Raw genomic sequence first — 144,179 nt, forward strand, 5'->3', positions numbered from 1 at the left:
GTAGTACGTGTTGTACCTATGGTTATTAGAGTACGTTGATTGAATGTGTTGTGCGCGTGCTTTGCGCCTTTCTTTGTTGTACTCGGGATGCATATTCTTCGGAAATGGGGCTACTGTAATTTTGGATCTCACCGAAGGATGGAGAGGTACGCCTGTTCGGTGAGATACATGGGGTATGCTGGGATATTGAGTCTAGCCAATATTGCTCTACCAGTTTTTGTGAAGCTGAGGCGTTCCCTCTGTCGCATCAGAGTGGCCTGCCTCAGTTCGTCGAAAGTATTGTGCACTCCCAAAGCTAACATGCGCTCCGTGGAACTACATTTAGGCAGGCCCAGAGCAGCTTTGAAAGCGGTTCGGATTATTGTGTTGGCCTGCCTTTCCTCCTCCCTGTTCAGGATTTGGTACGGTAAGCCATGCGTGATTCGACTAACCACTAAGGCCTGTACGAGCCTTAGGGTATCGTCTTCTCGCATTCCCACTTTTCGATACGTCATGCGACGTATCATTTGAGCTATGTTGTGGGTTGTGGATTTTAGGGTTTTGAGCGTCTGTACTGCTCTCCCGTCGCTCTGCAGCCACAAACCCAGGACTCGCATCGTGGGTACCTCTCGGACTGATTGGCCCTCAACTACGATGTTAACGGATCCTCTGGATTTGTAGCCTTTCGCGTGTATCCGGATGAGCTCAGATTTTTCGGGCGCGCACTTCAGGCCGCTCCATCTGGAAAATTTCTCTACCGCTAATACTGCGCTTTGGAGCGTATATTCCTTATCCCCTAGTGAACCTCTGCTCGTCCACAGCGTGATGTCGTCCGCGTAGAGCGTGTAACCTAGGTCGGGTATCCGATCCAGATCGCGCGCGAGACGACACATCGCCATGTTGAAGAGCAGAGGAGATATTATTGCTCCTTGAGGTGTTCCTTTGTTAGGCATTTTAAATAAATCCGATGTGATTTGGCCAATACTGATGCTCGCCTCGCGGTTGGAAAGAAACGCTCTTAAGTAATTATATGTGCGCTCACCACAACCCGCGAGTTCGAGTTCCTCCAATATTGCGGCGTGAGAGACGTTGTCGAAGGCTCCTTTGAGGTCTAGTGCTAGGACTAATCTCTCGTCGCCGTATGGTATATTAGTTAGAATTTCGTCTCTAAGTAGGAGGAACGCGTCCTGCCAAGATAAACCCGTGTGAAATCCTCTAATGGAGTCCGGGAACCAGCTCCGCTCTTCCAGGTATCACTGCAATCTGCTATGGATCACCCTTTCATAGAGCTTACCCAGGCAGGTCGTGAGCGATACCGGCCGGAGCGTATCGATCGAGGGATTCTTTTTTGGTTTGGGGATCATGATTATTTTAGCCAATTTCCACTCTTGGGGCAAGTCTCCCTTGGCCTAGCACTCGCTATTAAAAACCTTTGTTATTTTCGCTAGGGCTACCGAATCCATGTTTCGAATCATTGAATTTGTGATCGAGTCGGGGCCTGGTGCCGAGTTTTTAACTGCGGATTGTGCCGCCTCATACACTTCCGCGTACGTTATTTCTTCGTCTAATTTAGGGTTGGCCTCCCCCGCGTATTGTCTCGTTGCGTAGGACGATCCTATCGCGGATGAGGGTCCTATGTACTTGTTCTGAAGAGCATCGACTAGATCTTGGTCTGTACCCTCGAAGTTGTCTGCTATAATTTGGAGCTTCTTGTTATTCTCAGTACGTGTGCTCATCGGGTCCAGCATGATCCGTAATATTCGCCACGTACTGGTCGTTCCCAGAGTTCCTGATAGGGTTCCACAGAAGGTCGCCCACTCGTTTTTAGCTAGCTCGTTGGCGTGGCCTTGGGCTTGCTCTGCCAAGAGAGCGATGCGTTGTCTCTGGTGTTTGTTGAGATGTTGTCTTTTGCACCTCTTGGCCAATTTGCGCCTCTCTTCCCATAGGCTGACCAGGTGAGAGTCTATCACCGGCAACTCTGCTGTGCGCTCAATGGCTTTGGTGGTGTCCCCGTGTGCTCGTTGAAGGAATTGAGTCCATTCCCGGATGTTGGTCGGGGCGGTATCCGACTCCTCCAGCGCCCTCTGGAGTGCTCTATAACGAGGCCAGTCGGTTAACCTAGTGATTCCTATTGTTCTCCGTATGTTGGGCGTCGAGAGCGCTATTCGGATTATATCGTGATCGCTTCCCAGATTTTCGTCGAAGGAAACCCATTGAGCCTCTCTGACGTTAATTGTAAAGGCACGGTCGGGCGCCGTGTCTCTGCTGACGCTGTTACCCGTGCGCGTCGGCTTGCCGATTTGATTGATGGCCCGCAAGCCCAAGGCCGTTACGGTGCGCTCGAGTAGGAACCCTTTGGGCGACGTTTTCGCGTAACCCCATAGTATGTGGGGCGCATTAAAGTCACCCACTATCACAGCCTTATCCCTGGTGCCCGCTAAATCTTTCGTTGCTGAGAGAATGTGGGGTAGGTCGTTCCCTTTGCTTTTGGGAGGACTGTACAGATTTGTGATTATTGTGTGTGCCTTACTTCGTTCCTTTGGCATCACACTGATAACTATGGAATTAGTATCTCCCTCAATTTTCGGAAGTGTTAATAATTGAGCGTTTATCGACCTGCTCACCGGCGTGGCGACCTTCGAATTTTGAGGATCGCTCAGAGTGTAGTATCCCGGCAGTTTGGCCGGCTTGGCACCGACCTCCTGCAGACATATCACGTCCGGAGCGATTTCGGAGTTTTTGATAAACCGGTGGAGCACTGCCGCTTTCCTGGAGAAGGAGCGGCAGTTCCACTGCCATATCTCTAATTGTTATTAATTTTGTATTCGTTGGGATTTCTTAGCGTGATTAGCCACGTTGCCCACTCTTATTTTAAGCCCGTGACGTTTCTGTGTCCGAGCCGTCGGATTCTGTTACGCAGTGGCTTATTTTAGTTTTTGCCGAACCCGCTCCTATCGCAATTGCGCGTTTTTTGGTGGGAACAGCCTTCGAGACTGCCTTAAGCTGTTCCGCCACGAATACCTTGTGTTTCTCGAAGTCACTTGTGCATAGTTGCTGAAATTCCGTTAGCTTTTGGTTAACTAACGTCATCATTTCATGCATGAATATTTTCAGGTTTTCCGCGATCATTGTTTGGATCTGCGTTGCCGTTATCTGTGTGCTATTTGAGATTTGGGTTGTCGGAGACTGCGCGGAGACCGAGGTTATATCTGCCGCCGCCTTTGTTTTGGCTATTTCTTTAGACTGACGCGGCGTATCCAGCTGTTGTATTGTGCTTTTGAGGCGTGCCTCTAACTCTGGCATTTGTTTCTCAAGTGATTTTCGTTTTCGTTCTTCTCCTGAGAGCTGTTCTCTTAGTCGCGGGTTTTCCTTTTCCAATTTCAGAATACGTTTATCATTTTCACCAGCATTCTGTTTTGGAGCAGTGGGAGAAACAACCCTCGCCCAGCTCACCTGCTGTTTTTTAGGCAGTGGCGAATTCGACCGCTGCGAAGCCCTGGAGCTGGAGGGGGTATTGCTCATCGCTCCGCTCCCGTGGGGCGATCTGGATCTCGATCGGCGTCGGTAGAGGTCCTCCTCCTCCGTCGACTCGAACCAGCGCCCCGGTGCCTTTTTGGTGTTCTGTCCCGACCGCTCCCGCGATCGAGACTGGCGAGTCGTCTTCCCGCGCTGGGCGGCAATCAGTTTGTTCGGGCACCGACGTGTCTAGTGCCCCAGCGCCCTGCACACTGCGCACTTCACATTCGTGTCCTTGTGGGGGTGGATTTTCGAGTCCGCAGCCACGGCATATGTTCTTGGGGTTGGGACACACGTCCGAGCGGTGTCCCTCTTGCATGCACTCCAGGCACATTTGGACTGTAGGCCTGTACTCCGTACACCGCATCTCTACTCCCATGTAGTACACGAATTTGGGGCGCGCGCCTCCCGAGAAGGTGTGGACAGCGGTGTTTGAGCTTCCTAGCATTCGGGCCCTTTCGATGCTGACTCCTTGGGTCCTGACTCGCAGGTTCGAGATCAGCTGATTCGGTGTGTGCAGGGAATCCGTGCACTACCGCTTTGTAGCTTAATCGAGAAAGTGTTAGAATTGGGTTGAAAATAAATGTGCAGAAGACAAAGATAATATTCAATAGCCTGGCTAGGGAACAAGAATTCAGGATCGCCAGTCAGCTTCTAGAGTATGTAAAGGAGTACGTTTATGTAGGTAAATTACTCACAGGGGATCCTGATCACGAGAAAGAAATCTACAGAAGAATAAAATTGGGTTGGAGTGCATACGGCAGGCATTGCCAAATCCTGACTGGGAGCTTACGACTGTCGTTGAAAAGAAAAGTGTACAATCATTGCATTCTACCGGTGCTAACATATGGGGCAGAAACTTGAAGGTTAACAAAGAAGCTTGAGAACAAGTTAAGGACCGCACAAAGAGCGATGGAACGAAAATATTAGGAGTAACGTTAAGAGACAGGAAGAGAGCGGTGTGGATCAGAGAACAAACGGGGATAGCCGATATTCTAGTTGACATTAAGCGGAAGAAATGGAGCTGGGCAGGCCATGTAATGCGTAGGATGGATAACCGATGGAGCATTAGGGTTACAGAATGGATACCAAGAGAAGGGAAGCGCAGTCGAGGTCGGCAGAAAACCAGATGGGATGATGAAGTTAGGAAATTTGCAGGCGCAATTTGGAATACGCTAGCGCTAGACAGGGGTAAATGGAGATCGCAGGGAGAGGTCTTCGTCCTGCAGTGGACATAAATATAGGCTGATAATGATGATGATGAAGAGTACCATGAACCTCTTTATACGGCTTTCTCAGATTATAAAACAGCTTTTCAATCAGTAGAGATACCGGTCGTGAGAGAGGCATTGCGTAATCAACGAGTACAGGAGGCATACGTGAATATCTTGGCAAATACCTACAAGGATGGCAACGCAACTTTGGATCTTCACAAGACAAGTAGACAGATGCCTATCAAGAACGGAGTCAGGCAAGGGGACACAATCTCTCCAATGCTATTCACTGCTTGCTTAGAAGAAGTATTCAAGCTCTGAGACAGGGAAGGCTTAGGAGTGAGGTGAATACCTCAGCAACCTTCGGTTTGCAGATGACATTGTCCTATTCAGCAATACGGGGACGAATTGCAGCAAATGATTGAGAACGTTAACCGAGATGTTGTAAGAGTGGGGGTTGAAGATTATTATGCAGAAAAGAAAGATAATGTTCGATAGCCTGGCAAGAGGACAAGAATTCAGGATCGCCAGTCAGCCTCTACAGTCTATAAAGGAGTACGTTTATCAAGATCAATTACTCCCAGTGGACGCTGATCATGAGAAAGAAATTTTCAGAAGAATAAAATTGGGCTGCAGTGCATACGGCAGGCATTGCCAAATCTTGACTGTGAGCTTACCACTGTCGTTGAAACGAAAAGTGTACAATCATTGCATTCTGCCAGTGCTAACATACGGGGCAGAAACTTCGAGGTTAATAAAGAAGCTCGAGAACAAGTTAAGAACCGCACAAAGAGCCATGGAACGGAAAATATTAGGCCTAATGTTAAGAGACAGGAAAAGAGCGCTGGGAATCAGAGAACAAACAGGGTTAGCCGATATTCTAGCTGAGATTATGCGGAAGAAATGGAGCTGGGCAGGCTATGTAATGTGTAGGATGGGTAACCATTGGACCATTTGAGTTACAGAATGAATACCAAGAGAAGGGAAGCGCAGTCGATGACGGCAGAAAACTAGGTGAGGTGATGAAGTTAGGGATTTTTCAGGTGCAAGTTGGAATCATCTAGCGCAAGACAGCGGCAAGTGGAGATCACAGGGAGAGGCCTTCGTCCTGCAGTGGACATAAATATAGACTGATGATGATGATGATATGTGACATGGATGGTTGGAACGGATCGATCAGTAACAAAGGCCGGACATATCAAACATGGTCAAGCTGGATTTGATACGTGGCCACATCTGACTGCGGACTTACCTGCGCGCAGATTCCCCCATTCGTAGGGCCACTTTAAGTAACCTCCATATCCGAATATGCCTCACATTTCGGTCATCTTACTGATGTTAGGTGCTGGCACTCCCAGAGGTAAATTAGCATATGAAAGGCTTGTTCTGGTGGTATGACCCTGAAATATACATAATGATGCCGCAGATGTACAAAGGAATAATATAGGGCTGGCGGAGACATGTTCTTACGCAATATTTTGCAATAGCATTTATGAAGCTTTCTGCACCAAACAGTTTTCTGGAGTTACGCTACCTTTTTTTTTTGCAGCGGTGGCAAGTAAGCGACGCAGTGCTTGACAAACACGTCGGAAAGCAAGTCCAGACCCCAGCATCAGTAGAGCTAAGGCGAAACACAGCCACACACGTAGGTTGAAACAGAGGATATGAAAGCGAGAACGTTTTTACAGAGTCAAGCATTTGAAAATTATCGGTTATTGGGAAGGAATTGCACCAGATTTACTGAACTATTTGACAGATGTTGTATATTTATGGTCAATGTGCAAAGCACGCATCTAGGCCTTACGAAGCATGCGAAAAGCGCTTCGCAGTATTACGTATGTGTTGCTCGGATTGTCACTTATTGGCAAAATCCATCGTGCTGCGTGGATTTCCTCACGTTGAAGAATAATGAATAACTGTATTTTGCCGATTGTGAAGTTACCGATGCTTCGACCTAATAGCAATGTACACTCTTAGTAATTATCGCCCAATGCAATGAATATAATTCGAGCATTAGGTCAATGTGTTTACGCCTATAAATGGCTCACTCCAAGAGGCCTACAGTTTAGGCGGCGTATGTTATGCCGCCCATATTAGCACAGCCCTATTCGTTGGAGAGTAGGGCCGCTTAGAACACTACTAGCATAACGCCATTTTTATGCGGTATTTCTGCCTACTCAGGGGCCCAAATAATATGCGTCTCAAGATTACGTCGCCCAAAATACATTTTTATTAAAAAATATTTCCTTATCTAACACATGCACACCCGTTGTTATATTGCACACAGTTTGATACATATAACGTAGAACAATTGACGAAATTGATAACACGCATCACACGAACATGTAAATATTGGGAATCGAACCCGGGTGTCTCTCATGGCAACCAAACACTCTAACCAGTACAATATATCATCACGCTTGCACACAGGTCACGCACCCTATTTAACGATAGATTTGCGCTTCCGAGGTTGTCGTTTTATGTCAATTGTTCATTGTCGGCGATCGTGTATGGTGTATCTAGTTCGTGTTACTGTTTCCTGTTTATGTTGTTGGTAATAATAAATAAGTATTTATATGAGTGCCAGTACACGACTTCAATCTCAACAGCTGCCTGAGGTGTGGAAAGGGTAAAAAGATTAATATTACTGAGAATGGCAGCCGCGCGAAGATAACGAATTATTCACCAGGCGAATGTTATTGTTCAGTGTTTTGGTCTTTATTCGCTACCCTGTTGATTGTACGCTGCCGTCAGTGATTAACCGCGAACTTGCTTTGTCTAAGAACTATTCAACCACGTTCATAAGGTTTAGTTAAAAATGATTCGCCGCCAACGTGCACACTTACATGTACAACTATCGGTAACTTTACATGCTACAAACTTGAGCTCTCTAGACGTTAATGGCTCAGCTATCCTGAAATCATAATCATCATCATCAGCCTATGTTTAAGTACACTGCAGGACGAAGGCCTCTCCCTGAGATCTCCAATTACCCCTGTCTTGCGCTAGCGTATTCCAACTTGCGCCTGCAAATTTCCTAACTTCATCATCCCACCTGGTTTTCTGTCGTCCTCGACTGCGCTTCCCTTCTCTTGGTATCCATTCTGTAACCCTAATGGTCCACCGGTTATCCATCCTACGCACTACATGGCCTGCCCAGCTCCATTTCTTCCGCTTAATATCAACTAGAATATCGGCTATCCCCGTTTGTTCTCTGATCCACACGGCTCTCTTCCTGTCTCTTAACGTTAGTCCTAAGATATTTCGTTCCATCGCTCTTTGTTCGGTCCTGAACTTGTTCTTGAGCTTCTTTGTTAACCTCCAAGTTTCTGCCCCATATGTTAGCACCGGTAGAGTGCAATGATTGTACACTTTTCTTTTCAACGACATTGGTAAGCTCCCAGTCATGATTTGGCAATGCCTGCCGCATGCACTCCAACCCAATTATATTCTTCTGCAAATTTCTTTCTCATGATCAGCGTCCCCTGTGAGTAATTGACCTAGATAAACGTACTCCTTTACAGACTCTTGAGGCTGACTTGCGATTCTGAATAATTGTTCCCTTGCCAGGCTATTGAACATTATCTTTGTCTTCTGCATATTCATCTTCAACCCAATTCTTACACTTTCTCGATTAAGGTCCTCAATCATTTGTTGTAATTCGTCTCCATTGTTGCTGAATAGGACAATGTCATCTGCAAACCGAAGGTTGCTTAGATCCTGAAATACGGCTCAGCTATCCTGAAAGGTCAAATAAGCGGGCGGGATTTTGCCCGCACGTCTAACTTTGTTAAATCGACAAATATTTCTCGTAACTTCCCCTGGCTGCATCAGGGATGCCCTCACCGTAAGACTGACATATGGATCTTCTGCGAGTACGAGTACTTTATTTGAAAAATGCTCTCGAAACGCATGTTTTATGCCACTCCCTTGTAGTTAGTTGTTGAGTGTTTATATTGAAGCACCATGGCGCGTGGGTATCGCCTTCCCTGAGCCTACCGTAGCTGTATTGCAAATATCGGAAGCTTCACTGCTGTGCCCACGCTATCTCACTTTCACCTCTCCACCTGCCACGCGCATCTGACTTGGCCACTTGCAAGCGTGGCGATACTTGGAGTGATGATCTTATAGGAACGAAGGGAGGAAAGGAATCAAGGCGTGGTTAAAAAAATAATATTGAAGTACTTAGCGTCTCGAAAGGGCAGGGGATTTTGAGCGACGCTGTGATGGAAATATCCTGATTTTTTGACCATCTGGACTTCTTTACCGGGCATCCAAGAATGACACAAGCGGTTGTGCATAGTATTTACGTCGGAATGCGACATGCGCGGTCGAAGCGTCAAAGCTGCTGCGTCAGAAGCGTCAACCAATTGACCAAGTACTCGTATTCGGCGGCATCCGAAATGGCATTTTGCAGAATTGAGTTGTAGGCCGGCACGTCGAAAAACATCAAGGATAGCTGAGAGTCGGTGGAGGTGGCTCTCAAACGTCGGTGAAAAAACAATGACGTCATCAAGGTAGCAGAGGCTTGTGGTCCATTTGAACCCGCTCAGAAGAGAGTCCATCATGCGATCATGATGATGATGCGTTGTGTTTTATGGCGCAAGGGCGAGGTATGGCCAAAGAGCGCCACCACAAGTGTTAACGTTATCGATAAGCTGTTGGTGATGTGGGCAATGAGTTTCTGATGGCAGATGTGATATGGCTGTAAAGGGGCCTAAAAACAATCGTTGTAAATGGCGCAAAACATATACGTACTAAAATGATGATATTGACTAGTTAGTGATGTGGGCTATGGCAATTGAGCTTCCTTAAAAAAGCATGATGTAGCAGATATAAGACTACAACAAATGTGACACTAGCACTTGAAGAGAGCCCTTGAATACAAGGGCTATTAATCACATGCTAAAAGTTACCTGGCCAAATAATTTTCAGGGAGTCTGTTTCACATAACAATTCTAAGACTGTTTTCAGATTGAAAAGCGGTTCATTGTTAAGTAAATATGCCGGGTGACGAGATATGTTTTCGCGATATGCAGAGGGGAAGTACCTTTTCCCCTCCGCTTCTATTGCAGGGCATTAAATAAGAGCATGGACAACTGTCAGAATATTGCCGCACTTACTACAAGTCCGAGGATCATTCCCAGTCAAGAGGTAAGAGTGGGTACTGTAAGTGCGTCCTATTCTTAATCGACCGACAAGTACTTCCTTATATCGTGCCGTTTTCTCAGTTATCCAGTTCCCTAGTTTTGGTTTTATCACGCGTGGCTTATTTAATACTTGGGTATCCCACTCTCCTTGCCAATGCTTCCTCAGCTTATGGCGTAGAAAAGACTTTATGTCTGTGGCAGGGACGCGGATATTTGCGTCCGTGTCGCTAGAGATTACAGACGTAGCCTTTTCATTTGCAACTTCATTGCCTTTTATACCTTTGTGGCCAGGTACGCAGCATAAAACAATCACTTGGTTGCACTTATATGCAGAGTGCAACAAGCTGTACAGTTCATTAAAAACAGAGTTCTTATGTTTCCGAAGACTAATTAGGGCTCTGACTACACTTAATCAATACGTGAACACAATGGCCCTAGAGAGATTTGTGAGCCTTATGTGTTTAACAGCCGATAGTATAGCCTACGCTTCTGCTGTAAAAATAGATGTGTGTATATTTAGTGCCCCAGATATAGAAAATGTGTCTCCGAGAGCTGCGTAAGAAACACTATCAGAGGACTTCGAAGCATCTGTATAGTATTCTGCGCAGGAGTACTTCTCCTGCAGCTAAAGAAAATAGGAATGTATATGTACATCCGGTGCTTGTTTGGATATTTCTATATAAGATGTCACACTGAATAGTCTGCCATTCCCAAGGTCGGGGCAGGCGAGTAGGAGGCATGATAACATTTTAGAGTAGTGGGATGCCTGTGTCCTCTGCCAGTGCCTTTAAACGAAGGTTCAATGGAGCCCTAATAGCGGGGTGGTTATGGAACAGCCTGGCAGTGGAGATGTCGCGAATGGTAAAATGACATGGATGCTGAATATCCGATATAACCTTCAGGGCGTAGGAAAAACCTAAATCTGTGTTTTGTAGATGTAGAGACCATTCGTTAGGGTCCACATACAGGCTTTCTACAGGACTAGTCCTGAAAGCACCTGTAGAGCGCCCGCCTCGGCTGCGGGAGGTTGTGGGTTCGATTCCCACTGCCGCCGGGCACCCACTGGATCAAATGGGTACAAGCGTACCTTGGCCTGGCGTTCGGCTTCCTTCAGGGGTGATACGCTTGGGAAAGGAGCCTGCGCCCTGAATTCCCGTCGAAACCCTCGTGAGCACGCAAAACAAGTGATGTCTGGGCCGCTTCCTGGAGGATGCTGCACCCCGTTCACCACCTAAGTGGTGAACGGGGTCTAGCATCCTCAAAGCGCTAGGTGCAGCAGAGTTAAATACTATAGTTACGTAATCGAGGCGTGACCGTATAAGACTTGTAGAGGCTCAAAAGGCATCTCCTGTCACTTTTCCAAGATGTCCGAGACATGAGCTTCAGTAAATTCACTGTCTTCAGACAACTCATTCTCAGATACCTGAGGTGAGGAACAAAAGTAAATTTGGAGTCTAAGATAATTCCTAAAAAATTATGTTCGTGGCTGACAGATAGCCGTTGTCCATTAAGATCAATAGTGCCGTCAGGAAGTATACCTCTCTTGTTCGAGAAAAGAACGCATATGCTTTTTTGAGGGTTGAGTTTAAATCCATTCTCGTCCGCCCACTAAGACAATTTATTTAAGCCAAGCTGTACTTTTCGCTCGCAGATACTAAGATTACATGATTTGAAACCCATTTGGATGTCATCCACATATACAGAATAAAACATTGTACATTTCTATGACAGTTTGCAGCGAGTACATCTTGACAATAAATAATGTACAGCTCAGCACACCACCTTGTGGTACCCCAGCCTCCTACGTGAATTTTCGAGACAGGACGTTACCAACTTTAACACGGAACGTGCGATCAGAGATGTAGCTCTATCACATTTAATAAGTTGCCTCGGACTCCCATTCCAGCCAGGTCACGGAGAATTCCAAAACGACAAGTTGTGTCGCATGCCTTCTCCATATCTAAAAATACTGACAAGAAAAACTGTTTATGAAGAAAGGCGTCACGATATTTGTATCGACGCGGACAAGGGGATGTGTTGTGGATCTACCTTCTCTAAAGCGGCACTATAAGGGATCGAGTATTTTCTTCTTTTCAAGATAATAGATGAGGCGTCGGTTAACCATTCTCTCAAACAGTTTTCATATACAACTTGTCAGAGCTATAGGCCTATAACTACTGGGAGAGGAAGGGTCCTTGCCCTCTTTGAGAATAGGAAGTACGATGGCTTCTTTCCAGGCGACGGAATATAGCCAGCAGAGAAAACATGGAGTTAAATAGTGAGAGTAGTGTTCTGTGGGTTTCAGGATGAATATGTTTGGGCATTTATTATATTATTCTGTCACTTCCTGGAGCGGCTTTCTTACAACAATTCAGTGAAGCCTGGAGCTCCGCCATGCTAAATGGACGATTGTATGCATCATTTGTTGTGACTTTTTGACCCAGAGGCTCATGCTCTGCTTGTCGCTGGTATCTTAGGAATGTATCTGTATAATGTGATGTACTGGAAATGTGCTCGAATTGGACTCCTAGACAATCAGCCTGGTGGTCAAGAGTGTCTCCTTGTGTGTTTACTAAAGGTAGAGGATGAGTTTCGCCGCCTTTTATTTAAAGCTAATCAGGTTTTCTGTAGTCGGAGAGTTACGGAGTTGATACAAAGCCTTATTTTGTTTCTTTCGCGCTTCCCTACATTCATCGTTCCACCAGGGAACACGTCGTTTAGAAGATGATCCATTTGTTTGCGAGATACATATTCACGCTGCATCGAAAATAAGTGCTGGTAAATGTGCAACTGCATCGTCAATCCTAAGCATACGAATGTCATTCCAGGTCAAATATGTCAACACTCTGTATCGCTGCCAGTCCGCTGAGTCGACTTTCCACTGTGGCAGATGGGGTGCGAATTCGTCTTGTTTTGTTATTTTAAAATATTCGGAAAATGGTCGCTGCCGTATAGATCATTAACCACCTTTCATTCCAAGTATGGCACGACTGTACTCGATGCAATGCTTAAGTCTATGAAAATGTTTTGTTTGCGACGCTGTAGAAGGTCGGTTCTTTCTTATTTAACAAACATGCACCGGTAGATAACAGGAAGTTTCCTATCAGGCGCCCTTTGGCATCACATCGAGAGTCACCCCACAAGGTATTATGTGCATTTAGGTCTCCAACGAAAATATAGGTCTTCGGAAGTTGAGCAATAAAGCTTTCAAATTCTGTTCTGGAGAGTTGATAGCTGGGGGGGATGTATACGGAAGTAATTGTTAACAGCTTATCAAAAAGTACTGCTCTGACGGCAACTGCCTCAAGGGGCGTTTGCAGCTGCAAATGTTGGCAGGCGACACCCTTGTCAACTATTATGGCGACACCTCCCGATGATACCAAAGCGTCGTTGCGGTCTTTACAGTAAATGGCATATTGCCGCAGAAAGTTTGTGTGTGTAGGATTGAGGTGTGTCTCTTGCACACAGAGCAGCAGTGGATTAAACTTGTGTAGGATTTCTTTATGTCGTCCATATTGTGGAGTAGACCTCTCACATTCCAATGCATGATCTGTGTAGCCATATTGGAAGTGTTTTGGGATGTGTGTCAAGAGAAATAAGGTAGCTCACGAGACCTTTCCAGGCCCCGTGATACGGGATTTTTCTTTTCTCCCGGCACGCTCCACGGAGCTACGCCTTTCCTTCGGCGCCTGGGACGCCGGAGTAGTGATGCTTGCATCCATCGCCTCGTCAGAGGCGCTGGATGCTGCCCGCTCCACGGGCACACTCAGGGGTTTTGGGGGTCTGTCTGCACGAGCAGTGACCCCCGTGCCGGCAGGTACGGCTGACTGCTGGCCCTGCGTTGTAGGGGGCGGAACAGCACTGGCTGCTCCTGCCGGGGGGGTTGAAGGCGTAACCGCCGTCACACTATGTGTGACTCGGACGGCCGCCGCAGGATGTGACGCTGCCCCCCCCCCCCTCCTCCCCGCGCGCCACATCGGTGTAGGAAGGACTGGACTGATTATGGGCAGCAAAACGCTTGCGCGCCTCTGGAAATCAAATGTTTAGTTTGACTTTGAGTTGTATTATTTCTTTTTCATTCTGCCATGACGGGCACGAGAGCGAATAGGCGGGGTGGTCTCCGTCACAGTTGCCACAATGGGTTGTGTAAGTGCAGATGTCTGAGGCATGTTCTTTAGAAGCACATTTCGCACAGGTAGTGCGCCCTCAGCAGCTCTGAGACCCATGCCTAAAACGCTGACACTTGAAGCATCGGCGCGGATTGGGAATGTACAGTCGTACACAGAGCTTACAATATCCGGTCTCGATTGAATCAGGTAGGTTGCTTGTTCCGAAAGTGATAATTACATGTTTTGTGGGAATGTCCTTGTCGTCACGCCTTAACAACCTTTACTACATTTTGGTCTTGCCATCCATCCAACAGCTCCCTTTCACTGAGTTATAGGAGGTCGTCAACAGAGATGACAGCGCGTACAGTGTTCATTGACCTGTGAGGGCTCACGGAGACGGGAATGTCACCAAATTCAACAAGTTTCGACAATTTGTTGTACTGGGGCTTATCACGCACTTCCAAAAGAAGGTCTCCGCTTCCCATCTAAGTGACTTTGTAACCTGCGTCGATTGCTTCTGTCAGACATTTTGCTACAACAAATGGGGATATTGTACGGACAGCCTTGGTTTCGTGTTGGCTATGTAACACGTGGTACTTGGGAAAATTTCTTTATGTTTTATAAAAAAGTTGAATGTTTCATTGGTGCGTCCCCTTTTCAGCGAGCGATCAGGAAGTAGGGGAAAAGCATTTGCCATATAAGTTTGCAAAATTCGGTGACGATGGTAGCCACCCACAACGGAGCCCAACAAGGTTGGAATACCTGCAGACGCCAGCCCTACATCACCGCTATAACCTAAACAGAAAACCCAAGTTTGGATAACTACACCAGGTTAACCCTTGCCGCCCAGAAATTCGGAAGTGAGAAGAAGTGACTAGAAGACAGGAAAGATGGAAAAGTGAGAGAGAAAGACAAAAGACTGAAGAGGGGGCAGGAAAAGGCGACTGCCAATTTCCTCCAGGTGGGTCAGTCTGGAGGTGCTGTCTATGTGAAGCAGAGGCCGAACGTGGTGTGTTGCCTCCGCCGTGGGGCCTTTAAGGTCCAAACACCCAGCATCGGCTCAACGCTCAGGATCCCCCTTTCCCCACACACGGCTAAGTTAAGACACGGCTAATCCTTCACAGCATTTTCGTGAGACCTCCTAGCAGCTTCATCAGCCTGTTCGTTGCCCATGATACCGCAGTAGCCTGCGAGCCACTGAAAAGTTATGTCATGTATTTTTTCTTGTAGTTGGTGATAATGCTTTAGATTCATCCGCACTTTAGATCCAACATCCGCACTTTAGATTGTGCGGATCTTGCTTCTGCAGGTATTTCTCAATACAGGTAAGCTGTACCACAGTTATCCGAGAAACAGTGCCCTGCAGAGTTGTAACATCGCGTGTACTGACGTTCCCCATCTTTTTCCTCCAAGAAGCGTTTTTCCTCCAAGAAGCGTTTGCATAAACTTTGTGGCGTTCCATGTACCACTCCAATCTGGCAAAGATCATGCGTTCCATCACCTTCCCTACGCAACTTGCCAGTGCGATTGGGTGGTATGATGTGAGCTCTAGTGGTGACTTTCCAGGTTTGAGGAGTGGCACCAGACGGCTTCGCTTCTGCTCGGCGACTATGGCCCTGGCAGGCTTTGCGTCGCGTGCAGCTCAAACGCGCGGTCTTCACCGCCCCGGTTGACGTGGTAAGGGACTTCGTCGCGCGCTTGTCTTCCATTCCTGATGGATGTTTCCATCCCGCCAGGATTCATTGAATATATCCAGCAACGCATTTTGTGCTCTCTCACCCAGGTGGCACAAGATGCGGTACGCTATTTCCATCTGGTCCAGCAGACGACGAGCGACTACACAAAGCAAGAGCCGCATCAAGCTCCTCAGTGGTGAAAGGCAGGTCCATGCGGGAATCCCGTGGATGGGGCTTGATGCTATTAGTACCAAGGGCGCCTGTGTACGTTAATTGGCCTGCAATCTTCCTGCAAAAATATTCCGCAACCTCAATGTTCTCTCGACGTTAAAAAAGCGCCAGGGCTTTGAATGGCACGCGTTGTTCGGGAAATGTACGTAGGCCTCGCACGGTTCTCCATATATGAGAAAGAGATTCTCGGGGGTCTAGGGATTCACAAAATTTTGCCCATGTTGACACTCCAATTTGTCCATTCGGCGCTGGATCTTCTTTTGCGTACGTCTGGCTACTCATAGATCATGGATGGACTTTGTGCGTCGGTATCTTCGTTCGGCACGCCGACGAATCGCACGGAGTCGCTCCAATTCCACGTCGGATTTTGAGAACATGTTGTGCATGTCAGTGTGCACATCGCATTCTGCGTTGCTTTTTGATCGCTCGCTGAAGGCCAAAAGGGAGACCTTTGCGACAAGCTTTTTCCATTCTGGTTTCGAAATTAGACCAGTCAATACGGCGGATTGTGTTTGGCGAATGACAGCTGGCCAAAGCTTTGATCTTAAGGTAACTGGGGATATGATCACTCCCATGCGTCTCAATGTCTAAAAACCACTTCACACGAGTAGCAAAGCGACGTGACACGAATGCCAAAGTCTAAACAGCTGCTGTATGATGGGCCTCGGAGAAAGGTAGGGCTCCCATCATTAAGCAAGGACAGTTCAAGGTCAGATGCAAATGAAGCCAGTCTTCGGCCAGTTGCATTAATTTTGGAGTTACCCAAAAGAGGATGGTGAGCGTTAAAATCCCCTGTGATGATCCATGGACCAGGGGTGGCTGTCAATATGCCTTCCAGTCTCTTGCTGTCAAAACGGGTTGATGGGGATAAGTAGGTACCCACCAGTGTGAAGGCTACCGTTTTCTTCTTAACAGTCAGGCAAACATACTGATTCTCATCATGAGGCGGCACATGTTGAACGATGTAGGTAAGCTCCCGACGAAAAAATACAACGACCTTGCTGCTTTCGTTGTAGGCTTAGGACATGATGGATTCGCAGCCGGATAGCTGGATTGGGTTTGTTAATTTCGATTCGCAGATTACGATGATTGGGAAGCGGTTAGAGTATAGAAACTGACGAAAGTCAGGCATCCGACATCTAAGTCCTCTGGCGTTCCACTGGATTATCGATGCTTCTCTGAACTCTTTGCGGAACGATTGGTGATTGTCAGCCATGGTTCTACTCGAGGGCTGCTAAGACAGGGCTCAGCGCGTCCAGCACTTGCAGGCCGCTTCGAGCGGCTGGAGTTGCGATACTTGTCAGTAGCTCTTTAATGACATTCATTAGCGACCGCAGCATCGGTATGATCTGTCGGTCAACCCTTGGTACTTCATGAACCGAAGTATGCGTGGAAGTAGACATCAGGCGGGGAGGCTCCTTGTTGACAAGAGTTACAATTGAGCTTGGTAGTGCAATTTGACGTGCCAGAAGAACGTCGCAAAGTGGGGACACCCCGTAAGGACCATCTCGAAGTGGAGAAGGTGACATGAGGACGTAGGTCGCAGCATCATGTTACAGTCGAACAAATTCAGCAGAACAAAGTCGGGACTTGCGGTCGTTGGTCAGGTCGGCAAAGTAATGGGGCAGTTCGAGGCGAAGGGTACCGGTTGCACAGTCAATAAGTGCTGAATGAGCAGTCAGGAAGTCGAGTCCAAGAATCACTCCGTGAGGACACTCGGCTATTACAGTGAACAGGACTAACACTGGACGGCCAGCAATGGTAACACTGCCGGCAATAGTAACATGGGCGGCGCACATTCCCATCACGGCTGTTGTACTGCCATTAGCGACTCGACAGGTGTCCGGACTTTACGGATACGGCTACGAAGGTCTGATCGCATAACCGACACCTTAGCGCCAGTATCAATGACACTTGAACAAGTACATCAACAACAAAAATGTCAACAAGGTTCGGTCGAGCAGCAGGGGTCACCAGAGGTTTTTCAGTCAGATTCGCCAACGCAGCCTCACCTCCGGGGGCTGCATTGCTCAGTTTCCCGAGAAGCGGCCCGCGTAGGACAGTGTCACGGTTTGGTTATTTAGAGCGACTTAAAGTAATATCGCTATCCACGTTTTCTATTCAGACGAAGGATGAGAGCATTCGATCTCAGAAGGGAACGAAGAATGTACATTTACATAAAGAAAGCGGAAACATAACACACATAAACAAAGGGGAAAAAATGAAGAGCACTCTACACTGCTTCTGTCAAGCACGGTTCTCAATAACTAAAGTCACTGCAATTCTAATATTACAGTTGTTGTGCGTGTCCGACTACACAAGCCCAGTAGAATGGGAGCGGGGTGCGGCTCACCAACAGTTTGGGCACATGGTCGCGTAGATGACGAACGCAGAGCCGTCGTTGAAGGAAGGCACTGGTCGCTCCTTGAGCGAACTCCAGTTGTCACTAGAGGGGACCTTCTGCTGGTTCAAGAGGTTCGGCAGTCCAGGTTCTGCCTGTAGGAAGCTGTAAGCTCGAGCCCGTGGCCCGACAGCTCACTCCAGTCACGCGGTGGGACCGTGTCCTAGCTCCGGACGCTAGACAGACAAGGTTCTGCCGTTAGGAGTCTGGAATCTCGGGCCCTCGGCCCGACGGCTTACTCCCACTCCCGGCGGACGCTAACTTCTTCGGCGCTCGCTTGCCTCCGAACGCCACCACGCCGTTCTCGGGTCCCGTTCACATCTCTTCTTCGTCCTCCCTTTTTCCTAGGTCACCCATCGTGTACGGCCCTTAATGGTCGCTTTCTTTTTAGTATTTTGTTTTGACGGCGCGTCAAATTTCCCGCGCGTCGCTTCTTCGTCGTCGGCTTCTTGCTCTCGATGTTGTCGTCGCCGCACCCATTCGCTGTCAATGTTGTCCTCACCACACCGCTCTCTTTATCTACTACACTGGCTTCGCGCACTGTCACAACAGACAGGGACGAGGGACGTCGAGGTGTGGGCGAACGGGACTGATGGCGTTGCGGCCAGGGCAAGCGGCTAGTTGTGTTTCCCTGAGAGAGAAGGCTGGCATGGTATGGTTCAGAAAGGGTCGAAGCGGCGATCAGCGTATGGTCGAGGCGAGGAGTACCAGCGGCTACTACGGCCGTGGCGGGAGATGTGACCGACCCTGGAGCAAGCAAAGCAAATTGACCTGTCATCCGGTGTTCGCCAGTCAGAGGGGTTTCGATATCGGTTCGGGAACGACTGGCGAGGTGCAGCAGAGGCAATGACAGGAGTGGTAGGGGCGGGACGTGGGCGGACGGCAGACTGGATGTTCATGCTTGCAATTTCTTGGCGGACAACAGCTTGAATGAGCGAGATGGTCATGTTGTCGTGCGTTTGGGGATAGTGAGAACTTGGAACCATAACTTCAAGTTCCCGACGGATGATCTGTGTCAAGCTTGGCGTGGCAGGCGGATGTGATGCCGGAGCGTCATTGCAGGAGGAAGTGGCAGCCGCATTCGGAAGTCGGTCGAAGCGTTGTACGATGCGGTTGCTCTTCACTTGCTCAAATTTCCGGCATTCCTTTATGATGGATTCAACAGTTGAGCAGTTCCTGCAAAGCAGGAGGTTGAACGCATGGTCCGCGATGCCCTTCAAGATGTCTCCAACCCTATCGGCCTCTAGAATGTCCGCGTCCGCTTTAAGGCAGAGAGCCAGAACGTCTTGAATGTACGTGACGTACGATTCGGTTGGTGTCTGGACACGAGACGCTAGCTCTTGCTTGGCCTCCATTTGACGTCCCACAGGTCTTTCGAAAAGATCGCGTAGCTTTTCCTTGCAGGAGTCCCAGCTTGTAATTTCGGTTTCATGCGTCTCGAACCATACCTTTGCAGTTCCTCCCAAGTAAAAGATCACGTTGGCCAGCAAGAGTGTGACATTCCACTTGTTGTGCTTACCGACACGCTCATACAACGTCAGCCAGTCTTCGACGTCGACCTTTCCAGTGCCAGCTAAGATTCCCGGGTGACGTAGCTGGGTTAGTACCACTTCCGCTGGTGCCTAAGCGGCGGAGGCATCGTCAGCGTCGGAGGCAGCGTCAGTAGCCATAACAGCGGAACCGATGTGACGCCCGCTGCGAAGATCCAAGGCCGGCTTGTGGCGTGATTACCGAGCACCTCCACCAAAATGTTACGGGGAGAAGTATATGTATTTACAATATATACAGTAAGAAGGTTGTAGCTCTATGGCCAGAGCAACACCATCAACCGAGCTCCCAGACACTTCAGCCTCTTCTTCACCATTCAACGTCATTTGGTCCACAGCAGTACAAACGCGTACGCGACAATATCCAGTTTTTGTTTGCATGTAGCGTAACTTGACACGAGCTACACTCAACTTTTATCACGGGACGTTAGCTTGCTCGCAAGACTCATAAAATAATATTTTACAGTCCGTGAAATCCACTGCTTGCGTGGCATAAGGACAACTCCTGAAGAGCACAACTCGAAGCCGAGATTTCGATCAGCCTTTGCCCAAAAGCGAACGCAGTACGAAAACAAAGCAAAAAAATGTCGCAGTTTCGCCCTAGGGGCGAAGCAATGAATGCGATAGCAACACAGCAATGTCATACGAAGTAAGGTGAGCGGCTTTGGTAGCAATATGAATTGTAGTAAAAATGAGCTTAGTAAGTAAGCAGGTGTGGTGCGGCGTAAGTAGACCGACATGAAGAGACTCGATGACCACCACAAGGCGCGTGTGAAACGGTGGTGTTGATGAGAAGCGTATCCCGTGGGCAGCGCGTGCGGGTGCGAAGGGATATATACACACCTGTAGCGCTGCACTGCCGATCCGGGCTGCATTGCATGTTTAGCGCGCGTTGGAAAATGAGCAATTGAAGTAGGCTCGACTATTACTAACTGAATTAAAAAGCGTGGTGTCAGCGCGCAAAAGCAGACATGAATAGATCACACTGAATGACCGCAGACAACGGCTGTCAAAACGCTGGCAGCAAGCGCAGGTTCGCGCGGCCTATCGCTGCAACGGAAACTGAGCGGCGAATGCACAGCGCGTACAAAGGTCAGAGCCGTGTGGAGATAAGAGACGATGCGGGCGACCGGCACAGCTAACGTACGAGCACGGTTGTTGGCAGAGTAGAAGCTGCGCCCCCGCCCCCCGCTTCCTCCCGCGCTGCCTTGGTTGCACGATACGCCTGTGGTGCCGGAGCACAGTGTCGCCGCGCCTACCTCCACGGCCTTTCGTGCGACAGTCGCGTTTCCTCCGTGCGCTCTCCGTGATAGCGCACGGGGGAATTCGCCCTCCGTGATAGCGCGGGTCCCCCGCGCGCTTTCGCTTGCGCATACGGCGCGCGGCGACGCCTTTATCGCCATTGGAATCGATACGGAACCTCACGGCGACGGCGACGGCAACGCCGACGGCAGAATTCCGGTTGAAGTGTCCATATAATTGCTATCGCAATAAAAGAAACAAATCGTCGTCCAAAAGTGAGAAGGGAAAACAATGAGCAACAGGGCTAATGCCTAGGGAGAAAGGCATCCGAGTTACAAATTAAAGTTACAAGCTAAAGAGCGAGGGTGGGCGAGGAGGAACCCCAGCGCGCGCCATCGTGGGAGGAGGGGGGGTCGTTGCCCCTTAGTGAGCGGCAGACGAAGCGCACCTTACAAACACTCTCCGCTGCTGACGTCAGAGCATGTAACGAGCGCACACGCGCACAACTGTTGCGAGCAAGTCAGCGACCGGACAGGAGAAGCAAGAGAGGAGGCAGTGACGTCACATACGCTCTGCTCGGTAGATGTTCAGTCTATTCCAGGCAACTGTTTTCCAATAATTAGCTGGTTAAAATAATTCCACATTCCTATGTGTGACGTCATTGGTGATGTCATTACTTCCGCTTTCTACTTCCGGGTTTCCAGGCATTACGCCAAAGTCGCGCTCACGTGGCGAGTCTCGAAGTCTGCGGTTCTGTGCTTTGGTGTGCGGTAATCAGTGATTATAATTAATTCTAATTATACCAGACAATTCAGTAACTCAACTTGTAACTATCTTATGCTGTGATATATCTACAATGATACCCATGAATTTTGTGCTGTATTATTTATTCTGTTTTTTTCTGGTTTATTGTGAACTTCGTCCCCGGTGGCCTCAGGAGGTGAACCGGAAGTGCTGCGTAAGAAACAAGAGCGTCACTCGATGTTCGTGCTGAAGAGGAGGAGCATTATTCACGCAGAAACTATTTTTATCGCAACATTACAACACCGTAATGACAGTATTAATAGCCCGCGCTAAGTGGGCACGGTGCTATGGTTCTAAGCGTCAGACAATGTAAGATGCGCAATGAAGTGGTTGCAAGGAGGTCAAATGGCAGGCACGCTAGCATAGATAGTTATCTCAAAGAAGAGATAGAACGCGGATTTAGGTATCGTTTACAGTAGTTGATTGCCCGCGCCTTCATTAAATCAACTGCGGCCACTCTACGCAGATAAGAACGTACGTTTTTCTTTTATCACCTGAAGAAGACTTTAGGGGAATGTCCACTTCCTCTGCGCACCTGACCTGAAAGCCTGTTATACATTTATGCAGACATGTTAGTGTAGACATAGACCGAGAAAATATTTTGCAAATGATGATGACAGATTTATTTACAATACAAATACAATACAAAGTGCCTTGCATAGATGCACTGTAAGTTTATCACGTCAAGAAGACTTATACACAAAGTAAACAGACACACCGCAACAGGAAATACAAAATCACATAGGCAACATTTGTGCTTACAGCTTTGGAAATTTAAACCAGCATAACGCATAAAATTGCATGAATTTCATGGTGTTGTGACCAAAAATTTGGTCCTCCCCGTTCGCCTTTTTCTCGTTGATTTAAATAATTCTTTATAAACAATATTATCTAAAAAGCAGACAACTACAATATCACGAACACAAAACACATACGTCCTAACACACACGTCATATATTTCCAAGTGTTTCGTTAAAGTACACTATAAAGAAGTTATCTAAGAAGGAATTTAGACAGCTAAGTGCTCGTAGCTTTAATAACAAGACAGCTATCTATGCTTAGTGCTAAAAAAATGCGAATGCTGCAGGAAGCTGTATGTATTTGAACAATAAATGTCTCCTGGGAGCCAAGCAATAAAAGATGTTGCAGTTTCGCCTGCAAGATGAAGCATCGATTGCGATAGCGAATTCGCAGTCAACTATATGAAATAAGGTAGTAGATTTATTGCCCGTATAATCTTGTAAGCATTCGCTTACTAACTTAATTAACAAGCACGCGCGCGTTCACAGGTAACCATGAACACATCTCCCTCGATTACCGCGGAAACTCGCTGTCAAAACGCTGGAGTGAGAAGGCGCGGCGGCAGCAACGAGCGAATTGACCTTCGTGCCGTCCTCGCTTCAAGGGTAAAAACGAATGCCTTCCACAAACAAGAAGGAACAAGGCATTCCAGCCATTATGCGGGTCCTCTTTCCTATCTTAGGAATGGTACCGCTAAATACGGTTTCCGTGTATGAGCCCAAATAAGAAGCTTATTTCTAACTAGCCGTTTAGGATCAACTGATGTATCATAAATACCGTATTTTCTGATCTCAAGATGGCAATGTAAGCGCACATTTTATGATTATTAGCAAGCTAGATATTTCAAGCAAGTAGGCTACAGTGCACCACAACGACTCACCTCTGTACTCGCCACCCTAGGACCGCTTCACTGTAAAAAAAAAGTGTTCTGGTTTTGCGGCAAAATCTGCTAATTATGGCAAAATCTGCGTAAATAAAGACTGGTAATTTCCATAGAACGGCGAGCCGTAAAATAGAGACCGTAATACAATATACCAGTGGTTTCATATTTATAAAGCGGAAGAATCTCTATGCTGAATCTGTACTATACGGTGCAACCGTTAAAATACAGGTGCTTCCTGTATACGGAAAACGGAAGACGCCGTATGCTGAATCTGCACTGCCTGTTCACTTTGAAAAATTCCACGCTTAATCTCACGCTAAACTGCAAGTGTAATCGTGTAATGAGGCTTGTATGACATTTCAAGCACCACGCCACCACAATTAAGCGCGACATTCCTTCATGTAAGCGTGAGGACATGACTGCGTACCATGGCTCGGTCTAGTGCGAGCGTGAGCGAGTCGCGTACGCGTGAAAAACGCAAATCACACGCTTAAACATCCCACTAAGCGTTAGTGCGGAAACTTCCCATCACGCATATAAAGATCGAGGAGCCGCGATTTATAATGTGATCTGCACGGAGCGTGTGCGATTGAGAAAAACTCTCTGCGCATTCTCACAGTCCTGCCGGGAATATGGAACATTACTTGGGGAGGCTGCCGAAGAGCTTGATATCGTCGTTTTTTTTTTGGCATGGATTCACCGGCGGCGTGTCACAAGGTTCGTTCATTGCAGCTCATAGCTTTTGTCAGAGTTGGCGTGTATGGCCATGTTCACTTCAACGGACATTCTTGGCGTGCAACGCGTGCAATGCAAGCAATCAGAGTGCGACTGCCCTGAGTTCATGCGAGAAATTCCATCACCGCCTAACGGTTCCGCTGCAGCAGTTCCACATTCTTGGTGCATGTATTGCGGCCACTCACCTGCCATTCATGGACGATTGCAACATAGGTAAGTCATGATTCGCTGTTATGAAATGTGGCTAATTGTTTATTTGCCAGGCTTTACGGTGTCTGCTTGTATCATGTTTGGGGCGAAATTTGCGTTAATGGTACATCTTAGTTGAAAGCGAGAACATTCTACGCTAGAACTAGCCTTTATCGAAATAAAGAGTAGTCAGCTTCGTGATTTTAAAGAAGACCCGCCGTGGTTGCTCAGTGGCTATGGTGTTGGGCTGCTGAGCACGAGGTCGCGGGATCGAATCCCGGCCACGGCGGCCGCTGTTCGATGGGGGCGAATTGCGAAAACACCCGTGTACTTAGATTTAGGTGCACGTTAAAGAACCCCAGGTAGTTCAAATTTACAGCGTGCCTCGTAATTAGATCCTGGTTTTGGCACCTAAAACCCCATAATTTTTTTTTATTTTTAAGAAGTTTGGAAGCCGCACTAATGAATCCCTCTGAATTGTGTTTATTGTGGTTAAGTACTGTTGAATGCCTATGAATTGTTCTGTTTATTGTGGTCAAGTACCGAATTCCCACGATTATAACGTGAGGATAATTTAGAAATTTTTGAAGTCGGAACGTGCCTCGCACGTTATATTCTGGCGCATTATGTGAATATAGTGTGTTCTTTTTTATTTATATTTCCGCCAGCTCACCATTCCCTCCGTGCGCGCGCTCCCACTTCGTTACAGGCAAGGGTGGCGGGCTGGGAGTTGCCACTGTGCATTTTGCACCGTGTTTCTTCTCATGATTTAGAACGCTGTTAGTGGCGCATGAATGTCATTACTAGAGGCCGGATCTTTAGGCATTAAAAAAGCGCGTTTTAGGCGCCAAAAATAGGCAGGCACAACAACGTTTTAGGTCTCCAACGTCGTAAATATAGGCACAATAAATTTTTACATAAATGCAAATAATTTCAAACGAAGACGTCCGCCGCCTATATCTACGATAAGAAAACAAGAAATGTTATTGTCTATGATGGCACAAAGGCACCAACAGTTGGACTAATGACGATCAATTAGCTTAATTAAGTAAGCACACTGCTCATATTCATGTTCAATGGCCACTGCACTCGAGCGTCGCATATATTGAAACAGGCATGAAAAAGAATACTTGAAAGCTGGGAATACTGATTAAAAAAGCGATACTTTATGTCTGCCTGATACAATTAAATGAAGACACAACAAAAACAGACAAATACCAATGCAAGAGAAACTACTATTTATTAAGAAATTAGCGTGTTCTTACATGAGGACTGTTAGGTACAACTCTTCGCAATTTTCTCATATACGATGACATTATCCAAATTGTACAGGCCAGACGTCCCAACACTGCTAAATACACTTCCACCCATTTGAAGTGCACGTGTTTGAAGAAGTATGTTTGGAGAGCACGCGGAACGTAGTTGAAGAATCACTGTGAAGATTGTGGAAACAATAGCAAGCTACCACCATCTCCAGATTTTCGTATTCAAAATTGTGCCTCTTGTCACTGAGAATGATCTCGTACGCTGAGAAGGAACGCCCGACGGCGGTGAACACCTTAAAAAGTAAATTACAAACAAAAGCCACGTGCACATCATTTTTCTTTCTTCTTTTGCTCTTCACTCTCCTTTCCCCTGATGGCACTCCGCGGTTTCGCATTCGCAAACCGGTCGCGCAATGTCAGCGCGGCGACGTATGTTGGCCGGCGCGTCCCATTTCAATGCTGTTAGCAGTTGTTTTCCGGGAGTTGGTTGAACTAAAGGACTAGGTTGAACCCCCATAGAGTTCCGAACAGTCAATGTTGCCCGGTAACATGAATAACGGTCTCTAACTGCACTCGAAAGCGAAACTTGAGGCTAAATAGTGTTCAAATGGGCGCCGATATTGAAAATAGGCATTTATAGGCATTTAGGCACAAACGCCAAAATAGGCATTTATAGGCACTATAAGAACACTATAAAAGCCCTTCTTAACCTCTAATTTGTGCTCATTTATCAAAATGGGGCGATACGAGCGCAAGAAAAAAAAAGGCATTTGCCTAAAATCCGGTCTCTAGTTATTACGGCGTATTGATCGCAACATTGAGCAAGATGATCGGCGCTGTTGTGCAGGTGCGTCAAGCGAGTGGTGCACCATCGCGCAATCCGCAGAAGGCTTTGCCGTGTTCGATTGTCTCGCGGGCACTTCTGCATGATGCTGGTATTTATTATTTATACGTAAAAGGCATTTGAACAGACATTCTAACTTTCATGTACGTATTATTTGCAAGGTGGTGCTTGTTGGAAGGCCATGAATCCAAGCCAGTTTGAGCTCTGGATGCTTTGCTTATAATTTATTGTTTAGAATAGTAGCTCTTCATATGTAACAACAAAATGGGAGTATACGTTTTCTTTTTTTCCTAAAACGCAGCTTTCACGCTATATTTAGCGCTGACTCGACATTTAATTATCTTACCACTGGTGGTACAAGTAATTACAAGATCAAACACCTAAAGTGTATTCGACAAACAACACTGATTTACAGCAACGCAGGGAAAAATCTTTGATTTTAATGGATTTTGGACCAGCTTGCTAGAGTTTTCTTTTGAATGCACAGTAAAAAGGAGAGGTTACTTTGTTTTGTTCATTGGTAAAAAAATATTTACTCTTTTACTTGTGGATAACCTGAACGTAAGAGGGCTCCTCCACTTACACCGTCACTGCGTAACTTTATTGGAGAGGGTCGTTTTGTGCTTCCACCCACTTAAGTCTTTCTTTTTGTTCTTTTTTTTAACAGACCATAGAAGGAGAAGCTGTTTCGGGAGCGGAGATATCTGCACACCACATTAAAAGGCTGATGAATGCATCTTTTTCACTCCGATGTCAAGACGCACTGACAGCAACGCCCACATATTTGCTCAATGAAGAACTGGTAAGGAAAGCATTTATATTGCTTTGAGCACCCGATGAAGCGGTTGTTTGATAGTGTTCATAGCTGGTGGTAGCAAAGCAATGATCCGGGCGTTTTTGACAATGCCCACTTGGTAGCGAAAAATGATTGCAAAGAACTCATTTTTGGAAATGATATACGTATCTTTGTGCTTCAACAACGCGCAGATGTTTTTCAGGCGTATAGTTCATTTCCTAAGAATGTGCATTACTTGAAGTGAAAGCAATCGTTTTTTTAGCGTTGGAGGCCGCAGTGATACGTTCACGTGGAATATCTCGTCAAAATTTTCATTGACATTGGGTTGTAAATTTAGCATAACAATGCATTTTGAGCTCATTTCCACTACGACAATAAAAGGTTGCATCGAATACGTTGCCACTTGAGTTTGAATTTTTTAACGTTATGTTTATGGAAATCATGGTCGACTAAGACCAGTTTAACATATGCGTCTCCCCGAAATGTGCTTTGCACACTGTTCATTTCATTTTTCAGCTCACCTTTAAAAGCGAACTAAGATTTTAAAGTAGAATTGAACAAAATGAACAAAAACGGAAAACGTTCCTTCAGATCGCATCACAAATCCTGAAATTGCCTGAGCCATCACAAATCGCTTTAGAAGTATACCTGCGACCCAGGCCGGCAAAGCATGAGCTCATTACTGCGGTGAGTTTATGCTCTTTCTCCTATCGCCAACTTCTAAAAAGTTCTAAACTGCGAACATTTTAACAGCGGCCGATATCAGTCATTTCAAAAGAAGTGCAACAAATGTTAGAGCAGTGAAAGAGCAAGCGGTCATTCGTTACCGGTTTTACTCTAAAACCATGTTTTCACCTATTATGCTCTAATTAGCCAAACACGCTTCTTTTTTAGACACCGCCAAGTGATCACATAGGACCTTGCATTGTCTGGGGGGAAAGGAGGCACCTCACTTGCGGCTATGGGCATGAAATCATAGACATCCCTAGAAAAGGCACTAGTGATGGGCCTCTATTACATCAAAGGTATATCATATCCGGCTGCATATGACCAACTGCTTGGCTTCGTACAGTTAATTATAAAGCCCGGAAGTAGCACCGAAATTTCATTGGCGCAACAAGATTGATGAGCTTGTTCATCGCGTTGCGCATTTACGGCAAGCTAATAGAAATACATAAGGTTTTTCAACTATCTGAAGATCTTCTAATTCTGGAAGTTTTATTTTTAAATATCAATGTTTCAGCGTATCCGATTTTCTGTGAATGAATACTATAAATAAAATATTTACCTAGGAAGAAATACGTTTGTCACATTCGTTTCACTGCTTAGACCACTCGCATTTATTACTAAAATAGGCCACTGATAAATGATTCGATAAGGCATTTTCGGCCAACAATCAAAAGGGAGAGCACAACACAAGGGTTTTAAAGGGAGAAATGCTCTCCAGACGTCCCTATCTTGCATGTACAGCTCGATATATTCGAACGTGCGGCGCAGCAGAGCACGGTTGAGAGGGCATTCGCACTTTTGTGCAAAAAAATATATGGAGAGGGACTTCTTTACGTTCCACATTTCTTGATGTCGTTGAAATGTGCAAAGCCCCTTCTTAGTCGATTAGTTTCAGTGTCACCGGCGGGAGAGTCTTGCGCAATCGCTCTGCAGCTGCTTCGCCGACCTGCTACCAGTCGCATATCTTCGCGGTCCGTCACAGTCTCGCCGTGGAAGCACATGTTGAAGAGCGTGTTGAGCAAAACTCGCTTCAGAGAAGTCACCTAAGCCGACAAGGTACGCAAGGAGCCAGGGAGGCGGGGGATGGGGCATGCTCCTCACGCCGTCCCCCTTCCCCCCTCGGCGCCGTTGTCTGAGCGCGGAGAATAGTAACGCCATACTATCCCGGGGTCCTTATCCCGCCTACTAAGCGTAAAGAGGGGTTGCTGATCACTCCTAGTAGGCGTGATTGGTAAGCGTGTAGAAATATCACGGTTAGAACTAAGCGTGTAAAAATAACCGAAACGCACGCTTAGATAAGCGTGGATTTTTTTTAGAGTGTTCCCAACGTTAAAATACACGTGTTACTAATTGGCCGTTTATGATCAACTAATTTATCAGAAATACCGTATTTGTTGAGCTGATTTTTTATTTTATAAGATACAGAGCATATTCATAGTTTAGAGAATGTACTATTTGTGACAGAAGTGTCCACGGCGCGCCAGCGTCAACAGAATTTTAAGGCTACGTTACCTGCGTTGCAGAATAGGCAATTAGTATGTTGCGTGTGTTATTGTGGGGAGACCGCGTGTAATGTGTACTGCAGAAGAACAGATCCGCTGGTAGCCCACATTCAGAGTGGAATAGCGGCGATTTTTTTATCAATGAAAGCTCCAATTTCAACTTTTGAAACTCTTCATAGAAGAGTTACAATAGCTTAGTAACCCAGTCAATATTTATTATATCCGGCTCTATAAAAATATACTTTGGAAACTCAAACGATCACCTTATATCAGATTGTATCTATCCTTTTATTTTACTTCTTTCAAAGATCCGCAGATGTCTCGAGGAGTAAATAAAAATGAACTTTCCGTAATAATGTTTTTTTTTTCGTTACCGCAGTACATATAAATTTTTCTCCCCTGTTTAGTTGCCTGCGAATGCAGGGCCAATGCAATTGGCCTGGATGTGAAGCCCACACAGAAACAGCCTTGAGCATGGGCAGTCCTGATGCAGCAGTGGCGCATGCATTTCACGCAGTGACGTGTCCCACTGCCTTATGTCTCCATCGCAGTTCTTGTGTCGGACCAGAGTACGAGGTCTTGCTCTGAATCTTCATGTTGTGAAGAATAATGTTGCACGTCGCCCGACAGCACACAGCGTTCCTCAAACGGCGCTTGTCAGACGCCGCTTTCGCAATAGACCACTGGTAATTTCGCTGGCGCGTCCACGGCAATGGATATTCCAAGCGCGCAGCACGCCGGTGACGCAACCCAATTTCAGTTGCTCAAACCAGCTGCAAAAAAAAAATGGAGGACGCTTAAGGTTCGCCTTTAAGAGTAGAACGCGATAGCGTTATCGGGACCCGTTCGCATCGCATCGTTCGCGTACGGCAGTTAGGCTTAAGAGTAGAACGCGATAACGTTATCGGGACCCGTTCACATCGCATCGTTCGCGTACGGCAAGTAGGCTTCATTCACTGCAACAGAAAACGTGGGAACTTCAGCTTACAAAGACCAAGCTTACACCGATCCCCTTAAAGTCGGCTTCGCTTTTAAACTGAAATACATTGCTGGAAAGACGTTTTGCCAGGGGCAATATAAGTGGTCTTATATTAAACTGTCAAGGCCCTAGCACCTTTTTTTATTTTATTAATTGTTTGTTATTACCCCGACGCGCGCCGGTCTGGTAGAAATGCTGGAAAAGGAGTTTGTGTTTGACTTTCCCCGTAGAAGAATTAGGCTTTCTCGTAGATTCAAATTACAATCTGATGCCGATTAGTAAACATTCCGACGGCGAATCCGACGCGGAATGGTAAAGTCATACTTTACCACTTTTCTGACGGATTTCACTCTGAGAAATTCAATTTTCGTTCACAAAAACCCTTGCACCACGTGGAGGGCCTGCGCGGTCCATGTGGTTCGATGATTTTTCTCCGCGACCCGTGATCATACGACCGTTGCCGACGATGGATTTTCTGCGACACGGGGCTCTAAATACTCTCGCGTTAAAAGCGCTTATAACCACTTCAAGACCCACCGTTATATGGTGAGGCAGATATGTTATTTCATGACAGTTTTGATCTTTAATAGAAACGAATGCATCGTGGACCCTTTTTCACTAACGCTCGCACCCGGCCACACCCACTGGTAATGTCGGTGACCTTGTCGAAAGCCGCCAATGTAGTTAGAACATACTCATCAACCATGCCACGCAATATCTAGCGTAGCGTAAGCCTGTTCTGATGCTTTTGGGGGTTAATGATCAGCGACTGCTTCATTTTCACATGTAGATGTTCTTTGGCAACAATTTGCATCGTTTCGTGCGCCCTGTTCAAAGTCACGGCCCTCACAAGGTTTATCGTTTAAGCGCCGAAAGCCACCACCTTAAATAGCATGTCGACTTGACCGAGGGAGAGGGAGTCCAGCGAATATTGGATCCCTTAGAACCACACGTGTACGTCCCCGTTCAAGAACACACTCTTGCTACGAGCACGTACTTTGTGTAGCTGTGGCAGAATAGCCTCGTAGTTGCACTCCTCACTTGCATTCATCCTGTTTGCGTCGTGAGCAAAGTCCGCTAACGCCGCTCCATGGGAGCTCGTGATTCCAGCGTTCGACGCGCGTAGTAGCTGAGGCAGAATTTATTAGGCCATAATCGCACGTATAATTTTGTCGTGCCAACACCGACAAGCTAGTTCAGGTGCTTGTTTGAATAATGCCCTGCGATCAGTCACGCAAACTTCTCCAGCACATCATTAACTCTTGTATCTTACTATCTCTGATCGGTGGCACGTGTTGAATTTAATGATGAAATCCATACTTTGTTACATACCCACCATGGGACATTGGCCGAGATGCAGAAGGCACATATCATGCCAACGTGAACTACCACTTAAGAGAATTCCCACGTGTCGGTTTAGATTTCCATACTGAGCACAATTACCACAGCGAGGGCTAAACACAACTGCCACTCCCAGAAAGAGTGTCACCGTCATATCTTACATGCACACATTGTCCCATGATCTCAAGAAAGTTGTTCGGCGTGCTGGCATCGATGCTGTGTTATCGACACCAGATACACTGTAACGCTTATGCAGGCAAGTTAACTAATTTCAAAAGAAAAAATGTCACAGTTTCGCCCTAAGGGCGAAGCAATGAATGCGATAGCAACACAGCAATGTCATACGAAGTAAGGTGAGCGGCTTTGGTAGCAACAACACGCAGAACTGTTGTCGACGCCATCGGCGTTTTGCCCGCGTTAGCTCAAAATGCGTGCGGCGTTGGTGACTGTTGCTGGAGCCTCTGATATAAATAGGCACTTGGTGCCGCAGCTAAACGTCGCCTCCCTTCCCTCCCCCTCCCCCACGGCCTCTCGCGCGTCTGAAGAAGGCGCGTTTGCTCTACATATATGGTGATTGTAAAGGAGAAAAGAGACGCCTACTTCTGCAGCCCTTAAGCGAGCACGGCGCAGAACGCGCGTTTGTTCTCCGCCGCGCGTTCACTCCCCGTGAAAGACGCGCCCCTCGGGCCCTTTCACTCGCACATACAGCGTTCGGCGCGCGGCGACGATTTCATCTCCAAATGACGTCATACGGAACCTCACGGCGACGGCGACGGCGACGGCGACGGCGACGCCGACGGCAGAAATCTGCTTTTGAGTGTCCATATAATTGCTATCGCAATAAAGGAATTGCGGCTGAACCAACCATAATACCCGCTCTGTTGCGTGCGCAGTAAGCGTTGTTTACAACATCCCTCTTTCCTACGGCCGCGAATACATTGGTCAAACGGGACGTTGTCCCAATGAACGAATAAAGGAGCACAATTATGATGTTTTTACCTGCGTTTCTGGTCATCTCGGCATCCATTGCCGAGACCATCGTTAAAAACCCTTATTCGATAGCACGCAAGTTATCAGTCGCCACAAAAGTAAACAAACTAGAGAACTTAATGAAGCACTTGAAATTCACAAGTCTGGAGAGCACTATGAGCACAGTGCAATAAAGAAGTGCAATATTTAGTAACATGATTTGCATATCGTACGTTGGAAGCTGAGTCCCGAACTCGCGCTACCCATCTGCACTTTCTGTTGTGCCTTAGCTTGGTATTTAAGCCTTGGTTATGTGCGCAATTAAAATTGAAATTGTTGTAAGTCCGCGCTCTTTCCAGTCACTTCTCTCTCTTCCATTTAGATCGTCGCACTGCTAACTAAAGATTCGTGTTCAGTGGATTTCGGCTGATCTGGCACATCAGGAAAATATCTGCACTTGCTCTCCCCGGCTGTCAGTCTCGCGGCATTGGCTTTCTCCAGTGCTTCGACATTTTGCCTAAGTTGCTTCATTTCGTTGAGGACTGCAGTATGTTCTGTTAATGAACAGCGTACCCAACTTTGAGTTTATGTATTGATTCAAGAGCTTGGGCAAATGCGTCAGCTTCAAGCTTTCACATTACCCCAAGGTTTGACTCAACGTCACCAGCGAGCAATAAATAAAACGTCAAATAGAGTACAACATAAACGAGACAAGCAAAATGATAATCGCCTCAGTACAACGTTGAGTTATGGAGGACACGACACCGCAAGAAGGCAATAATTGTTACTTTTTATACAAGCTGCATGACTGAGGTAACTGACCGGCAAAACTTGGCCGTACGCATGGCATTCTAGATGCGGTGTCGAGTCCGAAGTGGAAGGCACCAGGCTGGCGTTTATATGCCGCGCTGAGTGCTCCCACCGTCGCTGTAGCAGACCTTGGTTCTCAGACGAAGTAGTCTGTGGCGTCCAAATCTTGTGTCGGTGGCATCGAAGCTGGCTCGCTGAAGGGCAGTGGCTCGACTGCGAGCCGACAAGAGCGGAGCAGGCCTGAACCCAAAACCGAGGTGACTGCAACCGTCTCTGTGGTTGACATTGGTTTCCAGTTGAAATGGTCGGCTGAGTTCGGAGTTTCCAGGGATCACATCGACAATGGCTCGTTGGAAGGCTAAGTACACTGCAAAGAATGCAGTAGTTTAACACGTCAGGGTCCTTTCCAAAAAACGTGACTTTGCGTCGCTTTGGCCTTGCAGCTTAAGTACGGATTTTTCATGAGATCTTCCTGGAAAGCTTTAAAACAGTCCTCATGACTGACCTAAGGGCCAGGGCGGCATGCGTTATGATCGCACATCTACGCAACAATCCGACACATTAATTTATCTTAGGCCGTAACCACCTCTGCGGTGCAAAACTTGTCAATGTGAGCAGTATAATTTGCTAGTGTGAAAATCAGATAGTAAAAGTTTATGACATGTATACAAACTGCTCATAAGTACACATTAACATTACCGTCAGCTAGAGAGGAAATGTGCAGCAGTGGCTCGCTCTTATACTGAATACTCGACAGAAGCCACTCAAGTCTGCAGAAATTTAGCTGAAAACAACAGGCACCGCAAGACAAGACTCTCCGGCTAATGCCATGTCGTCCAGCCGTTCTGCGGTGCACCACTGCAATATTGGTCAGTTTTGGCTTCATATTTTTAACACGGACACTTTAAGGCCCTCTCAAATATGTACAAAAATTTCAGTTCTGTTAAGCGAAGTTACATTTTGCATCTTTGTATTGCTTAAACACGAAACCATTCTTTGGACAACCCCAGCGGAATCCTGCTCGGCGGGTGTGCGTGACTTCTCAACAGTTGTTGCTGTCACGCGGCGCTTGTGCAACTCACAGAAGAATAGTACAGCGATATAACCTAAGAATCATGAACACAATGACTAAAATGTCGGGCGAGAAAAAATGAAACCATACAACCTGCACTGCAACAGCTCTTCTTAATTTCTTATGGCCATCCGAACGTGCACAGGAAAGCTCGCAAGTACAATGACCAAACGAAAAGAAAAGCAGGATGCCCCGGTTTTCGCACCGATTCGTCCTTGTAAGAGACCACGACTGCTTATGGGCAGCTTACCAGACTTCGACGTAAATTTGTTTTATAGCAACAAAGTATCGCTGCACTTTGTGGCGATTTTCGTTGTAATTATTTCGCCCCCTTTATGACCACTGACTCAGGAAACGTCCACAGGTTATGTGCGTAATTTCATTGCGATGCTGCATAGTGCTTTGAATGAGATTGTCTGTGCTGGCCTTTTCAAACATGCGTAATATACACTTCTACGGGGAGCAGGACAGCTCATACTGCGAATAGGTATTTTTCTGCTCAGAAATATAATGCTGCACAGGAGAAATAATATATATAAAGCACGATGATTTTTTTCCCTCCGCACCTGCATGAAACAATGAGCTTTGTTCCCATGGGCGACCGCCGCCGATGGCAGCGTGTGCCGGTGATGTGGAAGTCAAGCGCATCTGTTCTCAATTTATTCGCGGACTGCAAGTGAAAATTGGCTTTTTCTGCATTTACTATTCGTAAAACTGGAGTATTAAAGTAGCCAGATGTATATGGCAGGGAGGCAAATAATATGCTCGTTCTCAAGGTGGCCTAAAATTATGCGAAATTGAGGTTTTGTTGCTTGTTTTCGCTTTTTTTATTGCGATAGCAATTATATGGACACTCAAAAGCAGATTTCTGCCGTCGGCGTCACCGTCGCCGTCGCCGTGAGGTTCCGTATGACGTCATTTGGAGAAGAAATCGTCGCCGCGCGCCGAACGCTGTATGTGCGAGTGAAAGGGCGCGAGGGACGCGCGCTTTCACGGGGAGTGAACGCACGGCGGAGAACAAACGCGCGTTCTGCGCCGTGCTCGCTTAAGGGCTGCAGAAGTAGGCGTCTCTGTTCTCCTTCACAATCACCATGTATGTAGAGCAAACGCGCCTTCTTCCGACGAGCGAGAGGCCGTGGGGGAGGGGGAGGGAAGGGAGGCAACGTTTAGCTGCGGCACCAAGTGCCTATTTATATCAGAGGCTCCGGCAACAGTCACCAACGCCGCACGCATTTTGAGCGAACGCGGGCAAAACGCCGATGGCGTCGACAACAGTTCTGCGTGTTGCCGATGCTGCTGCATGTCCAAGTTTATACAGCTGATAAAGCTAATATCATTACTCCGTATAGCTCTCTACAAGTTTGCTATCGCAATTGATGCTGCGCCTTTCAGGTGAAACTGCAACAACTTTTTTTTTTTTTTTTGCTTGAACAATGGTCTGTGTGCGAACACAACGGACCGGCAGACAACGCAATGCACGTAGGTGCCTAGCATATTATCTGACTGCTCGCTTTCAGTTATGCCCATGGAGTTAAGAATATGAAGTGCTAAAAAAGCTTTGTTCTTCAAGAGGAGGCTTCTTCGCGTAGGAGGCTTCTTCGTACTCTCACTGTGTCCGTGACTGAGTTTTGATATTAACGATGTTCCATATAATGCTTGTGCATTACCTTACTTTCACAAGCATGATTTTACTCGCTCCATGCGCACATGGCAACAGTGGGCTGAGAAAGCTTCTTCAAGTAAGTAACTCTAGTTTGGGGGTATGTGTTGCCAAAATCATTAATTTAAACAGAGACCAAGACCTAAACGTGAACATAGTTGCGACTATAAAAAATTACACTTTTCTACAAGAATACTTATTCCAGCTGAAATCATCATAGCATATTCAGGTACTTGCTCAACAAGGGCGCTTAAGTCACACCTATCTGGCAGTCGAGGGCTGGAAATAATCCTTAAAGTATAAATAAAGAATGCAGGCAGTGTTGCGCGATAGCGTTAACATAATCACTGTGACAACTGTTTCCGAGCGATTATTGAAGAATGTAAAATAACACGGGTTGGCATTGCCCTCCTTTCAAGAAGTCGATTCTTGGTACGATTAACAGGAGAGGAATGCAGGAACAGCCAGCCTCAAATGTACGAATTAAGCAAAGTGGAAAGAAACGTAATACAGCATAAACAATATAGTTTGTGTGTATGACCTGGCTTATGGAGGCACAAGATGAATTGTGCGAGCTTGGTCATAGCAGGCATTTATTTGCCGGTGAAGAACCCTAAAAGTGCAACATTTCGCAGTAGCACACTCAACGCCATGGGTTAGATTGCATTCCGGCTGTGGATTCGTTATACTAAAGTGGGTAATTTACTTGGTTGTCACAAGGATATGCTTAATTTGAAGCACTGACAAAAAAATTCATGAGTCATTCCACTCCGTGAAGGTGGACGACCAATGAAGCTGTTTAGCGTACGACACAGAGGTGACAGAATTTTGAACGAAGGTACGAGCACATTTATTGCACTGATCAGTGGTCATCGTGACGACAGGTACGGCAATGACTGACAATGAATGGCCCTTAAGCAATGGCTCACACCCGCGTAAACGCGGCCTCCCCATTACGACGATAAAAGAGAACTGAAATTCTACGCCGGAATGGTGATCGGCAATTGAGCCAGCCGTGGAAGACGATGACGAACGCGTGAGCAGTGGAACGAGCGCGTTCGCGCGGTTGCGCCGAGGGGCTCCAACGAGCTAGCTGTGGAATAAGACGACGACGCTCGAGCCACTGCTGATGATGAGCAGCATTCGCGTATCGCCTCTGTTATTGAATCTGTCCGTCACGTAAGACAATAAACAGCTCATACCCCCGTAAACGCCGCCTCCGGATTGCGACAACAGGAAATTCAAAATTCTACCCTGGAATTTTGAGCGCCAACGAAGCCAGCTGTGGAAGAAGACGGCGACACTCGAGCCATTGCTGAGTTGATAGTATTCCCGCGCGGATGCCATAAGCTAGCCATAGACGCTGTAACAACGAAAAAAATACGCCAGTTGATCTAAGCGGATATTATATAGCGTTTGTGAAGCAGATATTATAAGCTATAGGGATCATTCGGGTCATGTTCGCGAGGTCTTTTGCATTTGACTTCCTCCGCAATATTTTGGCATAATGGGCTACTGCAACGGTCGGGAGGGGCCCATATTATTTCTTCTCTATATTTGCTAGTGCAAACACGGTGGTAGTTGGCTTTACCGCTGATAACTTGTGCATAAAGACCACTGCTGTGCAAAAATTTAAAAAAATACTGCTCTTGAACGCCCTGGAAATTAAACTAGTCTTGCCCAAAAGCACTTAATGAAACGTCTTAGTTCCATACAAGTTTGCTGTTCCTCGCCAAAGTCATTTGTTCCTATTGCTCCACGAAAATGTTCATGTGCTTCTAGCAACAGTGGATCAAATGGGTGTGGAACAGGCAATCGTCTACTGTACGTGTCTGTTATTATTTGTGTAAAGCTTTGGTTTCCAATCCCTGCTGAGAAGGCTTCAGCATGCGATGCGGCTTGAAGAATATTTTATGGCAGGCAACACAAAGTATGACGGTCGCTGGCGCATTTAAAAAGCACACTGTATATTTTAAGACAAACCTTTTCCCGTAGCCGAAACCAAATATTGGGAATTGTAAATTTTTTGCTGTTTCGAGCAGCACTGATCTTTTTGCTGACAGGGGCGACCAGCTGGCACAGGTAACGAACTCTTCGACACTGCCTTTCCTCTAGACTACCTCAGAGCCAAGGCCAAGCCTATCGCCTTCGACATCTACTTTAGTTGAAGCGTTTGCATCAAAGCAAGCGAGTAGTGGTGGGGACAGCAGAGGTCTTTTAAGCAGGTGGAATGCTTCTACGGCGTTATGGCGCACTTGACCTCGACATTTGATTTTCTAAAGTAAACAGAAAGTTTCTTATCACGCGAAATGGTCTTCACAAAAGCTCCAATTTGCAGTAGGAGCGCAGACCACGTATTGCGTCAACTGCATTTTTGTCTAAATGCTGTAGGGCAGGACTTCCTCCTGACTTGCTGATGATGTGAATAGCGAAAATAAGGGCTTGTGAAAAAACGCGGCACTTTGATGGCTTGAACCTGAATACATGTGCGTGATTTGGAACATCTAATGTTGCAAGAGCATGTCACAGGGCGAAGAATACGACGTCGTCACCCTGTGGCATGATGAGAGTGTGGAGCAGACTCCAAATTTCATTTTCTTGGATATAAAAAGTCTACATGGTCTGATGGTGGCGGTGTTCTCTCGATTACTCTCGAAGTAGGTCATGCCCGAAGCACGTCTTGAGATTCATCAGCAAAAAAGATACGCAGCATTGGACAACAGGCCAATGCGTTGTCTATCTGTGCAAGAAGGCTAAAATCTTTCATTGTGTCTTTACTGTGGCGACGTTAGCAATGCAGACCGCAGTTGAGTGCTTCTTCATCGCCACGACGCTTGGTGATTCCAGTGGCCTCTTACTTGGCTGGAATAATTCAAATTCCAGCATTTTGTCTAAGCATTGCCTTATACTAGTGGTTACGTTAAATGTTTTCGTGCGATGCTATTGAATGGCCAACCGCGTACAGTCGTTAATAAGCGGTACTTAAGTTCGCGTTTATCAGATATTTCACGACAACAAAAACAAGTCTTTGTACCCCATGATTTTGCACACTGATCGTGCCTGGAATACCTGGCCTAACCTCCACATTAGCTCCTGGCCCGTGGGTCAGTGACGTATATGACAAGGAAGATTCATTGCGTACGAATTCCTACCAGACATTCACACCTTTTATGAATGCCTTGTTCACATGCTTGTGTTCCTGACTGAAGTATGTTACCATCGTCATTGCTTCTCTTCGATCCATATAATTTAGACTGGCAAGTAGGTCATGTTTCAATGTACCGTTTCTCATTGCTGCGCGATTGTAGTATCGAATAGACAACAGCCAAGCCGTCGAGAAACTATTCTTAGATAACTTTACAGGACCATCAGTGCGGGAAGGCTAACAAATGTCTCAACATTTGCAGCTTCAATATTTATCATTATTTCGCTCTTTTTCACTGCATCTGGCGAAAATTGATTTGCTTGTCATAATTGCGTAATCTCTTCGCTGCAAAGGTTAAAGCAACATTTTTCATTATAGAAATTATAAGTAAGTACGCTCTCTTTCAGATGTTGAGTACTCCTCAACGAATTTGGATATACGCTCAAAGTTATACACAATACTACCGAGGCAGACCTGCGGGCTGTTTTGCTTACACAAAGGAGGCCCTAGGGTCAACACGTTACAATTTTACATTTGATATCGTAACTGATGTGAGAACGTGAGTAGCGTTAATTATTAAAAGAGCGCTGGTCCAAGAGGCCATGACAGCGTTCGTCAGTGTCTACAGCGATACCCTCTCCAGGATTTGTATGCAACACGAAGATGCGAAAATTTGAAAAAAAACATATCGAACTTTTTTCCGAACCCGATATTAACCCATGTGTACATGTTTGGAAGCCAGTGCCTTACAAATTGGTTTGACAGGGTTCAGTTGGGCGTATTTCGCCCTAAATATGTGTTAGACCCCTGCAAAAAACGGCAGAACTCACGATCGCTCTTGACTGTAATGCGAATAATATTCGAGCAATGTAGCTACAGATCGCATTGCTTAAGTAACGTTTATTTATTACGGGTAGTGGCAATTCTGATATTTTTGTTGCTTCGGCTATATCTTTGGATAGTAGAGCGACAACTGACAAAGAAAGGAAGAGAAGGGACAGAAAAGAGCGCAATTTCTCTCTTTCTTGTCACTTCTCTCTCCTCCTAAGTCGTTGGTCGCTCAGCTACCTAAAGATGCAACTTTAACAACATGTCCATTCTTCCACTTTTGCGAATTAGATTTCGCCCATGGGCCGCACGCTCCGATATCGTCCCCACTTTGATTTGACAGTTGCTTGGTAAGGTCGACCTTAAGCGTGGTGGCATGATGACGACTGTGTGACGCTGGCGCAGTGATGACGGAACAACACCGAAGGAATGATAATGGTGGAACGACAAAGCGGTTTAAACGACGAGGGTATGACGACAATGAGATCTGGATTTTTAAATTATGACGATGGTATAGCGATGACACCGTAACGACGACGACGACATGAATACAATCAGATGACGGCGACTATTTGACTACGATGGCGTGACGACGATGACCTGACAACAGATGCACGATAGCCGCTGTCTGACGATCACAAGGGCCTCTTATTCACGATTTAATGACGATAGTATGATTTCAATACATTGGCGAAGAAAGATTGTCGCCAATGGAACGATGAAGGAAGGGGTATGACGATGGTGGCATAACTATAATGGTACGACGTTACTTAAGTGAAGACGACAGCAAGACGACGACTGTGTTACAACGGCATTAAGAATATGATGGACCACGACGCCATCACGACCCCGAATATATGACTAGTGTCCCAGTCTACTAAACATCTTGAACGACGGCGTCAAAGTAGAAGACGCGACGTCGACTGGATGATGAGAGTCAAATCACGAAACTGGAAGGACGACGATAGTGGTGCCGTCGTGGGTCGTCGTAATGAATGTGTGACGATTGTATAACGACGACGGCATCACGACGAATACATGACGATAGTCGGATGAAGAAGCTTGAATAACGACGATGCAACGACCACGACGGCATCATGACCACGAGCCCATGTCTAGTGACCCTAGCTATTACAGAACTTGGGCCACTGTGTCAGGGTAGAAGACGTGGCGACAACGGCATGACGAGAGCAAAGATCCCAAAGCTGGACTGACGGCGATAGAACCACCACGAAGAATTCGCGACCAAGAGCACATACCTATATCGTCTCAAGGAGATAAACTTGGCCGCTGGGTTGGCGTAATAGGCTGGATTGATAGATAGATAGATAGATAGATAGATAGATAGATAGATAGATAGATAGATAGATGGATATATAGATAGATAGACAGACATATAGATAGATAGATAGATAGATAGATAGATAGATAGATAGATAGATAGATAGATAGGCTCAAAACGCCTGAAGTCGGCGAAAAATGCTAATCACATTAAAATCAAGCATGCAATTGTCTTTAGATATTATTCAGTGAGCATTTTGAAGAAAGATTATTAGTTAAATGTACGCCGAAGTATTTAATGGCTGGTACAGAATTTAGTGAAATACCAGTAAAGGTGCACTGACGTGATAGTTTCGGCTGTTCAGTTATCGCGCGTCCCAGACCTCTAAATCCTAAAAAAATAGGAGAAGTCCAAAGGCACCGTAAAATATTTCATATAATATATTTTGGATAGATAGATTCAGCTTCGTTTCCCAGAAAGAAGCTGTGTTGTAATATCATACGTATTCATGACACAGTACGTGACCACTTGGAAGCGCGACAATGCGACGTTCTAGAATGGTTCTGGCTCGCGCTGTCTCTTCGTATGCTGCTACTATATTTTTGAGTGCCGATGTGGCAGCATGGCGGGCTATCGAGTGTGCGGCTTCGTTTCGGGTCTGGATTTGCCGCGGCATGCTATCCTTCAAAGAAAGACCATTAGTAATATAATGTGTATTTGTAGGCTGGTGAAGAACTTAGTGACGGGTCGTTGGCGTCTGACGCGCAGCGGGACGTGCTCTGTCTCGGTATTGCCTCAATTGCGCATTGGAATTTGATGAGAACCTCGGATTAGTTGGGATTTTAAGTTTTCTTGCGATAGCAATTGTATGGACACTTCAACCGGATTTCTTCCGTCACCGTAGTCGTCGCTGTGAGGTTCCGTATAAAGTCCAAGGGCGATAAAATCGTAGCCGCGCGCCGTATGCGCGAGCGAAAGCGTGCGGGGGACGCGCGCTATCACGGTGAGCGAACGCACGGCGGAAAGCAAACGAGACCGTCGGGCGAAAGGCCATGCGTGGGGGTGTGGGAGAGAGGGAGGCAGGGCGACGCTGTGCTCCGGCAGCAAAGGCGTATCTTGCAACTGGGCGCAAGGATAACTTGCCACTCAATCTCCCACGCGAAAGCAAGAAAGCGGGAAGGCAGCGCGGGAGGTAGCGGGGGATGGGAGGGGGGGGGGGCGCAGCTTCTACTCTACCAACAACCGTGCTCGTACGTTACCCAGCTGTGGCGGTCGCCCGCACCGTCTCTTATCTCCACACGGCTCTGACCTTTGTATGCGCTGTGCATTCGCCGCTCAGTTTCCGTTGAAGCGGTAGACACGAACCTTCGCCCGCTGCGGTGGCTGCGCTTGCTGCCAGCGCTTTGACAGTCGTTGTCTGCGGTCATTCAGTGTGCTCTATTCATGTTTGCTTGTGCGCGCTGACACCACGCTTGTTAATTCAGTTAGTAATAGTCGAGCCTATCTCATATGCTCATTTTCCAACGTGCGCTACACATGCAATGCTGCCCGGATCGGCAGTGCAGCGCTACAGGTGTGTATATATCCCTTCGCACCCACACGCGCTGCCCACGGGAAGCGCTTCTCATCAACACCACCGTTTCAGACGCGCCTTGTCGTGGTCATCGAGTCTCTCTTCATGTCGGTCTACTTACGCCGCAGCACACCTGCTTGCTCATGTGTACTACAATTCGAATTGCTACCAAAGCCGGTGACCTTACTTCGTATGACATTGCTGTGTTGCTATCGCATTCATTGCTTCGCGCTTAGGGCGAAACTGTGCCATTTGATAAGGAGATTTACTGACGGCAAGCGGCAGGCAAAAAACCAGTACAGTCGCAAGAGAGCAACGGTCTCGACGCCAAGAGCTCGTGATCTGCACTCACGCCCTACATCTATGAGAGCGCCCCACTACTGCTTGCTCCCTGTTCTTCTTCTTCACTACATACACATTTAAAAGAGAGGTATGCAGAAGTGTGATGGTCTTCCGTTTAGACACTGCCCCCAAAGCACTTCAAAGATGATTTTGTCGGGAGATCGGCTGCTGATAGACCGCGCTAACGAGCCGAGTGTGCACGTACGGCCGGCACATCGAAAGGAATGTCCCTGATTTTCTGGAGGGCTTGGCTGTCGGACGTGAACGAGCGGGCCTGCTGACGACACTCCTCTGCATGCTGGGCGAGGCCAGAAATTGCACTGAATTCGGAGGCGTCAGGGTGGTACGGTAAAATTGTGTCAAGCGTGGAGGATGGTTCGCGGCCATATAAAAGAAAGAATGGTGAAAAGCCCGTCGTAGACTGTGTCGCGGTGTTATACGCATAAGTCACGAAGGGGAGAACGACGTCCCAATTGGAATGATCAGAATCGATGTACATCGACAGCATGTCACCGAGCGTGCGGTTGAAACGTTCCGTGAGCCCATTTGTTTGAGGGTGGTAGGCAGTTGATGTGCGATGAACAATACGACACGAGCGGAGCAGCTCTTGTATGACGTTGGACAAAAACACACGGCCTCTGTTGCTCAGCAGTTCCCGTGCGGCACCATGACGGAGTATGAAATGGTGCAATATGAAGGAAGCGACGTCACAAGCACCAGCCGCAGGGAGTGGAGCTGTTTCTGCGTATCGCGTGAGATGGTCCACCGCGACAATTATCCAGCCCTTGCCAGCAACAGAGCAGGAAGCGGTCTATAAAGGTCGATTCCAATGCGCTCAAAAGGGCGGGCAGGACATGGTAAAGGCTGCAGCTGACCGGGAGTGTGGTTTAAACGTCTTCCGTTGTTGACCGTATATATTTACGGACAAATGTGTATATCCCACGCCAGTAGTAGCATTGGCGGAGCCATTGATACGTTTTCAGCCCGCCAGCATGGGCATGTTGCGGATCAGCATGGAAGTATGCACACACATCGGCTCGCAAGTGCTTGGGTATGACCAGCAGCCATTTACGTCCGTCCTCCAGGTAGTTGCGGCGGTATAAAAGCGCATCGCGTATTGCGAAATGCTTGGCTTGTCGACGAAGGGCACGGGGTTGGCTAGCGGGTGAAGAGGCGCAGAGAACTTTCAAGAGGGACGCAATCCATGGGTCATTGCGCTGTTCCGAAGGCATGTCGGTGATGGTCAGAGCATCCAAGGAAAAGTCGACCGTTGAAGGGGGCCCTGCTTCGGATTTGACGGGTGAACGAGAGAGCGCATCCGCGTCAGAATGCTTGCGCCCGGATCGGTAAACGACGCGAATGTCGAATTCTTGAATACGAAGAGCCCATCGACCGAGATGACCAGAGAGATCTTTGAGGGAAGCTAGCCAGCAGAGTGCATGATGGTCGGTTACAACGTCGAAAGGCCTGCCGTACAAATAGGGGCGAATTTTCCTAACGCCCATACAATCGCGAGGCACTCTTTTTCGGTGACCCAATAATTCGCTTCCGCCTTGGTGAGGGCGCGGCTTGCATAGGCCACAACATACTCAGGGAATCCGGGCTTGCGTTGCGCGAGAATTGCACCAAGACTGATACCACTGGCGTCAGTATGTGTTTCGGTTGGTGCAGCAGGGTCATAACGGCGTAGCACGGGGGCGAAGTAAGTAGGCGGCGCAGTGTCGCAAATGCGTCGTCGCAGGCCAGTGTCCAGTGGGAAAGGTCGCTGGGGCCGGCGAGGAGCTTCGTAAGCGGTGCGATGATGGAGGCGAAATTTAGGACGAAGCGATGAAAATAGGAGGCCAAGCCGACAAAGCTTCGAAGTTCTTTGAGGGTAGAAGGCTTCGGAAACTCGGCAACAGCGCGTATTTTGTCCGGGTCAGGGAGAATGCCATCTTTGGAGACGACGTGGCCGAGGATTGTGAGCCGGCGAGCCCCAAAGTGACATTTCTTCAGGTTGAGTTGAAGGCGTGCGTTTGTAAGGCAGCGTAGAATTGTGCGTAAACGAGAGAGATGTGTAGTGAAATCGGGAGAGAACAGGACGACGTCATCCAGATAGCACAGACATATCTTCCATTTCAGACCGCGCAAAATGCCGTCCATCATCCGTTCAAATGTTGCGGGCGCATTACAATGTCCGAAAGGCATCACAGTAAATTCATACAGGCCATCCGGCGTGACGAACGCCATCTTGGGACGATCAAACTCCGCCATAGTGACCTGGTAATATCCCGATCGCAAGTTGAGGGAAGAAAAAAATTCGGCACCTTGAAGGCAATCGAGGGCGTCGTCTATTCGAGGAAGAGGACAGACGTCTTTGCGAGTAATCTTGTTGAGGCGTCGGTAGTCCACACAGAATCTAATAGAGCCATCTTTCTTTTTGATCAGTACAACAGGAGAGGACCAGGGGCTGCAAGAGGGCATAATGACTCCGCGCTGAAGCATGTCGTGAACCTGCTCCGTAGTGAGACGACGTTCCGCAGGTGACACACGGTAGGGGCGCTGTCACAAAGGAGCGTGAGACCCAGTGTCAATCGTGTGAACAACCGCATTAGTTCGGCCTAGTGACGCTTGCGGTAAGTCAAACGAAGTGCGGAACTCATGTAGAAGGGCACGAAGCTGCGTCCATGCAGCCGGATCGAGGTCGCTGTCGATGGAACGGTGAAAAGAATCCGATAGCACGGTGTCGGACGCAACGTGAGGGGTCAGGGAGTTCAGCGGACGCTGAGTCTCGGGCTCAGAGGGGTCAAGGGGTACGATAACAGCAGCATCTACAGGCTGAACGTGGCCAAGCGTTTCATTTCGGTTCAAAGTTTTGGCGTCAGAAAGGGTGGTACAGGAAACGGGAACAATGACGGCACTTTGAGAGCGCAGGTCAATATTGGCGGCGACGACAAGCTTTCTATTCCCAGGACCGGCCACATTGGTGGAAGGCGTCTCAGGAAACACAGCGAGCTCTACCTGAGCACGAGCGCAGTCGATAACAGCGTGGTTACGGGACAAAAAGGGGTGCTCGAGGATCAGGTCATGGGAACACGAGGCCAGCACAAGGAACTCAACACTGTAGATCACGTCTTGTATGAGCACCCTGGCCGTACATGCTGCAACGGGTTGAATATATTGTGCGCTCGCAGTACGGAGAGAAAATCCTGAAGGTGGCGTCGTCATTTTACGGATAGAACGGCACAACGTATGGCTCATTACAGAAATAGCGGTGCCAGTGTCCACAAGTGCAAGAGTTCGTACACCGTCAACAAACACTTCAATAGCATTGGCGGGGGACAAGCGAGGACTTAGACAGGTTGACGACGGCGCAGCTCGTGCCTCAGAAGCTGCGGTAGTCAGTTTTCCGTCTCACCAGTATTGGACCGGCGACGCATAGGCGAAAGAGAACGGCGGCGCGGTGTGCGAGACCGACGAGAAGCAAAAGGTTAGGCATCGGAAGTGGGCTGGTGATCACGGGCGTATGTTTCAGGCTCTCGTTCAGGCTGCATGCGATAGGAAGGTCGGAAGGAGTAGTCTGGATATCTCGGCGTACTCGTGGTTGCCGCGAAGCGTCGGCGACAGAAACGCGCAACATGACCCGGAATTCCGCAAGCGTAGCAGATCGGGCGGTTGTCTGCAGTGCGCTAAGGATTTTCGTACTGTGGCTGCGACCCGAAAAGCGCCGTCGCTGGTGGTCGAATTGGTGGTTGAGGGGTCAGTACTGGTTGAGGACGTGGCTTCATGACGGCATCCGCATACGTCAGAGGCGCGGCAATAGGAGTCGGAGGAGCAGCAGACGGCACCACACGTGATAGCGGCGCGGTGACACCAGTCGGCCGAAAGGCAGACGGCAAAGCCTCCGTGACCTGCTCCTGTATCACCTGTCCGATGGTTGGAGTCAGCCTAGGCGTAGGCACTTGCGCGGTCGGAAAAAATGAAAGCTGTCGAGCAACTTCCTCCCGCACAAGCTCCTTAATCTGTGACAGGAGCGCCGTGTGCTCGCCGCCGATGGTCAACGCAGCGAGGGAATCGTCTGTTGACGTTTGCCGCCGAGCTAGGACGCGCTGCTTACGTAGTTCGTCGAGGCTCTGGCACAAGGTCACGAGTTCAGACACGGTGCGTGGGTGCTTGGCCAGCAACACCTGAAAGGCGTCGTCGTCTATGCCTTTCATGATGTGCTTTATCCTGTCTTGCTCAATCATAGAAGGATTCGCGCGCTTGCACAAGTCAATGACGTCCTCAATATAGCTTGTGAAGTTCTCGCCCTGCTGCTGTTCACGTACGCGTAGACGCTGTTCAGCGCGAAGCTTGCGCACTGCGGGGCGACCGAACACTTCCGCGAAGCTCGTCGTGAAAGTCGTCCAAGTGGCGAAGTCCGACTCATGGTTACGAAGCCAGAGGTTTGCGACGTCTGTTAAGTAGAACAGGACGTTGCGCAGTCTCGTAGTATCGTCCCACTTGTTGTGCGCGCTCACCCTTTCAAATGACAATAGCCAATCTTCTACGTCATGGTCATCGGTGCCGCTAAAGAAAGCGGGATCGCGCTGGCGCAGCACGCTTGACACGATGACCGACGGAGCTTGGGCCGCGTCTTGCTGGGTGGCGTCATCAGGCATTGTCGGAGCAGTGGTGGGCAACGTCCGGCTTCGGAGTTCCAGGTTTGAAGAGGGTACCCAGCACCTCCACCACTTTGATAAGGAGATTTACTGACGGCAAGCGGCAGGCAAAAAACCAGTACAGTCGCAAGAGAGCAACGGTCTCGACGCCAAGAGCTCGTGATCTGCACTCACGCCCTACATCTATGAGAGCGCCCCACTACTGCTTGCTCCCTGTTCTTCTTCTTCACTACACAATTTTAAAAGATAGGTATGCATGAAAGTGTGACTGACTCCAAATCTGCCGTTTAGACAACTGCCCCCAAAGCACTAATCAAAAGTTAATTAATGATTTTGTAGCGGCAGGAGCATCGGCGTCGCATGAGAATTACGTAGACGATCGCGTCTACACGAGGCCCGAGTGGCTGGCACGCACCGGCACGGGCTATCGTTCCGAAAGAAATAAAAGATGCTACGCTAAGTAGCATTGTCGCGCTTCCAAGTGGTCACGTACTGTGTCATGAATACGTATGATATTACAACACAGCTTCTTTCTGGGAAATGAAGCTGAATCTATCTATCCAAAATATATTATATGAAATATTTTACGGTGCCTTTGGACTTCTCCTATTTTGGGTGTCGGTTTTTCCTCTCCCGCGAGAGCCCTGAGACTTTACCGGTCTAAGTGGTCGCTCGTCGCCACAGTTCGGTGACCTCGGACGTGATACTGCCATACGCTCCTGTGGTAGAGACGACCATAGACCAGACCAACGCTACGAGAGCTCAAGGCCACAACCCTTCCGAGGAACGCGGTGAGGCCGCCTGTTTGGCCATCGCCGTCCGCCTCCCACAGTACTGAGACCAGCATCCTTCGGCGTGGTTTCTTCAGGCCGAGTCGCAATTTCAAGTCGCTGGTATCCGGTCTCAAGCTTGAAAGTTTCATTAAGCCGTTGCAGCGCTCTCGCCCGCCGCCATTGAGGAAGTAGCAGATTTGTTGAACGCCCCATTGTCTACCGTCGCCTATAACGATCTCAAGGCAGCCCTGCTACAGCGAACAGCAGCTTCACAGTGTTCTCGCATCCAGCAGCTTCTGTCCGCTGAAAAACTAGGGTGACCGACGCCCTAGTCAACTTCTTCGCCGAATGAGGCAGCTGCTTGCAAACAACGCGAGATCCATCGACGACGCGCTGTTGCGTGAATTCTTCTTGCAAGGACTCCCGGCTAAAGTGCAGATGGTCCTGGCGACAGCCTCTACCTAGGATCTTACCGGACTTGCCGCTTTGGCCGACAAAGTCATGGAAGTAGCCACCCCAACCATCGCAGCCACCACATCGTCTCCGGGTGACAATACAACCGCCCTGCAAACCCTTCCCTGCTCTTCAACCGCGCAATCTACGCTCTAGTCCTTGTGCGAGCGCCTGGAACGCATCATCTGTGGAGCGGAACATCGCCGGGCGTCATCTCGTCACCCACGCAGCCCTAGTTCCAGCAAATCAAGACGCACGGGCACCCGCGATGAAACATCAACTACAACGTCCGGCGTTTGCTACTACCACCGCCGTTTTCGAAACAACGCTCGTCGCTGTCGGCGTTCCCTGCGCTTGGCAGGGAAACAGGCTGGCCGTCCTCTAACGACGACGAGTGGCCCGGCCCAACGCACAAGTGGCACGGACAGAGTTACGGGACAACGGTTCTTAGTCGACACAGGAGCCGACGTCAGCATTCTCCTCGCCCACCACTCCGACCGAAAAGCGACACCTCTGTCGTTTTTGCAAGCCGTCAAAGGGACCAGGATTCCAGTTTTCTCATCACGCTCCGTGATGCTAAACCTCGGCCTTCGACGAGCGTTCCGCTGGACTTTCCTGGTTGCAGACGTCCGTCGTGCGGTCATCGGAGCCGACTTGTTGCATAACTACGGACTCCTTCCCGACGTTCAACGAGGCCGTCTCATCGACTCCGTGACCCAGCTATCCGTTCCCGGCGTCCCATCATCAGGCACATCGTCGATCGCGCCTATTTCTGCTATGTTGGACGAACCTTGCGGCGTGCTCCTACGCGAGTTTCCCACCTTGACGCGCCTGCCGGACTGGACGCAACCGGTGCAACATGACGTGTGCCATCACATCGTCACCTCCGGCCCACCAGTCTATTTCCGACCCCGGGGTTTATCCCCGGAGCCACTGCACGAAGCCACTGCAAGAATTCTCTCTAGCCTCCAAAACATTGACTGCTATGCATGGAATGGAGTACCTATCATCATCATCATCATCATCATCATCAGCCTATATTTTATGTGCACTGCAGGACGAAGGCCTCTCCCTGCGATCTCCAATTGGGTACCCCTCTCTTGCACTAGCGTATTCCAACTTGCGCCTGCAAGTTGGAATACCTATAGGTATGCACACGTTGAACAAACAAAGAACGAGACGCATTGGAACCAACGAGCATATCCTCCTAGATTGGAATGCGAAGACCTGCACTGCGGTAGCGGCGCCACGATTTTGTTCTGCGGGAGAGGCGACGCACATAGAGCAGACGACGACCGCCGAATACCGCAAGAACAAGCGGAATCTGTATGTTGACACTTGGCACGCAGTGGTAATTGGTAATTGGCGATTTTATTGCGATAGCAATTATATGGACACTCCAAGCAAATTTCAGCAGTCGTCATCGGCGTCAAGCTTTATCACGCGCGTCAGGTTGCGAATGAATGTGTTCCTACGATCACGCATTAACGCGTGCGCTATTAAGGATGTTAAAAAAAACTATACTTATGTTTTTGCTGACTTCCTCCTGAGAAAATTCGGGATATATACACAAGGCACCAACGCGTTTCGATGCTGTAAAAAAAGTGCGCAGGAGATATAATTCAAATGCAAATATTTCGTATGAATTACATAATTTACGTGATTATGTAATTTCGTATGAAGTACGTAAGAACGTATCCCGTGAAACAATTAGCTATTTTCGGCCATGAATTGCATGTGAACCTCCATCCTAACCTTCAAACTAACGCAAACTTTCTGGATTTCATGAAAGCCTTCGACAGAGCTCCTCACAAACGCTTACGTATTTAATTATTTATTTATTTAAAAATACCTTATTTAAAAATACGCGAAGGACATCGAGTGAGGAGGCTTCAGTTATTACAATGAAAACACAAGCACACTAGCAAGGAACAGGGTTACAAACCAAGTCAAAATCAAAACAACGCCACAGAGCAACTTTCAATATGCAAAACAAGGTTCCAACGCAAGTGAACAAGAACCCCAGGTGGTCGGAATTTCCGGAGTCCCCCACTACGGCGTGCCTCATAATGAGATTGTTGTTTTGGCACGTAAAACCCCATAAGCAAGAACTAAACGGCGAGACCGTGGGCGCTATAACGTAAAATGATTTCAAACTGTTTTCATTCCAAACTCCTTAGGTCAAATTTACGTAGCCACCGACGCAAGCATCGGGTGGTGACCCGCAACGTTGTCTGAACCACGACCTACTGAACTCCAAGCCTGCACAGATGTCCCTGCTCCAGCACGCCTGGTCTAGTTCACCCCTTTTGCCGCTAGGGATAGAACGTACGAGCAGAGTGGCACTAGCTATAACCTGTTCGGTGTCGTCTGCTTCTGCGATGTGTTCCAGCACTCGTGCCGCTATTTCGGCAGTCACAAAGCGTTTAGATTGTTTGTAAATGCATAAATTCACGGAAATATAAAAAGAAAAAAAATTTGCGAATGATTGTTCTTATTTCAATCACAAAATAGAGTAGGAAGAGCGGTACAAGAGAGGAAAACAACGAGTACAGCCGGCAGACGATAACTTTCCCTCCCGTTGCCTTCGCAGGAGGGAAAAAAGTCTGAGTTGCAAGACTCATAGGATAAAATATAGTGCAATGGAGTAATAATGAAATACAATAATAAAGAACTTGATATATTGATATGAACGAGAGAATTTGAAAGAATCACGCAGACTGACGCAGACTGAATCACGCAGATTGAATCCTGCGACTGTATACGCAGACCACACACACACTGCGAGAATCTGCAGACGCTGCAGAAGGCATGTAACTTCAGCCTTGGCTACATGCAGCTTTTTTGAGTTAAATACAGAGGGGTAACCTAAACGATCATATTATTGTGTACTGCTGTGTGCCATCATGTAAGTCAAAACAAAGCAAGCGATCTAGCATCAGTTTACACAGTTTTATAAAAGCTTTGCGATGCATATATGGCGGACCAAACAAACACGTAAACAACCACTCGATCAATTAATTTTTTTTCTTATGTGGATCGAGCGGCGCGACATTTCCGCATAATGGCAAACCAAGACTACCATTTTACACGTTATTACCTAGCACTACAATGAGTACACCTAAACAATTTTGACATACTAGCTGTGTTTTCGCAAGAAATTATATATGCAAGCAGTCCATATGCAAGCAGTCCGCCACAGTAGAAGAGCTGGCGCACACATTCGAACGCCGCCGAGCCGCCCGCCGAGTAGCAGACGAACAGGTTATAAAAGCGCCACCTAAGGCCACCGGTTGAACGAGAGTGGGCACAAGCGGCTCCCATAGAAGTCGGATATCTGCGCAAGTCGGGAGTTCCCGTAGGTCATGGTCTGAACAACCCAACGAAACACTCTCCTCGTTTATAGGAGGTCACCTTTGTTCGCTTTCAAAACCAATAACATTCTCTACACTCACCAGTTTTCCTTATCTAATTGACTGACAAGAGGCGAGGAGCACGCTCTGGTGGAGAGGGTTTCAATGGGGCCGAGCCAGCACAGTGGAAATAGATAACCGTATGAAGAGGGTGGTGCCGGCTTCTCCGATTGGTCCGGTTTGCCTTACTTAGCTTGCGGTGGCTGGTCGAAAATCACGGCGGCGTGCAACGGAAGGATAATAGTGCCGCTAAAAGGGATCCTCAGCAAGGAAGAGTTGGCAGAGCGATGTCGTATGCATGCCGAAAGGGCTCGATAACGTTTTACTGCCACGCAAAAAGGTTTATCATGCGCAAATAAATAAACACTCACCGGCAGGTCCAAGTAGCGAGGGCCTAAGCGATCGGCGGGCAGCCATCTTCTATTCCTTTCAGATCGGGGCAGTCTGTGGCTACTCAGAACATTTTTCGGTTGTGTTCATGCATTTTTTTCGTGTACACGTCAATTTGACTTGCTGAGTTTCCGCGGTTTTGTGAGGTCGCGTGACGGACAGGCGAAGTGGGCGCAGCCAGAAAACATTTGACCAATAACAGAGGGCTGATGGTGAAAAGGCGTTGAATCAGGACTGATTATTTTTCTTTTGTGCGGTTTAATCATGCATATTAATTGTGTACTCGTTATATAAGATGGGGAGCTATCGCGGTTTTCGTGACGTCGCGTGACAGACAGGCGAAGTTGGTAGTGGCCCGAAAATGTTTTGACCAATCGTGGAGGCTGATTGCAGAAATTGGAATCAAAACCGTTTGGAATCATTTTACTTTATAGCGCCCCATGTTACAGCGCTATTTTAAAATGGTGACAGGCCTGCGTGACACCAGTCGATCCGTGAAGCTACCAGGACTCTGTGGACACCTCATTTTCAGGTGGGACATTCCATTTTCCTGTGCTACAAACATTTTTGTGGATCGACCACGTGGCCGCCGCGCGTGCACCGGGCTCCCAGGTGCACCGGCTGCGTGCCAGCTACGTGGCACGCACTCGCGCGAGCCCCGTATCGCCGATCGAGTTCTCTGCCCCATCAACCAGCATGGATGATCTCGAAGTGACCGCCGAGATGGGTGGCCGAACAAATCGCCTTCGCCAACCGGCGAAGCTGAGTGTCGACTCTTCACCCCAAAGTGACTCCACCCAAACCTCAAGCACTCGCTCAAAGACCAGGCCACCAGTCAAAGCGCAAGTTCTCAAGGCTGGACGAATGCCTCCGCTACCTTCCAACGAAATCAAGATTATCATTCGCCCCAAGGGAGCCCTCAACATCGCCAAAATTGGTAGTCCTACCGTGACTACAGCCGTATTCCAAGCCGCACAGCTCAGCCCAGCAGATATTCAACAAGATAGCGTGCCCCAAAACCCAATAAAACATTGTCGTTGTCAGTACGCCAAGCCCGAAGAATGCCTACCGGTACGTCTGCATAAAATCCATTCAAGTCAATGGGGTCACGCACGATGTTAACGCGTATGAGACGGCCGCAGAAGACACCACGAAGACACCACTAGCCGCAAAACGCATTGGAACGACAACCACCGTTGTCATCGCCTTCAGCGGCCCCGACGTGCCATATCTGGTTCGTTACGGAGGCACCTTAATCCCATGCTCATTACACTGCAAGCAAATAGAAATTTGCTACCAACGCGGCCGCCTCGAACACCGCATGGATGTCTGCCGTTTTCCAAATAACAAGATATGGCGAGGTTGCGGAGTGCGCAACCCACCTACCGACCAAACGTGTAACCCCAAATGCTCGCTGTGCGGCGGCCCTCATCTCACGGCAGACAAATCGTGCACGGCTCGCTACAAGACACCGTACGTTATTCGCAAGCGCATCGGGGAACGCCGAGCAGCAATGCAAGTAACCCTTCAAGACAGTGACTTCCCACCCATGAACTACAAGCACCGCTGGAAATTCCGGTCCCCATCACGCTCGAGGCAACATTGTACCCGGACCCCTTCACGTTCGAGCCAGCGCCGTTCCCGATCGAGATCTACTTCTACGCCACCCTCCAAGCCTCTTAATAACAAGGTGAGCTTCGCAGAAGCCCTTATGGGGCCTCGCGAGAGGGTCGCAACACACCTTCCTCACCGCCCACTAACACTAATGATAATGCAGAAATAGCTCACCTCAAAAAAGAAAACGCCATTATGCGGTACACATTCACAAGTTCTCGCAAGAGGTTCGCGACCTCAAACAATCCAAAACACCCGCTCCTACACCACCCGCCGAAGCGTCCCCCTCCTCTAGCCATGACGCCCCACTGACACCGGCCCCCAATAAGCGGGCCCTTCAAGAGGGAGCCGCGGGCCAAGTGCGCTCAGATGTTAAAGACATTCTAGCCTCACTAGGAAGCACGATGGAAACACTCCAGAACGCAGTCGAATCCGTACAACACGCCCTTCTCGTCCTGGCACAGCGCGTCACAAACGTTGAAAACCGCCTACAAACTCTCCCCATGCCCGCTCCTCCTGCCCACGAAACCCCAGCACTGCCCATGATGGCATCCCCCAATCCCTATCACGGCCCACCCTAACAACGATACACTTATCTGGCAGTGCAACTGCCGAGGCTATCTCCGCAAACAACCAGTCATCCGTCAACACCTACGTACCCTCACCCGGCAACCGGACGTCATCATGATTCAAGAAACCCATATCGATTCGGTCACCCTCCCAGGTTACCAACCTTTCATCCCGTCAGACGCTTCTCGCTGTCTCTGCACCTTCGTCCGCAAGAGAATAACTGCCATTGAACAGAATCTGTACGTCCGAAACACCGAACACCTTCTCGTTGAACTTATACCCACTAGCAAACGCAAGGAATGTATTTTTTTGTACGTGTACAGCCATCCCTCTGCCAAAGTTCGAAGAGGCTTTCTCAACCTCTTCAAGAAGGTCCTTAACGTATCTGGCACCAGCCCGCTCGTTATCGGTGGAGGCTTCAACCTCCCCCACACGGTATGCGGATATGGCTACTCTACGACGGTGGCTCAAAACCTCTGGCAAGACTCCCAGGACCTCGGCCTCACTTTCATTACAGACGCCACCTTGCCTACACGCCTCGGTAACTCCACTTCCCGCGACACTACCTCCGGCCTCACATTTACCAAGAATGTCACCAACGCCCAATGGAGCAACACAAAACATGATCTCGGTAGCGACCACTTCATCATTGCCACATTTATCCCTCGGATAGCTGCAGTCACCGCCAAACCCCGAGAGTTCACCTGGGTGTACTGGGATGCATTTCGCAAGCATCGATCCGCTGACCCGCACGCGGAACGCATAGCGGACATTGATGCATGGACCCGAAATCTCCAATCTGATACCAAGGCAGCCACGCACACCGTTACCATCGATGCCCGCGTCGTGCGCATGGACAGCAGACTAGCTCATCTCCTCGCGGCTAAAACATCCATACTATCCCGTTGGAAAGGGCAACGTCTCAACAGGCGCCTCCGCGCTAAAATAGCCCTCCTCAACAAAAAAATCGAAGCCCATTGCCTCACCCTCAGCCGTCAACAGTGGACTGAACTGTGCAATACTACTGACGGAAAGATCCACTGTGCCTCTTCTTGGAAGCTTCTCAAACACCTCCTGGATAGTCAAGCCACCCGCTCTTCCCAACAAGATTGCCTCACTAAACTTCTCTATACAGAAACGAACAGGGCCGCGCCCAAGTCTTAGACCACCTTACTAACAAGTAAGGTGGTCCCAGTGCAGTCTCACGGCTCCTACACCGGAGCCCCGTGGGCCCGGTGCAGTTTCACGGCTCCTACACCGGAGCCCCCAACCCCCCACTGGACGAAGACTTTAGTGTCGCTGAGATCCAAGCCGCCCTACACAAATTAAACAGCCGCACTGCCCTTGGCCCCAACGGGGTCACTAACAAAGCCCTCCGTATCCTGGATGACGCCTCCGTCACCCAGCTTACAGATTATATCAATGACTGCTGGTGTAAGGGTGCAATTCCCCCAGCCTGGAAAGCAGCAAAGGTCATCGTTATTCCCAAACCTGGCAAACCCTCTGGCCTCGATCACCTTCGCCCCATCTCCCTAACATCATGTGTGGGAAAGATTATGGAGCATGCCTTCCTCACCCGAATTAACACCCATCTGGAAGACACTGCAGCGTATCCTCACTCACTCATTGGCTTCCGGGCTCACCTGTCGACTCAAGACGCCATGCTACAACGTAAGCACCATATACTTGAAGGTAGAACCCGCACTACTAAAGCAATACTCCGCCTCGACCTCGAAAAGGCCTTTGACAGCATAGCCTATTCCACAATTCTCGACCGCATCTCAGGCCTTAACCTCGGTGCGCGAACTTATAATTACGTTAGAGACTTTCTCCCTAATCGCATGGCCTTCCTCTCGGTGGGGGATCTCCGCTCCGACGGCCGGACTCTGGGCAGCGCGGGAACCCCCCAGGGCTCCGTTATCTCCTCAATGCTCCTTAATCTCGTCATGATCGATCTTGCCAAAGAGTTGCGGCAAGTAGACGGTGTCAACCACACCATCTACGCTGACAATATCACCATATGGGCCCATCAAGGCAGTGACGGCCAAATAGAAACGGCACTACAACCGCCATTGAAACAGTCGAGACCTATCTCCAAGGCACAGGGCTTCGCTGCTCTCCTGCGAAGTCCGAACTCCTTCTCTACAGGCCTACTCTCTGTGGCCGCCGTCCGAAACATTCCACCGCTAAACGCCAATACGAAGACATCGCGCTTCACCTCACGAATGGCAGCCCCATCCCCCTCGTCACCAATATCCGTGTGCTCGACATGCTTATAGAGGCGAACGGAACGAAGGGCATGGCACTCGCAAATATCCAGGTCAATGCATTCAACACCATGAGACTTTTGAAGCGGGTCTCCAACCGTCGTGGGGGTATGAAAGAGGATAATCTCCTCTTTCATACAGTAATTCGTACAGTAATACAGTAATTCAGTAATACAGTAATACAGTAATTCGTCTTTCATCCAGTACTTCGTAATTTGCCACATCACCTACGTTGCTGAGTTTCTAAACTGGTACAAGGCTGAACAAAAGAAACTCAACATCCTCCTACGCGGTATCTATAAACAAGCCCTCGGCCTCCCCAGTTACACCTGCACTGAGTTCCTCCTTCAACTAGGGGTCCATAACACACTGGACGAGCTCATCGAGGCCCAACGCGGTTCTCAGCTGGAGAGACTCACACTCACAGCGACGGGCCGCCACATCCTCACCTCGCTCGGTATCACCTATCACCATCAACACGGCCATAAACACCAGATCCCCTTCACCATACGAGCCTGGATTCACGCCGACCCTATCCTCCGCAACATGCACCCCGAATACAACCGCGCACGCCGCACAGCACGTGCCACGGCTCTCACCAAAGCCCTTGCTCACCACGACGGTGTGAGTTTCATCGACGCCGCCGAATATCCCCACGGTACCCGCTTTGGAGCCGTCATCACACGAGAGCCGTCATCGCTATCTCCATCATGCTATTAGCCTAGTAACCCCACACGCTGAGGAAGCTGAAGAAGTGGCCATCGCCCTAGCCACACTAGACCCAACATGCCATACCATCGTATCTGGTACCCGCTCCGCTGTTATCAACTACATCAACGCCCGTATCTCCCACCAAGCCTTGCGTATCTTGCAACAAGCACCCCGCTCAACCGACCATCAGGTTACACTTGTCTGGTTCCCAGCTCACGTAGGCACCGTCCACCCGCACCTCCCCAACCTCAACGAGGTTACCCACTCCCTATAGCGCTAGGGCTAGTTAACCGTGCAATGGGGAGGCTGTCCCCACCGGTAGGGAGCGCCTGACACGCTACAATGATGTAGTAAAATCCTTCTACTTAGAGCGTAGGACTTCCCCGGCCCGCACAGCAAGCTATCCCGAGCGCAGGCTACAACTTACCGCCTGCTACAAACCAACACTTACCCCTCGTTACACCTTTACAATAAGATCTACCCAGACATTTACCCCAATCACACGTGCCATATCTGCAAGACACAGACAGCCACACTTACACTCATGCTTTGGGACTGTACACAACATTACCCCGACACTAACCCCATGACCCTCTCGTAGAGATGACGCGCTGCTCTGCGTAGCTCCAACCTCGACGACCAACTCTGGGCAACCCAGCAAGCCTGCGAGTCGGCGAAGAGGCCACACCTCGACGTCCCCACGTGGGACGTCGAGGTGTTAAAACCACCTCTTGCTGGTTTTAATAAAGTTTATTCAGTGAGTCAGGCCGGCCCGGCACACGCAGCACAGTCACAGCATAAGCTAGGGGAGCGGCTCAAGAGTAGCTCCAATTTCTGAACCACGCACACCAGTGTCTTCGAGAGAAAGTCTCGTCGCCTCGTTTTGACGAGAACGATCTGAACTGTCCGCCCGGCGTCGATGGTGAGCTGCACACGATGCGTTTGCAGGCCCGTTAACTAGATGGCGCCACCATACTAGCGGAGACTGGGGATCGCGTTTTTTTTTTTTTGCGTGCCTCGTTTGACTGGCATCTCGTCGTACGCGCCTTAACTAGATGGCGCCACCATACTGGCGTAGGCTCGGATCGTGTGCGTCCGCGTTTATAGGGTTTTCTGCGCGATCACAAGCGCTAGCGTGGCTCAGTGGTAAAGTATCCGACTCGCGCGCCGCGGTCCTGGGTTCGATCCCGGCGGGGACCGGGTACTTTTTTTCGCATTTCTAGCGATAGCGGTTACGCGGCGGGGGCGGCGACGGCATCATCGCGACCCAAAACGGCTATTGGAATGAGCGGAAAACAGCTTACGCTGTAAAAAAAAGTACCTCAAGCTTGTAGCGAAATGCATTTGGGTTATTATCAGAGGGGATATCATAGGGAAGATCGGTCCACATGAGGATGGCTTGTGGAAGTGCGGATGTATTAAACGCGTTCGTGTTACCAAAGATGCGCGTGAAGCTGCGGTGATTATGCAGTCTGCGTGACGGGAAAAGGGGGCGTTCAAGGTGTAACGAGGCTATTTTTATTGTAAACGTACTTGGGAAGCAGGCACAGGAGAGACATTCGACGCCGAATAGCCAATATCTGAAGGGAATGATCGAGTTTAAGCTGAGTCACACTATTATGATTGTCATAGTTCCTTGAAATGTAAGGGGCGGCTTTGTTCTGAACTGCTTCAAGCATGTTAATTTGATAATGATCGGTAGCAGACCAAACAGATGAGGCATATTCAAGTCGTGGGCGGTCGAAAGTTAGGATAATCTGCGAACATTAGAGGGACAATGACGAAGGTTGTGGCCTAAATACCCTAGTATTCTTGAGGCTACTAAAGCTTTCTTCGTTGAACTTACATCCTAACATATTTCAGTGATAAAGGAATTTCTGGCTAACCGTACCCAATTTATTCACGTTATTAATTAAAGGATCCAGTTCTCTTCCAGTAACATGAGGTGTCCCGCAGGGGACAGTCCCCTGCTATTTTTAATAAGAACGACCTGCCAACGGATGCCTCCTGTAACGTCCGCATCGTTGTCGATGACGGTGTTAACTATGGCACAATTATTAACCCCTCTGATAATCTAGCTCTACAAAGTTACTTAAACTGCGTCCAGGACTGGTGTAACCAATGGCTCATAGAACTAAACCCAAAGAAATGCAAACCGAAACGTAATACTCACCTGTTCCCATAACCAATCTCGCATATCACGATAGAATTATTATAGTCTTAGAAATACCTCGGCGTAACGTTGTCCACTGATCTAACGAGGAACGCACATGCCACTGACGTCATATCATAGGCTAAGAGAAGCCTTGGATTCTTAAAACGTCATCTACGTCACGCGCCTCTAAACCTAAAATTGCTTGTCTACAACTCACACATATGCTCTAAGCTTGAATATCCCTCGGTCTTCTGGAACCCTAACCACAAATATCTAACAAACTGCCTTGAATGAGTACAACATCGTGGCACAATATTCATTCATTCATGCTATTCATATAATGCCAGCGTATATTCGTTAAAAGAAGAGTACGACCTAACAACCGTGGCTTGTCGGCGTCGTCTCGCTAGCATGCACCTATTCCATAGTTTTTTTTTTTTTTTGCAGATCACTTAATCATCCACCCTACATCAGTCCCCCGGTACGCATTTCACTCCCCAATGGTCATCCGCTTCAAGTCGCCCGGTCCCGTGCGCACACTACCGTTTCTGCCTCATCATTATTTCCACGCTCAGTCTCGGACAAGGATGGCCTTCCACATGATATTGCCGGGATCACCTGCCCATCCCCATTTTACAGCGCAACTAATAATAGGCCGTTCCTGCGGCGGAGGTCGGCGGCGGCGTAACCGAGCGAACGAGCACAACAGCGAAAGCTGAAAGAAAGATATGAGCCGCGATCGGTCGAGACCAATGAGAGCAGCCCCTTCAGTGACGTGGGCGCAAGAAATTTGTTTAACGCGGACCCGCCCGACAGATCGACGCGTACTTGATCTGGTCTCAGCCGGACCGCTAGTTTCGTACTATCGTCTGCTCGCGTCTGCTCTTGCTCGCACTTGTTTGATTTGCTTGTTTCGGTCTCGTTTGCGCTTGTTTCGATAGTCATGATTTGCGATTGTTTTGTAATCTGACTGTATGCGCGAGGCGAATTGTGTAGTACTTTCTGGAAGCCAAGCGACTCCAGCGATTACACTGGAACCTTCGACGAGTCATGTATAAAAGGCGACGCGCTCGAACCGTAGATCAGATAAACGATGATTGCCTACTCTGCGAGATGTCTCTCTCAAATTCTTTCCCTCAATACATGGCGAAATGAAAACATCTATGGAGCTCCGCTCAAATTTCGCATTAGTATGAGTATCGTAATCGACGGTGAAAATTTTGTAACTGTATAACTACGATATTTTACAGCGAGCAAACGTGTACTTAAACGTACTTTGCTTGTGTATTTCATTTATTTATACTTGTTACCCACCCCTTATGTAATACCCCCAATCCTGGGGGCATTTAAGGTAATAAAGTGAAAAAAAAAAGAAAGTGAAGTGAAACTAAAAAGGAGGAACCGTGGCTAAATTTTTCCAGTAACAACCGCATGAAGACATAAGGCAGTTAGAGGCATAGGTGGAACTGCGTTTGGTTATGCATAGACAAGTTCCCGCCGGTGATAGCCGACCACAAAACATCCATATCGAGGTTGCGGTGCTCTAAGGTGGTGGCTATTTCCCTGTGCACTTTTGTTGGTATGTTATGTGTTTAACTCCAGAGTGTTAGCGAGCCCCTCTCACAGCCATGGCCGCAGAGACAAACCGTCATCCCAGCCGCAGGCGTCAAAATGTACATGAGTTGTGTATAGTCGAATATATTCTTAGTTGACAGTCATCATCACAGCATCTGTGCTTGCATTGCATAAACACTATATTCAGTGATTGCCGTGTAACGTGACGCCGAAGGCTTACCTAGATAAAAAAATATGCTGAGAAAATTGAGTTTACCTTACAGATCAAGTTGGATACATCGTCTCGCATTGCCGCGCGAACAGGAAAACGTCAACATGGTCTAGTTTGACATAAATGCTTGTCAAAAAATATATATATATATATATACATATATCTTTCGCAGAGAAAGAATCGGAGAATAGTCGTGCATACTTTATTAAGTGGGCGTAAATATTGTACACTTGTGTAATGGGTGTCTTTAGATACTCTCGCGTGCATTGAGCACTTTGACATTCCTCCACAAAATTAGCGTCATTAACGTTTGTGAACTCACACCCATATAACAACACTCCCTGTGCTCTTGTGCTGTTGCAGATATTACATCGAATATTATGCCCGATTGGAAGTAGATGCTGAAAGAAATGCTTACATGATTATACGTGGACGTAGAAGTAAGAGCCTACTGTGTTTATTACTCTAAATAACCACATTGTATGCGTAAACGCAATATATTTAGATATTAACGCCCTTTTGTGTGAGTTTTTGTTCATTTCAGACTAATATAGTATTTTCTGATCAAACTTCTAGCACACAAAGTTGAAACGTGATGCAAATTCATGCTGTTCATCGGCCCGTACGTCAGATTGTTTTGACTTGAGTTGCGCTTTACCTGACCCTAATCTGTTGGGGCTCACAACCACGTAGCTTTAATGGCCGGGGGGGGTGGGAGGGGGGGTAATTTTTACTTTTCGTGTTTGGAAGGGCGAGCAAAAAAAAAAAACAGATAGGCTTGCGTGTGTCCGGCAGCCTGTTCCACTAATTTTCCATCTAAGATGTGTTTCACTTGGGAGGTTTTATAATGAAATACTTGGAAGCGATGCCAGAATTTTTTTAACGATTAATGAGACTTCCTGCTTATACAATGAGACTTGAGAAGATTACATTTACGACAAAGTTTCAAAGAAATAAAAATTCCTTTCCAGCTTCCTTTTGTGCTGCCACTTGGAGAAAGTGTATTTGTCAGAACATACGATGTTATTCTTTGAGAGGGCCTGTTTGTGATGATGTGTGGTGTTTTGTGGCACAAGGGCCAGTTGTGGCCAAAGAGCGCCATGCCAGTGTTTGTGAGTGTGCAGTGTAGCGATGAATTCTGAGAAGTAGATGAAGCGTGGCTGTAAAAGGGCCTAAAATAATCGCTGTAAAGTGCGTAAAATATATATGTACTAAAATCATGGCAATGAGTAATGATGTGTACTATGAAATGAGGAATGCATTGAGAAAAAGAATAATATATTTAAAATATTTAAGATACAGTAATTGGCAAGAAGCACTACTACCTAAACAGAGCCCTTGAACCACAAGGGCCTGGAGGCATGTGCTATAAAAAATTATCACAGCAACATCCTCTGGAGAGAGGATGTGCTACGAACTTATTGGGCTAATAACATGTAGCACAACATCATTAAAAAAATCGAGGACTGCTTTGGCATTAAAAAGCGGTTCTTCACCAATAAATAGCATGGGATGTAGAGGGATATTGTAGCGGTATGCTACCGGAAAATGTTTCCTTCTCTCGGCTTCGGCTTCCCGGCACTCTACGAGGACATGGAGGACGGTCAGCCTCTCACCACATCTACCACAGGTTGGTGGTTCATCACCAGTAAGCAGAAAATTGTGGGTGGCATATGTATGTGACAGTATGTCCTATTCTTAGACGACCGAACAGGACATTAGTTCGTCGTGTTTTCATTACGGGTGGCCAGAAACCTAACTGTGGTTTTATCAAGTGAAGCTTATTATTTCTTTCAGCGTCCCACAAGCGCTGCCAGTGGTCTCGCAGTTTTCTTCGCAGAAAAGGCTTCAAATCTGCGGGAGGAATAGTAGCCGCAGGATTAATAGCTTGCGATGTAGTTGATGTGGCCAACTTGTCTGCAAGCACATTAGCCTCAATGCCTCTATGGCCAGGCACCCAGCATACAGTCACATGCTGGTTAGATATATATGCTCTGCATAAACTGGAATAGAGCTCAGTAAGTACAGGATTTTTGTTTTTGCAGAGTGACATCAGAGCTTTCACCACGCTTAGGGAGTCTGTAAATATAACTGCTTTTTGAAGTTTTGATGCCCTTATATGATTCACAGCCGACAATAGTGCATAGGCCTCAGCGGTAAAGACACTCGTTTCCGGGTGGAGTACACCGGATTCCGAAAAGGATGGGCCGACGGCTGCATAAGATACCCTGGCATGTGACTTGGAAGCATCTGTGTAAAACTGTGTACACGAGTATTTAGATTGGAGTTCTAAGAAATGCATTTTAATGTGTGCCTCTGGCGCGTGTTTAGTGACCTCTATGAACGATGTGTCACACTCTATGAGTTGCCAGTGCCACGGTGGCAATAGTTTCGCTGGAGCCATAGGACATTTGTTGAATAAGAAGGATGTTCAATGTTTGCTTGTACTTTCAGAAAATATGTAAAACTGCTGTATGACCGCTGCAGATGAAGCGACCACTGGTTCGATTCTACGTAGAGGCTCTGGATTGGACTTGTCCTGAAAGCACCGGTCGCAAGGCGGATACCCAGATGGTGAACGGGGTCTAGTATTTTTAATGCAGCTGGCGTTGCGGAATTATGAACGGGGTCTAGTATTTTTAATGCAGCTGGCGTTGCGGAATTATACACTATAGCTCCGTAATCGAGGCGTGAGCGGACAAGACTTTTATAGAGGTTCAGCAGACACTTTCGATCACTGCCCCAAGTCGTACGCGACAGAAGCTTTAAAAGGTTCATTGTCTTCAGGCATTTTGCCCTCAGATACTTAATATGAGGAATAAATGTAAGCTTCGAATCTAAAACAATGCCTAGAAACTTATGCTCGCTGCTCACAGAGAGCGCATCTCCTTTGATTGCAATACTTGGGACTGGCGTTACGCCTCTCTTGTTAGTAAAGAGTACGCAAGTGCTCTTCTGGGGATTTACCTTAAAACCATTTTCATCTGCCCATTTGGACAATTTGTTTATTACAAGCTGCACTTGTCGTTCGCAGATGGCAATATTGCATGACTTGAAGGCTATCTGCACATCGTCGACATAAACAGAATAAAACATAGTGCGTGGGATGACTGTGTGCAGGGAACTCATTTTTACGATAAATAGTGTGCAACTAAGCACGCCCCCTTGTGGCACACCGGTCTCTTGGGTGAATGACTTAGAAAGAGCGTTACCCACTCTTACGCGGAATGTGCGATTCGATAGGTAACTTTCGATTGAGTTTAACATGTTGCCACGGACACCCATCGCAGAGAGATCTCGGAGAATGCCGTAGCGCCATGTCGTGTCGTAAGCTTTTTCTAGGTCGAGGAACACTGAGAGGCAGAACTGCTTGTGTATAAAAGCATCCCTAATATAAGACTCAATGCGAACAAGGTGGTTTGTTGTGGACATACCTTCCCTGAAACCACATTGGAAGGGGTCTAGTAATTTGTTATTTTCAAGGAAACAGATTAAGCGCCTGTTGATCATTTTTTCAAATAGTTTGCACAGACAGCTTGTTAGCGCTATTGGCCTGTAGCTGCTGGCTAGGGACGGGTCTTTGCCTTGTTTAAGCACGGGAAAGACTATAGCTTCCTTCCACGAAGACGGGATATATCCATGCGCCCACATGACATTGAAAAGATACAGGAGTGTTTTCAGCGCTTCAGGATTCAGGTGCTTAATCATTTCATATATGACACGATCACCGCCTGGCGCAGAGTTATTGCAGCAAGCGAGGGATGCTTTCAGTTCAGTTAAAGTAAATGGATTGTTGTAGGCCTCACTCGATGAACCTTTACGTTTTAGGGGCTGTCGCTCTTCGCGTTCTTTGAACCTCAGAAATGCTTGTGTGTAGTGGGACGCACTGGATACATGTTCGAAGTGTTCACCCAGACAATCTGCCTGGTCTTCCAGGCTCTCACCTTGGGTACTGACTAACGGTAATGGGTGTACCTCCCGGCCTTTTAATTTATTTACTCGATTCCACACTTTTGTCTCATCCGTGTAAGAATTTATACTGGAGATGTACTTCTCCCAACTCTCCCTTTTAGCACGTCGACGTGTTCTTCTAGCCTGGGATTTTATTTGTTTGAAACTAATCAAGTTTTCGGCGGTTGGAGAGTAGCGAAGTCGTCCCCAAGCTTTGTTTTGGTTTTTCCGTGCTTGTTTACATTCTTCATTCCACCACGGGATGCGACGTTTATTCGCTAGTCCATTAGTTTGACGGATGCATTTCGTGGCAGCGTCAATTATAAAGCCTGTAATATACGCCACAGCGTCTTCTATATTAAAGGATGCAATATCATCCGTGCGCAAATACGTAAGTTCTCGGAAACGTTCCCAGTTAGCTGTGTCAACCTTCCATCGAGGAATGTGTGGTGAGCTTATATCTTGTTTTGTTAAGTTTAATATAATAGGGAAGTGGTCGCTCCCAAAAGGGTTCTTAAGAACGGACCACTCTAGGTATGGCATTAGTGTGCTCGATACTATAGTTAAATCTATGGAGGAGTATGTATTATGCGCCACACTGTAGTATGTTGGCTCTTTTTTATTAAGTATACATGCTCCTGAGGAAAAGAGAAAGTTTTCGATTAGGCGACCTCTCGCATCGCAACGAGAGTCTCCCCACAATGAGTTATGTGCGTTTAAATCTCCGACAACTATGTATGGAGCCGGAAGTTCATCTATGTAGTTTTGAAATTCGGTTTTATTAAGTTGATAAGTTGGAGGGATGTATATAGAACTGATAGTGACTAGCTTGTCAAACAGCACCCCTTGGATAGCAACTGCCTCCAGGGGCGTACGAAGTTTTATTTCCCGACAGGCAACACCTCTGTCAACTATGATAGCAACACCGCCGGATGACACAACAGTGTCATCGCGGTCTTTGCGAAAAATAGCATACTGTGTGAGGAAATTTGTTTGTGTATGTTTGAGGTGTGTTTCCTGAACACACAGCACCCTGGGACTAAACTTGCGGAGGAGTTCTTTAACGTCGTCAAGATTTTGGAGGAGACCTCTGACGTTCCAGTGAACTATTTGAGTGCCCATATTAAAAGGAGTGTTGTGCTGTGTGCTTAGGTGTGCAATACCTTAGACTACAGAGCCCTTCTCAGGCCCCGTTATGCGCAATTTCTCTTTTTTGGAGCGGTCGAAAGACGCCCGCCGCTCCATAGGCGCTGGATGCGCCGCTTGGCTGGAGGTTGTGTCCATCGCCTCTCCTGAGGCGCTGGGCATCCGCTCTTGCGAGCGGTGTGTTCGTCTTGAGGGTCTCGCCTCAAGAGGTGGGACCCTAGAGGCCACCAGCCCGGAGGTCGATGACCCCTTGTTCTGAGATGGCGGAGCAGCGCTAGCTGCACCCGCCGAGGGGGCGGATGGCATCGCTGGCGGCTCACTATGCGTGAGCTGGACAGCAGCCGGTGGCTGTTGTGACGCTGCCCCCTGACGCGCCACTTCAGCAAAGCTGTTTTTTGGCAGATACGACACCCGCCTTCGTGCTTCCTTGAATGATAGATTCTCTTTTACTTTAATCGTCACGATTTCTTTCTCTCTTTTCCAAGACGGGCAGGACCGCGAGTATGCGGCATGCTCCCCATCGCAGTTTACAGTGTAGAGCGTTTTCACAGGATTCGGATGGATGTTCGTGGGCACATTTGGCACAGGTGAGGCGGCCACGGCAGTTCTGGGAACTGTGGCCAAATCGTTGGCACTTAAAGCATCGCAGAGGATTTGGAATATAAGGCCTAACCCTGATCTTCATATACCATGTCTCGATAGTATCGGGCAGGTTGCTTGAACCAAATGTGAGTACTAGGTGTTTGGTATCGATCTCTTTTCCGTCGCGCCTCATTTTAATTCTTTTGACATTGATCACATTCTGATCATTCCAACCCTCTAGAAGTTCGGCTTCAGTCAGTTCCATCAGGTCATCATCGGACACGACACCTCGAATAGTGTTCATAGTACGATGTGGGGTAACTGTCACCGGGATGTTCCCGAATGACACTAGCTTAGGCAGATTTTCATATTGCTTCTTGTCACGGAGCTCCAGAAGGAGATCACCGCTCGCCATCTTAGACACTTTATAGCCTGCACCAAAGGTTTCCATCAGGGATTTTGCAACTACGAAAGGTGACATAATTCTTGCTGTCTTTTCTGGTTTCTGGGAATGTACTACATGGTATCTCGGAAAGTTTTCTTTTTGTCGTCCAAAAAACTGGAACACTTCATCGGTGCGCCCCCTTTTCTGGGGGCGATCGGGTAAAGCGGGGAAGGACCAAGCCATAAAAATAATATTCATTCGGCAGGAACGCCAGCCACCCACCATGGAGCCCAACAAGGGGACGATGTAGGACCTGGAAACACCATTCCCACAAACGCCAGCTGTACGTTCCCGCTATAACCAAATACGTATAACCAAGGGTGGTTATGACACACAAGGTTAACCCTCGCCGCCAGGAAAGTTAGAAGTAAATGGAAGAGAAAAGAAGACAGGAAAGATTAAAAGTGAGGGAGAAAGACGAAGATTGAAGAGAAGGACAGGAAAAGGCAACTGCCGATTTCCCCTGGGTGGGTCAGTCCAGGGGTGCCGTCTATGTGAAGCAGAGGCCGAAGAGGTGTGTTGCCTCTGCCGGGGGGCCTTAAAGGTCCGAAAACCCGGCATCGGCTCAACCCCCAGGATCCCCCTTTCCCCAGACACGGCTCAGCCGCGCACGGCTACACGCGGGAGGGTCTAACCCTCATGTGCTCGGGTCCGTGGTGGCGCAACTCACCAAACGTCTGCTTGCGCAGACGCCCCTGCGGGGGAGGGCCTGTTTGTAAAGAAACTTATTTTGTATACCATTGAATTTTATTTAGCTAGTGCAATGACTTCGTCATTTACTAGCTTGCATTGTGTCAGAGTCTTCATGTCTTATGTATTATGTAAAGATGCACTTTTCTATGTGCCTGGAGCGCCCCTGCATTTGCGCAAAAAAATATACGCAGTGCACATGCTCGTGTTAAAGGCTAGGCAGCCAGACACGAGAGATAAATAAATATACATTCTGCTAGGTATTTTGAAATAGTTGTGTCGTATTACGCTGTAAAGCCTAGGCAGAAAAACGCAAAATGAAACAGATTACATACTCTTTGCGGACTACCACTTTATGTAGCATGCAACAGTGTTGTAGGGTAGAGAGCTGTGTTTAGAGGTCCAGCATTACATTCTATTTGAAGGCTGAAAGAGCAATATTGTAAGAGCAAGGGGAACCTACAAATAGTCAAGAGATAAGCAGGTGCCAACAGCACAATGTTGTACCCAACAAATGATCAAACGGTGGCATCCGCAATAATAAACGAAATAACTGTAGCGTATGTGACGTGGACCTCCACAACTAGCAATTATGACCCAGTTAATACGTAGTGAATTTCATAGTGCATTGAAAACCACAAATATTCAATCCTACTGTTTCTTATGGCGTAGTTACAAAAACTAGAATGCACATTGTAACCTTCGCTAACTTTTGAAGGGTGGTTAAAGAATATATTCGCGTACTCTCGACAGATATCGATACTTGGCGTTTTTCTAAAGCCTTAGAAAAACTAATATGTACCATTCTGGAGGAGCAGTTTCCTCTACAGGAACGAGATAGCGCTTTCGGAGGCGCGTCGCACGTTCCCTCAGCAAGCGCACGAATACGAAACCATTACCGGTTCTGCCGTGCGTCCAGCTCCCGGAAATGCAAACAGGTGTTGGCTAACACACCGTGATCCATTTATGCTCAAAATGCGGAGCACTAGAGTGAAGACGTTTGCTGTAGTTCAATGGAAAAATGGTGACTGGCAAATTAAGGAATGGAATGAATCTGTCTAACCAAGTTAATGAACCAGCTGGTACATAAGAATAATCTGTGTTGCCTACCCTTCGTGATGAATGGATTTCCTCGACGACTAAAAAAATCACTCATCCGCCAGTATTACATTGCTTAACTTCAAACAAAGCACTTTAACCAAGGAACGTCGGCAAGAGTGAGTACCCCTCGTTACACAGTGCCAACGAAAGTAGCGCCGTTTCCCATCACAGTAAGTTTCCCGCACGTTCTCTACACGCATCTACCCCACCTCACACGCAAGTTTACGCCCACTCTATGGCCTACGTATCAGAAATAATTTAATTGGCGCATACCCATGCGATGGGCGACGGCGACCACACCGATTGCACACGCATGTTCGAAGCTGAAAGCTTCGTGACGGTTCACAGAATAAGGGAGTGACTAGCGATAATACGCCTTCACTACATGCTATTACCAAGCTCAGAACATATACTTTCCAAGCCTTGTGCGCAGTAAGAACAAAGCTATCGCAACTGACGACACCCGCGGGCGTTTAGGCAGACAATAAACAATCAGACAGGGACCGCACCGAGGAATTTTACTACGTTTGAAACATGACTAATCATTGCTTCCAAGTACTCGCCATGTATTGAGCGAAGAGCAAGAGACTCCGCTCCTGACTTCATTCATAAGCGGAAAAGTCTGTACACCTCCGAAAGCACTCTCATGACCTTTAAAGTTGTGGCGAAAGCTTCGTGTCATCCGCCCAATGACCGTCGACGATATTCGCCGAAACAGAACTTTGCTGAGCCGCACCCACGTCATGCACGCCTATTGTAAACACGAAGGCAATGGAGGCAGCTGAGGCAAGCAATGGGCATGTCAACACGTGAACAAACCTGGCGGCGCCCATGGGATTGCCGTGAAAAGGGTCCATGCATAAGACTGTCTAGCAATTTCTGGCATCAGTGCTGCATAATTTTCGACATGGTTCTCGTCAGCATTGTTCGATGAAGGCAGACACGCTGATACAAGCAGAAGAAAATGTGAAGACATTTCGCAAACCATTACTTACATTACCAGTATATACAACAGTGCCCGATTCAATCCTGTTGGTTCATTGCAGCATAAAGCCTATTTCATAAACTGAATTTATCTGCTATGCAGGGCATTGCTTATGATTTCACTGCTTCTTATTTGAACCATCGCAAACATTACGCAATAATAGGAGAATATTCTTGCAATATTAGATACTTTAAAAATGGGAATTCCTTAGGACAGAATTTTGGGGCTAGTTTTATTTTGTGTTTACGTGAAATGCCTCCATAATTTTATCATAAAGCCACAAGTAACACCATTAGGCTATTACTATGGCACTACTTTAATAATCAACGGTAAAACTCCTCACGATATACAAACAATAGTGGACGAAAGAATGCCATGGTTGTAATAATGGAGAAGGTGTTTTCCTTATAAATACCGGAAAAGCCAAAGGAATCCCATCAGTACAATCATCAGTACCATCAGAACAATCAGCGATAGTATAATATATGAAACACTTAGAGACCTCACAAAGGCAAGCCAAGAGAAGCATGAAATAAGATTCCAGTGGATACCTGGACATCGTAACATTCCTGGCAACACAGCAGCCGATGAAGCAGCACGACAAGCACACCTCAAAGATGATGCGATTTCGCTCCCAATATCAAAAAAATGAATTACGCTGCATCATAAGGGCAACATCTTTAAAATGCGTAGGGATACGTGGTTTGACCAGAACTCGAAGAGCTATGATTTATACCATATTGATCCGCTTAGTGAATTCAAATTTCCGTTGTCATTAGAGAGAAATATGGAAACCCTTATTCATCGATTACGACTAGGCACTGCCTACACAAAACATTTCTTACATAGAACTGGCCGTGCGGAAACCCCCGAATGTGATTGTGGATTTGTATATGAGGATATATATCGCCTCCTTTTAGATTGTCCACATCACGACACACCAAGACGCCGACTTAAATCAACTTTATTGGCATTATACCGCAGAACTTTCAGTTTAGGCCCTTGGTCAACAACGGCCTTGCAAAAGAGCGCTCTAAAAGGGTTAACAACATTTCTCGAAGAGAGTGGCATTGTTGGCCGTTATTAACGCTTATAATGTTTCTTTTATTTCAATGTAGCTGTATATGTGTTTGTGGATGATGTTATGTTTATATTTTGTTCTGACTATATGTGATAATGCATGTACACGATGCGTGCGCCACCCGCTGATTAGAGACAGTATTGTAAGGCGCCATTATTGTTCATATTATTGAGACTTTCTTCTGCAGTGCAGTGGAGTGATTGAACTTCTTAATTGTATGTACCACGTTTTTTTTTTTGTTTCACCTTGTCGTGTTGCTGTGCAAACGTTGCTTCTATGAGAAGGCTATTTTAAACCCTGTATGTTGTAGGTTAGACCCATTCAAGAGCTAAGGAGTAGCCGGCGCCTTATTTGTGCGTCAACATCTCCTCATATCATATCAATAAAAAAAATACTCCACAAGCCAAATACTAAAATTGTGCAATCGCCGATGACTACACTGAGTCGTCATGTGGTCCAAATAGCAGAATGTATAAGAATGCTGCACATACAGATAGAATCACACTTGTCTAGAGCAGTCGAGCGGCCGGCTGCGGGCTGCAACAGCGCCGCGTACTGGCGGTCGCTGGGTTCGAGATATGTTGGATGCAAGCGCCAAAAGCCTGCATGCGGCATGTGCACTTGCGGCCTATCTGCGATGTCAGCCTGTAAATTTGATCATAAGTGATAGTCATGTTACTTTGTGTTGCTTCTCCTTTTTTTTTTGCTTGCTGTCGCTTGTGGAACCACCACTGTCCGTGATAAGCGTGGATGTGCAACGGAATGCATGCACTGGCTCTGAGAACTACACATGATTCAAGATAGATAAAAAAAATGGCAATGATTCGTCGGCGTCTCGTTGAATGGTGACGCCAACGCCAATTGGCACATGAAGTGATAGACGCAAACGACGACTGAAGCGAAGTAAAACGCATTTTTTTGCGATGGCTCCACGGCTAACGAAGGAAGAGCGGCTAACGATCACAATAATGGGGCGTAAAATGACCCATAGAGCTATTTGTGATGTGACAGGACGCCCAATAGGAACTGTGAGCAGAGTCTTAAAGGCGTACCGTGAAACAGGTCGCATCGAAGACGTTCCACGTGGTCGCCCTGAAAGGGCCACGTTGCCTGAGGAAGACCTACTGATTGTGGCCGCATCAGCAGCAGACCCCTTTCTAAACGCGAAGGAGATCAGGGATGAGCTCGGCTTGACAAGTGTCAGCCTGGCAACAATAAGACGGAGGCTCCACGAAGCTGGCATTGACAGCAGTGTTGCGTGCCAAAACACTCTCCTAGAAGAATCCCAGTCTTGAATTTGCCTCCACGTGCGAGTCGTGGAATCCCGACAACTGGCGTGCCGTTGTCTTCACCGACAAAGCGTCTTTTTGCACTCCGTGGGACGTTCACAGAAGGGTCTGGCGGCCCGAAAGGTGTCAGTAGGTTGGCGAAAATTTCAGTAGGTGCTTCTATCCTTGATGAGCTCGGTTTTTTTTATGTGTGTTATGTCTACACGATCAAGCCGTGAAATTTTGGCTATCAGCAGTACGATATAAAGTAAAACTATAATAATTTGCTTGTATTTTTTACTCGCTCGAATGTGGTGCATTGCCATTTGCAGTTTCCCGTCGGCTTCTTATTCTTTCACCTACGTCCAAGCGTTATGTATTTTATGCACAATTATTAGCCGCCGACAAGGTGCTCTGTTCTCCGTTTATCAAATTACGACCGGCCTATTCACATGGCATAAGCCGCCACCTGTATACGAAGTAGTGTGACTTGATTGCTGGGAATACAGCCAGACCAGCTCCTCACATTACAATGTGAAAGCTTTAAAGGCGTTCACTTCGGGATACAGATGTGAAAGCTACACAAGCAGCCAGTGCAGTGCAGCCCATAGCGCCACGTACATTCAGTTCGTTTCATCAGTGTAAGCATAAAAGCCTCGTTTACTCTGCTCGCTGCCGACAGGGTTCGACTAATTTGTGTGTTCGTCACCGTGTTTCGTTAAAGAGGATTTTAACATTTGTGCTGCAGGTTCGATGATCGATACACATGGAATGTCCGTTCCAGTGGCCGCACATCCGTCCATGTGTGGGGCGCGGTCAGCTACACAGGCCTCTGACCACTTCACCGTTTAGCAGGCCGAATGACGTCCGATGACTACATGGACATCCTACAATATACATTGGTGCCCTACGTGCTTGATGGGCTATTTCCCGATGGCCTTTTTTGGCTTCAGCAAGATGGCGCGTCGGTGCACACTGCCAGGTGCGTCAAAGAATTGCTTGATAACATAGGCGTCCCCACATTTGAATGGGCCGGCGCGAAGCCCGGACCTCAACATAACTGAGAATGTTTGGGGCCTAATGAAAAAAAAATTTGAGCAGAAGGACCGCGTTAACGACTGCTACAGGTGAAGAACTCTGGGCAGCTATTCAAGAGGAATGGGAGCTAATTTGTCAACTTCCTCATTACGTGTATTCGCTCTATGATTCCCTACCAAGGAGGATCGCCTCTGTGACCGAACGGCGAGGAGGACCGATTGATTATTGATTGCATGCGTTGCAGTGGTGCACTCATACCTTTATTTTTGCTTCACCAGATTGAATGAACGTGTTATTCTACTTTTGTTTATTTTTTCTCATAAGGCATTCATTAAATCATGTGTGCCACACCCGCTTGAAACAACACCTCATATATGTCTGCTGAACTATTCATTTCAGTAGTTGAAGTAGCAGCCCGATACATCTTCGAGATTGCAAATTGATTACCGTCTTTAATAATGCTACGTTAGTAGAAATCTTCACCTGAGGGTGAACTTCGTCTTCCCCATTCAGCCCTCTGAAACACCAGGATGCTTTCATCTAGTTAGACATTCAGTATTTAGAAACGAAAGTACTATCGTGCTGACTTTGCGGTATAGAAAAGAATTTAGGATCAGGGCCTCCAGGAAATTGAAATTATTTAATTACAGAAAGTCTAGAACAATATCAAATTATGTGAAATGTTAAGCATCTCGCTGCACCATTACACATATCTTTGTTTTACAAAATGAGTATTTTAGAGCATGTCAAGAGGACGAATTTCACTTATACGATGAATAACCTATTTGAAATTGTTGCAAAGCGTAGTAGTATTATCGCAAAGTTATGTTCTCAAATTGGTGTTCTCAAAGCTCCGTAAGGTGCAACATCATTCACTTTCTTTGTGTCCCCATATGCGATAATTTCTAAAAAAAAGAAAGAAGAAAACATGGCTTGCATTATTGACGCCAGAGCTGGAATGTTCTTCCTTGTGCCTGCTACCCGGCGTCGTTCGATAAACACCCTTCCAAGATAAACAACTTCATGCTTTTAATGCGCCTCCCATAAAGTTAAGCTTCTCCTTGCTGTTTCTGGCGTGTTACCATTTATTCTATGTGTTGCGTTAAGCGTCTTCTCAAGTTGCTGTGCTTTTTCGTAAGCTATAAAGCAAAAATGAATAGCTTAAGCTTCAAAAGGATACGAATCTACTAGGGGAATCGTGTTTCATTTTTTGCTCTGTTATCAGCTGCGGCGACGGCTGCACGCGACGAAGCAGGCAGCGAATAAGCGCAGATCCCGCCCACCCACGTTCGTGAAAAAATCTACAGGCCGATAACAGAAATGGCCGCGAGAAGCCATGCCGCATGCAGGCTTTTGGCGCTTGCATCCAACATATCTCGAACCCAGCGACTGCCGGTAAGCGGCGCTTCTGCACTCCGCAGCCGGCCGCTCGACTGCTCTAGACAGGTGTGATTCTATCTGTACACTTCTTAACCATTTTATCATGGGATGATAAAAAAATACTTTTTGGAAAATCTCGGAAGGACTTCGTTCACAAATCGAGAGTCTTCCCTAACGACACGGAACCTATTCAGGATTTGTTCGGCACCCGCAACGTTACAACGCGTAATGGACATGGTGTTGGCACGGTTGAAATGTGAGAGCTCCCTCATTCTACATGTATGCTGACGTCGACGTGAATTTCGACGACCACCTGTGGCGACTTGACCCAATACTTGAGGCCATCAAGTATTCCGGGCTAAAACAGAAGCTGGAAAAGTGTCGCTTCGCTTGCGAAGAGCTTCTGTTCCTGGGTCACATGGTCAGCAAGTCTGAAATCCGTTCTGATTCACAAAACACTGCTGCTATTGCAAAATTTCCGCCACTCACCGACAAGGCAGTACGCAGTGCGCTTATTACAGGTGCCTTATAAATTACTTGTCAAGCCTCATCGCGCCTCTGACGCATCTCATGAAATCAAACGGCGAGTAAAAGTGAGACATATCACGTGTGGAAGCATTTCAAAAACTGAACAATCCCTGCATTCACCACCGCTAAAGGCACACTTCGAAGAAGACGCCGGTACCAAACTCCCAACCGATGTAATTAGCGTTAGACTCCGTGCCCTGCTTCTACAGAGAATTGACGGACTTGCTAAAAGTCATAGCTAACGCTAACTAACAATGGATTCAATTACTCCATGAAGAAAAATTGCTTTGCTTTCATATGGGCTACAGTAACATTTCGGCCTGAATTTGAAACTTGAGAGACCCTTGAGGCCGCCTTGCACGGTGCCGCCTCAGACTGCAATAATTTGACATCCCCATGAGCTAGAAATCCCGAAGGAAACGCTGATGACTGCTGTCTTTCCCGCGCTCTTACCCATGCGCCGCCAAAACACGAACAACACGATGACACCTTCCTATGAAGAAACGTTACAGGGGTGCTTAAGTCTGCTTATGTGATGTTATCCAAAGAAAGCGCGTGGTGCACTTCCTCAATTTGTTGGAGTTTCCGCGTGAGGCCTATCATAGCTACATTGAAAAGCAGCGGGGAGGTGACAGACGCCTGCGGGGTTTCTTTCTTGTTGACGCTTAGTGAGGCAGATCGAAGTGTGCCCAACCCTATCGTCACAGTGCGATTAGTGAGGAAGGTCTTGATGTATGCGTAGGTTCGACGGCCGCAGTTAAGTTCAGCGAGTCCGTCGAGGGCAGCCTGATGAATAACATTGTCAAACGTGCCTTTTATGTCCAGGGCCAAGAGGATGTGTGCCCCGTGTTGGAGTACTGTCTCGAGGACTTCCTCCTTGATTCGAAGAAGAACATCTTGGGTTTATAAGCGGGCTCGGAAACCAAACATGATATTAGGAAGGAGTGAATGATCTTCTAAATAGTTCTGGAGGCGGATGGTAATCACTCTCATAAATTTTGCCAAGGCACGAGTTCATTGAGATAGGTTGAAGTTTCTCGATCTGAAACGCCTTGCCATGGTTTCGGGATCAGATTATTGTTTGCATGTTTGCATTCAGGCGGAACTGTACCTTGTTCCCATTGTGGGGAGGGCTACGCTCGTATGCGGCGTCAGCTGTTGAGGTCAATCCACGGTACCAGCGTGGGTGACGGAGATCACTGCTCCTGCAAGGGGCGATGGAGAGCGGCTACAAATAAGGCCCAATGTGACGCTCCCTTGGGCTTTTTCACCGCTGGCACTGGTGGCACCATTGCCCCGCGACGAAGGGTCGCTTTCGTCATTGGTGGGACGAAACCATGCGAGCAAAAGCGTAGTGCCGCGGCAGATGGGCTGTGGGGCGACAATATGGCTCCAGAATAGCGCGCGTCGTCTGTATGAAAAGAAGGCGCTGCATTAGCAGAGGTCTGTCTGCGGCGGCGTCTGTGAATCGCACTCACGCTCACCCAAATGCTGCCTCTCGCGATATCCTGATTAGCGAGGCAGTTGCGCCACCCTTTGCTACACTTGCAATATGCCGAAAAAGACAGATTGTCCGTGCTAAGTAAGCTACTCACAGCGTTCTGTTCCTCATATAAACCGTGTACCTATATACAGTAATCATCATATAATCATAAAACACGTATAGAGCTCCGCTAAAATTTCATGTTAGGGAGTATTGTGAACGTCGGTGATTTATTTCGCCATCTCATGACTTCCGGCGTACCAGCACGTCCAGTACGCCTCATAGCGCGATAATTTGAAGACTCGGAATATCACAGACCACCTTGGTTGCTTTCAGTGTAGCGAGAATGCTCACCGAGGTAACCGTCAATAAACTTATCGCAACATGAGTTTGATTAAGATAAGGAACAGGGTGACTACCAGAAGGGGTACTAAGGACTTTATTACAAACATGCCAGCAATTGAGAAATCTGCACAGTTCCACCAATCTGTCGATGCGGCTTTCATAAATTAGGAGCAGCTGTTCGATTCAGTATAGACGCAAGTATTTAAAAGATATTGCGTTGTCAAAGACTAACGGAACCATACGTAAATACCTTAGCAAGCACCTTTCAAAGGTACTTTATTTCTTCACAAGAAACGGGAGGAAATGCTGATTAACAAGAGCGTTCAGCAAGAAAACCATGTCGCTATCTCATATGTAACTCACTGCAATATTAGAGGCATTAATACGACAAGACTACAAAGAATGAGTTTCGAGGATGAACAGTGACTACACAGAGAGAGATGGAGAAATGATTGGGTAAAGGCAGGGAGGTTAACCGGAAGAGATTCCGGTCTGTTACCCTGTACTATGGGAACAGGAAAAGAAAAGGTGCAAGGAATGGAAAGTGAACACTCGTAGCAGTCGGTGGTTTGTCGATGATGTTGCCCTGTTCAGCAGTATGCGAAATTTGTTTCAACTAATGATTGGGGACTTACAGACGGCCCCAATCCTGAACCGAAAAATAGAGAAGAATAAAATTGGATTACAGCAGGCATTACAAATTCATTACCGGAAGCTTACTGCTATTAGTGAAAATAAAACTGTACAATTATTGCAACCTACCACTACTCACATTACCTTATTGACTTGTAGGTTAAGCAAGAAGCTTGAGAAGTTAAGGAACGCACAACAATCGATTGAATGACAAATGTGAAGTGTAACGTTAAGACACAAGAACACAGTGGTGTAGATTAGATAGGAAACCTGGGTAGCTGAGGCTCTAGCTGTCGTTAAAAAGGATAGAGGGAATGCATAGGACAGGCAGCAGGTGGTCTAATACAGCTCCAGAATGTGTGCCGAGAGAAGGGTAGCGCAGTCCAGGGCGGCAGAAATTTAGGTGATATGATAAATTTAGAAAATGTACAGGCATAGGGTGGGGTCTTTTGACGCAAGGCAGGCACAAATGTACTTTATTTATTTGTTTATTTACATATACTGCAGCCCAATATAGAGCTATAGTAGGAGTGGGCACATTATACATTGCTAGACAATAAAAAACATACACATACACAAAAATATCTCTGTGAAATGAATATCTCTGTGAGACACCATCGTCCTTCAATGGACATAAGACGGATTATAGCTAACAATAATCACCCCCTAATCGGTGTAGGCAATTGCTTGCTATTTATAATACAGCTGCTGAATTTTCAACGCATTAGTTCGTTCATCCGCTTGAGCCGTTTCACGGGTGTAGCTAGCCACCCGTGAAAGCCATGATCGGGTCCACGTATCTTCCACTACAACCATGTGACCTGCAAGTCTAAGTGACAACTTGCAGAAACCTCTTTATGCTACTTTTCAGGGAAGTTACCGACGTTACATTCAGTGCAAGAGAAGATTGCCTTCCTCACGAATGCATCGAGGAACACAAGGCTATAAAAAACAAGTGCGAGGAGATTGGTTACAGCGAGCAATTAAGCAATGAATGAGTGCCCTTGCCTTCCCTGTTCACATGATTATCGATAAAATTCACGACTCTTAGTGCCAGTATCGACCTATGACATTGACTTATATATTTTACTTTATCTGAAGGACCGATTGAAATGAAAATAGGGATTTCAATGCTTAGTCTTTAACACTCTATTCGAAATTTTCTCGCCCGATGCTATAATGTTGTTCTTTAAAAACGCAAATAACATCTCACTGCGAAAACAATAGCAACATTTTAACGCCACAGTCCCTCGTTCTTTGTTTTCGGTTCTTGAGCTCATTACAAAAGCTGTTGAATATACGCCTGCTAATCAATCCTGATCAATCAAGAATCTCATCAAAATTTCCATTATACTTGTTACGCAGATGCCGGGCCGCTTACGAAGACACTTAACTACTGGGACCACATGAAACGTTGTGGAATTCTAACACTCCATCGCTATGGTAAGTGGGACAATTTAGTACAATTCTCTTTATTCAAGGTTTCGGGTTTTGTGCGCTGCGAATACACGACAGCACGGGTTTATGACAAACAGCTATCCGTGACTCATTTTACTGAAATATGTGTAAATATTATGTACAATCACTATATATCATTTTACACGCTTCATTATGGAGTGAATAGGCATCGACGACAATGATCGAGCATTCAGCGAGGCGCTTGTATCGAGCACTGTTATTGACGTAGAGAAAATGGAAATGTTCGAGGCCTTCACATTTGACGCTGACAGAAATATATGTGTCAGAGCTCTTTCGGAGGAGTCGTAAAAGAAGTAAATAAATGGCGCTGCGGTGTGCCGACCGAAGAGTGCAATACTAACTTTTCCGAAATATTTTTTTTTTGCATTCTTTGACCTCCTTCGTCTTTCCGCGGCACGCATACCAGCATGCTGCGTCGCAATCAGGGATCAGTTGAAGTTAGCGCTCGGCCTGCTTAGGTGTGTTCCTTGCCTATCTTTCTTTCGCGCTTTCAGAATGCACGAGAAAAGCACAGCTTTACGTACCGTAACTCACCACCAAAAAGAAATGTCGCAGTTTTGTAAATGACATCTTTTATAGCATTTGAAATGGACAAATTCGATATGTAAACTTAGAACTTACGTGAATTTGTTTTAATCTTAACATGGATTTCGGAAAAGGTTTCGAGTATTATAGAAAAAATTCGAGGACGATTAAGCTTCGCCTTCAAAATTGGAACGCGATAGCGTTATCGGGACCCTTTCGCATTTTTTTTGAGCCGGTTTCACTGCAACACAGAACGTGGGAAAGCCAGCTTACAAATACCAAGCTTACACCGATCCCCTGAAAGTCGGCTTTACTTTTAAACAGAAATACATTGCTGGGAAGACATTCTTTCAGAGGCAAGATAACTCGTCTTATATTAAAATGTGAAGGCCCTAGACCTTTTTTTTATTATTTTAATAATTGTTTGCTATTGCCACGACGCGCGAGTGTCCAAAACGCATTAGGCAGGCCAAGTCCCAATTTTACCTGCCGAGGATGCGAGCGTCATCCCGATAAGATTTTCGCAAGTAGCATACCCGAGCGCGCCGCTGTTGGTAGAAACGAGGGTTTTTTTTTTTCAGCCTCCTTGGGTAGAAATGCTGGGAAAAGGGGTTTGTGTTTGAGTTTCCTCGTAACAGAATTATGTTTTCTCGTGCATTGAAATAACAGTCCGACGCCACCATGTCTGTAGGTTGTGGTTTCAGTTTATTTTATTTGTGCATAATATGTTATGTTAATATAATATGTTAAGTCGTACTTTACTATTTTCTGACAGATTTCATTATGAGAAATTCAATTTTTGTTCACTAATAAAAACTGCGGAGAGCCTGCGTACTACGCGCAGGAACTCCGCAGGCCCACCGCGCCACGCGGAGGGCTTGCGCGGTCGACGTGATTCGCGATTATTTTCTCCGACACGGACGCCGACGCCGACGCCGGATTTTCTGCGACACGGGGCCCTTAACACTATCGTGGTAAGAAGAAAAATCGCCGTTCCTTCCACTCCGTAGAGATGGTAGAGCAGCGAAGCTGTGTTAGTTACACCGAGTCTTTCTCAATAGAAGTCAAAATTCCCAAGCAAGCCTCTCGGCGCTGCCGTTTAAACTCGGCATCTCTGGCGCGCATTCGGGGTCCGCACACGACGGCGAGCCCGTTCACGAGCCAACTTTCACTGAGGCTCGCGGTAGGTAGCTTCTTCCTCAGGATTACACACTACTCGTGGTCTTCCGATTGTTGTAGCTGGGATGGAATGTGCGGAACCACTAATCGCATGCTCCGTGTATGCAACCTACGCTACTCCTTCTCACACGCCACTCCTCCGTGAACCTTTTTTCCTACACCGCCACTGTTTGGCACGGCTCACGCTCTCACCCTCCAACGCGAGTACTGGACGGCGCGACTTACATCATCTCCCCCCACCCTCCGTTCTCCTTCACACCTGCACCCACTCACAGCATTCTCACAGGGGCCAAGGGGTAACTCCAACACCTTTCCCTCTGTTGAGCTCTCCTTTTTCTGTGCTCTCCACCTAGGTCACGTGGCCCCTTTTTAGCGAAGTCCGACAGCGACGGCACAGGGTCCGCATAAACAGCTTCGTTGTAATACAGGAACTGTTTCCGTTCTACTGTATTATTAGATGCAGTTCGCACTTTTGTGATTGCCTGTAATAGTTCTTAGTTACGGTGCAGGAAGCTTTAGTTTCGTGATCGAAAATTCTGCAATAATTGAAAAAAAAAACTTTTATATTCGCGGAGGGCGCACTTAAAAATCTACTTCCTGCATTCATCATATTTTAACCTTTTCCTTTCAAGTGATGTGGTTGCCAAAAAAAAGACGATTGCGCTCTAATGGGACAAGAGCGGTAGAGCTAAAGCTTCCTCTAACACGAACCGTTCACTCTTCCAAGCCTAGCTTTCGCGGCTGACCAGTGCCACTTGTCTGAAAAGGAGAGCCGTATGCCAGACTTTAATGAGGTGACTCTCGTAAGTGCACGAGGAGAAAATATTGTTGTGCACATGAAAGTCTACGCCAGCATCAAGGGCAGCATAGGCCCGAAGGGCTCACACCAGAGGAACAATTGAGAAGGCCCTCGAGGTGCCCTGCAGGCTCAGTCGATTATCGCCAGAATGCCACCCAGAAGTCACAAGAAGGAGAAGTCTTCACACATTGTGCAGGGATAATGCCATGAATGATTTCCTAGATTTTTTTTTTCAAAGTGAAGGTACTTAAGGACTTTATTGCGATAGCAATTGTATGGAAACTCCAAGCAAATTTTTGTCGTCATCGTTGCCGCCGGCGTCACCGTGAGGTTCCCTATATATATATATGTAGAAGTATGTATGCTATATTCCATGCCATGCTATATGACATGCGGTACACGTGGTTTATATTGTCACACCATTATATCACTGAAGTTGCACAGACCAGGTCTTCCATTCTTGACAAAATTATTCCTCAAAATTTTTAGAATAGCAGTCAACAGACGTCATGTAAGAAAACACCGATAGCTCACTCTTTTCATCTTAAGTGTATACAGACTTAAGTACAAAAAATGCGAAACAATCACACAGTTTACACCGGAGAACTGGCCTCAGAGACAGACTATAAGCAGTGCCGTATTCTCCATTTTCACCCGATAGCCTTTACGGCCCCGTGTCGCAGAAAATCCGGCGTCGGCAACCGGCATTAGATCGCGGGTGGCGGAGAAAATCATCAACCACATCAAGCGCGCAGGGTCTCCACGTTGTGCAAGGTTTTGGTGAAGAAAAATTAAATTTCTCACAGTGAAATCCGTCAGAAAAACGGTAAAGTACGACTTTGCCATTCGACGTCGGATTTGCCGTCGGATTTTTTACCAATCGGCGACGGGTTGCAATTTCAATATACGAGAAGCCCTAATTGTGCTACGAGGAAACTCATACACAAACCCCTTTACCTGCATTTCTACCAGACCTGCGCGCGTGGGGGCAATAGCAAACAATTATTATAACAATAAAAAAAGGTGCTAGGGCCTTCACATTTTAATATAAGACCACATATATTGCCCCTTGAAAAATGACTTTCCAGCAATGTATTTCAGTTTAAAAGTGCGCCGACTTAAAGGGATCGGTGTAAGCTTGGTCTTAGTATGCTGGCTTTCCAACGTTCATTGTTGCAGTGAATGAAGCCTACTTGCCGTATGCGAACGATGCGATGCGAACGGGTCCCGATAACACTATCGCGTTCTACTGTTAAAGGCGAAGCCTAAGCGTCCTCCAATATTTGGGTGCTCTTCTTGCGGAGAACTGTTCTCAGAGACAGACTTTAAGCAGTGCCGCATTCTCTATTTCTTTGTGCACTTCTTTGTGCCTCCTTTTTTTACATATCCTTTCTATTATCTTTTATCCCCCTTACCACCTTTCCCCAGTGCAGGGTAGCCAGCCGGTCTGAGAACTGGCTAACCTCCCTGTCTCTCCATCTATTCCTCTTTCCTTCCTTCCTTCATTCGAATGTTATCGTTGATTCTATCTGTTGTGTATGTTCTCGCACAACCTCGTGCAACCAGGTTGTATGTACGACGCGAAATGTGGTGTGTTTTCTGGAAAGCACAAGGGCACCAGCGATTACGCTGGTACTTTCGACGAGTGAGGTATAAAAGCCGACGCGGTTGAACCGCAGATCACATCTTAGATGATCTCCTACTTTGCTCACCGCCATCGTTGTGCTTGAGTGTTGCTTGTTTTCCGGGGCACAAGTTCCCCAACAGAGAGATAAATTTGTAACTCACAGTTTTGACACTGTTGTTATTCACCGACACTACAAAGTGACATGAGGTGGAGCACCCTTTGCGTTCATGTACCGGACGACCCCGCAAAGCCATCATCCATGCCTGAACACCCAAGACAGCACCGACGTCGCCCCGGACCTTCGAGTTAGCCTCAGGCTAGAAACCCTGCCCTCCGGAGTTCGGACTTCTAGCCGTGACGACCAGGAAGACCAACACTAAGTCGGGAGCTATGATGACGGGCTCAGCATCGTCAGCAGTGGTCGTATTTCGACTGCCCACGGAGCCATCGGCTTTCCTTCAATCATCATTTGAAGACCCTGAAACCTTTCTGGAGACGTACGACAAGACCGCGACGTTCAATAACTTAAGTGTCGACTACAATTTGTGCCATCTCTATTATTGCGATAGCAATTATATGGACACTCCAAAGCAGATTTCTGCCGTCGGCGTCGCCGTCGCCGTTGCCGTGAGGTTCCGTATGACGTCAATGGAGATGAAATCGTCGCCGCGCGCCGCCGAACGCTCTATGTGCGAGTGAAAGGGCGCGAGGGACGCGCTCTTTCACGGGGAGTGAACCCACGGCGGAAAACAAACGCGTGTTCTGCGCCGTGCTTCCTTAAGGGCTGCAGAAGTAGGCGTCTCTTTCCTCCTTTACAATCACCATATATGTAGAGCAAACGCGCCTTCTTCCGACGCGCTAAAGGCGGTGGGGGAGGGGGGGGGGAGGGAAGGGAGGTTACGTTTAGCTGCGGCACCAAGTGCCTATTTATATCAGAGGCTACGGCACCAGTCAGCAACACCGCACGCATTTTGTGCGAACGCGGGCAAAACGCCGACGGCGTCGACATTAGTTCTGGGTGTTGCCGGTGCTGCATGTCCACGTTTATACAGCTGATAAAGCTACTATCATTTACTCCGTATAGCTCTCAACAAATTTGCTATCGCAATTGATGCTTCGCCTTTCAGGTGAAACTGCGACCACTTTTTTTTTTTATTTGCATGACGCTAGCTGCGCCATATCTGGTTCGAGAACAATGAGACCATCCTAGCGAAATGGGACTGATTTCGTGAGAACTTGTTGAACACCTTCACGAGTGTCGTGCGCAAAGAAAATTCCAAAGTTTTCTTGTAAACCCAAGCACAACAACCGAACGAAGACATCGCGATCTTCACGAAGGGGACAATTCGCATATTCCGCCAGACCAACCCATACATGTCTGGACAAAAGAAAGTTTGGTTCCTGATGGATTGCTTGGAAAGGCCCTCAAATCCGGACAGCTGGAGCACACCTGAAAACGCCGACGGGAACCCTGTGACCTTCGTTATACTTCAACAAATCTCAAGGGACGTTTCTGGGCGTGCACTTATTGAGCCAACACGACGCGGTCATCGGCTTAAATCTCATGTCGATAACTGTCCACAGATCAAGCGATACCACCAGAGAGGGCACTCAGTCATCGTGTACTTTAAGGTCAAGGTAGTATGCCTCCTCGTGCCCGCATCATGACTTCCGTCGCCGCAGAAACAGCCGGAGACATCGCAGTCATCCTCGAGAACGACCAACAGCAGCTGCTCGATCGTGAAATCGGTGTTACTAAGACTATCGTCAAGCTACCCCGGGGAAAAGCACAAATAATGGTGACGAAATTCAGCCAGGAATATAAACACCTCAACAAGGGCTCGAACATCACTGACATGGAGCAAGTTACAGCAGTCAGCGATGCCGTTGTTCTCTCGGATTCCACGTAAGCTATAAATGGGTGCACGTTCCTAAGCCACTTTTAACAGCGAAGCTGTTCTAGCTAACCGTAAAAAGTGCCCCCTGTTGCAAAATCTTCCCGACCATGACGTCACTGCGTTGCCTAGCATCCACCTCGCAGAGCGGCGTGTGCCTCGCCTCCTCGCCGTGCCGTGCACATGTTGCCTTGACATAGGACGTTAAGGAGAGGGAAGGAGAGCATGCGCACGGCGCGCAATGCTCGGGAAAGTGGCAGAGAAAATGAGAGAGAGAAAGAAATTGTAGCAGCACCAACGAGGCAGCAGCTCGGCAGGTTTCGACTAGCCACGCCCCCACAAGTGTGGAGGCGCAGCTTAGCCATGGCGTCACCGGGGAGATAAAGGTCCCAGCCGCCGCGACGGCGGCACAACTCTCGTTGACTCTGTGGTGAGTACATGGAGCCATGGGACGACCAAATAAAATCTGGACACTCGAAGCAGAAGCCACTCATCTTGAAGCGCGCCGTGGGGCCAAGCGAGAATCTGCGCATCGGCGGCGAGGCGATTCGGAATACCGTGCTTAGCAGCCGCTTAGCATTTCCAAGCAAAAAATAGCCAAACCTAGTAAAACCTGGAAGAAGCTAGGTCGACCACCAGCTACGCTGTTTACTCCAGCCTTGCACCATTAGTGCAAGCTGCCCCACTTTTTCTCAAGGATAATCTAAGCCTTCCCAGCCACAAGCGAGAACAGCTCAAGGGTCTCCTCCGAGGACAAGCGTTCAACAACAAACACCAGTTCATAAGTATCACATAATAACAGAAGTATCCGCTCGACCATTCCGCCAAAGCCAGTACCGAGTTTTGACTAGACAGCGAGAGACCATAAAGTAACAAGTCGACAAAATGCTCCACGACGAAATCATTCAGCTGTCGAATAACCCTTATGCGTCTCTTGTGGTCTTAGTGAACAAGGATGGCACTTTGCGGTTTTGCGTCGATTATCGTCGCCTGAAAAAAGCTACTAAGAAGGACGTATTCCCACTCCTACACATAGACGATGCACTGTACCGACTCTGCCAAACATAGCATTCTTGGTCGATGGGCCTCAAGACGGGCTACTGGCCAATCGAAGTCGACGAGAGATATAGAGGGAACAGTGCCTTTATCACGCCGGACGGCCTCTATGAATTCAAACCCAGGCATTTTCGCCTTTGCTCGCCACCCGCAACTTTCTAACGCGATAGAACACACTACTGTGTGGCTTGAAATGACCAACCTGTTTAGTCTACCTTGATGACGGCGTCGTTTTTTCCCTCACACTTCGACGATCACCTTATGCGCCTTGCGACAGTAATAGAGGCCACCAAGTCATCTGGAGTGACCCTGAAACTGAAGAAATGCCACTTCTCTTACGAAATCGTTCTGTTCCTGTGCCATGTCATCAGCAAGTCTGGAGTCTTTCGTGGGAGGGTGTTCTGTAAGAGTCCACCTAGTGGATTGGGTTCACCCTCGGGTTCTCCCGCACGCTCGCAAGATTTCAGGAGGAGGAGGAAACAACTTTATTTTGTTAATTTGGCGTAGTGAGGGGTGGCTACCAGGTGATGTCTTACAGCCACCTCCTCGACTCTTTTGATGGCCCGAAGTTGAACCTCCAGGTTCGGCTTCATAAGTATCGCTTCCCGCGCTTCAGGTGAGGGAGCGACAAGGAGATCTGGAGTATAGGGGGGGGGGGGATCTTCTCTGCAGTCCCAGAGAATATGATTTAGGAGGCTATGGACTCACATAATGAGCAGTGTGGGTCTGCCAAGTCAGGGTAAAAGTGTGTGTATATGAAAAAATATTACTGGTCACACGTGAACGCTGACGTCGCCACTTAGTCTATGCAGGAATAGAACCAGACAAGCCCAAGGAGAACAACCGCCTACCTCCCATAGACGAATGGTCTTACGGAATGGCTGAACAAGGGCGCTATAACTTAAAGCTACTCCAAACTTCTCTATTCAAATTCTGCAATTAGCCCACCATGATTGGTCAAAACATCTTCGGGCCACTCCCAACTTCACCTGTCTGTCACCCGACGTCACGAAAACCGCGATCGCTCCCCGTCTGCTATAACGTGTACACACTGATTATGCATGTATAAACCGCCCAGAAGAAAATTATTTATTCCTTACTCGATGCCTTTTCACCATTAGCCCCCTGCTATTGGTCCAATGTTTTTGAGCTACATCCACTTCGCCTGTCGGTCACACAACCTCACAAAACCGCGAAATCTCACCGCGTCAAAGTGACGTGTACGCGAAAAAAATGCATTATATGCCGAACAAAACTGAAAATTTTTCTGAATTGCCAGAGACTGCCCCGTTCCGAAAGGAATAGAAGATGGTTGGCCGCCGATCGTTCAGGCCCTCGCTACTCGCACCTGCCGGTGAGCATGTATTTATTCGCGCATGATGCACCTTTTTGCGTGGCAGTAAAACGTTATCGAGACCTTTCCGCACGTATACGACATCTCTCTGCCAACTCTTCCTTGTTGAGGATCCGTTATAGCGGCATTCTTATCCTTTCGTTGCCCGCCGCCGCGATTTTCGACCAGCCACCGCAAGCTAAGTAAGGCGAAGCGGACGAATCTCAGAAGCCGGCACCACCACCCTCCTAATGCGGTTATCTATTTTGTCTATTTTCACTGCGCTGGCCGGCCCCATCGAAAGCCGGCAGATGCCACGCCCTATTGGAATCAATGTTATGCGAAGCAGAGGGCCTACCAAGTGAACGAAACAACCATGAGAGCACGAAGACGTAGGCGGCTCTTTCAAGACCTACATTACACGCATGTCATGACATTCATGTCATGAGTCCTCAAGAGTCCCTTTAGCTACACTTAAGAGACCTTAAGGCGAAAGCCTTAGTCATGCACATGACTATGATTTCGACCATCAACCTTTAGTGTTTCCATCACTTAGTACCCACGCCCGAACCCATTTCAGTGGTTTTTGAGTGTTAATCTTTTTCGCTGAGTCATTGTCATTTATGCTGAGTCATACTCATGACTATGACTTCTACCAGCCTCCTGTAGTGCTTCCTTTACTTAGTACCCACGTCCGAACCCATTTCAGTGGCGTTTGAGTGTTAATATTTTTCCGCTGAGTCATTGTCATTTTTGCTGAGTCATGCTCATGACTATGATTTCTACCATTGTCCTTTAGTTTTCCCTTCACTTAGGGCGCACGTCCGAACCCATTCCTGTGGTTTTGGGGTGTTAATCTTTTTTCGCTGTGTCATTGTCATTTTCGCTGAGTGATGCTCATGGCTATTACTTCTACCAGCATCCTGTAGTGTTTCCTTCACTTTGTACCCACGTCCGAACCTATTGGAGTGGTTTTTGAGTGTTAAACTTTTTCGCTGGGTCATTGTCATGACCTGCATGACACGCATGTCATGATATTCATGTCATGACATATCATTTATGTTCGTCATATACTCTTGTCATAGTATGCGTATTTTGGTACATACCAAGTTAACGAAACGACCATGAGAGCACAAAGTCATAGGCGGCTAGATAAATAGATACGGTCAAAGTAGCAAATGTTCGCCATGAAATGCTTCGCATTTAAAAACGCTGAGTGTAGACAATGTTATTCGTTTTGAAAGCAAACAAAGGTGACCTCCTATAATCGAGGAGATTGTTTGATTGGGTTGTTCAAACAACGCTCCGGATCACCGCCCGATGCTTGCGTCGGCGGTAACGTAAATTCGACATCAGGAGATTGGAATAAACACAGTTTGGAATAACTTTACGTTATACCGCTCCAAGACTCTCACCGACATGCTTGCAGTGCACTTCGACGTCGAGCACAACATTTAGGATGCCGACCTGACGTACGTAACCTTTGCTTCAGCACGACTGTGCAAGAAACAACGCAGATCACGCCGTTCAAGCTGATTTATACGCACAGAACCCGACGAGGACTCTCGACGCCATAATGCCACACATCACCGACGAAGAAAATCTCGACGTCACTGCCAATCTCCAGCGCCCCGAAGAAGCCCGGCAGATCGCCCGCCTGCGCATCAAGAACCAGCACAGGACCGACAGCTGGCACTACAATATTCGACGACGCTACGTGTAATACCAGCCCGGCGACCGTGTTCGGTTTCCACCCCGATACGCTGACGAAGACTTCGTGAGAAGCTTTTACGCCGCTATTTCGGACCCTAAAAGATCACACCACGTATTGGCGCATTGGACGCGCTTGACGGCATTTCGTAATCGCAGCGGCGGTGCTCACGGCCTGCAATAGTTCAGGTTGGGCGCCTTGCGCCCTTCTAACAGTGCTAACTAACTCTGGGATTTTGTTTCTTTTATATTTTATCTTTGCTACGTGTCCTTTATTTTTGCGCCTATTTGTAGCATCGGGACTATGCTTATTTAAATGGGGGCTTTGACACGTGCACTTATTTTTTTTTTCCGGTGACTCAATTTCACCCGCCAACAACTCATTGTGATCGCTCAGCGCAAGACGCACCGGCATTATTGGAAACTCACTCGAATGTTATCGTTGATTCTATCTGTTGTGTATTTTCTCGGCGAACTTCGTGAAACCATATTGTAAGCGCCACACGAATTCTGTAGCACTTCTGGTAGGCACGCGGGCACTAGCGATTACGCTGGTACTTTCAACGAATGATGTATACACCATTTTATGGTAGCGTTTACGTGCCGCCATATTGGGCTGATAACGATTTTGTTTTCTGATTTTAACAACGAAGTTTACGGTACTACAGTCGATTCGCAAGAATCAAAATAGTTGTATAAATGCGTTGACTATATTACGTGACTTAACTTCTCATAAAACTAAGAAATTGTTTGTGTAACAGCCCAAGATGGCGGCGCCCATGAATCGAATATAAAATCGTCTATAAAAACCGGCGTGGCTGAGCCGCAGGTTTGCTCGCCACTATCGTTGCGCTTCAGTGCCTCTTTTTTTCCAAGGCACAAGTTCACCCAATAAAGAGGTAGCTCGCAGGTTTGACACTGTGCCGTTCACTACACCGTAACAGTATTGATACGGGTTCATGGTTTCTACTTGCCTGTTACGCTACCAGCGAATTGTCGCTGTTCAGCAATTTCGCCCAAGGTGCTCGATGCGCTTGTGTTAAAAGGCCCGTGAATCATACCTGATAATTCAAAGGCAATCCAGTGCAGGGGACGTAAACTCCCTATACTTCCCTTGGGACACTCGGTCGCCTGCCGGTACGCGGGGGCAGCGCCGCTTCCAGCACTGGTGGTTGCCGGACATCCTACTGGAAATAATTCACAAGCAAAACAATTCCTCCATGACGTCACTGATGAGGTCAGAAGGTAGAGGGAGAGGGCGCGCCGCCTGGAGGAGGTGGGTTGCCGCTGAAGCCCTCCCTTCCCACTTTGCAAGCAAGCGGGCTTTGTTCGTGGTCTTTTGCAGATCCACTGGCCACGCGGCCACATTGGCCAAGTCGCGGAGCAAAATCCGCTCATGTGTGGTGTGTTTACGAAGAGCTTTCTTTCTGCCGCCTTTACCTTGCAAGCTTCTATTTTTTTTAAATCACTGGGGCATCGCGCATACAGACCAGCGCCAATCAATTACAATGACAAATAGCAAGCCATCGTTAACTACCAATATTCGCTGTTAAAATGTTACATTTCGTCATTTCGGGAAATAATCGATTTGAAATTCCTGACGTGTGGTTAAGTTTAGGGCTACTGTTGAAATAATCTTCAGGTTCAATGGGGGCTAGCATAAACAAAATTACTTCGTGGGACCATCATTTGTTAGTATGGTTCGTATGCTGTGAAGTGGATCCACTAAAGCTGGCCGATTTCTTAGCCAGGCAAAACTCAAGACAGGTAAAACTCGAACGTTTTCATTTTATTCGCACATGTCGTATTGGAAAAAGATTGACCTCCACGCAGTGCCAAAGTGTCTATCGGCAGAAGCAATTTTCATTCCCAACGGGAGCTTGCACATATCCGAACGTAGATTCCAGAAGATCCAACCTAATGCGAAAATTAAGAAGCACCATGGCTGTGTCTTGCTTTTCTTACATCGTAAGCTGTTATGGGCTAATTCTAAAAGCCGTTTCGGTTCGCGTTGTCCGCCGCCACCGCGTAACCGCTATCGCCCGAAATACGAAAAGAAAGTACCCAGTCGCCGCCGGGATCGAACCCAGGCCCGCTGCATGGGACTCAGATACTTCACCACTGAGCCACGCAAGCGCTTGCCATCGGATCAGAAAAAGGCCCTATAAACACGCCCTAGGTAGGCGCGCAGGCGCAGACGACCCGAGCCTCTGCCAGTATGGTGGCGCTATCTAGTTAAGGCGCCTGCAAAAGCCGCGTGCACACGCGCGGACGACAAGATGCGATTCAGACGAGGCGCGCAATAAACGCGATCCCGATGTGAGATGTGCGCCAGGTATTCTAGGTACCTCTTCGGTACATGTTATGGCGTCTCCTCGCAAGATACGAACCCCTGCTGGAAAAGCGAATCGTAGAGCTCCGTGCGCGGCTAAAACCAAGCATCATCAGGCTCAGCAGACTGCTGTGCAGCGAGCATTACAAACCACAGCTCGCCGTTGACGCCGGGCGGTTGGTTGAGATCGCTCTCGTCAAAACGAGGCGAATTGCCGCGAAGACCCTGTTGTGCGTGGTGCCGAAATTGCTACTCTTAAGCCGCTCCATTAGATTACGCAGTGACTGTGCTGCGTGTGCCGCACAGGCCTGTGACTTTTTTTATTTAACCTTGGCTCTGCATGCTGACAAAGTGAAGAGCGAACAAAATGCATAACCTCAAAAAAGCGCACTAAGCCCCCAATTGCAAGTATTTCACCGGCAGCAGCTGGGCTGCTGTCATGACCAATGAGTCGATCGACACTGCTCGAATGTCAGTTCACTCAGGCTTGCACAGATATGGTTTACTCATGCGATCTTATCTGTTGTCATTTGAAAAACTTAAGAAATTCGCACCACTGGAAATTCCGGTCCTTTAACACCACACAGCCGAACCAGACATCATTGTGACCCTCTTTCTTCCCCTCTTCCCCTTCCCTTACGTAGAGTGCCAGGCCAGATGCTCCATTTTCCGGCCGACCTCTCTACATTTTCCAATCAATAAACCACTTCCTCTTCTTCTTCGGTGGCCAATAGCCAATTTAGGACGCTTTGAGTGTATCTAGCTATCTATCTGTCTATTAATATAGACACCTACGTCGTTGATGCGGTCGTGGTCGTTTCTTCAAGTGGGTATGGGTCAGAATAGACATGGCGGGGGAGGCATGACATGCAGGCATACATGTCATGATATCATTGCCATGAAATTTTTGTCATGACATGCATGTCATAACAAATAGTATGAAATAAATTATGCCGTCATGGTCGTTTATTTAGGTCGATATACGAGTACATCAGGATATGAATGACATGGATGACATAACAAAGGTAGTGACGTGAATGTTATGCATGTCATGACATGAATGCTATGCGTCTCATGACATGAATGACATCTATAGCATGCAATGTCATGTGGAACATGACAGGTTGGCAGGACATGAAAGCGCATCTTATTTAATGAAATCAATGACAGCACTTCATGGAGGCATACATGCATAGACGGCATGTTGTTATTATCTTGACAAAAATTTATGCCGACCTAATGGACCAAGGTGTCTACTAACTTTGGCCTATGGATATAACCTCGTGTTCGAAATGCCGTGATGGTCATCACATCGTCATTTCAGCTTCGTAATTCGACTCTCGCCTGTGATCTGGGTGCCACCAGAGCTCGAGCCAGGTCGCACGCGTAAGAACATCCCGTCAGTTGAGCAGCAGAACACCGGGTGGTGGTTGCACCCGTTCAAAAAACTGTCGCAAAGCAAGTTTCCCGCGAGCATTGATTTTTGAACACCACACAGCAACGCGCCGCCGGCTCGTTCCTCCGCAAGCTCGTACCGGACTTCCACAGCCCTTCTCGTCGTTAGTAGGCTGCCTAAGCAAACATTGCAACCGGCGCTTTGCTGGTGCACGTATGACAATGGTGCATCGAATTCCACTATGGCAACGTCATCATGACTTGGCGAAGGCGCGGACTGCACCGCGCGCCTCGTCCGAATGTCGATAGAAGGCCCGGGCTTCAAGTTGTGCTAAAAGTTTCGGTGTCAAGTGACCGGTACATGTCCTCCAAGTGATACCACGCACTGTCGTCTGTGAGTATTTAATTTTGGCGTTACTTACCCATCTCGCACCTCCATGCTATTCGTTTACGTGAATTTGGTCGTTCATAGAAATGGAGCAATAGTCGCTACTATCATCGTCTTCTTGGTGTTCTCAGGCACACGCAGCCTCGCGTTAATTCTACTTTACTGTACTCGCATCACACCCAAAAATCCGAGATTTACGCGAACACATTCTTCAGCCTGGTAACGCTTTGGGTAACCCCAAACAATGCTGCATCACCAGCTGCCTGAAAAATGCCTCAGATTGTGCGCAATGTACACAATATTTTTTAGGAAGTGTTATAAAGTTCTTGCTCCCCATAGGTTTTCTATATAAATATTCACTGCCCACTGTTGCAAACATGCAGCATCGTAATCATTTTGGGCCTAATAAAAAAGGCACAGTTTCCCCGGAAAGACGAAGCATCGATTGCGAGACCAAATTAGTGGACAGCTATATGAAGAATAGGAGGTTTATCGGACGTACAAACATGTAAACATACCATATTAGCTAAATAAACAGGCATGGTCGCACGTTCGCACAAGCAAACGTGAAGACATCTCACTCGATGACCGAGAGAACTCGCTGCCAAAACGCTGGAGTGGGTAAGCAGTAAGTGAGCAGGAGCGAGCGAATTGACTTTCGTGCCGCCGCTCGCATCAACGAGAACTTAGCCGCGAAAGCGCAGCGCAAAGCGGACTCTTTCCCCGCCGCAGATGGCCTTCAAGATACAGCGGCCGCTCAGACCGCTTGGAGTAGAACCCCTCCCCCCCTTCCCCCGCCCTACGCGACGTTGCGCGCAACTGGAAGGCGGGGCGCTTCTGTTCCCTCCCTTGCGGGCGCCAGAATGAGCCACGATCGCCGGCTCACCCTAGCACGTTTTCACTCGCACCTACAGCATACGGTGGGCGGCGATGATTTTATCGACCTTGGCCTTTATACGCAACCTCAGGGCCACCGGGATGACGACGGCGACGGCAGAAATGCGCCTGTATGTCCATATAATTGCGATCGCTATTAAATAGTGGTTTAAGTAGGGTCTACTATTGCTCCTTGCCTTAGAAACCATCTGTAAAGGTTTTCGTTTCAGCTCAATTTTTTTTTTGCGCCAGGAAATAGACGCTTCATCGCGCCGTACGTAGTGCACATAAACGCTGGATACAGCGCGAATTAATGTGGCCAGATTGTCCTGCAGCGGACATAATGGCAAGAATAACGAGTCACGCCGGCAAGTTATGCATGTGAGAGCCGGTGTTAGCTGCAACGCCAACACGCCATCGCTGTCATGCCATTGGCGTGATTTCGTCGTCGTCGTCATTTTGTCGCTATCATGCCATCGTGATAATTCTTTCGTTGTCATGTCATCGTCATCCTTCCGCTGTTTTCACTCTGTCGCTGTCACTGTGTTTGCGTTTCGTCGTCATCACCCGGCGATCTTTGAGGCATCGTCGGCACACTGTGATCGTCATTCTGTCGTCATCAATTAGTCGTGATCATTTGGTCATCGTCATTTCATTGCTGTAATCATGACAGGATCGCCATCGTGCAATCGTGGTTATTTCATTGTCGTAATTTTTTATTATAATTCCGCTGTCATCATCCCATTCTCATCATACCTTTGTCGTCACGCCATCGTCGTTATTCCACATGCCATCGACATCATTCTAGCATCAGCATCATATTACCGTTAAGCTGCCGTTGTCTGGACATCGCCGTCAAACCATCACCTCCTGCAATCGTTGCCGCTTCAGTGTCGTCATCCCGTGGTCGTCATGCCGCCAATGTCAGTTCGTCGTTGAGGTTGCGTCATCATTTATAGTCACTATTATACCATCGCAGCCTTTCCGTCTTCATGTCTTCGTCGTTATGCTTGTCATACGCATTATCGAGCGCAACAAGTTACTATTGAGTGAAGCGGTCCCAGTGGACATGTCCGTCTGGGTCATGTGGTCTCTAACTGAAGATTATCGCCATTAGCAACAGTGTTTTTCCCACTGAAGCTCTTTGGTCATCCCTGGCCAGTGCGACAAAAAAAAAACTGAGTTATCATCATCAGTATTCTTGCCGACCGCAATGAAAGCTTAAGGGCCTGTACACGCTCAAGCCGCACATCGCCGCAAGCCGCACCGCATGCTGGCGGTTCAGTGGTAGCGGGCGGTTGGAGCAACCGGGCACAAAATTCGATTCACGCTGGGACCGGCGCGAGCGGTGCCGTACGCATACGGCCTCTGGCTGGCAAAACAGATAACCAGCGACTGGCAACATGCAACAGCGCGGTCGCAGCGTTTGTGTGTGCTGGCGACCAGCAATTTGGCCCGAGCCAGGATTTTGTTATTACGTTTGTTTTCTTATTAGGTAATTTTATGATTAGTGAGCTCGAGCGGTTCGCATGTGCCGGCATCCGCACTACGATTTGGGGACGCGACGTATGTTAAGAGCTGGCAAACGAGAGGCGGGGCAAAGATGTTCTAAGTCGGCAACTATCGTCAACAGCAGACGACACTGGCATATTTTTGTCGGCGTGGGTTCAAGCTTCCGCGTCACGGCGAAAACGCAAAACTCTTGCACTGTCGTACTCTGTTGACTGCATGTGTTGCGTTGGCGCGCTGAGCCACCTCTCGAACACTATGCAGTGATCTTACCTGCGCCTTTTTTCTTTTTTTTTCGTTTTCCTTTTTTTTTTTTTTAATCATTGCTACCGCATACTGTTGTAACAACATACATCGCTGTGTACTCGGTTGTTGTGTGCGGCGTGACGGCGCATTTTTTGTATATGTGCTAGCGAAAGCTTGCAAGACCGCGCGTGCGTTTTTAAGCCAATGAACAAGGGATTTGTCGCAGCAACAGCGTAGCACGTGTTCTGTGGTAGCACGCTGAAGCGCCGCAGCGTTATATAGGGTGTTCATTTATAAGTTTTAAATTTTTTTTTAGATATCCTCTGTGGCTGGTAACATCATTCTTATCGTTGAGCTGGGTTATTCGATGAGGCGGACATTAGTAACACGAGAAATCCCATATCGAACTAATTAAAAAAATGACTAATCAACTTCTTAGTTAATTACTTTACGGCACATATTGTGATTTACGAATTGGAGCCGGTGAGCTTAACAGGCGTATCTACTTGGGATGAATTTCCAGAATGACGCCAGTTTGGAGATATGTGCCATTAAATTCGCCCTTAAAATGCACTGTTGTTCCACTTACTTTTTTACCAAAATGCTGTTTTATACATTGAAGCACGAAAGCAACTGGAACGCCCATGTATTTCGTCCCACACTTTGGAAAATAATATCTCAAAGCTGGCGTCATCCTGGAAATTCATTTCAAGTGGATGCGTCTTGCAAACTCACCGGCTATAATTCGTAAATTGCAATATGTCGTAAAGTAATTAACTAAGAAGTTCCTTAGTCAATTTTTGTTACTTGAATATGTGTTTCGATTTTTTGTGCTACTAATGTCCACCTCATCAAATAACACAGCTCAACGATAAGAATTAAGCTACCTGCCACAGGCGATTTTTAAAAATTCCGTAAAAGTTTAAAATGAACGCCCTGTATATTAACACACTCTTATACAGATGGTTCTATTATCGCGGAATACAGCTGTATAGATCGACAAGTCACTTCTCTTCATCACCGAGCACGCGAGTGAATATTCAACTACGGCTTGTTGATTTACTTACTCACGTTTTTTTTAGTAGCTGCCAAGTTAAAAGTGAGCGTACAATTGATTACATGATGGAATATGACAGTGTCACACAGCACTTGTGTTTGTTCATTCTGTGTTATGTCGTTGTTCCATTGATGAAAAAAGCCGGCGAAGCAGTGCCCCCGGGCCCGACCAGAATACTTACAAACTCTTAGCTAACCTCGAAGATCAGACCCTAGAGACGCTTCTAGACCCCTTCAATGACTTTAGGACATTACGCAAGCTATCGCAAGAATGAAAAACAGCTGAAGTACACTTTATCCCCAAACCGGGCAAGTCCCCGCACATTGACAACCTGTGGCTGATATCCCTCACATCATGCATAAGCATAATCATGAAAAGGATAGTACTCAAATGCCTCCAACAACACCTGGACGAAACCCAGCAAATGCCAGACCCCATGTTTGGCTTTATACGACATCTTGAGACCCAGGACGTGCTAATGCAATTGAAGAAGGAGATCGTCATCCCTGCCACACACCACGGGTCATTCTCGCGCTAGACCTGAAGGAGGCATTTGACAACGTGGCACACGAGGCGATCCTTCGGAATGTCAACAACACAGGCTCAACAACACAGTGGCTTATTTAAGCCACTGAAAAGTAAGGATGGATGTTCAGCCTTGCTGGTGTGGCATTTCATAGGTTGTAACCCACCATATTTTTAACCAAGCATTAAGGAAATTATATGGTCACGCCGTACCATCAGTACAACTGAAGTGTTGCTTCCCCAAGGAGTCTCACTGCCACCTTCCCCATTTTGTAAACCCTTTGTAAATACAAACTAAATACAAACTAGCACATGGTATGTAGTCACATTATATGCAGTCTGTATGCTTGGTGAAGTGCACCAAGCATTTTCTCACCCTTAAAACCTGGGCTAATGCTGTCTTTTTTTTATAATAATTATGCAATAACCTTACTCAATACACTGCTGTGAGAACAATAGTTGGCTTAACAGTAGCACTGCACACATACCCTCATACCACATTGCAGACATACACTATAGAGGCTGGCCACAGTCAGCGTAACTGAAAGCCAGCTGCACAAGGTGCGAGTTCATGTGTATCAAATAAATGTATGTTCCATTGAGAGGTTAGATATCTGTCTGTGATACAATTATCAATTCAGAATACATATGGCAGAAGAACAATACACAAGACAACACAATCAAGTTCCCTGTGAGAAGCTGCTTTTTGCCACTATTACATGCAGCAAAAAGAGACTTCATTAAGCACCACTATGGCTTGCGTGCCTCTTTGTGCATTGGACAAGAAGTAAAGGTGGGCGAATGTAAACGTTTTCAAATACGAATTGAATAAAATATTTTTTATCAAATATTCAATAGTCATACGACAACACACATACCTCTAGTAACAATATTTATTTTCATATAAAAAAATTAGGTACCACACCTTAACTAGTGCAAAAAGAGAGCTAAATATTGGGTACAAAGGATAAGTTTTAAATGCAAGACTACTAATTGTTACGTAGAAAAATCGACATAAACAGTCTATCAACAACTTTAGAGCCTGGCTGCAAACAAGCTTTTCAAGAAAGAATGGCCTCTGAATGGCTAGCTTTCACAAACGTGCAATATATTGTTTCCAAGAAAACATCAAAGTTGTAGGAAAAAAAAAAGAATAGCCAATGAAGGACCTACGTGTCGTCGACATATGTAAAACTACTCGTTGCAAGGAAAACAGCACAGACTTCTGGCCTAAAAGATCAGTCTGCTAGATCTAGAAATGTGTCGTCACCTTTCGCGTGAAAAAAAGCCTATGGGAAAGTTTTGTTGCCAATATGACTGAAAGATACTTTCGTCAACGTGCTTGCCTTTGGGAGGCTACATACACTTGTTCACATGCAAGTACCTGTCGCGTATTCATTGTTAAAATAAGTTCAGTTAATATAATGACATGAGAGCCTCCTATGATTAGGAAAAAATAATAGTTGTGTGGTCATATATAGATAACATTTCGAATGTCAAGGTATCCTTTTCCATATTATGCAAGTACTCATGAAAGACAAGACTGTAAGAAACAGCATAAAACTAATGCAAAATCTATAACTCATTATGTCAATGAGATTTCCATTTCATGCAGCAAAGTATTTCACAGGGCAGATAGGATGTGACATCTGTGATTCAGAGATACGTCATTGTATCGGGGCACAAGTATTGTACAACTGATAATTTTGGGAATAAAGAAATAACAAGCATTGATTCCTGGTATGTCACCATGTCACTTGTATCTTAAAAAGGACTATCACTTATATGTCAAGCTTGCACCATTATGTTTATGTGACCATACATGTGTACCCCATCTGTAATGAACCGTTGCTTTAAGTTATGACCACTGTCATGTCATTCCCATACATTAATTGTGGGTTTGCACAATACACCTAGAAAACTTTTGAGCGGCATTGCAGTACTTTTTCTTGTATGTGCACACTGGCTTTCTGTCACAACACCCACTTCGCATCCATGATAAATGCTGCAGTCAAGCAAAATAGAGTTTCAGACTAAGGTACCTAAACTGCTTTCATTCCAGAAAACCCCAAACAAGGTTTAGATTCTTGAGGACACAAGTAACTTGCATCCTTTGATCTAAGGCTGTTTTCTGCATGCAATGAATGTTAGGATTTCTGCTGTGCAAATCAATGTTAACCTGATAAAAGGGATGGCAAGCCAAAACTTGCATTCGTGATGCTAGTTACTACTGGGGCCAGATTAACCTATGGGCTAAGGAGGCTGCAGCTCCAGGCTAGGGGGCCCTGTGAGAAAAATGTTTCCTTGAATTAAACTTTATTTCTTAAGTACAGTACAGAGTAAAACATAATGTGAACAAATACATTGGGATCCCTAGCTCAAGGCCAGTTGCAATCCATAAAAAATGTAGAGGAAGCAAAGCAATTAATTTAGCACAGACACATGTACTTAAACTCGGCAACAATATGCACTTTACATTAGAAGTAGAGAATACAATACAAAGAATCTTCAAAATGCAAACGGTATCATTGAACATCTACAAGTAAAGGAAAATGCACCAGAAAAAAGAGAAAGGAAGCGGTGAATGTATTAATAAACCTACGAAAGAAGATCACGAAAATGCAGTTTTAATTATCTCTGAAAATTAGCTGCATTTCTAGCTTACGTGGGCTGAACGTTCCTCTCGACTGCTCCAACACTTCAAATTCTCCGTTTACGACACATATTACAAGCCTTTGGAACCAGAAAATTTTGTTTTAGTGCACTGCGTGTACAGCGTCCTGATTCGGTAAAGTTGGTAGCAGAAAGTGGGTAGTCAGTAACGATGCTACTGTTAACCATTACAAGAGTTTAAAAATTTAGTAATGAAGTAAACGGTGAAATGTGTACGTGTTGAAAGAGCGGTGTCGTGTTAGCATTGTATTGTGAGGAAGTCATAAAATGGACAGCCCTCTTTTGAAGTTTTATAAATGGCTCAATGTATGAATGGCCCAGAGATGCAACACAGTACCACAGATGGCTGTGGAACAAGCTGAAATAAATTTCTCGAGGGGTTTCTGTATCAAAACAATTTCGGCTCTTGAGCAGAATATAACAAGCCTTGCCGAGATTTTTGCAAAGCTTGTCAATGTGAGGTTTACATAGAAACAACTCATCTAATTTGTACAACCCCTTGATAGGCCCCTCAGAAATTTAAGAGGACCATTCGCCAGGGCCCAGTGGAAAATTTTAGTTATACTATAAAAGTTGTAAAGTGTCTTCCAAGGAATATTCTACCACAAGAATTCTTTAAAACGGCCTAGTAGCAGCCGAAATAAAAGCAAAGAATCTGTAGTACAAGAACGTGACCTGCTCTTCGTGCACCGAAGCATTCTTTCTTTGCCCAAACAGCAACGCAAAGGACCTTTCTCTCTTGCCTACTCCCATATAAGAAATGAGGGTTCACCTCCTTCTCTCTCTTTTTTTTTGCAAAACACCTAATGCCCCTTTCATCATTTTTTTTATTTAGATCACGACAACAGCATAACACATCCATGTTACATTTACAAGTCGAACTTCAATGAGTCTGTTGACATGATGGCAGATAATTAATGTAAGGAGATGGATCGTTGTGAAGGTGCATGAAGCTAAACATTGTTCCCTCGTCAATTCCACGCCTTACGTCTCTCATGTTGCCAAGCTTTGTTGTCCTTTGGTTCAGGCTACATGGTGACGTTCACGAAAGATTTACAGATGTTAGGCCCTTCTCGCATGCCTGTCTTGTACGATGAATTACTGTGGCAGTTAGCACTGGTAACATCAGTAGCCAGCCTAACCATGATTACGCAGCAACATGGCACCGCCCATGCAGCCCAGACCACCCGCTTCAATCTCAATTTGCCCTTTTACTAGCTGTACGCCCTGACAGCAATAAATAAATGGTAAAATCCATCACTGCGTAGTCTCATCTCATGCTGAGGACAAAGCATTAGGTATTTCTTGTTGTTCTTATTGAGATCAGCTGTTTGTTTTGACACTGCTAGGACTACACAGGCAGTAAAAGTGGTGCGGATTCTATTTAGCAGGTGACACCACAGCAGTAGCAATGGTGATGCATTGACGATGCAGAACGCTATGAAGGCGTCATTGTTCACTGCATCATTAATTCCTACTCTGCTCTAGTACGGTACGTGATGACAGCGGTGAGCAAACGTCAAATACACGCTGAGCAGATGGCGCGGTGCATGTGAACATTTATCAGGGTGTTCACTTTTACTAAAGCTGGCTCAGGAGGCTGTATTGAACTGCTCAGATAGCGTGTCGATGAAGCGAAGCCCAACAGTAGCATTCATGGAAATGCAGCCTTTAGTTACAACGTAGGAACATTTGTTGCATCACTGCTCCAACAGTGGCTGATGTATCAAAAGGATGGCAAGCAGACGCTGAGCAGCTGACGCAGCATGGATGAACACATCTTCAGGGGAATTCAGCCTTTCTATTGGCTAAGAGCCCTGCCGCTGCCCCAGTGCTGCAAGGAACTACTGAGATGGAGTATAACTGGCAAAGCACATCGTTCAGCATGAAAGGTTGGGCAGTGGCAGAGAAGCTGCGTTGCAGTGTCGTCACATCCGCAAAAAATAGCATGTGGCACATTTGCATTGTTTACATTACAGCACATGACACCTAGCACAAAATTAATAATTGCAATATGTGGAGCAGTGATATAACTTTTAAGCTGTTCCCTAGCCCCCCTCTTCGTGAAGAGTAAAATGTGCAGTGACAACACTGGAAACAAACAACACGTGTACAAAGCAAGGAAAGCTGGTTTGATACAAAACCCATACTGAGATGCAAAGAGCACAAACGACCAGCAGTGCTTCTGCACTGTTTAATTCAGAGCACATGCATAAAAAGCACCCTAAAGAGCTTGTAGTGCGTGCCCAACTCAGCAGCTGCTTAGCTACAAGAAAGTTCGGCCAAGGAGAAGGAGGTTTCATTATTTTTCAATGTATGTGTACAAGTACGGTTTGTTTCCGCCTCCCTGAATTTTGGTTTTGGCATCCTTGAATTTTGGGTCTAATGTTCTGTACAAACCGTTCTGTATGCACGGTTCACTTCAGAGCATATGCATATCGCATAAAACGAATACTTATACGCCTAGCACCACTGCGACACATTGCACGTATACATAACAGTACCCTTCACCTCGTACAGTAAGAACCCCAGCACTCAAACGCTCTGTACGTGTTCGCGGTCACCAAGGCGCATCGCAGCCCCCAAAACAGCTCACATGAACCAAAGCACAAACAGCACATTACGAACGGCTGCGATGACGCGACAATACAGCTAATGGCTACAGGTTATATGGTCACTTCTTAAACACAAACCAGCACTGCACAATGCACATACACGTATGAGCTTCGAAGCGATGAAGCGCGCACACACAACACCTAGGCACACCATACGCCGATATGGGCGACCGCACTATTTTCGTTCTGGAGCGTACTGAATGCATTTGTCATGCTTAGAATGCGCGTGCATGTGATTACTGCACAAGCGAAATACGGCCCAACACACACGAAATCGCCGGTTTCATTGCTTCCGAACTTCGCGTAAACACGACCCATTTCCGTCTGTTGCCGTTGACGATCGTACGCACTGAAGAGGTCAGGCAGGGTACACTGAATGCATGTGTCATGCATAGAATGCGCGTGCATGTGATGGCCTTCGCGTTTGTACTGCTGGTACTGCACAAGCGAAATACGGCCCAACACACACGAAATCGCCGGTTTCATTGCTTCCGAACTTCGCGTAAACACAACACATTTCCGTCTGTTGCCGTTGACGATCGCACGCACTGAAGAGGTCAGGCAGGGTACAGCGGATTGCTGCGTTCGACAACTATCTCTGCGAGTGCTCGATAACTCTTGCAATGATCCCAAAAAAAACACGAAAAACAAACTGCCACAGCAGCCTAGGCGCCTAGGCCTCGCGCTTCGCTTCGCTTTGAACCAGCGCCATGTTTGTGTGGTCGCCGCATACATGCTGCATGCTGGAAAAAAGTTCACGACCGCCTCTCGTGACGTCAGAGCGGCCATTTTAAGCGGACCGCGCGAGGGCGGTGCGGCTTGCGGCGATGTGCGGCTCGAGCGTGTACAGGCCCTAAACTGACTGCCAGCGCGCTTAGGAGCCGCATCTTTTTTCCCTGCGGTTTTTATGTGCTCTATACTGCCTTTCTACAAAGTTCTGTATACAATGCGAATTGTTATGTAATGTACGCTCGTATATAACTTTAGTTCTTCAAGACAATCATGGAAACTTACACCAGTAATTCTGAGTGACTGTCATTTTTCATTTGTAGGCATGGTACTCTAACATCATGACAATTATGCTTTGTTGTTATGGCGCTTTGCAGGAGGAACTTTAGCAAATAAACGCTGTTGTAATAAAACTCCATAAATATGGTTCAATGAATGATTGAGTTTAAGGATTTAGAGTATATTGCTATGTAAGCTGTTTGACGTTGGTGTTTTTTAGGATTATTTATTTCTCCTATATCAATGTGATCTATTTCGTTATGCAGGCAGACGTCATTGCGAGCTTTTTGTATGGGATAACAAAATACGGCAAACATATGAAGAACGTCGAAGCTATACAGACTGTCAAAATGAATTCAGGACGTACTGTAGAAATGCAACTTTCTTGGTTCAGCTTCATCCCCGTTGTCCGAATTTCGTCCCAGTAACTCAGCATGCTTAATTACGTTAAAACTGATGCTTGTAATTTATTGTAGAACAATAAAGATAATCAAATCAAAGGGGAATTTTATTACACAATAATATAAAAAAGATATTTGGTCCCATAGCCTAAACCGGCTAGTGATGGGTCCAATACAAAAAAATGTATTGCAATAATTAGCAGTTTCATACAAAGTAGCGAAAGTATCATACATAAGCGGTACTTGTAACTTGTAACTTGAAAAACTTGTAACAAGAAACTTTGCAATTATGTTTCATTTTTCGTAAACCAACCGACCATTCTGGGATGTCCAAATATACTAGAACACACAATGTCTGCGTAATTTATTTTCAATATAGGAAAAAGTCTCACCCAACTCCTAGCACGTATATCCCGCATGTTTGTAAAGTTAATTTTTCGTGCAGTGCTTGGATGCATTAGAACTTCCCAATCTAACCAGAGCATCCCTTATTCGGCAGGGATGTGCCGTATTCAGCTTTTGATAAAGCTTGCTCTGGTTCTTACGTCACTGTTGAGTAATGTTAATTTTTGGGTAACACTGCTGGAAAGTCATTCAAAAGACGGATTTTGTAACTACTCCGTTTATTGGCTGTTTCATTAAGCTCTATATTAGAAGGAAGAACAACAGCAGATGTTACAAAATACTGTTGTCCGTCTCATTTCATTCAAAGCGTTTGGCTCGTGTTTACAAGAAACGAATAAATCGGAACTTGGACGATTTACTTTAGACTCGCCAGCTAGGATGCACAGCCTAAGCACACTTTCTACAACAGCGGTTTTACGAAAAGTACACGGGGCGTAGTTGTCCCAGCAAGCATGATTTCGCGCATCGTGGGTGAATATCGCTGTGAACATGGCAATAGACGCCCAAGACGGTGAAAGGAACAAGCTGTGTTCGATAGTGCAGAAGCATCACCTGGGTTTTACAGTTGACAAGCAGCTCAGAATGCTGTATTTACGCCAGAAGCAACACTGCAGCTGTTACTTAAAAAAATTAAATGGGCCCTGAACAGTAGACCACGAATTCTCTTGACAATGTAGTCGCTTACTACATGGTTGGCGACTACTGTCATGTAGGCGCCAAGAAGTCAGCGACTACCTTTTTAAGAAAAAAAATGTCGCAGTTTCACCCGCAAGGCGAAGCATCAATTGGGATAGCTAATTTGTTGAGAGCTATACGGAGTAGGGATAGTTGTTTTATCGGCTGCATAAACTTGGACACATTTACTAACTGAGATAACAAGCCTGGTGTCAGCGCGCACAAGCAAGCATGGATAGATGACACTCGATGACCGCAGACAACCACTGTCAAAATGCTGGAGCGAACGAGTGCGTCCGCCGCAGCGAGCGAATGTTCGTGCGGTCTATCGCTTCAACAGACTGACCGGCGAAAGCACAGCGCATACAAAAGTCAGAGCCGTGCGGAGATCGCTATCAAGATACGCAAAGTACAAGTGCGGTTTGTTGGTAGAGTAGAAGCTGCCTCCCCCTCCCTCCCGGGCTGCCTTCCTGCTTTCCTCCTTTCGCGTGCGAGATTGAGCCACAGTTCCCCTTGCGCCCGATTGCAAGATACGCATTTGGTGCGGCCGCACAGCGTCGCCCGCCCCCTCCCTCCCTCCCATGCCCCCACGGCTTTCGCGCGACGGAAGAAGTGGCGTTCGCTCTCCGGCGTCCCCCGCGCGCTTTCACGCGCACATACGGTGCGCGGTGACGATTTTATCGCCCTTGACTTTATGCGGAACCTCACGGCGGCGATGGCGACGCCGACGGCAGAAATCCGCTTGAAGTTTTCATATAATTGCTATCGCAATAAAACAGCCAACAAAATAGGATGCGGCACTGCAGATATTTTCGACGGCCACTAATTTCACTGTAGGACGAGGTAAATAATACAAAGAACCCCCAAGCTGAAAGAAAAGTCCGCCGAACTACTTGCCTGCAGAGCTCGGTTTGGGGTCCATGTCACGAAATATTAGCACAGGAGTCACAGCTCGTCTTCACTTAGCCATGATTGCTGTCCAAGGGTTCCACAAACACAAACTCTATGAAAGACACAAGAAACAGTTAACGGCCGCTGTACGATGGAAGGCGTGGGGCACCAAACTTAGAAGTTAGGGAACTTGCAACACAGGACGTTATATCATTATTGGTGGCTATTGAAACACATCAGTCATCAAGCGGGTTCTCCATTTACCTGGCAAGATCAGGTACTTGCGAGTTAACAAGACCAAGTCCAAACACGTGCAATAAAGGACAAGAGCAAGTTTGAAGACCGCGTCCGCAGCGGTTTCACGTCCATCGTCACCCCATATTTTTCATCATTTTCCTAGAAAACTTGAGTGGGCAGCAGGCCCCGCACCCTGACATACACCAGCCATGCCAGAGCACTGGCGCGGCGAGAAACGTGGCACTTCAATGTTGCGCCAAATGAGACGGTTGGAAACCGTCACCGTTTCTACGCGCCCAATGAAACGTTAGCGTAAATTTAGCTTGTCTTTTACTGTCCCTTCCGCTCAGACCAGTGTATGCTTAACTATGGGGCATGTAGTACACAACTGACCAGCAGGAATGCTAATGTGAGCTTGCAAAGGGCTCGTGCCAGCAGCAGAAGCCAGAACGCTGCCCTTGTTCCGGCAATGTCGTCTCAACGGAGCGTGACGGTATGTCTTCGTCGGTATTGATTCGTTGCGTGTCTCTGGAGACCTAATTGTCCACGCGAGGATCAATAACGCGCGTCGATACCATAACAGCATGGCTACATCACTGACAGCGTGAACGAGCCTCGAGTACGCGTGTATGTTTATCGCAATAAAACTGCGAATATCTGCGTACGAGCAGGCAAAGACGCCTGCTCCGTTGGCTCTTGGCCGATCATTCTAAGTATACGTTACGGCGCCCACGCGGAGCACCGCGCCGTCGGATGGCGGGAGACAGCTAGCTAAAAGTAGTTGGAATGCGATTACACGCAGTGTTTTAAGTCTGAAAATGTTTGTGAATTTATCAAGGCCACCATCACTCAACCAGCTAGTTGACCTTCTTGCCTTCTGAAACGCACCGACGTTTTAAATTGAAACACTGCATGTCTTCCGATTTCGACCACTTTATGCGATACTCAGTCCTGATGACAAATGGCTGAGCCTGAAGCAGATAAAAAAGAGAAAAAAAACTTGCTAATTTTTTGCGACATGTAGAACTGTTCGTTGACCGCACCGCTGTTAATATATATACTGCGGAAAATCAATTACACTGTCCGATTCGTTAACATAATTCAGACACAGTGCATGACACTGTATTATTACACGGCCAGGAATTGCGAGGTTTCTCTGAAAATTTGTTGCTATTATTTTTCGCCCTATTACAACTAACTATCTTTAGCTGTTCCAAAATGAGCGATTGGAAAGCTTCAATTCCAGTAGACGCCGTCCAACCGAGGAATATAGGAAGGTTGCATTTCAGTTCTATTGCTATTTCGCCATTTTAACTAAGCACACAGTGCAAAGCTTGAAAGTTGATTTCGACCTGAGAGAATGGAAAGCCAAATTTTCCGCGAAACAAAGTTTAATAAAGAGGCCACAATGCCGTTTCAACACCGCCAAAGAACGCGTGATGAAATGTTGTATTTGTTAGTTTCTAGTGGACACGTGATATTTTTTGGCTTAAAATGTGTGTTGATGACTTCGAATCATGGTGCTTGTATGCGTGTGTATAACACCGTGCCGACGCTTGTCATGGACGGTCATTCATGAATAATTTTAAATATTTTCCCACATGCAGCATAAATTCAGCCAACATATTCTCAGCCAAGTAACAAAAGGGCCGATATTGTATGAAGTACTCCGTGTAATATAGCCGCTGTTTAACTCGCCTGTGAAGTGGCCCCACAATATGGCGTATATGGCCGCTCAAGGTACGGGCAGCTTATGTCTGACAGACATACGGTAATAAATTCGCCACACACACAGCACACAAGCTACCTCATATACTTGTGACCACCAGAAGTTTAATCATATGTTCTGGAAAACTTCGATACTTCAAGCAGGTTTTCAATAGGAGTCTAGAAAAAAGCATGACTAGTGGGAGCCGATGCCATAGACGATATACTCCGCCACGTTCTAAGCGCACCATCTATTTCAACTTTGCTGAGATGGATACACCTTGTTTGTAAGAGGTCGTCCAATAGGCTGGCGCACCTTTCGGAAGACATATGAAGACGGTATCTAACGAAAATGCAGCAGACCCATTGCAATATATAAGCAGTGAAGCTTTGTGTGAGAGCAAAAAGTGTCGAAACACGAGTACACGCACGCACGCACGCATGCACACACACACACACACACACACACACACACACACACAAACACGCGCACGCATGTACGCACGCACGCACACACACACGCGCATGCACGCACACACACACACACACACACACACGCACACACGCACGCACGCACAGACACGCGCACGCACACACGCACGCACACACACACACACACACACACAAGCGCGGGTGCACTATTATATCGAACCTTCTTTTAAGCGGAGTTGCTGACTACTAGCGAGTACGACGGACACATTGATCACATCATAGTTTCAGAAGGAGCATGTGAATTCGACGTAGTGCATTTCGAACCCATTCTATCCGAACGAAGCATTTACTTCCTCAATACCGTGCAGCCGCGGATGGATGGATGGTTAGATGCTATGAGCATGCCCTTTGACATGGGGCCGTGGGTTGCGCGACCAAGCTCTTCTTATTCTGCCTAACGTCCTACCTATCTTTAAAAGAAGGACACACACACACACACACACACAGTGAATTCCCAGCGTCAAACTTTCTGAACCACTATTGAAAACTTTGTTTCATACGCCTGTGTTGTTTGCGGTCTCCCTTCTTTTCGGCCACCAAACCTCCAATCGCCTGTTACTATTCTCTATTATGGACATGTTTACTTTCGTCCTGCTATTGTGAACCCAAGGGCTTCAATGAAGACAGAGGAACTTAAACCGACAGCTGGGTAGGTAGCTCGATATTCTAATAAAGCATGTTAAATCGCTTGCTTAGCTTTACACCAGCACGTACAGTGGTGAGCACTGTTAGGGTGAACAACTCATTAGTATTCACGAGCCTATAGCAGTTGATGTTTAGCACAATATTAGGAAAACTATTATTTCTTTTATCGGCATCATCATTAGGCATCGTATTCGGCACATTTCCCCCCTGAAGTAGAAGGAATGTTAAAGTTATACCAGCTTGAATACTAATGAGGTGTTCACCCTAACAATGCTCACCACTGTACATGGGTCTTCATCCTGGGTGTACCTTGCTTTAAAACTACGCGTTCTATGGCATCCTGATCTCGCATCGAAAAGTAAGGAGCTTCCCTTTGAGTTACCATAAACAGTTTCTTTCGTGATTACGCTTTTTTTTCGTGGGTACTTACTTATAGCAAGTTTCTTTTCTCATTGCCGCCACCCATGATATGGTCCAGCCTCTCTGACGTTGTGTTAGACTTTCTTTCTTGCCACGTTGCTTACTTTACTGTGGTATACTTGCTGGTAAGCTTCCTAGTTCTTTTCCTGCACTGTGAGTCAATGTGCTTCCTGTACAAATACCTGAACACTATCGCATATATGCAATCACTGGGATTTGTGATTACACGGATATAACTGCTGCTCCAAAGCTTAGTAATATAGATAAAAAATACAATGTGGCATTATCGAACATCGCGTTCCTGCACGATGCTCTTTGCCGAAGGGCACAATCATCTGACGTTCTATCATTGTTTCTTCCTCTCTCTCTAGACTGGATCTCACGTCCGAGTCAGTACGCCCTTTGCAAAGCGTGCCACTTGACCTGCTACAATATATACCTATGTGAAGTTCTTACGAACCTAAAGTACAGACACATCTGATTACACAATATAAGTAATTGCTTCTCTAAATCACTGGGAAATATTGACAGCTAGAACATCTGCAGGAAAGATTTTCCAGTCAATGAATTAGCGAGTTAAAAAGGACAAAGAAAAAGATTACGCACATCCCCCTAAGTGTGGGAATCGAAGTTATGCGAAGCATTTTGCAGGTACCTGGCCATGGTACTGACCCAGTGGTGCCGAGCCTCGACCGGCTCTTTGAATCTCTCGATGACTTCGAGCAGGTGCCAGTTCTGGAGCTTAGGCATCCTGAGGATAAAGAGGAACGTGGGCTCGCCTAGCTGCTCGGTCATTGACAACACGAGATACCGTATGTGCGAGATACCGTATTTACACGATGGAAAATAGACCTATTTTTTTTTTTTCATTTGAAAATCAGAAATGGGGGCGTCGACTTACAATCGAACCCAAAACACGGCACCGCCGATAAAAGCGAGACAAATGAGTTATTAAGGGCGCTACAACATTGTTACAATTTTATGTTATTTCTACAGCTCTACCCGTACCTTTCGGCTATTGTGCGCGTTTGTTCGGAAGGGTTCTTCAACATTTTAAATAGTTTTGCAGCGCACACAGCACTAATGGGGTTGTCGATAGTTTATGAAAGGGTCGCTGTTCCAATCGCGGCGGCACTGAGACTCGGAACGGTGCGTTTCCGGGGAGTATCGGTAGTTCATGGAGAGAGAGAGAGATAAAACTTTATTGTGTCCTTGATGGAGTCCGGAGGTTGGGAAAGTAACCCACAGCACCCCTTCCTCAGACGGCGGCCAGTCCTTGCTTTCTGGCGGCGTCTTCTGCCATCTGGATGGCCCAGAGCTGCTGTTCTGGGTCGAAGCTGAGTAGCAATGTCTCCCACTGCTCGGTCGCTGTTTCATTTCATTTCATTACATTTATTACACCCTCAAGGCCTGTGAGGGCATTACAGAGGGGACTGGGTTACAGGTAAATTCAAACAGTAAGTATTACAAGAGAATCAAGTACAACATAAAAATTCAGTTTGACAAATAATTCAGTAGCAATACAATGAGCAAGAAAAAAAGTTATTACAATAAAAAGACAAGATATACAAGTACATGAAATCGCCTTCTAGCAAGTAATGTTGGTTAAGGCATCACCAAACAAGAAATTATCGCTGATGGATACAATGTTTGCGGGAAGATGGTTCCACTCTAGAGACATCTGAGATACAAATGACAGGGAAAATGTATTTGTGCTGCAAGAAGGGACGTGAACCTTGGAATGATCGATGCGACGAGATACGTAGTGTGGAGTGTGAATGAATACATCATGCAGTGTTATATGTTGATAAATTTTGTGAAATAATGATAAACGGGAAACTTTACGTCGAGCTGCAAGAGATGGAAGAGAAAGGTTACTTTTCATGGCTCTTACGTTGGCAGTTCTGTGGTAGTTCGAAAGAATAAAACGAGCAGCGTTATTCTGAACTAATTCTAATGCGTTAAATAAGTTTAGGTTATTAGGGTCCCAGAGTGATGTAGAGTATTCTAATTTCGGGCGTATTGATGTTTTATAAAGCAATAATTTCAAAGAGTGCCGAGCCTTAAAAAAGTTTCGCCTTAACTAACCAAGAGCGCGGATAGCATTGTTCACTATATTATTAATGTGGGTTGCCCAGGTAAGGTTGTATGTGATATGAAGTACTCAGTATTTGTACAAAGTTACCCGTTCTACAGCAATGTTATTTAAATAGTATACTTGAGAGACGTTATGTGTCCTAGATACATATATAGCTTTACACTTGTTAACATTTAATTCCATTAGCCAATAAACTGCACCAGATAGATATTATATCAAGGTCGGATTGAAGACGGTTGGTATCACAATCTGTAATTATTTCTCTAAAGATAACACAATCAGCGAAGACATGAATGTTAGAAGTTAATTGCGAGGGAAGGTCGTTAATATATATTAAGAACAACAAAGAACCGAGAACCGATCCTTGGGGCATTCCAGAAGCAACAGAACACATCGGTGAATTGCAGCCGTTAGCAGTAGTGTATTGTGAGCGATGAACAAGAGAGCATTCGGTCCATTTCAAAAGATTACCATCAATATTCAAATGGGTTAGTTTGTGGACTAGAAGTTTGTGACAGACTTTATCGAAAGCTTTTGAGAAGTCTAAAAAAACGCAGTCAACGCATGATGAACGATCAAGAATTCGATGCAACTGATGAGTGAAGGATACGAGTTGAGTCTCGCATGAGTGTGATTTCCTAAAGCCATGTTGTGCAGGTGAAAAAAAATGTGTTATCTTCAACGAGGCTTTTGAATACAATGTGTTCAAGTAGCTTGAAGCACGTGCTGGTAAGTGATATGGGGCGACAGTTGGTTGCTATGTTTTTGTTACCAGATTTGTGAAGCGGAACCACCTTCCCAATGATTATGATGCGTGTAGTGCTATTGTGGTCGGTGGGTGAGGCTTTGGCGCATGCCCAGATAAATAGAGAGCTTTAGATTAGGGGGACGCAAGCGTTGGGGCCGTGGTACGGCGCATGTGCCGACGGGTCTGCGCATGCGCAGTGCTGCGGCGCCATGCCCTAGGGGGCCCCAACGCTTGCGTACCCCTAATCTAAAACTCTCTATTGTGATCGAGTTTAGCGCCGGCCTCGCACGCTTTGCAGAGTGGGGAGTATGCATCAGTGTAAATGCATCGGCTTTGCGGTTCATAGTTCACGGAACAGCCGACACCGCTCACGTCTTTCTCCTTTCCTATAGCTCTTCGTAGGGTCGCGTTATTGCGCGAATTTTCTTTCTTCGCTTTTTGTTCGTTTCTTCTATCACCTTTTATTTCCTTTACCTTTTCCCCAGTACAGGGTAGCCAGCCGGTATTTATACTGGCTAACCTCCTTGATATTGGACCTCAAGGTCCGCCAGCGCCTGCTAGGCGTATGAAAGAGGAAGTTTCAACATCTTCCCGCGCCCAGCAGAGGGCGTTATTCAATTTCCATAGGGTAGAGCAGTTGAACAGGGCGTCTGACTTCGGATCCGCCCAGTAAACGTAGTGAACAGGAGGGGACCTTTGCATCACGTCCGTTATGTAGTTCCCGAATATATCGGACGTCGTCACAAAAGTGCGGGCATTGTCGCTGTACATGACCTTGCATATTCCTCTTCGTGAAATAAATATACTGAAAGCAAATATGCACTTTTCGGCAGTCATGTCTTCGACCAACTCTAAGTGTATGGCCCGAGTGACAGCGCAAGCCAATGGTGCAATATAAGCACGTTGATGACCACTTTCCCTGACGTATGCTGGTCCAGCAAAGTCAGCTCCTGTGACCAAGAAAGGTTGTGCTTTTGTAAATCTGTCTTCTGGTTAAAGAGGTGTTTCTTGCTGTACTAGATTTGCTTGCAGCCGCTGACATACCAGGCATCGACATATGGTTTTCTTGACTAGCTGTTTGGCCTGTGGAGTCCGAATCAGGGTATCTCGAACGCCGCCATGGCGAAACTTCATATGTGCTTATCGGATAGTCAGCGTTGTAAAGTGAGTGTCTTTCGGCAAAAGAATCAGATTCTGATTTCCAAAGTTCTCGTTTTTGGTGTGAGCACGACCTTGTATACGAATTAATCTGTCCTTGTCGAAGAAAAGTCGTACATGCTCAATCTGGCTCAGCAAGGGAATAGGCTTGTTTTCTGAAGGGCACTTCAGTTCGTTGCTGAAATGTGTCTGTTGCTCGATACGTATCAGGTAGAATTCTGCCTCTTGAAGTTCTTCATGCATCCTGATGGCATCTTCTGTTCATGTCAGCTCCAATCAGGAGTTCGTCCATGTACATGGATTTCTGAAGCAGTAACGCTGTCGCTTTGTAGGTATCCTCGGCGCACCGAAAATTATGTTGCAACGTGGCCATCTAAATAAAAGGACTCGAAGTGGGTCCAATTGACACTCTGTTCATCCTCCAGATTTCTTGTTCTGGTAAAGGTTGGTTTGTCCGAGGAGGCTCTGTAAACCAGATGAATCGCAGTGAATCTCTGTCCTACTCATGCAGGCCGACTTGAAAGAAGGCCTTTTCGACATCTGTTGTCATAGCGACCTTGTATCGCCGGAAACGCAAAAGTAATGCGGGTACGTCTGGATTTAAGCTCGGCCCGGACTCCAAATTTACGTTCCATGACTTCGCTCCACGTTCATGCGAGGATGCGTCGAAAACGATGCGAATCTTTGTTGTAGTCCGGTCTTCCTTGATCACTGCTTGATGCGGCATGTAGTAAATTCGAAATTTTCTCATGGAACTTGAATAGGAAACTCTTTAGGCTGATCCTCCTTCCAGATATCCACGAATAGTCTTGTCGTACCTTTCCAATAGGCTGCGGTCCTTGCTGAGTATGCGCATGAAATTGCCAAGACGTTTAGTGGCCACAGAGAAATTGTCTACCAAGTCCACTGTTTTCTTCCAAGGAAGTCGAACTTGATAACGACCGTCCCTTTTAGTTTTATTTTTCTCGAACTCTTGTAGCGTTAGTTCACTATCAAGCAGGCTTTCCTCATCACCTCTGACAACTAGACTTTCCAGGTCCCAAAATCTCGAGAGAACCTCCGAGACAGTGTCCTCTTCTACGCAGGTCCGGAGCACAATGACGCTGGAACAGTGAACAATGCTGCCTGAGAAAAGAAGTGGCCCTTGCACAGTCCATCATAATTTAGTGTGCCCAGCTTTTAGATCCGTCTATTTCTTCCACACGGTTTTCACGTCGCCAGTAACAAGTTGCCAGTAGTAGTCTGAACCTTTAAGTATATCTACAGAATGTCCGTTATCTACACCTAAAGAGAGGGCTCGTGTATCCAATCCAGTTTCTTCCATCTTCTTTATAACTTCTTCATCTGGCATTCGAGATGTGCTCGCTACAGATGTCTTCCACTTCTAAGGCTTCGATTTCAATAGGTTTCTCTCTTTTCTGAGAAGACGATCACGCGAACTCTTCTCATTGTTTTCTGAGTCTTCCGTCCTCCGAAAACTCCTACATTCACCGTTTCCTCTTCCAGAAACTGACACCTGAGTGTGCGTGATGCATCTGTAGTAATAAAGCTGCACTGGCTTCCGCCGTCGAAGAGTATCCTGTAATGCTTTGAAGTTGCCGTGCCTGCCACTCTCGCCGTCAAGCACTGCAATAATATAACGGGGCTCGCTTGTTGAGAAAGAAGGTTAACTGCTGTCGCAGAATCCTCATTCTCTTCCTTCTTGAAGTCTTGGTTATACATCGAGGTGACATGACGTCGAGAACATCGATCACATCTCCGTCTTCCTCTACAGTCCCTTGCCATATGACCTTGTTTTAGACATCGAAAACATCGTCCGGCCTTGTTGAGAATTTGCTTCTTGTACGTCAGGTTCACTTCTTTTTCGTCGCAGACTTCAGCACTATGCCTAGATGATTTGCAAAACAGGCACAGATCAGGCTTCTCCAGCACATTTTGTAGAGCCACTGTTGATTACACGTTGCGATGCTGAACAGTTCGTGATGCCTCTCTATTTTCTGGACGACTTCTTAATTGCCAAAGTGTTCTACGTGCTGCAAGTGATGACCATCGCGAGACGTTCGGTTCATAAAATCCACCGAGTGTTTGCGACCTTTATATGGGGATCGCAGTGGGAGCGCACCAGCCGGTGCAATTTGGTTCATAAGGTGAAAAATGAGGGTCTAGGGCTCTCGCACCTGTTCTTCAAGCAGTTAGTGAACAGATTCCTCTTTGTGCGGAATCAAACTGATCTTTTTTGAGAACTGTGATCCAAGCACGATTGTAGTATTATCTAATGTTGTTGTATCATCATTTTCTCTGAAAGGAGGACCGCTTAATTTTTATTTGCATGAAGTGCTTATGTCTACACTCATGCTCAAGGCAAGTCTTTGATAAGAATACTTGTCTGATGTTACGAAAAAGCGTTTCTACTGTGATATTATTGATCTGATCCTGCCGATACCTGTCTATCGAGCTGTCTACAAGCTAAGTCCTGAATACGATGTCCTAGAGTGTGTTAAATATGCCAGTCAGGCCCTCAGTTAAAACGTCCTTTTTTTCAACTACATACCGACACTCTCCCTGTAAAGCCATGGTTACGAAGTAAAGGTCTTTTTGTACCTTGGTGATAATCTATAACAAACCGCAAACAAAAGAGCATATTTTTCTAGACAGCCACGATGTCGTATTTATGTGGGATGCACTACAAAGTACTCTTATAAAAAGAATTGCCATTAAGCCCTTATGGAATTCGGTTTCTTCCACGTTCGGATAGAGGGGAAGTGCCGAGGGATATGCTAATGTTGCTTTGCATGCATAGCGTATGAAAGACGAGAACGAATATTAGGCATGCTCATATACATACTCACTCAGCAAGAGACTATTTTCTTGAGAGCATGATCTAGACCCGAGGCTTGTTCAGAGAACGATGTTGACCTCCCGAGTGGCTACCTATATTAGACCAATTGGCTTCTGTGAACCCTTTTTAAACCACATACACTGGCCGAGTTGTGGCTAGTGTATTTAGAATATGTACATGTGTATCTGTTTTTTGTTTGTGAAATGGCAATAGTTGCAAAAAAAAAAAGCCTAGTGGTTACGACGCTCGCTTTGGGACCGTGGGTACGCAGGTTCGAATCCCGCCTCAGCAAGAAAGTTTATTTTTTTTATTTCTTACTTCAGTGCTGATGATGATAGTTTCTTGATACGAACCACAAATTACGGCTTGTTTAAACAGCTTTCCTTTTAAAACACCTCAATGAGAACCCGGAAAGGAATCCTTGGGAAAGTCTACCTGCGCATAAAGTAACCAATGCCTGAGCTCCGTATCCCCGGGAACATAGAACAAAGTTCTGTTCCTACGCCTTCGCACCTTCGGTACCCTTAAAAGCAATCCCTAACACAAAACAAAACAAGAACAGAGTTCTTGAATGACGCGAAACGTCATTGAAAGCCACGAAACTTAGACAACACATGTCAAATCTAGTGCGAATTCCTCGCCGCAGCAACTCTACGGCTAACTGTCATGGTGGCGAGTGCGCCGAGACACGGAAAATAACAAAAGCATAGAGAAAATAGTGCAATAAATAACCCGTGTTTCATCCTATTGTGAGACGCAGTCCTTCTGTCCTGGCTCCTCTTAGGCTCCCTGGAGCAGCTGCCGCGGCATGTCAATAGGATGTCTCTACGTTTAGTTTTAGTCAAGGGGCTCAACCCCGCCGTCTGTTCACCGACGGCATGTGGCGAGCGCGTCCAACAAAAACATATATGGAAATAAAGCACTGTATGAGCGGATGTCAGTCTGCTGCGGCTGCGATGAATTGCACGCTCGCGTCACCCACGCGCTGCCTCTCGCGTCTCCGGTTTAGCGAGGCATTTGCACTAAACATCGCTTCGTTTGCAACGTGCCGCACCTGACAGGTTGTCAGCGCCAGCTAATATATCCCGAAATGAACACACGTCTAGAACTGCGCACAAATTTCGCATTAAGGAGTGTCGTAATCGTCGGTGATTTTCCTTGTAGAAACAAATTCACCAACATTCCAACTATTACGAACAATCGTTGTTCACGATAAAGTTTCAAATTTATCGATGGCGCGGCCTGGGTAGCCAATCGAATATCTCCAATGACTGACGTCAGATGGGCGACACGCGTCAACAGGGGTGGGGCGGCTGAAAACTCGGGAGCGGCACCGCTGCAATCGGTAACGATGCACGTTATTGAAACCTTATAATAAATTATGTGCTTTACGTGGAGCGCTTAATGATTACAAGAACCTACAATGACGACTCAGTACGTTTGTACCAAATCACCGAATCGTTTCAGTGTTCCTTCAAAGAAAAATGATTGAAAACTAATGGAGAAAGTACACATAATTTTCTCGATTGTAAGAAAGTCTTTGATTCTATCAAGCACGAAATTATCTCGGAAAACTGAAAGAATACGGATTAAGAGGTGATTTCCTAATGTTCGTAAGACGTTATCTCACAAACAGAGTTCAATGTTAAGACAGGTGGATGCAATATGAAAAATGGACAGGATAAAATACGGCATCCCAAATAGGTTCTAATAGGCCTGCTTTTATACCTGTGGTATACAAATGATATCGCCACTTTCCAATAACGCCAGCCATCATTGTATGGTCTGAGGACACTAACGTTTGATTCGTGGGTAAATATTTAGCTAATATAGAAAAGCAAGCTAATAAATAGCTTAATCATTTATCTTTATGGCTTTTCGCCCGAAAGGCGAAGCATCGATTGCGATAGCAAATTAGTAGAGCGCTATTCGGAGTATGGATAGTAGTTTTATCGGCTGCATAAACTTGGACACATTGGCTTACTAATTGAATTAACAATCGTGGTGTCAGCGCGAACAAGCAAACATAAATAGATCACACTGAATCACCGCAGCCAACGACTGTCAAAACGCTGGCAGCAAGCGCAAGTTCGCGCGATTTATCGCTTCAACGGAAACTGAGCGGCAAATGCACAGCCCATACAAAGGTCAGAGCCGTGTGGAGATAAGAGACGGTGCGGGCGACCGCCGGGCAGAGAAGTTGCTGGCAGAGGAGAAGCTGCTCCTCCCCCCCCCCCCCCCCCTCTTCCCGTTTCTTGCTTTCGCGTGGGAGATTGAGTGGCAAGATACGCCTTTGGCGCCGGAGCGCAGCGCCGCCCCGCCTCCCGCCCTCCCATACCCCAACCGCCTTTCGCGGGACGGTCGCGTTTGCTTTCCGCCGTGCGTTCGCCCTCCGTGATAGCGCGCGGCCCCCGCGCGCTTTCGCTCGCGCATACGGCGCGCGGCGACGATTTTATCGCCCTTAATTGGAATCCATACGGAACCTCACGGCGACGGCGACGCCGACGGCAGAAATCTGGTTGAAGTGTCCATATAATTGATATCGCAATAAAACAAATAAATTTGAGCTCCACACTAAACCGACAAAATATTGTTACGTAAAACGACACAAGGCGGGACTACTGACACTGTATTTACAGTATGGGAGTGACACAGTAGACAAGATGGTGGACAGCCACCAGCACCAGAGAGAACCGGCTTCTTCGTCGTCTGCCCCAGGCTGAATGTCTCTCTCGTAGCATTACACCCGGCGGTGGAAGCGCCGTCTCGGCGCACTTCACGCATTGTCGTTAGGAGGAGGGCGGTAGGATTTCAGTCTGCTGACGTGAAATATGTCACTGGGAGCGATCGCAGGCGGTAAATTCGGAGAGACGGGAACAATCTCGTAGGTGACGTCCGTGACCTGGCGGACGATTCGGTAAGGACCCGTGTATCGAAATAACAACTTTTCGGATAAGCCAACACGACGGAATGGACACCACAGGAGAACTAAGGCACCGGGTGAGAAGCGAACGTCGTAATGTCGACTGTCATAGAGGCGCTTCTGGGTCGCTTGCGAGGCCAACAGCCTAGAGCGGGCCATCTGACGCGCGTGATCAGCACGAGCGATGGCATCACGTGCATATTAGCTAGGTGGCGCGGCAGCAGCTGGTAGTAGGGTGTTCATTGGTAACGTCGGTTCACGGCCAAAGAGCATATAAAAGGGTGAATAACTGGCGGTATCGTGACGCGATGAATTGTACGCGAAGGTCACGTAAGGTAAGGCCAGGTCGCAGTCACGGTGGTCAGATGAAACATACGTTTAGAGCATGTCCGTGAGGGTACGATTTAGTCGCTCGGTGAGACCATTTGTTTGGGTATGGTAGGCAGTGGTCAACTTGTGCTGCGTTGAGGAGGAGCGAAAGAGATCGTCGATTACTCGTGATAAAAATGCGCGGCCTCGATCTGTGAGCAATTGGCTAGGGGCGCCTTGGTGCAAAATAACATCTTGGAGCAAGAAATCGGCAACGTCAGTAGCAGTGCTGGTGGGGAGCGCTCGAGTGATTGCATACCTGGTCGCATAATCGATAGCAACGGCGACCCACTTGTTGCCGGATCGTGACTCAGGAAAAGGACTGAGAAGGTCCAAACCAACACGGAAGAATGGTTCGGTCGGGATGGAGAGTGGCTGAAGAGGGTGCGGCAGAGGGTGCGGCAGGACGTTTCTGACGTTGGCATTTGTCGCAAGAGGTCACGTAACGTCGAACAGACCGGGCGAGACCGCGCCAAAAAAAGCGGCGCCGGACACGGTCGTACGTGCGGGACACACCAAGGTGACCAGCAGTTGGTTCGTCATGAAGCTCACGCAGTACCGTTGAACGCAGCTGTTTAGGCAAAACCAGAAGCAGCTCAGGGCCATCTGATTGGACGTTACGACGGTAAAGTGTGCCATTCACGAGGACGAACATGCGCAGTGAGGCGTCGTTAGGTGCGGATTCCAGCCGGTCAATGAGCGATCGCAAAGAAGCATCACGGCGTTGTTCGTCACCAATCTGGAGAAACTGAGACATAGACATAACGCAGGGGTTAGGTTCGATGTCCGGTCCCTCTGGTTGGTCAACAGGGTAGCGGGACAAGCAGTCCGCGTCCAGATGGAGGCGGCCAGACTTGTAGGTAACAGAGTAAGAGTACTCCTGAAGGCGCAGCGCCCAACGCCCAAGTCGTCCAGTAGGGTCCTTCAGTGAACAAAGCCAACAGATAGCGTGATGATCGGTGACAACACGGAAAGGGCGGCCATACAAGTAAGAACGGAATTTCGAAACCGCCCAGACAAGGGCAAGACATTCCCGTTCCGTAATAGAGTAATTGCGTTCAGATTTCGATAGGAGACGACTTGCGTACGCAATAACGCGGTCAACTCGTCGTTGGTTTTGGGCTAAAACTTCACCGATTCCGTGACCACTAGCATCTGTGCGCACTTCCGTGGGAGCAGCTGGGTCAAAATAAGCAAGAATAGGTGGAGTCGTTAGAGCGGCGATGAGCTCAGAGAAGGCGTTAGCTTGTAGAGGACCCCAACAAAACGGGACGTCTTGTTTGAGAAGGTCAGTGAGTGGACGTGCGAGCGCAGCAAAGTTTTTCACAAAACGGCGAAAGTAGGAACAAAGCCCCACGAAACTACGAACGTCATGGACAGACCGTGGAACGGGGAAGTTTATGACAGCGCGTACCGTCGCTGGGTCCGGTCGGACACCGGAAGCGTCAACGAGGTGGCCCAGGACAGTAATTTGACGAAGAGCGAAGTGGCACTTTGAGGAATTTAGCTGGAGGCCAGCTCGTCGGAAGATTGCTGGAATGGTCGAAAGGCGCTTCAGGCGTGTTGCGAAAGTGGGGGAGAAAATTATCACGTCGTCCAGGTAACATAAACACGTCGACCATTTAAATCCTTGAAGCAGTGTGTCCATCATTCTCTCAAACGTGGCTGGTGCGTTGCAGAAACCGAAAGGCATGACCTTGAATTGGTAAAGGCCGTCAGGGGTCACGAAGGTGGTCTTCTCGCGATCCAGGTCGTCTACAGCGATTTGCCAGTAGCCAGATAGAAGGTCCAGGGATGAAAAGAAGGTGGCACCATGGAGGCAGTCGAGGGCGTCGTCAATACGTAGAAGAGGGTACACGTCCGTCTTGGTGATTTTGTTTAGGTGCCGATAATCAATGCAGAAACGCCAGGAACCGTCTTTCTTTTTTACTAATACGACGGGAGAGGCCCAAGGACTAGATGATGGTTCGATGATGTCCTTCGCAAGCGTTTTAGCCACTTCTTTTTGAATAACTTCGCGCTCTGATGCGGACACACGGTAAGGTCGACGGCGAATGGGCAAAGAGTCGCCAGTGTTGATTCGGTGGGCGACAATCGTAGTCTGGCCCAGGGGTCGATCACGAATGTCGAAAATGTCGCTGTATGAGGCCAAAACCCGGCAAAGAGCGTCGGCTTGGTCACACGAAAGGTCTGATCCAATCATGTTGCGAAAAATGCTGTCGTCGGAACTTGGTGACGGGGAAACTGCAGCTTCCTCAGGTGCACTTTTGGCGACAACCTCGACTTCATGGTCTGTTATAGCGGTGAGGTGGGCAAGCGACATCTTGTGCGGCAACACTTGGGGGGTCAGACCAAAGTTTAGTAGCGGGAGGAACACACAGTTATCAGCTAATGTCGCGTTGGTATGTGGCACAGTAACATTGCGCCTCAGGCGGACGTCTGTAATCGGAGAGACGATATAGTCTCCGTCAGGAACGGGAGGGGTCGATGACAAACACACGTACGTGACGGCTCGCGGCGGTAGGCGAACAAAATCGGTGGGGCTTAAGCGGCTGACGGGCGTTTCGCAGGCATCTGATACAAGAGGAAGATCGAGGCAGAGCGCTTCCGAAGAACAATCAATTAAGGCCGAGTGTGCCGAAAAAAAGTCAAGGCCAAGGATAAGGTCATGGGGGCAGTGAGCAAGGACGGCAAAAAGGATAACAGTGAGTCTGGCCCGTTTCCTTCCGCAGGATTGCGGAAGGAAACGGGAGAGGTGTAGGAGCGTCTAGCGGGTCCAGAGGAATAAGGCCGAGCGTCAGGACGAGTCAGTGGGCATGCTGATGGAAGGCCAAGGTTGGCAAACTCCTGCCTGACGACAGCTTGCATGAGGGACACCGATGGCTGCGATGGGTCACTGGCGTGGGTTGTAAACACGGAGGTTTGAGTAGGTGCAGGACAGGCGGCTTCAATCTCGCGACGAACAATGCGAGTAACGTGGTCACAGGTGGGCGGCTGGCGAACGGCATCACACGATGAAGTTGCAGCCGTATTGGGCAGCCGGGTGAATCTCTGGGTAATACGGCGGCTCTTCGCGTGTTCAAACCGCCGGCACTCTTTGATGATTGTGTCGACGGTATCAACGTTGGTATAGACGAGCAGGTTAAAAGCATCGTCGGTGATACCTTTGAGCACATGAGAAACCCTCTCGGACTCAGGCATGTGCTCGTCAACCTGGCGACAAAAAGCGATAACGTCCTGAATGTACCAGACGTCTGACTCGGAGGATGACTGTGCACGAGTCGCAAGCTCATTCCGCGCAGCAAGCTGCCGACCAGTGCTGTCACCGTAAAGGTCGCGGATCTTCTCTTTAAAAGAGTCCCAGCTGGTAACGTCCGCCTCGTGCGTCTCGAACCACACCCGTGGTGAACCATCGAGGTAAAAAAGCACGTTGGCGAGCATAAGGGTCGGGTCCCACCTGTAGCCGGCGCTGATCCGTTCGTAAAGCTTGAGCCATTTGTCGACGTCAACCGCATCCTGGCCGGAAAATACGCCAGGATCACGAGCAGGAGGCAGAACGATGTAGGTCGGAGCCACGGGAGGGGCAGGGGGTGAAGACGATGTGCCTGCACCGACTGACATGTTCACATGCGTGATGAGGCGGCCGTTACGGAGCTCCGTGATCGAAACAGGGAACTACCCAGCACTTCCACCAAAAACATGTTACGTAAAACGACACAAGGCGGGACTACTGAAACTGTATTTACAGTATGGGAGAGATACAGTAGACAATAGAGCACTGCACGGGCTGATTTTTTTAGCCCGAGCCCGGCCCGGGCCCGGCCCGGGCCCGGAAATAATCTACGTTACCCGCCCGGCCCGGCCCGCCACCCCTTTACCTTAGGCCCGAGCCCGGCCCGAGCCCGGCCCGAGCCCGGCTCGAAACTGGCCCGAACCCGGCCCGAGACCGAAAAATACATGTTTTTCAGAGTTGAGACGCCTGAGAATAACTCGCTGCACGTTACATGCACACCACCAGAAAGCCTGAGCCCGGCCCGGGCCCGCGTCAAAAAACCCGAGCCCGTCCCGGGCCCGGGTCAAAAAGCACACGCCGTGCCCGAGTCCGTGAAAAAACTGCTCTACCCGGCCCGGCCCGGCCCACGGGCGGGCCGGGTCCGAGCGCGTGCAGTGCTCTAGCAGGCACCATCGTCGAGGTGAGGAAATTCCGCTCCTCAAACAAAGCTCGGGTCACCTTCGCCGGGAAGGAGAAACCACGTTTTGTGCACTATGACAACATGCTAATCACAGTGCAAAACTTCTACCGGACGATCCCGGGATGCGGCCTGTGTGGGGCCGTCGGTCATAGAGCGAATGCCTGTCCCAACACGCAGCCGAGCACATGCGGACTCGGCGCGCAACAAGCCCCGCTTGTGGAGGGGCCCGGGCTTTCGGGTAAGCCCGAGCCCGTGCAGTGCTCTAGTAGACAAGATGGTGGACAGCCACCAGCACCAGAGAGAACCGTCTTCTTCGTCGTCTGCCCCACGCTGAATGTCTCTCTCGTAGCAATATGTTGTTTTACAGCGTAAGCTGTTATGGGCTCATTCAAACAGCCGTTTTGGTTGGCGATGATGTCCGCCGCCGCCGCGGTGGTGTCCGTAGCAGCTATCGCGGGGAATGAGAACAAAGATACTGAGCTTCCGCCAGGATCGAACCTGGGCCTGCTGCGTGGGAGTAAGCTATTCTACCGCTATACACGCCAGTCTTTTTTCTTGGACAGAACACAGTACTGCACACAAGGACTGTGTTCATAAATAGGACAGTTCTTCCGTGCCACTGTTGCACTTTTGCCTCGAGAGTGTCACTTAGAATCGTATTTTGTCCGTTCTGTAGGTTGGCAGCCACGCCAGCGTTTGCTAGTGTGCAGCGGGAAAATGGCATATGAACACGCCGTAGCTTGCGAAGGAACAGGCGATGAGACCTGCGCGCCGCGTGGTGTCGGTACGTGCAGACTGCGCATTGAATTCGCATATTATTACACCAGGTGGCACGCCATAAAGCACTTGCACAGTGGATGCACAGGTAGCGGTACAAGGTAGAAGGTTTCAGGAAGGAAAATAAGTTTAATGATATGTATACAAAACTGCTAGCAAATATAGTATATACTGTGTACCTGATTGAATCAATCTGGCTAGGTGGCATTGTCCCAACCGCTTTTCAGAGGGGATGCCAAACAATTTAATCATAATCATCATTAGCTGGCTAGGTGACTCTTTGTCACCGCTTTGTTTGAAAGCGGATGCCATAATTCCATTATCATTGTCATCATCATTAGCATCGTAGCGTGCCTCTTGTCATGCGATGTGAGAAGCGCGCCGCATCGCGTCGTTACGTGGACTATTTATATCCCAGTTGCATAATAATACACCAGGTGGCACGCCATGTAGCAGTTGCATAGTTTCTTGTACAAGGTAGATAAGGAAGGTTTGAGCCAGAAATAAAAATTAAAATATGTTTCCAAAAAATGCAAGAATGAAAGACATGTGGACACCTGATGAAACAAAGCAAGCTAGGTGACTCTCACTGTCCCGTTTCAAACGGAATGCCATTAAATCACCATCGGCATCATTTAGCATCCTATCGTGCCCTTTCTTATGTGATGTGACATAAGATCGTGTTTTCTTGCCTGACCCCTTTCTTCATAGGTAACTTTCTATTTTACTGGTGGAGAACCAAGTTAGCTGTGGAATCCTTGTAGATATTTGCCAATACATTCACGTATGCCTCCTGTACTCCTTGATTACGCAATGCATCCATGATTGCTGGTACCTCTATTGAATGAAATGCCTTTTCCTAATCTATGACAGGTTGATTGTGGACCGCAGATTTCTCGATCATCTTATTGATGACATAGATACAATCCGTCGTAGAATATCCCTTCCGGAAGCCAGCCTGTTATCTTGGTTGGCTGAAGTCAAGTGTTGCCCTGATTCTATTGGAATTTATCTTGGTGAGTACCTTATACCATACTGAAAGCAAGCTAATGGGTCTATAATTCTTCAATTCTTTAACGTCTCCCTTCTTATGGATTAGTACAATGCTGGCGTTTTTCCAGCTCTCTGGTACGCTTGAAGTCGTGAGGCATTGCGTATAAAGGGCCGCAAGCTTTTCAAGCATGGTATCTCCTCTATCTTTGATTAAATATACTGTTATTCCAATTTCTCCAGCAGCTTTTCCCCTGGTCATGTGTTTCAAGGCCCTTCTAACTTCATCGCTAGTTACAGAAGGAGCCTCTGTATCCGGTTCATCACTATTTCGGATGACAGTAGCTTGGCTGCTCTGCAGGGGTACTGTACCGGTCAGTATAGAATTCTTCAGCTGTATTTACTATGTCATCGTAATTGCTGATGATATTACCCTGATATTATATAGAATATATACATGTTGCCTGGACCTATGCAAAGTTTTCTCACTGATTTCATGCTGCGTCCATATTTTACTACTTCTTTAATATTCTCTGCCTTATAATTTCGAATATCCCTTGCTTTCTTCTTGTTGATCAGTTTTGACAGTTCAGCAAATTTTATATGATCTCTCGAGTTTGACACTTTCATGTTTTGTCTTTTATTTGTTAGGTCCTTCGTTACTTCGGAGAGCTTACCTACCGGTTGCCCATTGCCACTTCAATTGCTGCTTCTCAGATCTGCCTAGTTACGGTTACATTCATAACTTCTATGTTGTCTTCATCTTTTTGTTCTAAAGCTGCATATTTGTTTGCGAGCACTAGCCTTTTTTCATTCTCTCTCTCCAAAAAATGAGAGAAATCATAGACCTCACTAGCCTATGGTCACTGCACTTTACCCTACCTAGCGCTTCTACATCCGGCACTATGCTGGGATCGCCAGAGAGTATGAAATCCAACTCATTCCTCATTTCTCCCTTAGGGCTTTTCCAGGTCCACCCCCTGTTGCTGCGTTTCCCGAAGAAGGTATTTATTAATCGGAGCCTATTCCTTTCCACGAATTCTTTGAACATCTCTCCTCAAGTGTTCCTAGAATCGATGCCGTAGTTGCCAATTGCTTGCTCACCAGCCTGCTTTTCCCCCACTTTTGCGTTGAAGTCGCCCATGACTACAGTATCCTGAGTTTGCACCTTTCATATTGTGAATTCAATACCCGCCGTGGTTGTTCGGTGGCTATGGTGTTGGGCTGTTGAGCACGAGGTCGCGCGATTGAATACCGGCCACGGCGGCTGCATTTCGATGGGGGCGAAATGCGAAAACACCCGTGTGCTTAGATTTAGGTGCGCGTTAAAGAAGCCCAGGTGGTCCAAATTTTTCCGGAGTCCCCCACAACGGCGTGCCTCATAGTCAGATCGTGGTTTTGGTATAACTTTTTTAATTGCGAATTCAACATATTCATAAAAGTGTTCTATTTATTCATCATGATGACTGGAAGTTGGGGCGTAGGCTCGTACTACCTTCATTCTATACCTCATATTCAGCTTGATGACGACGACTGCTACCCTCTCATGAATGCTGTAGAATTCATCAATGTTTCCCACTATGGCCTTATGGTCTAGAAATTCTACTCCGAAGTCTCTCCTGTCTGGAAGACCTCTGTAGCAAAGGACGTGGCCAGTCAGCACTGTATAAGCCTCACCAGTTCTAACCTCACTAAAGGCCAATAATATCCCAGGCAATGCCCGATATTTTCTCAAATAGCCCTGCTAAGCTAGCCTCACTCGATAGGGTACGCGTGCTGAACGTTGCCAGGTTCAGTTTCCATCGGCGGCCTGTCCTGACCCAGAGATTCTTAGCACCCTCGGGCCTCAGCTGTGGGGCAGGTCTGACCGCCACCTTGGTCAGGTGCTCCGCAGCCGCTGGGGACTGAGGGCCATGGGTTAATTGTGGGAGTCATGAGGGAGGTAGTGGCCATATACTGCGCCAGGGAGGTCAATTGCTGTTCTGGTGATGGAGTTTCTTTGTTGAAGCTTAGTGGGCCTTCCCAATATGGTTGCACCCACTAGCTCTCGACACCTTTTTTGCCGGTGTCAGGCGCCACTCCATGCCTCCTTGTTGCATTGTTAGATTTACCTTCATAATCTGCTTCTTATCTGTTCTACATTTGAAGTGGTTATCAGTCTTCTGCTGTCATCAAGATTTTTAAAATTTTATTTTTACGAGCCATTTGTGAAATATGCTGTCTGATTGAGTCATTTTTTATTTTTTACTATTTTCATTGTTTATAAGTGTTAAATTATGTGTGCTTCTTTCATTACGGTAATGTAGAAAAATCTTGTAGCCCGTGGGGCTGAGCGTTGTGCACTTTAGTGGTTATGCCCCGTTTATGCTTGTTGTCAGGCATTTAGATTCTTTTATGCATCCCTTTTCCCACGCAAACGCCGTGTGAAAAACATTTGTATGTCTGAATGAACGAAATAATAAATGAACTAGCGGGCGTCTTCGCACCTACTTTTGTGCCAGGTATTCTGCTACACAAATATTTTCGGGGGACGAGGGGGGAGGCACAATTTAGCTTCTGGCCCTCTCTATAGCTGGAAGCTTTGCGTTATGATTAAATGTTTTACGGCTTCGTTAGCAAGGTTTATCTTTTTTTATTTATTTACGATACCGCTAAGGGCGCTTATGCCAGGGTACTACAAAGAGGGGGGGGGGGGGGGTGCACAAGCTCGTACATGCAAAATACAGCACTAGCGCTCCAACTACAACTACTAATACCTTGATTACAGTGGAAACGTGAAATATAACTCAGAAATGAGGTATTGTTACAGGAAGAAAGCAGGCCCACGAGTGTAGAAGAATGTATATTTACAAGCGATGTATAGGGCGTTCAGGCAAAGGCCAGAGTCTTCGTCTTCCTCTCGTTCGCGTCCCCTTCTTTCCCTTCACCGTAACATTACCCTCCCGGTAGGGTTAGCTCAGTTCCGGTGCAGGTTATAGAGCCTCACCACATGGGGGGACATAGTACTTGAGCCTGGCGACGTGGACAACATCGCTGGTGACGTTGGGAGGCATTGAAGGCTGACCGAGTGGGGTGATCTCGTATGTCACGTCGGACAGTAGTCGTAAGATCTGGTATTGGCCAGAATAAGGGGAAAGTAGTTTTTCCGACAAGCCGACGCGACGTGAAGGCGTCCAGAGAAGGACAAGGGAACCAGATGTAAAATGGTGGTCTCGGTGCCGAAGGTCGTAGCGTCGCTTTTGAGAAGCTTGCGAGACTGTGAGGCGATGACGGGCGACCTCTCGGGCCTGGGCGGCCAAGGCATCGCGAGCGTAACCAATGTTGGGTGATTGTACTGCGGAAGGTAGCAATGTGTCTAAGGGGAAGGTGGGGTCGTCGCTATACAAAAAGTAAAATGGTGAGAATCCGGCAGTTCGTGACGAGACGAGTTGTATGCGAAGATGACGTATGATAAAGCGACGTCCCAGTCGCGGTGATCGTCGGAAACGTACATGGACAGCATTTCAATTAGTGTGCTGTTGAGTCGTTCGGTGAGGCCGTTCGTTTGAGGGTGGTATGCGGTAGCAAGCTGGTGATCTGTAGAACAGGAGCGGAGCAGATCATCGACGACCTTCGATAGAAAGTAGCGGCCGTGATCCGTGAGTAACTGGCGAGGGGCGCTGTGGTGCAGGATGGCGTCGTATAGTAAGAAGTCGGCGACATCTGTAGAGCAGCTGGTTGGCATCGCTTGTGCGATGGCATATCTCGTGGCATAATCTATTGCTACAGCAATTCATTTGTTTCCTTTCATGTAAATTGGAAAGGGGCCAAGGAGGTCGAGGCCCACACGGAAGAAGGGCTCTGTAGGGATATCAATTGGTTGATGTAAACCAGCAGGAGGCGTAGCAGGCGTCTTCCGGCGCTGACACAGGTCGCAAGAAGCGACATAATGGCGCACAGAGCGATAAATGCCGGGCCAGAAGAAGCGGCGCCACAGGCAGTCATGAGTACGAGTGATTCCCAGATGTCTAGCAGTAGGAGCGTCGTGAAGTTGCTGGAGCACGGCCAGTCGAAGGTGCTTTGGAACGACTAGGAGGAGCTCCGGGGCATCAGGACGAACGCTACGACGGTATAAAGTTCCATCGCACAAGGTGAACAACCGGAGGGACGGGTCATTAGGCGAGGAGCTTAGGCATTCCATAAGTGTTCGAAGAACAGGATCTTGGCGTTGCTCGTCGCCAATATGGAGAAAGCCGGAGAGGGACAAAATACTGATATCCGAGTCTGCATCGGAATCGTCCGGTTGATCCAAGGGATTGCGGGAGAGGAAGTCGGCGTCTTTCTGCAGGCGCCCTGACTTATACATAATAGTAAATGTATATTCTTGTAGACGCAATGCCGAACGTGCAAATCGTCCGTTTGGGTCCTTCAAAGAGGAGAGCCAGAAGAGGGCGTGATGATCGGTTACGATGCAGAAGCTCCGACCGAAAAGGTAAGGCCGAAATTTCGCGACCATCCATACGAGCGCGAGACATTCCCTCTCAGTGATGGAGTAATTTCGCTCACGCGTGGAAAGAAGGTGGCTGGCGTAAGCGATGACACGGTCTTGGCCCCATTGACGTTGAGCGAGGACAGCGCCGGTGCTATAACCACTCGCGTCAGTTTGTACTTCAGTGGGCACAGAAGTGTCAAAGTGTGACAGAATCGGGGAAGTTGTAAGCCACTCAATCAGGGCAGAGAAGGCTTTGTGGTCCCCAAGAGAAAGAGACATCTTTCATAGGAAGGTCAGTGGGAGGGCGAACGATGTCGGCAAGTTTTTTCACAAATCGCCGGAAATAAGAGTATAAGCCCTATTGCAAAAACCAGCGTCTTCCAGTGCCTTCCAGTGTGAAACCAGTGCGTTTTTTGACACTGGGTGGCACTGGGGACGCTGGCGCATAGGGTGCTTCGATGCCCAGCGCCGCCGTCCAGGGTGGAGACAACCCCGCTGGCACCGCCATATTGAGTCAAACGAGCTGAGACTCGGCTACGCTTGCGTTCATAAAAAGTGTTACTCGCGGCGCACTTCCAAGTGCTTTGCCTTGATGAGGATTTTCTTATCGGTATCGCATCTGCACATCTTTATAACCAATAGCCGTTAACTCGTCGAAGGTCCAAGACGTAAATGTATGGCGCCGGGAACATGCCCCAAGTTGCCTAATTCAATTTACATTTAATATACCGTGTGTATGTTTGAAATACGCACTTTTTTTTGCGCTTCGATGCTTGGTATATAAGGTTTGCGACCCCCTGTGTGTGGAAGTTTTTCTTTTTCGCTGTTGTATTTTGGTTTACACGTCACGCCTCCTTTACCGTAGCCAGCCACTCGGCCACGGCGGTTAGTTTCCCTTGCGTTGCGCGTACTCTTCGCGTTCGTTGGAATTATTTGACGATATCTATGCGCAATTTTGCTTTTTTTTGCCCACAAAACTGTGTGCTCACAGGATTAAGCTGGTGTAAAAATAACTGCTATGTGAAAATAAGGTTTAGTTAGTGCTGTAGAGAAACATGTAACGTAACTTGTCTCTGTCAATCTTGCGTAGTACACACAAGAAACCAAACGATGCACAAAATACATTTACTTATCATGTCTAGTACAATCAATCATGAAAGATATGTACATGAAACACATATGTACTGTGTGGCGCCTGAAGGCTATGTTGAAAGACGAGATAAAAAAAAATTCGCAAGGTAGGCTCGACACACAATTCAGGATAGGGAGAGTTTTTTTAAAATTTATTCATTACATGGGGGGGGGGGGGGAGGTTCAAGTGAGTACATATACCTTATTACACACAATATAAATCGAAAACAAGAATGCAAACAAGAAACGCAACCGCGGGTAATATTGATCAAGATATCCAGCCAGAATACATCAGCTACCATCGAATACGTCGCATCAGCCAAACACATCGATGGCGAGTACAGAACATTTTATAAATGACCATTAGAACACCGATAACTACATTGAAAAAATAAAAACACTGCATACATATCGTGTACAAAAACCGTAAATGAAACTAAGACAGTGAAATACAGATTAGCAATATTTTTCACTTCGAAAATATAGTCCATGATGATGTAGGGCTGTTGACTTTAACAGACGGCGCCCATCCTGTCGATTTCCCTCGTACTGGTCCTCTTCAAAGTGTGTCTAAGTACAAGTAAAACAACAAAAGTGATTATTGATATGAAAAGTTGCCTTGTAAATACAGAGAACAAATTACAGTGCTTAAAAATAAGTTTTCGCAGAAGTAATGCTGTATTACCTCGCTTCACACGTTTCGAAGAAATGCACAGGCTACAACTGACACCATGCCAGAAAGCGCCGAAACATTTTGGTCCCATGATGCCCCTTAACTCTACTACACCTGGGCATACCGTGCACAGGCATTTAAAGACCGTCACAGTACCCACTACGAACGGGAATGAGCACGAATGACCATCGGTTTACGAGCACCACGCTACACATATATTCGTCTAAAAAGTCAGCTATATAACGTAACAACCTGAGATCCGCAAGATATCTGCTGAGAATAGAGAAAATCACAATGCTTCGCTTGCCACGTACACAACAGCCGCTCTCCCCAGAAGAAGCACTGCGTTCTTTAGTCCCAAATAACGAGTAGCGAAAAAAGAAACTGAGGAAAAAAAAAAGAAACAAGAGACACACGATGTGTGCTTCCCGTGAAAAAGTAAAATAGGTGGTTTACATGACGATTTGTAGCTAATGTAAGGCTATTTCGCGGCGACGCATTTTCGTCAGTTCTTAAAATAAGGGTACCACTCGCATAGACTGCGCCGATCAAAACGGCAAAAGCCTATGCGACGCGCGCTCGCAAACCATAGGCTACTCAGACAGCATCTGTGCAGTGCTTAGTTCGTGAGCGAACGTAGGTACGTGAGCGAGGATCGGAGAATACTTTCTTATTTAAATGAAAAACACGGTGCGATAGTCTAAACTTTCTTGACACTTACCTCGCAAATGTAGGAGCTATCCGTTGCCTTCCAGTGATACCGCTTTACTTGGGCTTCCCATCTCTTCCTTCGCTCTGGGTCCCGGGGGAAGCGTAAACAACGAAGCCCTTTACGCGTCGATCCGGTGCACTTGGGAACACAACAGCCCGTCATGTCGACTCGATGCACTTGACAAGCTTGTCATTCATGCGGCTGAACACTGTCCAGCAAGTAGAAGCGTCAGCGAAGCATCCACGCGCACTGTGTCTCGAACTAAGCACCCGCACCAAGCACTCGCAACCACTCGCTGTGAGTCAAGATGGCGTCGCAGCGAGAAAGCGGCGGCGCGGGTGCGGTCAAAGGATGGCACCACCCTGAACGGCGGCGCTGGCATCGAGGCACCCTATGGCGCACGCTGGGAGTCACTGGGAGTCACTGCGACACTGGTGAGATCGCTGGAGAAGTGCTGGGTCACAATGGACGAGACGCTGGCTTCACTGCTATGACGCTGGGGCGCACTGGTGTGCACTGTACACGCGCTGGAGTTCGCTGGCTCGTACTGGAGACTGCGCTGGTTTCGTTTGTGCCGCACTGCCGGAGTGTAGGCGCTGTTGATTATTAAATGCTTGATACAATTTTATGGGTATCTCCTGTCCAAAAAACAGACTCCTGTCCTAAATATAGCGCTAATGTCTATTTCGTGTCGGCGGTGTTGCAGCTTGGAATAAAGGTCCGTGACGTTAGCCCATGCATATGCGACACTTGAGATCACTTTCGCTTTGTACATTTCCATTTTGACTTTGCGGATAGCTGTATTCGTGAACGAAATTACGCAAACGCAGATAGCGCCTCGTTTTCTAATAGTTTGTACGCAATCGATGACTGCGAGTTGTCGCAGTGTTGTACATTCGACACGAAACCGAGCAGCCGTTCAGACGCGTTCGAACGGACCTCAGAAAGCCTGCCGCTGATTGATATTATCGCACCGACAACAAAGCTGCGGTGATTCGTGCGCTTCCACTTTCCGTGCTGTACTAAAAATAATAGTTAAAAGGTTCTGAAGCTCAAATACAAACATTTTCGCATCCGCCCGGTACCCACACCGAGATCATTCGCTTCAACCGAAGGTTAAGCCTACCGTACGTACCCGCCGAGTTTGTCTACACTCTATCGGCCCGTCTGGGCTGAGGAATCAAGTCTAACGAGGATAAATCAGTCTGTAGTTCACCTTTCCAATCGGTGTTTTTAAACAGACCATTCTTTCGTGTGTAGAGTGTCAGCATCGCAAGCGATGAGCGCCGATGTGACGTTATAAACATACCTATATGTGCTGTCACCGAAGGCTGTCCGCCGCATTAACCGACCGAAGGAAAGAGTGGAGAATTAACCGACCGCTTCTCTTACGGAGATATGTGCCTAAACATACGTGTCGATTGAAGAGCATTGTCGAGCTATGGAAATGTTGCATTACCTTTGCGCGAAGAATAAGAAACGGCTGCCAAAATCGGCAGTAACGGCCCGTACAACATTCCGGGTCGGCGGTTCATTTAAGGCTTTTTTCGTTGTTAATATACCAAACGCAAAAGCAAATCAGTGTTGCAGCCCTTCCAGGCATACTATGCAATACGGACAACAACTTTTCGTTCTGATAGAGGCGTAAGTCTTAGTTGAAGGCGATATTGCATCTACCATGTCTGTGCGAGACGTCTGAGCAAAGCTACAACTGTGTCTGTGCGTTGGCATGGCAAAATATGAACTGGGAGAAACAAGAAGACGGCGTTCCGAACGGTCGCGTTTGTTCATGTTCTCCGCTCCAAAGGATTTATCGGCCCCTGGGCGAGGTGCTGCTCAGGCGTCAGCCAGCAGCAATGACTACCGTATTGTGCTACCTCGTCTTCCGACCGGTAAGCTGGTTGTGGACTCCGTTTTCCTGCATGCTGACTTAGCTGGTCGACCGTACAGAGCCCAAGACTTCAGAGACGCCCTTCGGAATGTTATTGACCTAAAGGAAATAAGTTCCATTGGCCAATTTCAGATGTCGCACGTGTGGATGGTGACGTGCAAGTCACCAATGACAAAATCAAATCTAGTCACGGGCGGGGATTTATCAGTGAAAGGAAGACGCTGCATCGTCATGGACCCTGAGCCCACGGAAGTAAAAATGAAGCTTTTATGGCTACCTGAGCGTTTGGAAGACGCCTACATTCGAGATTGACTCCAGGCATACGGGAAAGTGAAATCTATATCAGCAGAAAGCTGGAGAGTATCGGAGATGGAAGAAATGCGTACTCTAAATCGTGATGTGGTGTTGTCTCTTGCTGACGGAGTAGGTGTGGGTGACGTTCCACATCTCCTACGTGTCTGTGGAGTGCAGAGCCTTGTACTGATTCCAGGCAGACCCCCGCTTTGTCTCCGCTGTAACAAGGTTGGCCACATTCGTCGCAACTGCAGAACTCCACGTTGTGAAGACTGCCGGCGCTTTGGCCACACAGCTGAAGAATGTGTGGTAACATACGCCGACAAGTTACGACATAGGACACGACCTCCTGATAAATGCGTGCAAGAACACATAATGTACGCCACAGAGGTTCTCGACGCAACCGGAGATGTTCCTTCTGCTGCGGAGACCAGTTGGGCCGGCAAGTCCCGTCTAGATGTAAAAGACAATGTCATCGCACAACCGCCCAAGGACAAGGAAGGTAGCAAAGCGACAGATGATCAGTCCAAGTAACAGTGCAATGAGGCGCCCGTAATCACACAGCCAGTTCCTGCCCAGCAAGCTAAAGAGGCAGCCGAAAATGAATCATCTGCTTCACCCAAGCTTCTCGACACGTGCCCTGTGCTGGTAGAGGACAGACGAAGTAACGCGGATGCATCAATTCCGAAGCGCCGCGCGACAAACACATCAGAAACAAGCACGGACCAGTACCACAAGAAAAGCACGTCACCGCAAGACATCGAAACACTCAGGTAAGTGCCGACGATCACGGTCCAGGAGGCCTGGTGGGGGTTCGGAGGGAGCCTGACGGTTGCCCTCAAGGACCGACCACATAGATAATTAGGTCCGTATAGTGGTTAGTCACCATGGCGCTGACACAGCCACTTCTCTTCGCAACTTCGAATGTACGGGGCTTTAGGTCTTTCCAGAAACAGGCACAGCTTCGCCGGCTTTTATCTAGGCATCGCCTCTACTTCGTCGCCGTGCAGGAGACGAAGATTGAGAGTGATGACGAAACAAAAAGGGCCTTGCGACCTTTTCTGTCTGAATATAATGTCTGCGTTTCACACGCCCTCGGTTTATCCGCAGGCTGCTTCCTGTTTCTGAAAAAGAGCCTACTTTGTTCAGCATTCAGTTACCATGTGGACGCTGAAGGCCGATACATATACTGCGATTTTGTGTTGCAGGGTGTGCCATGGCGAATAGTTAACCTCTACGCATTTAATGACGCTGCCAAACAAATTCTTTTATTTGATACTGAGTCTAATCTACTGGACTGTGAACGCTGCATTGTGTTAATGGGAGATTTCAATTGTGTATGTGATCCGAGTGATCGAAGTGGGATTAACATTCAGCGAGAAAGGAGTGGTGAAGTTTTGTCTAACGTGATAGAGAATGCAGGGCTCATAGATATAGGAGCGTCGGGCCAGGGTTCTTGCTCTTATACACGAATTCAAGGTCACTCTTACGCCCGCCTTGATCGAATTTATGTCTCTTCATCACTCCTCTCCCGAGGACTGTCTTGTAGTACTATCCCAGTTTCGTTCTCTGATCATTGTATGGTTATCGCAAAAATTGGTGAGAAATCTGTAACCAATTTCCGACCTCAGTGGGCACTCTGGAAACTTAACTCTGAGCTCCTAAATGATCAGGAATTTATCAATCGTGTGCGTATGGCCCTAACAACTTGTTTTTCTACAGACTTGCCATTATTTGCTGCTTGGGAACTCTTTAAGCAAGAGGTTCGCACAGTGGCTATAGAAATTGGGTCGGTGAAATCATTTTATAGAAAGAATGAAGAAAAAATGCTTCTCAAGAGCCTAAGTAGCATTTACGAGATGAAATGCGAACTGCCAGGCACTTACATAGAAGATATGGAAAATATTAAATGTGAGTTACAAAAGTATGACGCACTGCGTTACCGAGGTGCGCGAGTTCGATCTCGAAACAGCCCTGCTTTGCACTCTGAACAGCCAGCACGTCAAGCTTTACTTGATGAGTGACGTCACGGTACTTCAAAAGTAATTTCGGAAATCTACTCCAAAGGTAGTCTTGTAACAAATACGAATGACATAATTTCACAATTTGAAAGTTACTACAACGCTTTGTTCAGTGAACTTCCCGAAGATCATGATGCAAAAGTCTTAGAGAGTTTTGTGTCTCTAGTAACACCTTTACAGAATGAGGAGTGTGCATTCATCAGTGGTACTTTTACCATTCAAGAAATTGAGCAAGCTATTGATCAGCTGCCTTTATCGAAAACCCCCGGCCCTGATGGAGTTTCAAGCGAATTTTACAAAGCGTTCAAAGGGATTATCAGTTCCATATTATTGGATATATTTATTACAAGTTTAGAGGTGGACGCCCTTCCACAATCTTTTTTGCAAAAACCACACAGTTTTAATCCCTAAAAGCTCAGATAAGGAAAAACTGCGTTCTGTTGAAAGCTACAGACCAATCACGTTGTCAAAGGTTGATTATAAAATCTTTGCAAAAGGTTTATCTAATAGACTACAATTTGCGATGTCGATTCTCATTGGTTCCCATCAGACGTGCGGAATTAGAGGTCGATCAATTCAGACCAACATACATATCGCCCGTACACTTCTTGAGTACTGTTACGGTTCCACTGAGCAGCTTGCAATGCTCCAAGTAGACCTTGCTAAAGCTTTTGATCGAGTCAGTCATTCCTATTTATTTTCTCTTCTGGAACACGCCAATGTTGGCTCCATTGTGCTTACAGGAGTTAGGCTTTGCTACACCCATTGTTCTACTCGTTTAGCGTTTAGTTCTACCCGTTGCTATCTGCTCTTCGGTAAAACAAGGATGCCCGATGTCCCCACTACTCTTCGCCCTTTACCTGGAACCACTATGCTTAAGCATAATTCAGTCAAGTTCCATCCATGGCTTCAACATACTGGGTAATGAGGTTAAAGTGTTAGCTTACGCAGATGATCCAGCGTTTTTCTGCACAGATAAGCCTAGTGTTGAAAAGGTTGTAGCTACAATAGAGAAATTTGGCAGCGTATCAGGAGCACAAATGAACTCCTCGAAAAGCTTAGGCTTATGGTTCGGCTCCTGGTGTTATAAGCCAGAACAGTTTGCAGGCATTAAAGGGACACTAAATAGAAACCGGAAGTTGAGCTTAAATGGTAGATTATCCTTTCAGGATCACAGCCATACCATTCCTACTGCAAACAGATGTTTAATAGGCGAGAAAATAGCGAAAAACTGAAGGATATGTGCTGACGCCCCTTCGAATTTCCCGCACTACACGTTCTCACGTCGGAGATTACAAATGCAGACCGGTCGCGATTGGTCGAGAGCGATTTAGCGCTGTTAATAAAACGCAAAATGAAATACACCTTAAACGTACATAAACAGCATTTTCCAACTTTTTTAAACCGTTTCAAGCGAGGAAGTACAAGTTTAGCACAAAATTAAATAAATAAGAAAAAATGGCATGACGATACATGCGGCCGTGATAGTTTCGTAGTTTCGTTTTTGGTCAATGCATCGTCGCCATAGAATAAAGAAAATCGTCGCCCGCGCCTGTTCCGCTCTACGGTGTTTGGTTGCGTGTTGCGTGGCTCGAAAAACGTTGACTTTGCGGGAAACAGCCAGAAAATGCTTCGTGTGTGTAGTGTTCAGGGCTGTATAAATGGCCCAAGGCGCTTGCTCAGGGGCAGCGGCAGTGTTGACTCGATTGTGTCCTTTCATGTGGTGTCGCGCGGTGAGCCCCGGCTCCCCGGCGTTCGCAATGGCTCAGTGCTCTGCCGATGATAAAACGGCAAAAGAGCCAGAGAAACCGATGGTGTCCTCTCTGCATTTCTCGCCCTCGGATTATGTGTATAATCCTGCCCTCGGAAAGTATCTTGGCGTGCCCCAGAGGCCAGTCCTTTCTCGAGCAGCTGTTCCCTCAATGCGGCTTTCATCAAACCCCCTTCCGGTGCCCCTGCAGCAGCAAACTGGCGGTTCGGTGAGTGCTGAATGTCATTAAATAAAGCCACGAAATAACCATACCGAGTACGTGCGCAACTTTCTACGCTTGTTCTGTCGGGAACATCGTCGCCTGGCGGACCGGACGCTTCGCCTTCTGTCGACGAAAACGAAGCTCTCCGCCGGCGCGGTCGGCGGCTCACCGCCATCGCACGCGGAAACACCTACCGCTCGAGCACAGAGGATCATTTCGCGCTCCGTTTCACTGAATATCGCTGAAATGCAGTCCTGCTTCCCTGGCGAGCTCTTCGTTGCAAGGTTCAGCTGCAGCAACGGTATCCATCGCGGCGAACGCAAACGCAGCGACCATGCATGCAGCCATGATGCATCCAGTGCCTCGGCCGTTTACGCAAGCGGTGACGTATCATGGCGCATTCTGATTCGCCGAGAGCAATGAAATCTGTTGTGACGACACTGCTTCAGCGCCAAATCTGGGGTGAGAGAAATTGAGGAAGAGATATTTGGTCTTTGTTTACGAATTTCTCCGCTAATAACTCATATTTTTGCACCCAACAAAAATTTCATGCATTCCTGAAGGTCCCTCTTTTATTCCAGCTGAACTTCCTGTTTCTCTTTAGTGTCCCTTGAAGTGGACTCATGTTCCGCCAACGTACCTTGGCGTGCCGCTAGACGCATATAAATTAAGCGCGCACTATTGGAAAGAACGGGTTTCAGCCTTGCAAAGTTACGTTCAGACATTCGTTCCATACCGACTGTATTTTCGGAAGGGCTGAAGCCTGCAATAAGTTTTAACAACTAAAATTTACTACGTATTGCAAGTTATTCACTGTGCCAGGCTCTACATCCAACGCTTTCACCGAATTTTTGCAACTTTCATATGGTCTTCCACTTTCGCGCCCATGAGGAGAGACAATGTTTTTAGACCAGTTAGTGAGGGTGGGCTCGGCTTAGTGCATCTTTACGTGCGGCAAATAGTGTCCCGTTTCTTCTTTTTTCGCGATCCTTCACATCCTATAATTCGGTCATTCATGCAAGTCACACTTGTTGATGCTTTACCTGATTTAGTTGTTTCTTCAAATTTTTCTTTGCCTTTATGCTTGTTGGGGTTCATGCAGGAGGTTTATTTGTCGGTTCGTTTCCTGACAGTTCGGTTTTCTACTGAATACTTGTACTCCGTGTCGCGTAAAAAGTTATACAAAGATTTATTGTCCATGCTTTTTCCGCCTCCATTTTACCGATCACTATACATTGAATGGCCAGGCCACGATGTACTAAAGCGAGTTCGTAAAATGTATATATCCCCATGCTGCAAAAAATTCTTTTACAAACTTCCTAGTGAAACTTTACCGGTAAAAACATGGCTACAGAAAAAGGGTATATTTGTGACTTCTGTTAATTGTCGTCTTTGTGATGTGCCAGAGACAATTGAACACTGTTTTATTGGCTGCAAAGATGCCATTCTATTTTGGGACATCCTCCAACGGACTCTAAAGAAAGACCTTGAAATCAACCCCCATACAATGCGATATCTGCTGCCGACCCATGATGACAGTGTGCCTTTCGACGTGTTCTTTCTCATGGGAATGCACAGTCTGTGGAAGACGCGAATGATCTACCGCAACGCCGAACTGGTTGTACCCACAAGAGTAAATTTCATCCAGATGACTGTGCACCTAAAGAATGTTTATGATGGACTTGATGTTCAACTGGACTGGTACCCCATTTTGGTGAGGTGCTTAGCCTTACCACCCTTTTAAAGCGGAACAGTGCTTCTGTTTTTCTGTGTGTGACTCATTGTACCCACCTTTCTATGACTATGCACAATTAGTGAATGTTTTATTGGATGACATGTTAATGTATTAATACCATGAAAGAAAAAAAAAGTAATCATGGATCGGCGTGGCGTAGTCGTAAGATACTGGGATTGGGATCTGAAAGGCGGAGGTTCGAATCCTCGCGGATTTTTTTGTTTTACTTTTTTTTTTCATTTTTTATTGCATTACAACGTTCTCTGCTTCTTTCTGTATTCGAAAAAATATATACGGTAGCCAGGCACAACGCATTTCTCGCTCTAGAGCTGCATTTCGCACCAGTACCCCTCGCCCAGCGCCTCCCAGTATGCCGCGCCTTGTCAGCGTCCCAGTATCCAGCGCGCGACACTGGGCCCGTAATCAGGCATGGCACTGGGCACTGGATACTGGGTTTTGCAATAGGGAGCCCAGAAAACTATGGATATCGTTTGTTGAACAAGGCACAGGAAAATTTCGCCCGGCGTAAAGTTTCTGTGGATCAGCTTGGATGCCGGTGGCGTTTACGAGATGGCCGAGCATGGTAATTTCACGGTGAACGAAATGGCACTTGGAGGAGTTTAGCTGAAGGCCAGCCCTGCGAAACACGGAGAGTATGGTCGTGAGGCACTGGTCGCCAGGTAGCTATGAAAGTTCGTCGAAAGCGCAATCACATTCGTCGAGGTAACAGAGGCATGTAGACCACTTCAAGCCGCGCATGAGAGAGTCCATCATGCGCTCGAATATAGCTGGCACATGGCATAATCCAAATGCCATGACTTTAAATTGGTACAGACCGTGCGGTGTGACGAAGGCGGTTTTCTCGCGGTCCATCTCATCGACGCTAATCTGTCAATAGCCGGAGCGGAGGTCAATTGGTGAAAAGTATTGGGATCCGTGAAGGCAGTCAAGAGCGTCGTCATTGCGAGACAGGGGATAAACATCCTTCTTTGTTATCGTGTTGAGGTGACGGTAGTCAACGCAGAAGCGCCACGAGTTGTCTTTTTTCTTTACTAAGACAACCGGTGATGCCCACGGGCTACTGGAAACTTCAGTGATGTCCTTGTCTATGATCCTTCGACCTTATTCTGTATGATGGCCCTTTCTGTTGCGGAGACACGATATGGCCGCCTATGAATGGAGCAGGCGTCACCGGTGTTGATGCGATGAGTCACAACAGATGTCCCACCGAGTGGACGGTCGTCAAAATCAAAGATATCCCGATAAGATGACAGAAGGTGTCGAAGAGCTGTTCTTTGCTCGGAAGGAAGGTCAGGGACAATCACCTTACATACATCGTCCGCAGGCGTGGAGCACGAAGGAGTGGGTGACATTAAAGGTCTGTTTCTACTGAGAAAGGACTCAGAGGCCAAAGAAGAAATCTCAAATTCTTCCGTAGGAGTGATAAGTGCTATGACAATATCATGTGGCCAGCACATGCGTCGAAAATCCAAAATTGAGGATGGGCATGCGAGCGCAGTTTTCGAGAATCCGGATTAAGGTGCTCGATATGGCAATATTGCATGACAAACCACGTCAGTAAGCGGCGACACGACGTACTCACCATCAGGTACGGGAGGATAGGGCATCAGGAGGACATTTGTAGCCGCCTGTGGAGACAGGTTTGCAAACTCAGCAGAACAAGGGGTGAAGCACAAGTTGTTGCGTCAGTAGGAAGCGGCAGATCCACTTGTACAACACCTGCAGAGCAGTCAATTTGGGCAAAATGCTTCGAAAGGCAGTCGAGGCCGAGAACGAAGTCGTGTGGACAGTGCTCAATGACGATAAATAAAACAACGCTATTATGGCCCGAAATTATCACACGTGCTGTGCACATTCAAAGAACAGGTGAAGTACTCCCATCGGTGACTCGCACAGTGCACTGTACGGCGGGCGTCAGAACCTTTTTGAGCATTCAGCGGAGAGCAGCGCTCATAACTGAAAGCTGCGCTCGTGTGTCAACGAGAGATGTAACAGGAACACCATCAACTGCAATATCCAG

The 144,179-nt window shown here is 47.2% G+C and overlaps 1 long non-coding RNA gene across 3 annotated transcripts; it reads left to right on the forward strand.

Moving 5' to 3' along the window:
- The first annotated feature begins 27,259 nt into the window (after positions 1 to 27,259).
- On the forward strand, positions 27,260 to 105,721 carry LOC125946043 (uncharacterized). 3 transcript variants are annotated; one of them, XR_007467343.1, is made up of 3 exons: positions 27,260 to 27,388; positions 80,408 to 80,485; positions 105,536 to 105,721. It is a non-coding gene; the product is annotated as an uncharacterized LOC125946043 (long non-coding RNA). The 3 variants fall into 3 exon arrangements; XR_007467342.1 differs by lacking the exon at positions 27,260 to 27,388 and adding an exon at positions 36,369 to 36,523; XR_007467341.1 differs by lacking the exon at positions 27,260 to 27,388 and adding an exon at positions 62,706 to 62,826.
- Positions 105,722 to 144,179: the final 38,458 nt, after the last annotated feature.

The sequence above is a fragment of the Dermacentor silvarum genome, chromosome 5 (genome assembly GCF_013339745.2).
Source record: "Dermacentor silvarum isolate Dsil-2018 chromosome 5, BIME_Dsil_1.4, whole genome shotgun sequence".
Classification (NCBI taxonomy): Eukaryota; Metazoa; Arthropoda; class Arachnida; order Ixodida; family Ixodidae; genus Dermacentor; species Dermacentor silvarum.